The sequence below is a fragment of the Micromys minutus genome (assembly GCF_963924665.1).
Source record: "Micromys minutus genome assembly, chromosome: 18".
In the NCBI taxonomy this organism is placed as follows: domain Eukaryota; kingdom Metazoa; phylum Chordata; class Mammalia; order Rodentia; family Muridae; genus Micromys; species Micromys minutus.
The window spans coordinates 30,935,895-31,045,273 of record NC_137953.1 but is presented as its reverse complement, the minus strand read 5'-3'; the positions used below and the strand labels follow the sequence as shown (position 1 = coordinate 31,045,273).

The following is a 109,379-nucleotide window of genomic DNA, read 5'->3' as shown; positions in this document are numbered from 1 at the left end:
AAGAGGAAAAGGAGGAGGAGGAGGAAGAGGAGGAGGAGGGACAGGTCCTTTAGGATGTGTCCTGAACAGGACAGAAACTACTCTGGATTTCAGGTGGATTGTGATTTGGTCAGATCTTGCAAGTCTGGAAAAGCTGGTGCATGGAGCATGGACAGTTCCTGGGGCAGGGGACTCACTAGTAGACGAGGGCATAAGCAGTGGAGAAGGCACTCCTCAAAGTGAGTGTAGAGGGGAGGACAAAGGAGTGGAAGCAATGGAGAAAAGCATCCGGCATGTTTTCCGAAAGTTGAGGTAACTGCTCAGCTGGTGGGGGCCAGCAGGACTCGGCACCCATACATAGAAAAAGAAATCAGATCTGGACTAGGCCCTGGCTTTCAGAGTCTGCCTTTTTCCAAGAAGTAAGAAAGGCAGAAAGAATGCATCAAACTGGGCTCTAGAGAGAAGAAACACGGCTCCAGAACACATTCCTGGATGTCTGATGTAGTTACCTTTATTGTGTAGAATATAAAATTACTTCCCACATTAAACATATAAATGAATAAAGATGTTGCTTGGAACACATGTTCATTAAAGAGGAATTGCTGTACTTTGTGTAATCAATGTGCCTGTTATCATAAATACCACTCTCATTATCTCAGAAGAAGATCAGGGATAGAAACATTTTATAACCACCTTCCTTCTAACCCCTAATTCTAGACTGTAGACATCACTTGGTATCACAAACATACATGGTTCACTTTTCCCACTGGGCTGAGTCAAAACTGCTGGGTTCAATAATATTTCAGGTGGTGGAGCAATTGCCCCTAAACCCAGAAGGCAGTGGGATGCTTGAGCAGAGTGCTTAAAGGTAAATGTTCAGCATATGTTTATTGTGGCTGTCAGGGTATTGTGCTGTGCTAATAAATATGTGGCCAGGCGTGTGGCCACTGAGTTGGCTTCCATCTGTAGTGTTGAAGCCCTCTTTCCTCCCCTACTTCAGACACAGGAAATGGGCTAATTTTAAGAGGATGGGAGGCATAGATAGAATGTAATCACCTTACTTGTGCAAATACAGCCCTGAAAAAGTCAAGAATTTAAAATTTGCTTACTTAGAGACTGTCAGACCCATACCTGCTGTCGCTCAGATCACTCCGGATGGAGTACATTCCAGTTCAAACCTGACCTGGCAGGCCTGCTCTGGTTGTTCTTGTTTCTGAATTATCTAGGCTGATCTAAAGTTTAAATACATTTTAAAGCTTAATTAAACAAGCTTGAATTCTACAAGCATTTAATACTTAGCTAGAAATTTAAAAACAGATACCATGAAATCCCAAGGTAAAACAAAACGCCAGGCAACATCTGCTAGTCTCTGTCACACGGGATGAATGTGTTTGTGACGACTCAAAACTTTAAATAACTAAATGCCTCTGCAATGGCTTTCTTAAAGCAAAACTGTTGCATGGTATGGCTGATCTGTGGGCTGGCCTTGAGATCTCTACGAAGCAGAGGCCAGGAGATCGTGAAGGCAGCAAGATGGGGTAGCAGCCAGGACAGATGTTAGATTACCACCTCTTGGGCCTTGGAAGTTCCAGGAAGGCAGGAGAGATGATAACTCTTGATGGGATCTGTGCTGTGTTGGGAAGCAGAACGCTTGCTATTTTGGGATGAGTTTTATAGTGATCTGGTTATGGAGATTTTTGTTGATGTTCTTGACACTTAACAGAGCTGTTTTATAGGGCTGATGAAACTGATTAACAAGTTATGGGGAAATTGTAACACAATGCCTTACATGTTCTCTCAAATATTGCTGGATGAATGAATAAATGAGTGTCCCCATCCCCTCCCCCAATAAAACATAAGAAACTGAATCAGAAAACTGAAGGGTTGTTTATTTTGGAGTCTGTGATAGTTTGTACATGCTTGGCCCAGGAAGTGGCACTTATTAGGCAGTATAGCCTTGTTGGAGTAGGGGTGTCACTGTGGGCGTGGGCTTTAATACCCTTGTCCAAGCTGCCTGGATTCTACTGTTCTACTAGCAACCTTCAGATGAATATGTAGAACTCTCAACTCCTCCTGCACCAGACCTGCCTGGATGCTGCCATGTTGATAATAGACTGAAACTATGAATCTGTAAGCCAGGCCCAATTAAATGTTGTCCTAATAAGAGTTGCCTTGGTCACGGTGTCTGTTCACAGCAGTAAAACCCTAACTAAGACGGAGTCTCACATCCACCCTGCTGTAGGGATTGGTAAACTGAGAACGAGCGGGGTTAAATAAGTTGTTCAAGGTCTTGTACTAGCCTCATATGAGAACTAGAGATGCTTCGTGAGTGGCAACAACATTGTTCACTTACTTATGACGACCCATTTATAGTCTTGTGCCATGTAACTACAGGAACACAGTGTGTTAGGGCATCTCATTGTAAAGCATCCTTACACACACCTGGATGGCACTGCCTACGCCATTCGAGATGCTGTCACACTTACTGCTCCGGGTGCCACGGTGGACCAAACAACGGATTAACTGCAACACTGAAGCAAAGGATTCAAGGAAGAGAAGCAGTAAGAACCAGTAGCGTGAGGCTGCAGCAGACAGTAGCTAACACAGTAAGCTGCTCTCACAAGCAGAACACGCTAGAGTAATGATTTTTAAAGAAGATTATGGCATAGCAAAAAAGCATATGACATAGGAGTCGTGCGTTGTGCTAGGATATGGTAACTGCGATGATGTCAATAAGATTAGGACTATTTCAATTCCATTACCATCTCATATCATCACCTTCACATACAACAGGGCAGGTCTTTGACAGAGATGTCATTATGGACTTTCCCTTTGGCCTGCATGGGATAAGTGCTAAATAAATAGGATTGAAAACAACTCATTTGTTATGACATTTATTCACCCAGATTTGCTGTATCTAAAGACAAACCCATATCAGGCCTCAAGGATACCAACATTTGGATGATTTGCTCTTTCCAAATAAAATGCATTTAAGCCAAATATGCACATCAAATATGTGCATTCATTTCTCTAACAAGGATTAATAACCTTATATCTAATCATATCATATGACTGCCTGTCACAATTGCCTTTTGCCTCCAGCAGAATTCTATGGCTTGGGATCTTTGGGAAAACTGAATCTCCCCAAGTCAAAACCCCTTTCACAAAGCCACACATCACCTCAGGTCCTCAGCTGCCGACACCTCGGGCTGTCCGTTAATGTTCTGTTCCAGGAGACTTGAGTGCCCTTCTTATGGCAGTTTACATAACCTCAGATGTTCCCCGGTAACTGAAAGAGAATCCAGCTCATTCAAAATAGCTCTACCTGTCAGCCCAGGGCCAGCTCACTGAGTCTGGGTGAGCATCACGCAGGCTGCGCTATTCAGCTTGACGTTATTTTAAGGCATCTGCCCTTTGCTGCCTCTACTTTTTTTTTTCTTTTATCCCCTTCATCTTCTGACTTAGAAGGTTTTAATGCAAGTCCAGTTTTGCAGAGCGGATTAGCCTAGTGTCTCAGTGAAAGGCACTTTATCAGCATTCATAGTCTTGCTTAGGTGAACAGTTTTTACTAAAGGCTAGCTACCTCTGATCTGGCATTGCGGAACTCCACACTGCATCCGTGTGGGATCCCTGGAAGCAGGTGAGATACTTTCTCCCATCTTATGAAGCATTCAGATTAACTTGCTGTGCCAAGTACCGTTCAAACCATTCTTAGAAATCAATGCCGGATCTTCCCAGATGAGAAGCAGTCACCATGCTTCCTCCCTTCTACCCAGAAACTCTGGAACTTGAGCATTCACCTGATAGTCATGGGGAAATGCAAACTGTTAGGGGAGGCAGTCTAGTGTCTAACACTCATGAAATGGCTGAATAAACTAAGAATGGGAATATTTCCTATATATATAGAAATATTATCTAGTCAGTCTTTAAAAGGAAGGCGATACTGGTGCCTGTTACAACATGGATACATAAGAACAAAAATTTCTAAAGGTAGGTTTTCTAAGGTGAATTACAGACTTACAAGCGTTTATAATAGTAACTTTTATGCTTTACATACTTTGCTACAATGTAACAGACACACACACCAGGTCTGGTGCCCAGAGTTGTTGATGCAGTCCATCTGAGACTGGGTCTCAGCACTTGAATTTCCAGCCAGCTCTCAGGTCATCCTGAACTAAGACCCTGAGGATCACTCTATGAATAAAGCAGGGGCGTTCCAGAAACTCTGGTTGGAAGAAGCACATGGGAATTTGCCTTGCCAGTTGACCTAAGAAATAGAAGAGCTGAAAAACTGTCAGTCAGCCTCCTACACTGCAAGTCACCTCTCCACCCCCTACTGCTCATGGTACTGGATAAGGCCTGACTATACGGGAAAACACTCAGAAGACATCTTTGCCCTTAGCATTCTTCTTTTGTGGTATATATATATTTTTTTCTTTTTAAACCAGGAGAAGGTATAAATATTTAGAAAAAGAATATAGGACAATATGAAATGCTCATCGAGTGTCGAGCTATGTGTCAAATATTTATTATAAACAGAACAGATAGTCTTTGATGTAAAGTAATCATGAAACAGTGCGATAACCTCTATCAAATTAAAATTCATAATACTCCTCATGGTATGGTAGAATAGCAGTGTTGACAATGACTGCTGAGACTATGTGTCACTCAAAATACACTGGGAAGATGTTTACTCCATCTATAAAACATTCATACTCTTTCACCCAGTGATCTTGCATATATAAGCATAGAGTAAATACATTAAGTGGAGAATATAAATGATGTGTAAAATAAAAATATTCATAATTCTGGTCGCACGCAATACAACCTGGAAATACTCTACACGTGTGGATGGAGACCAGTGAGGAGTTAAACTGAATCCAGTGCACAAACAAAACAGTTTTCTGTTAAAAGAAAAATATATATTTAGGGCTGACCCAAAGCTTCCTCTCTGAGCACCTTAGTCAGGGCAGGAGCCCTGTGTCTGTGGGGATAGCTACATATCCACAACCAAGGGCATCCTCCTGCTTCCGGCTGCTACAGTTTGTGAAGGCAATGAAAACAAGGCAGCAAGCCTAACAGTATAAAAACCACGCTGAGGTTGAGGTAGCCAACGGTAGAATGTTAGCCTAGAATAGGTGGAACAGTAAGCTCAGTCCCCTGAGAAGGAGGAAAGGGAGAGCAGGAGGGACGGAGGGGAGAGGGAGGGAGGGAGGGAGGGAGGGAGGGAGGGAGGGAGGGAGGGAGGGAGGGAGGGAGAGGAGGCAGGCAGAACACTAAGCCCGGATCCTATTGTACCCGAAACTAGCAAAACACCCTTTACCTTTGATTTTCTAGTTACATGAGTCTATGAATGCTTTACTTTTCCCTCACCCTTCCACAACCAATAAAATTTAAAGACATATTCTATATGCATACATATTTTTAACTCATATATGTATAAAAGGAATATTAAAGTAGTATATTAAGCTACATTTTAGAAAATAAAATATTTAACTTTTAATTTTTTTTTCATTTAAAAAGAGTGTTAATGTCTTACCTATCTGGCTATGTAATATTCTAAAGTACATTTTTTGTTGCATGAAGTATATAACTATACACATCACAGATCATTTGTAGGAATATAAAATAAATAATCTCAATGAAAGAAAAGTGGACTTTATCAGTGTACATTTAGCCTGGTCCTACCAATACCAATTCTAAGAATACAAAGACACAGCAGCAAAGATATGAAAGGATTTGTGCATAATTCTATTGATTAGAGCATATTTCTAATAGGAGGTGTTAGGAAATCATAAGTGTCCATTGACAGGAAAATGATGAAAAAAAGCAAAGTCTATCTACATAGTCAGATGCTATGTAGCTATGAAACTAAATAAGACATACTGAATTAGACAGAAGTCTTTGGGTACATTGCTGAAATGTAAAACAAATGAATGACTGTGCAAGGCAGAGAACTATACAGAAAGGATTGTCTTTTATGTGGTAGAAAAGTATCCATGTGTACATTTATTTTGCATAAAAAAATCGTGGAGATGTTAGGCCAAAACTGATGCAAACAAGAGAGGAAACAAGACCAATATAAGGAGATACTTCAAGTAGGAGCAGAGTGGCAGGATAGAATTATCAAGATGAGAGGAGCTAACAGAGCACATACCACTGCTGATGGTATTCATCGGAACCACTACTTCTGGAAATGGCAGATGGTTTCTATGAAACCCTTTAGACACAGCAATTCTATTCTTCGCAAAATAGCCACTAGACACACGTGTCAAAAGACACACAAAAGCACAACACGAATAGACCGACAACAGAATCCCATGAGCAGCACAACAGACACAGAGAAGGCTTTGAAGAGTTCAGCTTCCCTTCCTAGAGAAGAAGCACACCTCAGCAAAATGAAGGCTGCATGTGGCAAGTCCGTAAGGATTATACAGATCATGTAAGGAATCGATAAAGCCAGGGATTAAGACTAGAGCACCCACTTTCTCCATTCTTATTCAATGAAGTGCTCAAATCTTAGTAAGACATAAAAATAAATCAAAGAGATACAAATGAGAAAGACGTCAAATTATTTCTCTTCTCACAAAACATAATCACATTCTTAAAAGAGATGTCAAGTGTAAAAAGCCAAACTCACTAAGACAAATACTGCAGGCTTACTCTTTATATGGATTCTGTGTGTGTCCGCATGTGTGTAAGTACTCATGCGCATATGTGCGAGTCCTTGTGCATGTGTGTGCGCTCATGCACATGTGTGTATGCCTGTGCATTATGCATGTCTTCTTGCACATGTGTGTGTTCCCGTGTACATATGTGTCTGTGATGAAAGTAAAAGAGTAACCATGAGAGATAGAGATTAAAGGAGGAGCATATGGGGAAAGAAGGAGCAATGGAATACAGGTGACATAAAAACAGAAGGAAGTATGACAGTGGGACCAGCATGGCATGGCACGGAGAGGACAGAGAATAGTAGGGGTGGGGAATGCATTAGAACAGAGTCTAATGACACATTTGTATTGAAAAAAATCCCTTTGTTTGTTAACTTAAAAAATATTTTTAAATAGATGCTAACTTAGTATATTAAAGAAATAGAAACTGGTTTGGATTGAAACTTCAAACCATCAGCAGAACAGTTACATTGTGGTACAGTGTATAGGCAGTATGGTTCAATACACTAACAGATGGAGAAGAAGCAATATCCCACTACACACAGCCTGGAGGGAGCTTGTCAAAATATTGTTTAATAAGAAGCACGGCATGCTGTGCTATCCCACTCCTGGTCCAACATCTGGCAAAGCCGCTTCACAGGGGAGCAGCTGCCTCTGGAGTGGCAGAGGCCGGAAGGGCAAAGGGTCAGTCTCTTGAATGCTGGTGGACTCCATTTGTGCACCTGGTGGTGGGTTCATGGGTATGTTTAGCCTATGAGACATCACCATGCAGCGTGCTAATGAGGCGAATGCTCCATGAAGAGTATGCTGGACTCTTTAACTATGTTTAGAAAACATTCAGATCACTACATCTCAAAGCGGGAGGGAGCAGAGGGAAGAGAGAGAGCTGGAAAGCAAGGCTTCTCTGAATCTAGGTTGCTATATAGGTTCAAGTTTGTAAGCAAGTGTATGCTTAATGGATATAAAAACATAAATGCAATAAAAGGAAAAAACTATGTCTGTATGTACATTAGACAGAAATAATCTTAGCTATTTTCCCAGGTATTAAATTCCAAGAGAGAGATATGTGTCTTTGTGTGTCTGTGTAATCATATGTATGCATAAATGCATATGTGTGTGTGTGTGTGTGTGTGTGTGTGTGTGTGTGTGTGTACACACATATGGCTTAACATAAAGTCTGAAAACGAACGAGGCCAGATCCCCTGAAATGCTACAATTATATTTCTGGATTCAGCTTAACAGCTTAGAAAGTTAATGCTCAGGCCCCAGGGAAACAAAGAAGGAAGGTAGAAAGCTGCACAGCTGGGAAAGCACACATTACTCTCCAAAGCAAACAGATGCGGCAAGGTCAGGCATGCACTAACCTAAAAGCCTTGCTGGAATCCACAGCACTGTCTGGGAAGCTGTTACATCCGTGTAGGCAGCTCTGTGAGCCAAGCAGTGACTAAATGCTCAGACAGTGTCCTGACCAGCTTGGCCTTAAGCTCAATCAGCTATTTCACGTTTGTCATTGGCCACGGCAGAGCAACGCAACACGGGGGTGGAAAGGACAGGCAAGTAATCCAAAGGTTTTTATCATAAAGCACCGTTCCCACTTCCAAATCTTTAACGTCCCAGTGTTTCCCAGGTGGTCCTAAAATGGTAGAAAGTGTGGATAATGAGACTTCTTCAGTCTTTGTCTTTGGCTCTTGGAAAAAACGTACTGTCACAGGTTATGCAGGAGTTTGGGGTTTATACTTGGGAAATTTTAACCCCCAAAATATCCTACACCACCTCACCATAGAGCTTTGAGCATTCTTCTAACTAGAGGGTTCAACTATAGCTCTGCAAATTAAATGTGGTGAGTTTGGCTGTAAATCTTTAATTTCCCTGTGCCTTGGTTTCCTCACTGATAAAGTAGAGAGAAACACTTGGAGTCTTTTTTAAATTTACAGTGTAAGGTACATGAAGCACTTGTCAGGTCACTGTCCAACTCTGTGCTAACCTGTGATGTGCTATGCTAAAAGCTGTGTCTCATCCTCACATATGACTGACCAGAAAAAAATCAAATGAGGGAAATAAAGAACAGCTCACCACCTACTGAGGTACAAGCTGCATCAGAAGGAGGTACATTATTGGCTGCACCATAAAACATTTTTTAAGAACTCACAATATTTTATTCTATTCAGTCTTACATAAATATTATTACAAGGTCACAAATGAAGAAATGATGCTTATCCTGAGGCAACAGTGGAGCAGAAGAAAGACATTACCCTATTCCTACCCGAGGCCTAACTATAACCTAAACCCAGAACAATATGAATCCAAAAATTATTTTTCCTTGTTTACAAAAAAAAATCAAACCTGAAAACAAAACTATATTAGGGTGTTCACCTGTGATTGACAAGAAGGCATTTATTAGTCCTTCACATATTGGTTCACGTGTACGAACTCAGTGCAAAGACTTAGTCCTACTCAGAATGCACACAGAAGGCCGGTCCTGTTCAGATGGGGAGGCAGGCTATGGTCAAGGTGTGTGCGAGTTGGGGTTGGCAGCCCAGAGATACACATATCAGCTGGGAAGACGAGATTTTTCACAGCGCAGGGGGGTACCTCTTCACTGTATGTTTCTGGATCTCTCTGAGGACAGAACTTAACAGGCACTTCGAGGATTTTACGCTAGAGAAATATATATGAAATCTTTCCTTTCGAACACCAGGAAAGGTGAATGGCTGCCGAGGACGTAACTCAGGTTGACTTGTGCTAATGTTCCCGATTCAAAGCATGACGGCACGGGTGGAGAAGACCATGTGTCAGTAGAATAAAAAGAGAAATGGAGACATTTAGCATAGGAGCCCAAGCAGCCTTCTCTTGCAGATCCCATGCCAGTAACACTTACCTTTGCTGGTATCAGATAATAAATATAGGAAGGGTAAGTATTGCTTCTTGGAGTTCTAAAGTGTGCTCTGAACCCAACTGTAAGGTCATTTTTGCTGTGAGACATAAACAAACAATTTAAAATCTTCTCCTTTAGAGACAATGGGACCCACAAGGAAATGATGTCCTTGGCAATGTGAATATGGAAAGAAACAGGTGTTACTTGTTAGAAAGACTGTGGAGCTGGAGAGGTGGTTCAGTGGTTAAGAACACTTATTGCTCTTCCAGAAGACACAAGTTTGGCCCTCAGCATCCATGAAAGGTAGCTCATAAATCACCTGTAACTCCAGCTCCAGGAGATCTGATGTCCTCTTTTGGCTTCCATAGACACTCCCACACATGTGGCATGCACACACACATGCACACATACATACACACATGCACACATGCACACACATGTACACACATACATGAACATACACACAGTTTAGAGGTTAATAAGCACTGGATGCTCTCTCAGAGTTTGTAGATTCAATTTCTAGGACACACGTGGCAGCTGACAACCATCTGTACGAGGGGATCCGACATCTGCCTTCCCCCTCAGGGACCAGAGATACATGCGGTGCACAAACATACATGCAGAAAAAGAACCAGCCATACACATACAATAATAACAATAGTTATTATTAATAATAATTTGAAAATAAATATATTTTTAAAAGAACTACAGTCCAGGTATTTCTCAGGCAGCTACATTATTTTGGCAAAAATCACCACCACTTCATCAGTAATGAAATTAGATTAGGGAGCTCACAAAGAAATGGCCAGTCCTCAATAAAAATTTTCTCATAAAAGGGAATGAGCACAAGTCAAGTCACATGTGAATGTAGCTTGATTTACATTGACTCAGAGAAGCGGTAATTTACCTGATAGTATAAGTGGTGGTGACATTCGAGTGTGAACACTAGATATGCCGATGATAATACCAGCTAACATTTATTGAGAGCATCCTGCACGCCAGGCAATGCTCAACACATCGTGTTTAATTTAATCCTTGCCCATGAGATCTTTTCTCTTACAGAGCTCTCCCTAGCAAGCAGATGATATACTGATGATAAAGAGTCAGCCCGGCCCCCTTCCCCAACTCCCTGAGCTAATTCCCAACTGGACTCTCCCTTTCCAGGCTGCTTGGTCCCATCTGTGACTAAGCATGCTCCAAAAGGTTCTCAATGGATGACATCGGGTACACATAATAAAACACTTTCCAAAGAATCAATAGAACTTAACAGTACACAAACTCAAGGGATTTCCTATGAAATTAGATGGTCTTATTACGAAACAAAAATGCAAAATTCCAACTGACATTAAAGGATAAACCTGAAAGAAATTTCACACTTGAAATGACACCTGGGGAGCTCTCTTTCAGGTAGAAAACCTTTAAAAGCATTGTTCTGTCACATAGAATGACACAAAATAGCTGTGAAAGTGGGGCCCGAGTTTCTGGAATAATATGTGTACTTACTTAATTCCCTGCAATGCTCCCTCTGTTCCTTTGATTGAATTGGTAGTTCAAGTTCACAACCCCCTTATTGACAATTGACCCTTATGTGTAGTGGTCAATTTTGTTCATTAGCATTTTTTTTCAAAATTAGAATTAGTCTCTTACTCTGACTAAAAAGTAGAATTCAAACTTATGTAGAACTTTTTAAACTAGAGAAACATAAAGAAAAAATTAATTTCATTAAACTTATCAATCATGTAAACAATTATTATCTGGCCATATTGTGTGGAAACTTTGGGGCTAACTCATAAACTAGATAGCAAAATTCTTTGCCTGCAAAGACATTCATTCCAGTTTTTCACTCAAGCAAATGTTGACATGCGCACGCACATGCTTGTGCGTGCGCACGCACACACACATACACATACATTACACATGTTCATTTTCATAAGATTTTTTATATAATTGTACCTAGTTTTAATTAGGTTACTTTTATAGTAATAGAATATTATAGAAATTTTTATTTTATTTTATCTACATCATAAATGCTAAAACCTGAATAATAATTTACTTGAGAAATGTGACATATATTACTTAATAAACCTGCAGATTTAGATTGTTTTAATTATTTTATTCTTATAAGGGTTCTAAGATGAGTATTTTTTACAGGCAGATTTTTAGACGTATCTTTAGTTACTGATTTCCGATGAAAATTTTGAAATCAATATTTCTCTTTTTGGGTCACAGGACATGCATATTCTAAGACTTTTGAAGCATTGTTAAATTGTATCCCAGAAGTATTTATGCCAACTAATATATTTCCAAATGCATATGATAATGTTTATTTTTCATAATCCAACAGCACTAGGCACCTATTATTAGATATTCTAAGCCAATTTGTAGGTGTAAATTGATTTCTTGTTTTAATACGCCTTTGTGGTCTCCTGTGAGGGGAGACATTCTCTGGTGTCTGGAGTTCATCTCTTGTGTTGTCTTTTCATGTCTGTACCTTGGCCATTTTTCTGTTGCTGTGTTTATCTTTCCTCTATTTGAACAGGTTAAAAGATAAACCACAGAGTGACTTTTTATCTGCCATGTCTGAGTCAGTGATTTTTCATGTCCTGTAACTTGTTACTTTATTTATTGAGGATTGTATTTCCTCCAGCAACATTTATCAATAATTTCATTTTATAATTCCCACTCTGATTTGGAGCTTTGAAAGTCCTCTACCATTTATTCCTGACGTTTGATTCTAACTCTGAAGGCACATGTCACAAATACGTGTCAGACACATTCTGAGTGTCTCTAGGTTTGAGAGAAGCAATGTGTCTCTTCAGTTTTCAGAAGGAATTGAGTTAACCTACCCTTCTCAAAATTTTAACTCAGAATGGCTCCTGTCTAAAGGAAGTACAGGGACAAAGAGTAGAGCAGATACTGAAGGAAATGTTATCAGGAGACTGCCCCTCCTGGGGATCCATCCCATATATAGACACCAATCCCAGACACTATTGCAGATGCCAAGAAGAACATGCTGACAGGAGCCTGATATGGATGTCTTCTGGCTAGAGCCTTGCCAATACAGATGTGAATACTTTGCAGATGCTTGCTGCCAACTATCGGACTGAGCAGGGAGACCGCAATGAAGGAATTAGGGTAAAAACTGAAGGAGCTGAAGGGGTTTGCAACTCCATAGGAAGAACAATAATATCAACCAACCAGAGCACCTCTCCCCCGCCCCGAGCTCCCAGGGACTAAACCACCAACCAAAGAGTAAACATGTAGAGACCCATGGCTCCATCTGCATATATAGCAGAGGATGGCCATCAAAGGGAGGGGAAGCCCTTGGTTTTGTGAAGGCTTGATGCCCCAGTGTAGGGGAATGCTAAGGCAGTGGGGCTGGAGTAGGTGGGTGCTTTGGGGAGCATCCTCGTGAAGGCAGAGGGAAGGTGGGGTTTCTGTGAGGAAACCCAGATGGGGAATAACATTTGAAATGTAAATTAACAAATTCACCAATTTAAAATTTTTAAATTAATTTAAATAATTTAAAATATATTTAAAAATAAATTTTTTATAAAAATTTTTTAAAAAAGGAATTGAGGTGGTTGGTGGTATGCAGGGACAGAGCTGAGCAGAGATAAACAGAGATAGATTTGAGGACACAAAACTTGATTTGTAGATATTACCAGATTTTTCTTCCCAGACAGGGACACGTTACAAGCCAGTTGTCACTGGTAGAGCCCAGTTCTTTTTCCTTCTAACAAGTTCCAAGGTGGGGCTCAAAGCTACTCCAGTTCTTTTTCACAGTAGATGACAACGCCAGAGGTCTTTGGTTTTATCATTTTTATTGGATATTTTCTGTATTTACACTTCAAATGTTATCTCTTTTCCCTCCCCTCTCTCCCTCCCCTCCCCTTGCTTCCATGAAGGTGCTCCCACTCCCAACCACCCTGCCCACCTCAGTGCCTTGGCATTCCCCTACACTGGGAAAATGAGCCTTCACTGGACCAAAGGCCTCTCCTCCCATTGATGCCAAACAATGCCATCCTCTGCTACATAAGCAACTGGAGCCATGGGTCTCTCCATGTGTGCTCATTGGTTGGTGTTTTAGTCCCTGGGAGCGCCAGAGGTCTTTAATGTGACAATCAACTGAAGTTCATGTTTTTCTGACTTAATGGCTTTCTCTAATTTGATGCAAGTTTTTGCTGTGGTTGTTGTTTTGATGGCTTCTCTGTGTAGCCCTGGCTGTCCATGAAATTGCTCTGAAAACCAGGCTAGCTTAGAATTCAGTGATCTATCTGTCTCTGTCTCATTAGAGCTAGGATTAAAGGTGTGTGTGCCACCACACCCTAGCCCCGATTTGGTTTTGAAAGTTTTAACAGTCTGCATAGATATTCTGTTGTGTGTCTTTCCAGCGTTGTTATCCACACGCTAGATAACCTCTAGTTATACACAGATGTAAAGCCTGCCCTGAGCCAGGAAGCAGTTCTTTTATTAAAGTATCAAAGCAAATCTCACTTCTAAGGTCTGTATGTTTTATAAACAAGGAAGGAGAGTAACTGAGACCTTCTAAGTCCCTCATCTTTGTCTAAGTGTGAGCTGCTCCAAAGACATGCTGCTCTGTGCACCCAAAGACCACTGTTTTCCCCCAGGACATCTTGAAATCCCTTTTTCTACTCCACATAAGTCCCTCTATAACCATCCATGCTTTCCTCTGTCAGAGCCATCCTGACCTCCATTCTCTACACTCAGACATCAAACATAGGCAAACCATGTTATTTTTGGCTTTTGATCATCATCCCCATTGCCTCGATTCCAGCCCCCGGCTGTCTCCTAGAAATGCAGCATGCTGTAAAGAGAAATGCACATTTGCTTTGGACTTAGACTGTGCATAGATTCCATTTGTTGCTTAGCTAACCAACCCTGGAAACAATTACTTGGTATTTCCAAGCCTAAGTTCTCTTTAAAGCAGGAGCCCTTCCTGCCTCATACTCTGGCAATGGAAGGCTTCCACATCCATCTCCACAAACGTCGTTTGTTTCCCCTACTCTTCTGTTTTGACAGGCATGACAGAACAGATTTGGTTTTTGATGTTGGTTTGCTTTTGTTTTCTTTTCTTTTGTTTTGACAAATATCTCCAAACAGGTTATTGTTTTGTTTTGACAAATGTCTAACAGGTTGCCTGGTCTCTAGGCAAACATTTACATGACTACCAGAGTAGCCTTTTCACATCAGAAATCTGATTTTTCAAAAAAGATTACACTTTTCCATTGGTCACAGGACAAAGCCACTTTGACAAGGCTACCTTCATCACTGCTCCACCTTCTAGATGCTTCCTGAACTCGGCACCACACTGTATCAAGTCTTCCTGACTTCTGGTACACATTTCAGACCATCTGCCCATCCCCCCAATCTTGTCTAACAAACACCACCTTTTTTCTCACTCCTAAGTCAGGCCTTAAGCATTGTGACACTCAGCCGTTTCCTCTGAGTGATTTACATAATTGAACTTAACCTCCTTTACCTTTGCAAATGCCAGCAGCAACTCGCCTGCTCTTATATCTGCTTTTATAGGTAGAAAACCCTAATGCTTGAGGGTATAAAGGTAATTGTTCACCCAGGAAATCTACAGGATAGCCAAGATTCACCCAGCTGTTTGACCTCAAGTCCGTGTCTTAACCATTATGCAACACTTAGTTAGCATTAAACGCCCTGGCAGCTTCCTCACTCATAAATGAGATAATTATGTATTTCTCAAGATCTACAAAGTGTCTATCTCAGTACTTGGAGCACAGTCAATTCTAAAAATAAAATTTGAGTGGTTTATTAGGGGTTATTAGGGGTTGAAAATACTTGCCTGGGGCTGGGATAACAAGGGATGAACCTGTTACTTCCGTGATCTGCTCTGACAGCTGCTGAACAGTCTTTGAGCAATGCCTGTTTGAATCTAACACACAAACTTCATTGACTCCATAGCTAGAGTATACATTCCTCCAGGTCAAAATCATATCTATCTTAATTACTCTAGTTCCCAGCATACTTTCTGACACCTGTATTGTTACTTAAAAGAAATATTAGTTGAACTGGTAAGTTCAGTAAGCACCCACCTGGTATAGCTGACTATACCAAGAAAAGAGCAGAAATAAAGACTTTTATCAACATGTAGTCTACACGCCAGTTGGAAAGAATTATGTATTTAATAAGCAACATATCATCAAATTTGCTACATGACATCTCTCAAGAGCTTACTACTTCGTCCATCTGAAGAATCCCACGAAAGATGGAACTTGAGAAAGTCTCCATAACTCCACTAATATTCTCTTAGCATACTAAGATGTGATTAAGATGTAAGAAGAGAATAGAAAACATCAGACCCATAATAATATGCAAATGATATTGATCTAATCAGTCATGTTTGCTGTCATAAAGGAATCCGTGATCATAAACTATTTCACACGCTGTGTGGGCAGTTCTGTAGGATACATCATTACCATTAAACACCCATCTGTGTTCGGTGCCCTGCTTTGTGCCATGCAAAGGAGTTTAATTAAAACAAGGACAATTCCCATAGTTTGGAAATCACTTCACTCAAATAAACCTCCTTTAAAAAGAATAAAAGAACTTCTGACGTTTTAAGTTCCAAATTCAAATGCAAGCATCTATAAGCCATCAAGTGCAAAGGGTGAAAGCTGACCAAGGAATGCTTGATTCTGCAGAGCTCACATTTGCCCCTTTAAGATTTTACTGCATTTAGTAATTTATTCTGATTTCAATATATTCATGATACGTGGCTCAACACTGTCACCGATTTCCGTCTTATTTCTAAATTGGTGGTTTGGTTTTCTAATTGTCTAAGGTGCTTTTGTTTCTACCGAAACCTTCATGGTGTCACAGGTTTTAGACTTCAAAACAAATTGTTTGCCTTATTAGCATACGGAGAAATAGGTTTTCTTATGGTTTCTCATAAATACTTCCCGCACATAATTTTGGTTTCTCCAGACCAAATTTGGGATTACCCCTAGTAATCCTTTTTCCACGTTCATGCCACACATATTATATGCTCCATCCCCCCTGCCCCTCCAGCCTCCTTCCTCCCTCTTCGGATCCCCTTCCTACTTTTGTGGCTTATGCCCACACTCACACTCATAAATACACACAATTAAAAACCAAATGTTAGACTCTGCATATGAGAAAGAATCTGTAGTATTTGTCATTCTGGGTCTCATTATCTCAACTACAATAATATCCAGCTTCTGTCTTGGCGCAGTGCAGTAAGTACTATTTGTAATTTCCAATAAGGGCATATTTTCTGTGTAAATTTTATACTATCTACAATTTATGTTTGGGATTGCAATTTGAAAATGTCTTGCCAATTGTCATCATACTAAGTATAGCAAATTGTCTCTATTCATGTGTTCTCAAATCTCCTTATGTACATAGACTACTTCTTAGCTATTTTGGATGTCAATGTATACATATTTGTTTGTGCATGTGTGTGAATATTCCTGAAAAATAGATGTGTCTTCCTCAATCATTGTTCATAGTATTCTTTGAGCCAGGGTCTGTCACTGAACCTGGAGCTCAATGATTTGGCTAGACTTGCTGGCCAGCGTACTCCAGAAACACTCTGCTATCTGTTTCCCAAACACTCACATTACAGGTACATATTGTAATGCAAGGCTTTTTACATAGGTGCTGAGTGTCTGGACATAGGTCCTCTTGCCTGCACAACAAGTTCCTGACTAGCTGAACCATCTTCTCAGTCTCACTAGTTTTTTGTTTTGTGGTTTTTTTTTTTTGTTGTTTTTAAATAAGCTAGCTATACCTAAATTAATGCTGTATTATAAGCTCATGTTAGCTTTATATTTTAGTTTAATAGAGGACATTCTTTTAATTGTGAATGGCATATTTTTACAACATACACTTATATGGATTACATATATGAAGAACAAATTGTATTGTATAGACTTTAATCTGATGTAATTAGTTTTCAAGTTTTTCCTTTTAGTTCTAATAGCTTTTTGAGGTGATCATCTTGACTCATCCAAAGAGACAATCTGATTACTAGTAAATGCCTTCTCTCTCTTCAGTGCTAATGACATTTCTCTTATGAATGTCTTTCTTGCCTTATTGCACTGGCGAGCATTTCTAGATCAGAGCTTAAAATAGCATATACAATGGAATTTGATCTTTGGAAGGAAAAATAACTTTGGTGAGAGCATAATTAAGGATAATTAATGGATAAGCATTTGCTTTTCTACAGCTATTTTGAAAACAATATTAGTCAACTGAAGTGGATACTTACAGGTTCTTTGGAAAGTCAATTGTGTTGAATGGTGTTTTGCTGGGGCAAACACAAAAACGAGTGTTTTCTTGCAGTGGACACAGGTAAAAGACTAAGGCAGACTCGTGAAGAAAGGTTTAGCTGAAGCAGACACAGGAGAGAGGATGTTCTGCTAAAGCATGAACATGAAAGGACATGTGATGAAAGAGTCTTTGTTAAAACATGCATGTATTGGTCTGCCTTACATTGAACTGCATTTGTCGGGACTCCATAGGGAGAAACATGCCAAAAAAAAACTTCTGGTGGTATGCTACAGTTTCTCGATGCTTCCTTGAACTTGGGCTGATTGACAGAATGATGTCACCTGAGACAGACATATGTGCTGAGGCAAGACCCAGGGAGGACATGTGATATTTGGAGGATATAAATAGAACTCCAGGAACAGTGACGGAGGCTGAGCTAGGCTTGCTTATAGAGCTCGCTGTGCAGCACGGTGGGTCTCTCATTCTTCACTGATCTTCTCTTCCCTGAGAGAGGCACAGCCAAGAACTGCTGGCATCCCTCCTGCTTCCTCCTGCTGACTTGTGCAGAGGCTGAGGCCTGGCTGGCTCTGCTAGGTCATGCCACCGCTATTGATAAACCTACTCTACTAACTGGATTGCCGATGTATGTATCCATGAAGTATTTTCAGTGGATCGAGCTGCTGCTGCTATCCTGTGAACTGAGCTGCCAATTTCCAGACAACACAGATGGGAATTGCTCCACAGAACCTTTTACACAGGTCTACTCCCTCCATCCTGTATCTTTTCTTTTCCACTACCTTTGGTGGGTGGAGGGCTACAAGGGAGGTTAAAGCATTTAAGAACCATCATTAAAAATCAGTGTTTGAAAAAATTAAAGTCACAGCCAATAGCTAACTTCTTCTTGTAGAAAGCAACAGTACTAGGTATCTTACAGAACCAATTAGTAACCCTTAAAATATCATGCTAGGTAGGATGGAGAAAGGAAAGATTTTTCCCATTGAAAAACATTCTCAGGCCACAAGTAGTGTTTCCAGAGTGGAACCTAGAACTTGCTGATTCTGAACTCTTCTTGTCTTCCACTGTTACCTGCCTATAAATGCTCCGATGATTTGATCATGGTAGTTGTAAATGCATATATTTGATTAGACAGTTGGTGTAGTGTTACAGTTATACACTTTAATACTCCTTGAGTAACTATTCAATATGTTAGAGTTGGATATTGACTTAGAGTAAGATGAATTATAATCATTATTTCCTAATTTAAAAAAATAGAATGAATCAAACAGATATTAATCTTTAAAATGTCAGTGCCTTACAGTTATTTACCTAACTATATCATGCAACCATATATTGACTGTGTTACAACATTTCATAAACCAAATCAACAGTTCTTAAGTTAGACTGGGTTGCTGAAAAATGACTTGAATTTTCAGCTCAAATTTGTTTAGTTTTAAAAGGATTCCATGACTTTATATAAAACCAGAAAAACCACCAAAGAAGAAGATGTGTGTGTGTGTGTGTGTGTGTGTGTGTGTGTGTGTGTGTGTGTGTGTATGTGTGTGTGTGTGTGTGTGTGAGAATTCCTCCAAGGGTTCAAGAAAAGAGAAGACAAACACACACGTAAGAGATCATTTGTCTTCACCCTCCCCTTCCTCTCCCTCCCCTCAACCTTTCTCTTTTCTCTATCAGACATAAAACCTAAAATGTTCTTGATTTAGGTGGCATGCCAGCTTCCCTGTGGCTGAGGGTGATCAGTGATCTAGTGTTCTGACCGGTCAGATGTGGGTCAAATGGTCACGCCAATGACTTAAGGAAAAGGATATTGTCATTAGCATCCCAGGCTGACTCTTATTCAACAAGTGATGAGAAACATTCCTCCAAAGGATGAGACGGGTTACAATTGTCTCAATATAAAGAACTTAGTATCTGTTCAATAAAAGAAGCATAGCTGTTTGTTATGCCCTATAAGCTGGTTACTATTTAAATGTATGTGTTCCTGCAAAGTTCCTGTGGAAACCTACCCCCAAGTGGCTTGGAGATGTGTCCATAACAAAAAGTGACTAGGAGCTGAGAATGGAGTCCATGTGAATGGGATTAGCCACCTCGGAAGTCCTAGGTCTTCTCTTCTGTGTGAGATCATGGTTACAAGGTGTTAGCATTTTGTCTAAGCTCTGCCCCACAGTTACCTGGCAACAGCCAGGTGTGCCTGACTCACTATAAAAGGGGCTGCTTGCCCCCTCCCTCTCTCTTGCTCTTGCTCCTGCTCTGCCCCCTCACCCCTTCCCTCCTCTCTCCCCATTCTCTTTCCCCCTTCTCTCCATTCTCTATGAGCTCATGGCCGGCCTCGAGAATCCTCTACTTCTCTTCTCTCTCTCTCTCTCTCTCTCTCTCTTTCTGCCTCTATTACACTCTTAACTCCACTCCCCATGCCCTGAATAAACTCTATACTTTGCCATCGAATGGCTGGTCCCTGTGTGGGGGGTGCTGGGGGAAGGGATGCCTCAGCATGGGCCACACCTCCACCAAAACAAATCCCCTCTTTATCTTTTTATAAACACATCACAAGGTGTCATCTAGGAAGTGAAGAGTCATTTCTAGACACCAAATCAAAGAGGAGACTGATTTATCTTGAACTTCCCAGCATCCAGAAATGTGAGAAAAAAAATACCTGCTTATCAGTATCATAACCTGGACAGGACTGCACAAAGGGTCTAACACGGGTTTTCTGTTCTGAGTCAGCAATTTCCGTTCCCCGTTGAATTCCTCAGTGACCTGTATAGTGATCATCTATTCATATAGGAGACATTCAAATAATGCATAAACAAAAACAGAAGAGATTATATAACAAATAATTAAATAGATCTAGTTAGCCACAAATCTCCCAAGACAACTGTACGATGACATTTAATTATGTTTCCTCCCTAAGACAAAGGTTGAAATAAAAGGGGCACTTTTCTCTGTACCTTGCCAGGTCCTCCGGGCTACTGATTCTAAGACAGTTGGCTGTGTAAATTAGTAAATGGCCTAGAATGGACACCAGCGGAAGGAAGGGGCCAGGAATGGACAGGTGTGGGCAGAAGGAACTGCCAATGATCAGGAAGTCTCAGCTGTTACTGGGTGGTTGCTATGTTAGCTTGGTACACGACTATCTTTAGTACAATGTGTTGACCCTTAGACACTGGCCACATTTTACTAAGTAACAGAAACTTTAAAAAAGTCTGGTTTGGGGGCACAGCAAGACGATCCAGCAGTCAAAAGTGCTTGCTATGAAGCCAATCAGAGTTCCACAAAGATGGAAAAAGAGAACCGACTCCACAAAGTTCTCCTGTGCCTCCAGCACTTGCCTTGGCATGTGTGTGCAAGCACACACTTGAGGATGGGAGTACACAGCACACAGGAAGGTAAAGCCTAATCTACTCAGGGTCCTGGCTTCAGTCCCCAACATTTCAATGAAAAGAAAAAAACCTAAAATTACTTTTATTGTTATTTTAAAATGTTCGTTTTATTTCTTTTTATTTTTTAAAAGAACAGTTTAGAAAAAAAATTGCACTTTGGTATCATGGTAATTCTGCTGTAGCATCAAAACCCAAGTGATTTTACCCAGATCCTACATCCCTAAGATACATGCACAGGATAAGTGTACAGATCATGATGATGAATCTGAATTAAATAACATGTTACAGAGAGCCCGGCATCTGGTGACTTGTACTATAATTCATTCTGGTTGAGTTGGTCTGAGATTTACAAAGCACTCTGCATAGGCAATGTGAGATTGAGCCAGCAGGGGCTCCCCAGCACCTCCTTCCACACTGCCTGGGGCTAGAACCTGTGCTGGTGAACCTGACTCCTCTTCCTTTACCTCCTCATTGAAAAACCAGGAAGATAAGGTGCTTGTAATTCAGGCACATGACGCCCCAGCAGAAGGAATGCTCTGAGAAGCATAAGACTGTGCCTGTTGTGCGAGTGTGAAGTCACTGGCAGTTACTCAGTATTACCAAAGCAGGTCTTTCACGTCTGTAAACAGCCTTGATATTTTAAAGAGGAACTAAGCACCCTGCACTTCCTGGTAGCAGTATCTCTTTATAATGGGCCATTAACTTTCAGGCTTTTGAACAACCAAAACAGTTTGTCCTGGTCATATCCTACTACTACTACTGTGTACTCGAACACACTCGAGCACATGCACACACACACACACACACACACACACTTGCACCTTCATTTCTATCCCCTAATCCTGACCATCAGTCATTTATTTGACAAATGCTTTAAATATCTACTGTGCTCCTTCAAGACCTGCTTTCACCCTCCTGGTGCCCCCCAGAGTCTCTGGAAGAGTATGTTGGCATCATGGTGTGACCTTGTACTTTGCTGCTTTGTCACTATTAAGACTCTTTTGTCTACCATGTCTCTCTTCTGAACCTCCTCTGCCCTGCAGGGACCCATGTCTCTAAGTTTCTCCAACAAGGTCAGAACACATGCACATGCCTGTTGATAGTTACAGGGTTTTTTTTTTTTTTTTTCCATTTCCATGTCAGTTAAAAAATCTTTTTTATACCTGAGCAGGATAGTTATATTCCCCTTATACAGTTTATAGATAAATGGGAGTAATGGGACTTAAAAGACAACCTAAAAGGAGAACTCGAAAGGGTTAACTGGATGTCCATGCTGTTGCAGGTTAAACTCCAGCAGTTTTGTTAGGCTACCTACCTTCAGTCTGACTGTCCCTGGAAGAGCTCTTCAACTGTGTCTTGCATATTCAGGAAAAAGTATCAAGTATAGCTAGCAACTTCTCTTTTCACTTAATAACAACTTTGTTCCAATAAATGACTGCCTACTATGTGGGGCATTGGGGCAAATGCTACAGCCTTCTTGTGCACAGCATCCTGAACTCTTTAAGCAAGGTAAGGTTGGAGCCTGGATAATAGAGGGGGGAAGGTTAAGGTGAATGTTTGAGCATAATTTGATGCTTTTATAAAGCAGACTAGAAGGGGGGATTAGAAGAGGCAATCACAGTTTTGCAATAACCCAAAGAAGGGCAGCTACCTCCTCTCTTTATGGTGATGCAAAAGATTTCAAAGAAGAGGAGGGGGAAGCGGGCATGAACGTCTGGATATGAGCCAGCCGAGATAGAGGGAGACATGCTTACAAAATACATGGGCCAGAAAGACAGTGCTGCACAACTGGAGTGACGGACGTGCAGATGGGGAACCTTGACCATCTGGCTTTAGGGTTGGCGTGAGGTCCTGCAGGGAATAAACAGACAGGGATAAAAGGGCTGACCTCCTTGGTGAAGTGTACAGGTCATTTAGGGCAAGGAGCCCTTGAGGCAGGAAAGAGGAGCCAGGGGAGATGGACAAAAGACTCCTTTCCTATAGCTTGCATGTGGGCTTTAGGACTGGTATAGCCTAAATGTGTGCCTGATAGTGGGAGGCTATGAAAGAATGCAGGGCAGGGATACTCTGAAAGGGGATAAATGAGGGTGGTAAGAAGTAGCAAATTTATTTTAGTCATGTTAATTGGAACTGTGATTGGCTTATCCAGATGGAGATACTCAGATCTCAATATGGAGTGGAAACAAGTCTGAAAGGAGAGGAGACGGATGGAAGCCTGGGAGCAGCAGTCCCTAGCATCCTGGCCTTCAGATCTTTCCACTGTATGCTTTCCCTCAGGAACCCTCTCTGTATGAGCGTGTGTGTGTGTGTGTGTGTGTGTGTGTGTGTGTGTGTGTATGTGTGTGTGTGTGTGTGTGTGTTTAAGGAGTGGGAAAATAATACCTGGGGCTTTCGGAGACACAACAGCCGGAAACATAGGATTGACTGGTTGTACAGAATCAGTGAAGGGGAAGGAAAAGAGAGGCTCAGAAAGCCAGAGCAGGAGCAACCCCGTAAACACTGCAGAGAGGTCCACTGAATGAATGCTAAGCAAAGACCTCCTGGTGCCTACAGAATCCCACTGTCTTCGGTTAAGATGTCTGACAGACAGTTCTGTGAGACTAATAGCATAGTATTCTGCATCATCAGGTAGGGGCTGATGCTAATATTTTATTCCCAGCACTTTCCACCAATAAATGTGAATAAATAAACAAGTATATGAATGAAATTGTCAGTGGTAAGAAGGTAACTAGTAGTTTCAGTAGAAAGGTGGGTGGAGAAACCAAATTCCAATGTCTAAAATACATGAATAACACACATATACATGTATATGTATATATGTATATATACATAATACATATATACATACATACATATACAATACATTCTTTTATAAGAAAGAAAAATAACAAGCGTTTCAGCTCTTAAAGTTGATGGCTTTAATTGTAATTGTTTTTTTTTTTTTTTTTTGTTTTTTTAATGAACCACTATTGCGTACTTTAGATAGTTGGTTTAGTAGAAGATTCTGCTAAGAACACATTTGTTTATTTTGGATTGTCTGTTGGCCAGTGAGACTTCAGAGAGATTAAAATTACAAGAAAAGGCCCTGAAAGCTATCTCTGAAAGCAAGGTTAAAACAATATTATTCACAGTCAGCTGTGGTTCCAGGCTTTGTAAACCAGTGCTGTTGGAATGCTCGAGATTTGGAAACCTGGAGATCTCCAGGCAGCCAGGTGAGACTAATCTGGGGAAGCTTTAGAAAGGAGATAAATTTAAGCTGTTTTGAAAGGAGACTATTCTAGTCAGCTGGCAAAGAGTCTTACAGCATAGGATTAGGTATTTTAATTTGATTACTTGAGATAATTTGGAGCTACCCCAGTATTGTGAAAAGACCATGTAAATGTTTTAGAAGATGACTCATTTCCACGGTTCCTACCTTTGCTGCACAGTTTATCTACCTGAACACTGAAACACCCAGTTACCAGGGCTGTAACCTAGGTCAGTACATCTAGGAAGGGGCCCAGGCATGAGTGGTGTTCTGTGTTTGGTCTTCTCATTGCTGTTCTTAGGGTGATTCTGAGAGTCAAAATGCAGGGTAAATTTCTCAGAGTGTAGGACAAACTGTAAGCAGGTACTGGGCAGGCCAGAATTAGAAAGGTTAGAAGAAGGGGAGTCCGACCTCGCTTTGCATGCAGAGATAAAAGAGCGGAAGTAAACTATTCTGGGGGGAGCCTTGCTGGGGCTGGGTGATGCTTCTTGTCAGTTGCAATTTTTCACAAAGCTATCCTCTAAGAACACTGCAGTTCTTATGATGGGTCCCTTGGAAAATGAGTAAATAGGATGTGGTTTTGTTGTTGTTGTTGTTTTTTTTTTTTTTTTTTTTTTTTTTTTTGCTGACATTTGGGGACTCTTGATATTAGCTAAATTCCGTTTCTGTAATAGCACATTTGATCAAAGGAGACATCATCATATAAAGCTCTACTAATACACTTAAATCTTTAAATGTTATTTTTATGTATTTTATGGCTTTTTGCCTGCATTTTATGTATGAGCATCATATGCATTCCTGGTGCTCTCAGAGACCAGAAAAGGGTCTCAGATCAGCTGGGATTTGAGTTACAGATGAGTGTGAGCTGCCACGTGTGTACATGTGCCATGAAATGCTCCTAATCACTGAGCTATCTTTCCAATCTCGACATATTTATATTTGAGGGAGGAAAATAAAAGCTAACCATAGATGGTGGGGTTTTAAAAAAAACTCTGATTTTCTTTTAGTTGAGTTACAGCTAGGTTTTAGTGAAATTATGATCCATTTAGACTTTAAAGTTTGAGATTAACCTTGAAGGAAGAGGAAAGTCGGGCCATTAAGAACACTGAAGAGAAAGATTCAAATGTCATTTTCAATCATAGATGTCTCCTTCCCTAGAATGAAGCTTTGTAACAGGTGTGGGAGACGGATGGGGGGTGTTTCAGGAACGGTAGTGTCTCAGAAAGCTGAGTTGGCAAGCCATGTTCAAGTCGGATAATTTTCAGTTGACTCTGGCTTGTCCCACTTTTAAAGTTTGGAAAGAAGGGCAGAATGTCACAAGATGGGCTATTATTTATAACACGAAGCACTGCTTCTTAGAATGACTGGTCCAGGAGTGCTTGATCATAGACACCGACAGGGAACTTCACTGGCCAGGGCTCCCATGGGAGAAGTGACTGACGACAGCTATTGAAGGGAAATTGTTTCTCTGGTCCTGAGATGAGCTTACAACAGTGATGAGCCTCCATCTATAACTGCGGTCAGCGTCTAGAGAAACGACTTGGAACTATAAATGAAAAGTACTTATTCCTGCTCTTACATGCTGGTTCAGATACACCGGGACAAGAGTATTGGCTGGGGGTGGTCCTAGAGGTCTACGTATTATGATTTGATAGGTGAAAACTCTCTACTTCCTCCTCAAAACTCCCTCAGCTGATTTCATCCTGTTCGTAGGGACCCAGTAGAGTGTGGCAGGCTACTACAGTTTCCACTAGACCTTTGAGAAAATCAAGGTACAACATAGGGAACAGCATATCCAGAAATGGCATTCACACCCTTACACCTCAGCTACAGTACCGGCTTGCAAAGTCTGTGGTGGACTCAGAAGGGAAACTGTGTAAAGGTTTACAGGTCTGGAGCTGAATACTCTAGGAAGGAGCCACTGAGTATTCAGAAAAGGAAGGAAAACCCAAAGAGTCCACACCGCTATGAGAGGTCAAAGCACATTAGTTACCCTCCCGCCTTTGCCCTACCTTACCACTGGGCTGTGAACCCACTAGGTCTCATTTCACCAAGCAGGCTTGGCTACAGAGAGCCACAATACCTACCCAAAGTTACTCTGTGCTCCTTGGCACATTCCGCTTTTCTTAATTGCTTCCAATTTCCTTTTCTCAGGTTTGCTGTTCTGGGAAAGAGGGTTCTAAATTAACGCTCTACAAAGTCCCCCTACATGGTGGTTTGCAAAATTAATGATCCTCATGGCAGAGCAAATTAATCTTTGATGCTTGGTTGACGCTAAAGACAAAACTCACTGGGGCCCTCTTAAGACACGGAATCAGTGTTTCCCCCCACTCCCTAACATGCCCGCTACATCCACAGAGGAGGCAGTGCATTACGGCTCAGAAGTCCATCTCTGAATCTTGTCTCCAATCTGTGGAGGGGCTGTGCAAGATGCTCAGAAGCTAGGAGAGGCTACACAGAGGAAGCCACCAGATCGATGGTCACAGAAGTTTTACTTGCACTTTCTATATCTACCGAGGAGACACTTTGTTCCACTGAAAGAACGTGTGCTACTTGCTTCAATTTTAGGGAGAATATGACAGCATCTTCGATAGCCCATAGCACAGGTCTGAGGGCTCGCACAGAGATCTCCGAGTGGGTTGGAAGCTCTCACACAGCCTCGCTATAGTTCTGCCAGCTCAGTTGCACTGCTCCGTTCCTTTTAGCTGAAAATTTAAAGCTACACGCCTGTCAAAGGGACACTTTTTGAGAGGGAACCCATCAGCAATCATCCCACTCCGCGCAGGATCGCGGCTGGAGGCACCGGTATTCCACCTCCTTCCAGGTCTGGGAGGACCAGATGTTTGGGAGGGTCTGGCTAAGCCCGCTTCAGGATCCCGGCCCGAGCCCTGGCACTATGAAAGACGCTAGTGTCCTTTCATTTGTCGGGTGTGAACCATAGCCTTCTTGTTGGGCCTTTGGGAGAAAATTCAGTCCCGTTTCAAGTCCACCTCCGAGTAAGGGGTGTAAGAGCAGCGGGCGCGGGCCCCAGGACTCTCGCGTCTCCTTTGTGCTATAAGCCGCTCCCGGCCGGTTCCCGCTCCTCTCGCGCAGAACGTAGAGGACGCGCGCTGGGCCAGGGCGACCCTAAGGGACCCGCCCGCGGGGCCCTCTGGTGGCAGCACCTGGCGGCCAGGCCACAACCGAGGGGCGGGGCGGGGCCGGGCTGGGCGGGGGTGGGGTGGGGGAACCTCCGCGCGCACGAGTCCGCGCGCTCCACCGCGTCCGGCGCACGCGCGAGGCCGGGAGGAGCGCGCCCCGGCGGCGGCGGCGGCAGCGGCGGCGGGAGCCGAGCGGCTGAGAGAGAGGCTGGCCGCGCGGGCCGGCGGGCAGCGGCGGCGCCCGGAGCCGGGCAGAGGGCGAGGCTGGCGGGGACGGCGGGAGCCGTCCGTCCGACCGCGAGCCCCTGAGTCGGTAGATGGGGCTGCGAGGCGTCCGCGGCTGAGGAGAGGAGCGGCGGCGCGGAGGCGGCCGAGGTGCGAGCCGGTGAGTGGCGGCCCCACGCGGTGCGGTAACGGCCGGCCCGGGCGCCCCAGCCCGGCGGCGCCACGCGGGCCCCGCCCCTGCCACCTGGGCGCGGGAGCCGCGGCGTGTCCCTCGCGTGCCCCTCGCCCCACGCGTCCCCCGCGGGCCGCCCCTTCCGGGCGGGGCCGTCCGCCTCCCTCTGCGGTGCGGACGCCTCGGCGGGGACCGGAGCGGGCGAGCGAGCGAGCAGGCGGGCTGGCGGCCGGGACGGACACCTTTAGGGGCTCTTGAGATTCCGGGGAGGCGGCTTGCTGCAACTCCTGCTGCCACTTCCGAGCCACGAGGTTCCAGTTGTTTGGCTAAAGTGGCCGTGGGCGAGCACACGCCTCTGCGGGGGCGGTCGCCGCTCAGCGCGTGCTCTCGCAGCCAGGACACATTTGTCTGAAAGCAGAAAGGTGCCTGCCTTCTTTTCCCTTCTATTTTGGCCGGACGGCAGGCCGGAGAGGAGTAGATGGAAGATCGGACAGCGCGGTGACAGCTTGTGAATTGGTTGGGGTGTGTTTGGCTATTTTTCTTGCGGGGGGGGACTTTTTTTTAACACTTTATTGGGAGTTTATTCTCAAGGTACCAGTTCCTGGGATCGCTGCTCGAGATAACATTCATTAAACTCCCCTTTTTCTGGGGTGAGTATTTGTGTAGGTGGGGAGGGTGAGGAGGAGACTCCAAGGCTGTAGTAGGCAAGGCTCAGAAAATTCTCCGCATTACTCAAAAAGCAGCCGGTTAAGGTCAGGCTAGCTGCTTTTACTCTTTCCCTACGCCTCTGGGAATTCTTGGAATTTTACTTTAGCCTTCCTGAATGGGGTTCCTTGTAATATAGCTGACAGCATTCGGGGTGTGTTAAATTGGTCTTCACTTGGAATATGATTTAGCAGCCATTTCTTCCCATGTAGTGTTTCAGATCACTATTTCTTTTTTTGGAAATTTACATACGTCTCATGTGTTAGGTGAGGTAATTCACCCCTTGCCAAGGCTGAGATAGTTTTGATACACTGGTCAAACAAAGCACCAGACATTGGCCGTGTAGTATTGAGAAACTACTAGGCCTGATTATAGTTTTGTGGTTAGAGGCCTTATTGCTCTGTAGACAAATAACTTTGGGGGTTTCATTTTGAGGTCATTTGTTTCTTAGCGCTTTCATATATTTAAATTATTAAATTATTGTTTAAATACATACACTGCTCTATAAGGCTCATGTTTCTTTTATTCCGAATTAGGGTTACATAATGCACAAATGGTAACACTTTGAGTTGCTCTATTTTATTTTATGGAGACTACAGGGTAGGTAGGACCTCGTGCCCTCGCACGCGCGCGCGCGTGCGCGCGCGTGTTTGTGTGTGTTTGTGTGTGTGTGTGTGTGTGTGTGTGTGTGTGTGTCGCGCGCGCGCCTTGTAAATTATTGCAGTGAATCTCATTTCCACCTTGGAATATTGAAACACACATACACAAAGTTTTGAGGTAAAATTATCAAGCTGTTGGAGTTAAGTTTCATAGCTCTATATAAGACAATCCTTTTTCTCCTCTTCAGGGAAACTGTTGAATTTTATAAGTTTTTAAAAATATTTGAGGGAGCAATTTGCTTTTATTCCTGAAGCTCATTTTTTTTTCTCTGAAATTGTGTCAGAAGCTACCCAGGCTCCTTCCCTCTCCTTTCCCTTTAAACTTGAAATTAAAAGACAGACAGACAGACAGAAAGAGAGAGAGAGAGAGAGAGAGAGAGAGAGAGAGAGAGAGAGAGAGTCACAAGACCCCAGGTAGCTTTTTATAATGTTTTAAATTGTGTTATTTGAATGTTTACCATACCTATATAGGCTTTACCACTGAATAATGATGATTATCAGAAGACAACAGATGTTTTAATTAAATGCTTTGCACATTTTGGACATTTGAGCTTTATCAAAAGTGGGTAGCATCAGCAAATCATTGCTGAGAGAGTTGCAAACATATAGAGTTCACGCTAGTCCATAACTCAAACAATTAAAACACTAAGAAAGACCCATGTGTATTGTTTATGATGTTTACAGTCAGTGCAGATTACTAGTGACTTAAAGAGAACTTTTGTAAGTTGTAAGTTGGGTACTAGTAACACTGATAAACTCTTGTTTTCAATGTGTTTCTTTCGATATATAACTAAATTTGTATCAGAACTTACTTTCAAGTAAATGTAGTTATTCACAAAAGATATGCTGATATTTGGTGATGGTCAAACAGATTTGAAACATACTCATCTTTTTGAGATTAACTATTATCCCTAGAAAAAGCTATAGAGAAAAATTATTGTGGTGTTTTGTTTTACTGTTAGTTTTTCCTTCCAGAATAGTTCTGGTTCTAAACATGGGATCTTAAATCATGAAGATCTCTCTACTTTCGTGTGTGGTACTAGTATTTGATTACATTTTTCTCTAATTATAGGCATCAACTTTACTTAGAGTATTTTTGGTTGGAGTCAAAGCAGCAGCCTTGATTACCCCAGACTTGGCTGCTATTTGTTTGTGACCACTTGGGGGAGCCTTTGCAGTTCATCTCAACAGGCTCCTCTGTGTGTTCTGGCTGCTAATCATCCTGGGCACTTTGCCAAACTGCTGGAGCATGCTAAGGAGGATGCATTGAGAATGGAGTCTTGATCCTGGTGTGTGTGATGACTTCTTCCACTCACACTCCACTCACAGAGTACCTCTCCTCACAGACTTCTTAACAGTACCCTTTTTGGACTGCTGTTAGCTACATGGGCTAACTGACCATGAAACCTTAGATTCACGAGTTTATTGTAGCCTTCAGAGATCCAGTTCTTCTGGCACTATTCTTAGAAGCAGTGCAGGTTTAATTACTTGTTTAATGTTCACAGATATTAGTTGTGTTGAGGGTCTGGAGGAGATCATCACTCTTGTATGAAACCTTTTCAAAAGCAGTTTAGTCTTATTTTCAAAGCTTTTAGAGGAGGAGACATCGAAGAACCCCTTGTAGCTAAATCTGTGTTCATTTTCCTGCAGAGAAAAAGTGGACTGTTAAAAATCTATACCCTTTGACTATTAAATTATGATTATTCTTATCTAGCATAAGAAAGTCAGATTTATACGTTCTCTTTTCTGACAATATTTAACCTTGTTATGGCCATTTCAGAAAGTGAGCACAGTTAAGCAAAGTAAGATGCATTTTTAATAGGTCAGAGAGAAGTTAACTTTTATGGCCTTCCTTAATTATGATAGAATAACTCAGAGGCCTTTATCTAATCTTTTTCATGGTACATTCATTCACATAATGACTAACAATTTGGAGTAGTTCCCGTCTTCTAAGTTGCTTCTGTTTTTTCTTTAAGTCAATTTTGCTTTTGTCCTGAAATTCATTTTTTCCTTTTCTTTAAAAAGAGATGTATTTATTTTGTATGTGTGTGGGTGTGTCTGAATATATGTCTGTGTACCACATACACGTGCTGCCCACTGAGGTTAGGAGAGGCCATTGGATCCATTGAAAGTTTATTTACAGGTAGGTATGAGGTGCCCCACATGGGTGCTGAGAACTGCACTTCAGTCCTGGAATAGAAGTAAGCACTTTTAACTGCTCAGCCCCTCTTTTTTTCTTTCCTTTTCTTTTTTTTAAGTGTAACATACCAGAAGAGACATATTCTGCTTATTGAAAAATGTTCATTTGTTGCTAGCTTCCACTGATACTTGAGTGTTGTTTTAAATACTTGGGGATGGTAATTTCAAAAAGCCTACCCTTTGAAGTTACCACAGATTTAAGGTAGAATGAAAATTGAAATAGAAGACAATACAGTGAGTATCCTTTTGTTTATTTTGTGGTTTTGTTTAACTTTTTAGCTTATTTTCAGATGTTCTCCCACTATTTGAGCTCTTCTGCATGTGACCTGACTCTCCCTCACCTTGTCATATCCGCCTTTTTTGTTAGACTCCCTGTTCCTTGATAGGTCCCTTAGTATCCCTCCTGCAGCTCCTGTTGTTGCTCTTCTCTGGCTACAGAGCAACACTTTCTGTTCCTCCTAGTAGAAATGTGTCCACCAGCAGTTTCTGTATTTTTACAGTACCTGCTCAGACAACTAGAGACAGCAGTCAATACTGATTTCCTGATTTCCCTTTTCTTCCGTCTGGTAGACTAGCTTATATTACCGGAACTTGGTTGTTCTTATTGTAACCATCTACAATCCCAGTTGACACCCATGGTAAAATCTGTACTGAGTCATTCCAAAAGCAGTTTTATCTTTACCTTTTAATTAGCCCTTCAGTTCTAAATATTTGAAAAGCATTCCACTAGGGTTATACAAAAGAATTACACTTAATGAGAAGATTTTACAATTTGCTTAAGAACAGTATGTGTGTGAAAGAATCAATATATCATGAAATAATAAAAATGATGATAATGAAGAAACTGGGGAAATATTTGGGATTTCTACTGAAGACAAAAGACTTCCTTAATATGTAAAGGATATTTACTAACCAACAAACTAAAGATTAACACCAAGTAGGCAAAGGTCATGGATAGAATCTGAAAACAGGAAATCCAAATTATTTTATGCATATGTTAAGACTTTCAAACTCATATGTAATACAAATATAAATTAAAACTGAGTATTGGGTGTGGTACACACATCTGTAAATTTAGCACTCAGGAACTGAGGCAACTAAAGCTATACAGTGAAACCCTGCTTAAAAAACTAACCAAAACAAATCCTATTATGTACCATTTTCATCTTTTAGATTCACAAATCAAAGAAGTTCTGCTAATGCTTCTAAAGAGATGGAGCTTATCAAGCTTATCAAGTTTTCTCACATTGTTATGAAAGTACAAAATACTAAAATTAGATGCATTTGAAATTCTAAAAAGCATTAAGGTGACTGTTGGAGATTCAATTAAGGAAAGGATAGAAATATGCACAAATCAACACAGAGGCTAAATAGCTAACATGAAACTTACTCATCTGGACACTAACTCGTGATGCTGCTTTCTGGCTTCACTCAGGAAGCTAAAGAAACTGGCCTTCTCTTCCAGAACTAGGTGCTTATGAGTAAGGGCCTTCTCACTTGGTCAGATCATTATCTTTTATCCTGGTGCCTGAAAAACTGAGTGGAAGGAACTAAACTTATTACCTTTATAAAAGAAAACTGTAAGTAATTGTGCCTTTCAGAAGAAATCTTATACAAACTTTGTGTGACTTGAAAATGTACAGAAGACATAGGTGGTGGTGGTGCATGCCTTTAATGAGGCAGAGGCAGGCATATCTCTGAGTTTCAGGCCAGCCTGATCTACAGAGGGAGTTCCAGGACAGCCAGAGCTACACAGAGAAACCCTGTCTCAGAAGACAAAACCAAAATAAAACCCAAAACAACAAGAAACAAGTGAGCAACAAAACAGTTTCAAGAAAATAAGTTTTATGTTCATTATATCGTGTGTGTGACTTGGATGTTTTTGTGCTTATTTGTTTTGTGGCAAATAGATCTTAGTTGAGTAGGAGAGATGCTGCTAAAAGGTGGATGGACAGCTGGAGATGCATAAACTATTTGAAGGTTTGTGAGAATGACTTGGTTATGGGCTATATGCTTAGGAAGAGAAAAGTGAGGAGGACAGGCTTAGAGACATGGGAGACTTCAGAGGCCTTCATCTTGGGAGGAGTACTGGCTTTGGGAAATGAAGTACATTTTGTTAAATGTTTAAAGAGTATTTGCTTTATGAGGTTTTTGTAGGTACTTTTGCTGTAAGAGTGACAGGTACAGTGTCTCTGTGTAAGTACCTGTTTTTTGTAGTTACCCTGTGGCAAAGGATTGAAACTCTAGCATGTTTATATTTGATAAAAACCTCTAAGAGGCACATCTTGAGTAGAAGTTAATACTTCCTGTGGAATATTCCTTTACTACCAAATCATTAGGAGTTTTTGGAGTCTGTGTTGTCTAGATTATTTAACATTAGCACTCAGTCTGCCTTCTCCCTCCCACATAGGCATGTCCACACTGCAGCAGGTGTCTGGTGGCCCTCTTGCTTTGCTCATGATTCTTTTTCTCAATCTCTAATAATAAGGGTTTGGGCTTTCCTTCCTCCATAAGCTGTCATTGGTTGACCTCATCCACTATTTTTCTTCTCATTCAAGACAAATTATAACACATAACTTGTGTAACGTGCATTATGTGAATGATCGTTTATGTGTTTTCATTCTTAGGAACCTTGAATCTTCTCCCCCACTTGCTTAGTAGGGTTCAGGAACTATGCTAAATGCTCACTATACATGATTTCATTTACTAATTTACATTTTAAAAAGTCTAAATAAAGTCCTTCTAGAGTCTCCTAGTTTTTCTTGGCTGTTGCAACAAACTAACACACTTACTGACTTAAACAAAAATCAGTAAATTTCTTAGTTCTGAAAACCAGATGCTTGCAATCAATAGTATTGCACCGAGATCAGGATACCACAAGGCTACCTGCTGGGGGATTTAGAGAGTTGTTTAGTTGTTTCTTCCATGGCTTCTCATGTGCGTTCCTTAGCGTGTGGCTGCATTATTCTCACCTGAAGGCCGCCTTTTAACGCTCTCAGCTCTGTCCTCACTCCTGTATCTTGTCCGCCCCCATTTGAATCTTCCCTCAAAAGATCCTCATTTAACATGATCACAGTCTTAAATCTTTTTCTTGGTAAGGTAGTGTTTAGTTTCCAGAGGTTAGGGCAGATTCCTTTTTGGAGACCTTTGTTCAACCTCTCAGAAGAGTATTTAGTTTGGTTTAGGAAAAGGAGAATGGCTAAGAAATGTCTTTCTACCCCATTCTCATTCTATAGTTTTCTTAACAAGGAATAATTTTGCTGATACTCTATCCTCAGGAGTATTTTATTGTCACAGATGAGAGGCGTTGCTATTGGTGTAATTGGCCTGTGTTCTGGAGGCCTCACACAGAGATCTGTGGTCTGGCTAAGTGCAAGGGTTCAGGGGTGGAGGGCAGCTTTATTTAGTGATGTGTGTGTGTGCTTATTGAGTTACAAAAAATTATTCACCAGTTACTTAACTAATAAGTAACTCTTAGTACTTAAAACAATTTATGTTAATGTGTTGATTTTAGGATTGTGTCTTTTGCCAGGAGTTCTGGCTCCTCACTTCTGTGGTACATCATCACTGAGAAGTTGGCTTGGTAGTGGTGATCCTGAGGTGGTGCCCACCTTTGATTATAGTAGCTAACCTGTTAGTTCTGTCCCTTAGTGTCTGAGTCTTCCCAGGCCATTGAACTTGTACCTGTGGCACCATAGTCTGTATCAAATAAAACAGGACATACATAGTGTGTTTGGCATCTTATTTTTAGATGTCACCTGTTTTCATTGCTTCTAACCTCATGAGGTGACTATGGCTGATGCTGTACTTCTTTAGAAAATTCCTGGATGTTCCAGGGAATTTTGTTTAATCTTGTCTTAATTTGCCTTCTATAATTGTAATAAATAACATGTCCAAAAGCAATTTGGAAAGAAGGGGTTTGTTTTAGGCTTATAGTTTATATTCCATCCTCAAACATAGTCTTGCAGGAGCTTGAAGCCGAGACCACGGAGGAGAGCTCTGACACAGCATGTTCCCCTTGGCTTGCTCAGCTACTTCCTTAGGCTGAAATTACCTGCCTAGAGATGGATAGGTAAGGCTTTCTAAATCAATTAATAATCAAGAAAAAGACATGTAGCCAGAGCCACAGTACAATCTAATCTATTCTTCAGTTGTGGTGCCTTCTACATAGGTGACTTTAAGTTTGTGTCAAGTTGACAACTGAATCTAACTATAACAATACTAAAATGATAGAATTTATAAGCTATAAAATATTACTATGATTTATCTATTGTGATTTATTAACATCTGCTTCTTTCAATATTTTGCTAAAACATTTTATTAAACATAACAAATATTTAAACATTTTAAAATAATTTTTTAATTTTAATTTTAAACTTTTAAACTTAAAATTAATAAAACAATTATTTAAAATATTATTTTCTCCTTTCTTTTCCTATATTTTTTCTCAACATGATAAGGGAGTTTGTTCTGGGTAGTAGCCTCAGCTTTCCTGTTGCTCTTTTATAGTGTTCAGATTATGGAGCTCAGTTGAGTCAGAATAGTAAGGTTGTTGTGAGAAAGTTTCAAAGAGTTGTTTGGAGAAAGGTTCTTTCTCTGTAACCCCAAATTGGTGTGAACGTTGTGATCATCCTGCCTCAGCACTTTGATTATAGGTGTGCACTGCCTTACTGGCTATGATTTTAATTGGTAAAATCATAAACTAAACTATAACATTTTAGGTGTTCAGTCAATATAATTCAGGGACGTCTTTCTCTTACTGTATGGTACAGTGTGGTATGCACAGAATCTAATACCTGATAGAGTTTTAGTTAAGTTCCTTTTGGTTGATTCATAGTTTCTTTTTCCTTCCTACAATATCGCTTTAAATGAATAATTTGAACATGTTTTTATTATAAATTATAATCTGTCAACTAGTTACTGTTGATTTTCATCTGACACTTCAGTGTGTTTACAAAGATCAGTCAAATATTGACTGAGAAGGTGGAATAGGTGAACTAAGTTCCTTTCAACCTGAAGGTTTTAAAACACTGGCACAGTCCCCATTTTTTTTCTTGTATTTTCTGCTAAAAGACTGTAGAATACAAGCTGTGAGGTGGCATCTAGTTTGAATAAAGCTGTTTATCCCTACACTTCTAATAGATCCTTAGTAGTTCATTATCATACAATGTTTGAATAAAGCTGTCTATCCATATACTTCTAATAGATCCTTAGTAGTTCATTATCATACAATGTTTGAATAAAGCTGTCTATCCATATACTCTTAATAGATCCTTAGTAGTTCATTATCATACAATGTTTGAATAAAGCTGTCTATCCATATACTTCTAACAGATCCTTAGTAGTTCATTTTCATACAATGGGTGCTTTAGCATCTCCAGGGAGTATGGTCATCTTCCTTGAACTTATTATGTATGCCACATGCACATATTATTTTGTGGATATTTCAAGTTTTTAAAAGTAAAGGGGTAATTGAGTAAAGCTTAAAGCAGTACCTATTTTGGAAATAATCATTCTTATTATACTAATATATTTAAATAGTTTTTATTTTCTTTTGAAAACTGGTACTCTTTTGGAATGATTATGTATAAATAAAAAAGAATTAAGCCATTTAAGATGGTTGAACTTTTATAGCACACCTTCACAAATCATCAGCTTTCAGTTCTTGAAAACTTCAAAGCAGATTCTTCCTCATCCTCCTCCTCCTCCTCCTCCTCCTCCTCCTCCTCCTCCTCCTCCTCCTTCTCCTCTTCTTCTTCCTCTTCCTCTTCCTCCTCCTCCTCTTCTTCCTCTTCTTCCTTTTCTTCTTCTTCCTCTTCCTCCTCCTTCTCTTCTTCTTCCTCTTCCTCTTCCTCCTCTTCCTCTTCCTTCTCTTCTTCCTCCTCCTCTTCCTCTTTTTCTTCTTCCTCTTCTTCCTCTTCTTCTTCCTCTTCCTCTTCTTCTTCGTCTTCTTCTCCCCCTCCTCCTTCTTCTCCTTCTTTTTCTCCTTCTTCTTCTTCTCCTTCTTCTCCTCCTCTCTGCTTTTATGAGAGTGCTCCCCCACACCCTCACATCCTACTACCTCCCCATAGTGACATTCACCTACACTGAGGCATAGAGCCTTGGCTTCACCTGTCATTGATGCCCAATAAGGCCATCCTCTGCTACATGTGCAGCTGGAGCCATGGGTCCGTCCATGTATACTCTTTGGCTAGTGGTTTAGTCCCTAGGAGCTCTGGTTGGTTGGTATTGTTCTTATGGGGTTACAAACCCCTTCAGCTCCTTCAATCCTTTCTCTAACTTCTCCATTGGGGACCCTGTTCTCAGTTCAGTGGTTGGCTGTGAGCATCCTCCTCTGTATTTGTCAGGCTCTGATAGGGCCTCTCAGGAGACAGATTCCTGTACTTCTTGGCATCAGCAATATTATCTGGGTTTGGTGGCTCTATAATGGCTGGATCTACAGGTGGGGCAGTCTCCGGATGGCCTTTTCTTCAGTCTCTCCTCCAGATTTTGTCTCCATATTTCCTCCTGTGAATACTTTTGTCCCCCTTCTAAGAAGTGTTGAAGCACCTGTACTTTGTTCTTCCTTCTTCCTGAGCTTCCTGTGGTCTGTGAATTGTATCTTGGGTATTCCAAACTTTTGGGCTAATAGCCACTTATCAGTGAGTGCATACCATGTGTGTTCTTTTGTGATTGGTTTACCTCACTCAGGATGATATTTTCTAGTTCCACCCATTTGCCTAGGAATTTCACGGAGTCATTGTTTTTAATAGCTAAGTAGTACTTCATTGTGTAAATGTACCACATTTTCTGTATCCATTTCTCTATTGAAGCGCATCTGGGTTCTTTCCAGCTTCTGGCTATTGTAAATAAGGCTGCTCTGAACATAGTGGAGCATGTGCCCTTCTTATATGTTGGAAAATCTTTTGGTTATACACCCAGAAGTGGTATAGCTGGGTCCTCAGTTAGTACTATATCCAGTTTTCTAAGGAACCTCCAGACCTATTTCCAGAGTGGTTGTACCAGTTTACAACCCCACCAACAGTGGAGGGGTGTTCCTCTTTCTCCACATCCTCAACAGCATCTGCTGTCACCTGAGCTTTTTTGATCTTAGCCATTCTGACTGGTGTGGAGTGGAATCTCAGGGTCATTTTGATTTGCATTTCCCTAATGACTAAGGATGTTGAGCATTTCTTTAGGTGCTTCTTGGCCATTAGGTAATTCTCAGTTAAATTCTTTGCTTAACTGTGTTCCTCATTTTAAATAGGATTATTTGATTCTCTAGAGTCTTAAGTTCTTGAGTTCTTTGTATATATTGGATATTAGTCCTCTATCAGATGTAGAATTGACAAAGATCTTTCACCAATCCATTGTTTGCCCTTTTTTCCTATTGACAGTGTCCTTAACCTTACAGAAAGTTTGCAATTTTATGAAATCCCACTTGTCAATTTTTGATCTTAGAGCATAAGCCATTGGTGTTCTGTCCAGGAAAATTTCTTATATGCCTATGTGTTCAAAGCTCTGCCTCAGTTTCTCTTCTGTTAGTTTTAGTGTATCTGGTTTTATGTGGAGGTCTTGATCCACTTTCTCATCTGTCTGCTGTCTTTGCTTCTGCTGTCTCCTAAGAGTGTGTGTGCATTCCAGTGTTTTCTATTCCTACTCTGCTATTTTTGTTTCTTATCTTTTATCTAAATCTGTGCTTCCCTTTTTTACATGTTTCCAAAAGAAGAGCTTTATACTGTTACTTTTCAGTAGAACTTTCACTGAAAATAAATCTGAATATGAATATTCTGGAAACTTATATATATATATATATATATAATACAATATTCCATTATATAGCTTGAGGAAATAAACTATGTTTTCTCCAGCCAAGCATTGTTCCATAAAAATAGGCGATGCTCATAATTTCTAAAAAATATATTAGGAACGTTTAGCAAATAGTAGCATTGTTACCAGGATTAACATTTAAGTTATGATTCAGGAGGACAGTATGGTTGTTTTCCTCACTTTGACAGAAGTTAGACTCATCTAGGAAAGGGGAACCTAAGTTGCAGAGCTGTTCCCATCAGATTGGCCTGTAGTCAAGTCTTGATTAGTGATTGATGTGAGAGGACCCAGCCCAATGGGAGTGGTGCTGCTCTTAGGCACATAGTTCTGGATTGTATGAGGGGGTAAACTGAGCAAGCCATGGAACACAGACAGGTTATCAGCATTACTCCACAGCTTCTGTTTCATTTCCTGCCTTCAGTTCTTACTTCACCTTCCCTTAGCGATAGGTTGTGACCTAGAAGTTGCAAAATGAAATAAATCTTTTTTTTTTCCCCAAGTTAATTTTGGCCAGTTTTTAATCACCACATCAGAAAGTCAATCTAGAACAGCCAGCTAGTAAAAGCACCTTCCTCTAAGCCTGATGATCCCTGGGATGACCCACAAGGTGGAAGAAAAGAACTGATTCTGATAAGTTGCTCTCTGATGTCCACATATTCAGCCCTAATAAATAAATAAAATTTTAATTATTTAAAAATAGTTTCAAAAATAAAATTTACCTATAGGTAGAAACTTGCTCTCTGTTTGGTTGCATTAATTTTGAAGACTATAAAATCGATTGCACTCAATTAGGAGGTGGCCATAAATTGGTTAGACATTGATAACTGAGGGGGAAGAAAAGCATGGAGTGAGTATCGGGAGTGATTTAGGAATGAGGTATGCAGTTGTATTGTGTAGATGGGATGGAGATGATCAAAGAAGTTAAAACAACTATGTTAAAGAAGGAATCTGGTCACATAGAGGAAAGACGGTTATCAGAAGAGAAATGTAAACATCCACAAAGAAAACCACAGAGCTTTTCTCACACAGCAGATGTTAAACTATTTCCAAGTGAGTTGTGTTATAGCCTTGTTGCAAGTTAAAGGTGAACTGAAGAGGCTGAAGACACTGGTGTCAGTTTAGAGTAAGAAATAAATTCGGTGTTGTGAACCCACCATTACAAACCAAATGGCTTAGGGTACACTTTTGAACTTTTCAAGGATTCCTATGCAGTCTGTGTTGTTAATTAGTTTTCTCTGCTCATGCCCAGACAAACCACAGCAAACCAACATGGTTCCAGGTGGAGAGGTTTAATAGAACAATGGGACAGGGGTCAGGGTCAAGAGAAGAGGAGAAGAGAGTAGGGGAGGGATGGTGACATCATTTGCTTCCAGGTGGAAGTGGGGCTTCTGAACTGGCGTATCTTGGGAATGCTTGGCTGTTTCCATGGCGATGGATGTGCCAGGTCCCTGTCATCTGTGGGTGGCACCATCATTGGGGGTAGTAGGTGTCCTAATGCCAACAGTCTGTGTCAGACTGGTCTCAGTTTGAGATCTCCCTAAGAACTTGTCTTTTTCTTTAGATAAGCCCTGACCCTGTTTTTAGTTGTTGTAGGGTGTGTGTGTGTGCTGGGGGAACAGATGCAGGGCCTCATGTATGCTGGACATGTTGTCCGGCATTGATCACAGCCTCCGCTCTTATCCTCTAAAACAAACAAGTCTTTATATTCCCTAAGTTTCAGCACTCTTAACTACATGTGATTGTTTAATTAAAAAATGAAAAAGTTCATCTGAGACCATCTACTTAGGTATAAACTACTAAGTAGGATTTTATTTCTTCATGACACACTGCTAGTCTCAGTGAAGGGACAGTAATTGTGATACATGAGTTGTATGAGTTCTGTCACGTAAGATATAGAAGAACTACAAAACTTACAAACATTAGAACATTAAGGTGCAAAGCTCAACTTGTTTAATTATAATCCTGGCTCTTAGGGGGGAGAAGCAGGAGGATTGCAACTTTTAGGCTATCCTGGGCTAGATAAAGAATTTCAGGGTAGCCTGTGCTGCAGAAAGAGGCCCTGCTTCAGTCCTTTGTTTTTCTCTCCACAAACCCCCCAAAATAAAAATATTAATAGTAGTAAGGATATATTAATATTGATCACAGATTATTAAAAACAAGATTTAAAAGCCATAGAAATGATTTGTATTCCAGTATTTGATATTAGTTGGTTTTTAACAATGATCAGTGGTCTTCTTCTCTGACATCTTTTTCTTGATTGTGTAAAAGAACAGCATAGCAAATATATTTTACTGTCGTATGTCTTTAATGCTAAATTATTTTCAGGTATTTACTAAGTGAACATGAAATTTTACTTTTAGATTAAAGAAACACTAATGCCTGTTAGCTCAATGTGTGTTTGCATTCCTGCCCCTGGGACAGGGCCAGCAGGCATGGGCCTCTGTGTGTGATGGCTGCTGGGGGTGTAAGGCTTGTTTTTATAATGGTGTGCATATTTTACTTTCCTCTTTCAAGGAATCCACTCCCTTTTAACGTTAATGACTCCAGGAAAATCAGAGACAGCACAAGTCCAGGAGGTGAAGTTGTGGCAAAATGGTAAATGCTGGGACCTTCAGGACAGCTCTTAAGGCTGTGGAAAGGAACTCTAAAAACATGGGGTCAAAATATATAATTTCTCTATTATGTAAAAGATAAGGATGCAATTATGAGGGGCTTCAAAATCTAAAGGAACAAAGGCAGCTGCACTGTGAGCCAACTTATCTGAAAGGTATAAGGAGATAAAGAGATGTAAGCAGTGGTGCTCACAGGAGATCCCTCCCAACTAAGTTTTCTTGTTTATGCTTACACAGGCAGACAGATTTCTGAGTTCTGGATCAGCCTGGGACGAGCAAGGTTAGGTTCAAGTGTGGTAGAAAAATGAAATTTCAGGATGAGGGTCCTATCCAGCTAGTTTATCAGTGTCTGTTCTTAACAGAGACAGGAGGTTCCTGAATTCTTCTGCAGTGTTAGAAAATGTGTACTTGCTATGTTCTAAGAATTAACAGGCTAGGGTCATGGGATGCTGATTCACAAGATAATTAGAAGGAAACCTGAAGTAAATGACTGGATTGATACATAACATAAAAAACTGGGCTTATGATCTGCAAGAGCTGAGCTATCCAGAGAAGAATAGCAAGAAAGAACTGCTTGGAGAGCTGTCTCAGCAGAGATTAGTATGAGAAAGCTGTCTAAAGAGCTGCTTGGTGATCTCCAGAGAAAGCAGAACAGAGATGGAAAGCTGTCTCTAGCAGAACATAGGTCGCCAGCTTAGATTCAAGATTTGACCTCAAGTTGTTTGTTCCCAGACACTCCAGAACCCCTTTCCAAGCCGAGGCTGGTCCTTGGCAAGTGTGTATGCAGAATTTGTTGTTCACACACATTCGTACTCAAGTTAAGCAAGTGTTTTCTTTCAATAGCCATTTTCTGTCTGCTTCTTATATGCATTGATTATATATCTTCCATTTCATCCATGCAAGTTTGGCCTCCTCTCAAATCTATACCATGTGATTCCTCAGTTACTGACACCTTTGTTAATTTATTCAGTGTTATTCCTCAGACCATCCCACTCTAGACTGCAAACTCTGGTGGTATTGTTTGATTCTTAACACCTCTTGAGGGCTTTCTTAAGCTGTGAGGAACATTGATGTGACAGCAGCTGCTTCAGAAGGGCAGCATCTCTACCTTACCTCACTATTACACTGTGAGCATTGGTAAACATGTTTTAATGCTTGAGATATTTTAACTAAAATATTTGAAGACACTGTTCTTAGGAGCACAATAATTTTCAGGGTAATCGATTGTGTTGCTCTGACCCTGCTGCTTTGAACAACCCAACATATTTTGAGTGTGGGATTTAACCAGTCCTAGTCACATTACTTATATATATTTTGATATTTTTTTTCCTTTGAGACAGATTCTTACTTTGGTTCTGGCTTGCTGGGAACTCACCAGGTAGACAGGACTGGCCTTGAACTCACAGAAACTTGCCTGCCTCTGCCTCTTGAGTGCAGAGATTAAAGGTTTCTGGCACCAAACCCAGACCCATTGTTTATTTACAAAACATTTACTTTAAATGAAAATTTAAAAGGAATTGTTACAGGAAGTAGTAGTTTGAATGAGAATGGTCCCCATAGGCCTATATATTTGAATGGCTTAATCACCAAGGAAAGGAACTATTTGAAAAGGATTAGGAGTTATGGCCTTATTGGACATATGACCTTGTTGGGAGAAAAAAATCTATCTCTGGACGTGAGCTTTGAGGTTTCAGAAGCCCATGCCAGACTCCCAATGTGTGTCTTTACCTGCTCTTGCTTAGCTGAGTTTTTATTCAAGGTGATCCTATGTAACCTCCTCCAGATATTTAGTAAGGCTTTTTACTGAGACTTTTCTGTTCGGTGTCTGAACCAGGTGGGTATGTTTGAACTTTGAATCCTTTAGTGGAGACCATGAGTAAATCCCTGTAAGAAAGAATAGGGTAGAACCACAGAAAGAACGTGGATTTTGTACTTGATGTTGGACTGGTGAATCAGTGTCTTCCCAGGGGATAAACATGTTTGTTTTCAGGAAAGCTCATTTAAAGGGTGGTATTAGAGATCATCTTACTCTTTTTAAGCTTAGTAACAACACAGTATCACAGACTGGATACATTGAGGAAAATAGGTTATATAGCTTACAGTTCTGGAAGGTTTAATGGCCACACCTGTGGGTGGCCTTCCTGTTGGTGGGGTGTCAGGAAGCATGTCTTATCCTTTTTTCTCCCTTTTCTAAGATTTTCATCCAAATACACCCCAAAGCACTAGCCTATCTGCACTGTAGTCAGGCTACATTTCCTTTTTGTATCTCTCACTAGAGATTAAGCACCAATATGAGTTTCAGGTGAGAGAAACCATACTCAAATCATAGCAAGGTGTGGGGGTTGCTGTTAATTATCCACTTGACAGGATCTAGAGTCACCTGAGAGACCTCCGGGGGTGCCTACTTGTGGGTATTTGGTTTCTTTAGTTGGAGTGGGAGGGCCTGCGTACTGAGTGGCATCATTCCCTGGCTGGAGTCTTGGCCTGGGTAAGTGGGAAGGAGCTTAGTAACTGCAGCTGCTCGTGCATTCATTGTTTCTTCCTCCTCGGCCTCCCACTGAGGTAGACTGTGTCCTTAAACTGTGCACAAGAGCACTGTAAGTTGCTTTTGTCAAGATATTTTATCACAGCACCGAAAAATAAACCAAGATGCAGGGTAGGCGAAGTAAATTGACTTTAGATTATATGAGAGGTAATAAGTTATAAACTAAAGTAGTGACCGTGGGATATCGAAAGGGGGTGTGAAAAGAAATATGCAGAATTCTAAATTTCAGAGATCTTTGTGATGAACCACATAAGAGAGGCTGACTAGTTACACTTGATTGCATTAAGTAAGAGGGAACACGGGGAGGGAGGTGGCACAGAGCAGATTTAGGTGTTACCATGGTGAGGTTTGCAGACTTGGTGTCCTTGGAACATTTTATGGGAAATACCAAAGCCTAGAAGATGCAGCTTTCGGAGACAGACATTGAAGTGCCCAAGTGCAAGTTGTGGACCAAGGCAGTGTCTTGAGTGCCAGAACAGGGCTGCGAGCGAGCGAGCGACTCTGAGCTGATACAGTCAGGAGCAAAGGTAGGTCTGGGTGAGTACGGTAAGATGAGTGGGACAGGATAGGTTGGGTGCTCTTAGGGTAGAGGGAGCATTTGTATTTATTTCCTGAGGCGGTGACTACAGTAACTGAAAATAAAGATTCATGGGATTGCTGGGCAGTGATGGTGCACGCCATTAATCCTCGTACTCAAGGCATAGCCAGGTGGATCTGTGAATTTGAGGCTGGCTTTGTCTACAGAGCAAATTGCAAGACAGCTAAAGCTACACTGAGAAACCCTGGGGTGGGGGTGCAAGGGGGGCGGGGAAGAAGGAAGAAAGAAAGGAATCTCCAGGAGGTAATTTCAAATGGGATAGTAGGAAGTGGAAAAGTTGGTAAGTGAAAGACACAAAATGGACAGGGCACATTTATAGGAGAGGAGGTTAGTGGACAAGAGGCCAGAAGCTATAGGAAATGAACTCAGAGGTTCAGGCAGGTTCTATGGCAGGCTATGGGCCAGAATGTGGTGTGTCTATAGGTGGACAGTTTTAATAAAGAGTAGCGGGGTCTGTGTTACGTTTTAGGTGACAATTCTAGCTACTCTCTAGAGAACTTGTTGACAAATTGAAATTGGGGAATTTGTCAGATGATCACTGCAATATAGATGGTAATGGCTATAAAGTTAGTGCCACAGAGGTGGGTGAGTGAGGAGGCAGGTGATGTTTCTTAAGTCATTTCTATTTTGACTGAACTGAACTGCAAAATGTGGCTCACGGGTAAAGCACTTGTCTAGTGTGTGCCAGGCTGTGAGTTTGATCTTCATTACTGCAAAACAAAGTTGTCACAGCATCTCTATGAAGTCAACTCATTTTCCTAAGTAAACATGTAAACTGTGTGCTATTTGGAAACAGTCTACTGATAAGATTCATCAATCTAATAGTTTTGAGATACTCATTTTAAGTGACTCAAATGTTTAGATTTAATAAAATGTGGCATTGATCCTGTATCCATGTTTCATTTTTTTAGTGCTCATTAGAGTTATAAAAATATTTTCAGACAGTATTGGATTTAATAGTAATATAGTAATACTTTATATTTTCTTATTCTAAGTTTTTATTATTTTTTTAAAATTAGAACTCAGATCAAAACTTTTTCAAAGGAGGTTGACTGCAGGGCAAAAGAACATTAGGAGTAGCAGTGATACTTCTGAATACAGAAGAAAGAACATTAGGAGTAGCAGTGATACTTCTGAATACAGAAGGGACATGGGCAACGTGGGAGGATCATGGCCTAGTAGACCAGTAGAGGCATTTTAGAAAAGAGGAAACATGAGTTTTTTGATTGTTTATTTTCTCTGTGTGCATGGATGTTTTGCTTGCATGAATGTCTGTGCCCAAGGAAGATGTCAGATCATCTGGGACTGGGGTTATAGACAGCTGTGACAAGCCATGTGAGTGCTGAGAATTGAACCAGGGTCCTCAGGAAGAGCAGACACTGTTCCTAACTGCTAGCTATCTCTCCAGCCCAAGAGTCAGGTTATAAAGAGAATGGGCAGATAGTGACATCATAATATACATGAATGGTTGATTCTATAGTGGGAGGACTCAGCTTGATAAGGTGGGTGAATAGTTTTAAAAATGATAAAGTAAAAACGGTCTTTGTGACTTCCAGGTGGAGTACATTAAGAGGCAGTTGGAGAGCTCCACCCCGTAGCTGGGGTTTGGAAGTCTCAGATTGATATTACTTGAAGCCCCAGAAGTAAACAAGGTCTCTTGAGAAGGATGAACTTGTTAGGAATACTGGCAGCAATGCCGTAGTTAGGTCTGTCTCTACTGCTGTGACAAACTGACATGACCACAAGTAACTTGGGGAAGAACTTGGGTTTCTTTGGCATATAGGTTACAATCTGTGATGGGGGAGCCAGGGCTTCTGAGGCTTCCTACTGCTGTGCTCATCCTGGCCTGTTCATCCTGCTTGCTTCTGTGCTCAGGCCCACCTGCCCAGGCACACACCTTTGCGCTACCCTATCAATTATCAGTCAGGAGCATGCCCCACAGGCTTGTCAAGAGGCTGGCCTTACAGAGGCATTTTCTCAGTTGAGATTCCCTCTTCCCAGATATGTCAAGTTGACAGGCAGAGATAGCCTGTGCTTTCAATAGAGTGTTTGATTAGTTTGTCAGGCTGCTCCTGATGCCATTGAAGAAATCTGAAGAGAGCAAGGAGCAGAGTGGAGAACTGAAGACAATGCCCAGTGCAGGCTCAACTCGAGAGGCTGCAGCAAGCTAGAGCAGGGTGCTGAGGAATTTTTAAAAGGGAGTGAGTTTCAAATTAGAGATTTTAAAAAGTATTTGTGGCTGAGGAAGATGCTAGCTTTTATGGATGTAGAAGTATAAAACAAAGAGGAAATACTGGAGTCACAAAGCACTTCATCCCATAGGTGGAGATAAATGTCAGGGAAACACTCTTTCACCTTTTTCACAAAAGTAAATCTTTTACAACAGAAATGTGAAATTGGGCAACAACAGTTACAGTCTCCAGAGTAGTAGGTTGAGAACATTGAAAAGCTTGTGTATAGGAATAGGAAGGGAGACAGTTAAAGGGAAGGAAAGCTGCTGAAAGAAGAGGGGAGCAAGACCGTTTTGATTTGGTCACATATTGGATGTGTGTGCAGGCAGGCTCTTGGCATGTGTCCTAGTCAGTGTAAGCTGCTGTCTTATAAGCCCATGTTATCGGAGGAAGCTTTGCTAAAACAGAATGCCACTTTAGAAACAAACCTGTGGAATGTCTACAGTATTTGAAAAACTATATGTAAGCTTTTAAAATGTATGAAAGACACACATTTGTATTTTTACTTTACGTTTAAGTATCTTTGAAAGGATGACACTCCGTACAGTTTGTTACTTCTAGAAATGCAGTCTGGCAAGGACATGCAGTTGACTGCATAGGGAAGTGTGCAACAGGAAAGAGCATGCTCTGTGGTTGACTTGTCAGTGTGCTCGAAGTGCTCTCAATAGATTACACACTCCTTAAGTTCTGACAACCAGAGGCTCTTCCAGGTAAATGTGATATTAAAACCTAAAAGAATCTGCTTATTTTGAATCTGATATAATCTGAGTTTTTGCCAACTTAAGAACTCTTGGACTCCTTAAATTTTCAGACCTTGTTAAATATTTAGTGAAGCTATTATTTTATATGAGATTTCACCTGGAGACATAAGAATAAAAGTGTTTGTTTGGATATTTAACTGTTGTGATGTTCACATGAGGATTCTCAGCATTCTGACCATAGTTCTTACTGAGCATTTGGGCTCAGCAGAGGTGGTTAAGTAGCATGGGAACTTGGGGAAAAGAATTTGTTTCACAGTGTTTACTGGAGTAATTCATATTTACCCTTGCAGTGCTGTTTTTAGGGAGTGGTATAAGCAAAAGTATGCATTGAGGCCAGAGTAAAATGTTCTTAAGTTTATGGGCTTATTCTGCTATCTTATAAAATCTGTCATTTTAGTATAGCATAATATACCAACTGTGAATTGCATTTGATTGTAGGCAGTGATTTCTGAGATACAGTTCCTTATTAGATGATATTGCTAGTGTGTGTGAGTTATAGGTCGGCACTAGATAATGTGGCTGTAAGCACAAATAGTTTTCTGAGGGCTTAAATGAAAAAAAGTGGAGTAAAATTTTTCTACTTGTAAATTTTATATTTACAAATGTTGAGAATGGTCATATATTTTTAAAGTTGGAAATATTCCTTATTGCATGGGTTTTAAAATATATTTTACATGTTACATTTTTAATTGAATGTTTTACTAAAATATACTTCATGCTATAACCTAAGGAGTACTTTAATGAAATAGGAAATAAAGATAACTTTGTCTTTAGGTTTTCTTTAAAAGAGTTACTTTTTGTCATCTTTGCTGTTTTAGACTGTTGGCATGTAACCTCTGCCACTAGGCTACATCATCAGATCAACAACTAATTCCAGAAGTTGATTGCAGTTAAACTGGTTGTTGTTTACACAAGATAGTTGCACAGTTTTTGATTCTTGTTATTGTTGTTGTTGTTGTTTTTAGCTTTTAACTTAAAACTGTTAGTACACATATAAATCAAAAATAATCCTGCTCCTCAACTTCTATTTTTGCTGAATTTGAACCTTTCTTTTTAAAGCAGAGTCCTTGGGTTTTATTTCTATATCAGGTAAATGGACTGGTTTACATTCCTGATGCCTGGCTTTTAAAAAATTCTGATCATTATGTGAGATGACCTTTGCCCTTTTCCATTCTGCCTTCATCATTCTTTATGCCCAGTGTCCACTGCCACCCCAGAGCACTGTTCTGGGAATTGTGCTCAGATTGATAGTTATTAGCATATGCATATATACACACTAAATAATATATATACACTAATATATACACTTATATAGTATATCCTATATATGCTTTTAAATACATATATATTAATATATTGATAAACACTATTCATAAACTATAGTTAGCATTTTCCTTTCCTGTGTTTTAACTTTCTTGGCATTAATAATTTGCTTAGTTTTCCATATACACTACTTAACTACTGTTCAACATTGAAATCCTTGCTTATTTTCTCCATCAACTTTTAAGATACTTATTTAAACCTGTCAACTTTATTTTCTTGAATCTCTCCCTTCTGAGCCTTTTACTTGGCCAGTACACACTTTAAGTTCTCTGGGCCTGGTTGTCCTTTCTTGGACATTATTACCCTTACCTTCTGAGCTGAGCTTTTAGGGCCTGGATTACATATCTTTCTCTTTTGTTCTTTGTCTCTTGCTCAGAGTGGCAGTATGACTTTTTATAATTTTAGTAAACACTTGTGGTAGGTTGAATTTGTGAAATACCAGCAAGTCATAAAATTATATAACGGTCTTAACACTTGATAAGGCAAAGAATTTTTATCTGTAAACTTTTAAAGGGATTATTCATCATCTTTAGATGTGGTCAGCGAGCAATTCTGGTTCTTAAATCTTGGCATGAACGTCTCTTCTCCCCCTCTGTTTTGTCCCTGTGCCCAGAAATGTCACAAGTATATTAGTTTGAGTCTGTTTTGCTAGGTGTTGCATCCTTTTCAGCAGCTTCAGAATTCTCAGTTCTAGAAAATGCCCAGGCTCTTGTTTCCTCCCCCACTTTATGTTCTTTCTTTCTCTCTAGAACTACATCTTCTTTAAATGCCCACAAGTCAGGTCCTCAAGTTTCTATGTTTCTGCCACAGTGCTTTTCTACCTAGTACATGAATTTTAGAGAATTTTAGGCTGGGAAAAATTTGATACATTCAATTTGTCCAATTCAATCAAAAATTGAGTTTCTACTAGCAAACTCTTTATTATACTTTGGGTAAAGGCATCTTTGAAGAGTTCTCTCTAGCTTCTTGCAAATGCTGATACGATTGTGAACTCAGACTAATCCCAAAGAAACATTATATTCTAGCTTTGATATGTGTCAGTTGGTTATCCAATAATTTACTTTCAAGTTTTCAATTTCAATAATTTTTTATTACAAGCTATAAGCTTGTAATTAAAAGAAAATATAATGCATAGTAAATACTAATAATCTTTTGTGGTATCATGTACCTATTGGCTAATAATTTGTTGATTATCTGTGCTATGTAAGAAACTCTATGATTCCCAATAAGAGTGTAAACTCTTGTTCTTTGAGAGATGTAATGAGGGAAACAGAATCTTCAGGAAACTGATACGGTAGTGCCCCTTATCCATCTAGTTTCATTCTAAGCCCCTGGTAGATGCCCAGACCTCAAGTTCTAGAACCTTTTATATACTGATTTCAAAAGAATAAACAACAACAACAACAAACCCCTATATGTACAAATTTAATGCTTTTCCATCCTAAGCATTTATCATGCATTGTAATTGTTACTTTTGTAATTATTTTCAGGAAACTATTACATATTTCTTTGTTTACCCTCTTTGTGGCAATTTGTTCTTACCATAGATCTTAGCAACCTTATCACAGAAAGCTTTGCTTGCTTTGGGAAACCAAAATGATCACTTTTTCATGCAAAATACTTCATAGCTTTTCCTTCGTACGTCTATCATTTTTCCTGCCATTTGGGACCATTATTACATTAAAGAAGGATTGAACACATACATATTTAGTCTGATTGTGTGTGTGTACATGTGCATCCGTATTCTAGGAAGTGTGTGTGTGTGTGTGTGTGTGTGTGTGTACATACAGATAGATAGATAGATTAGATAGATAGATAGATAGATAGATAGATAGATAGATAGATAGATAGATAGTCGGGTACAGTAAACAAACACATCATGTGTGTCTCTAATAGAACTGAACAAAATGGTGCAAGGATTCAGTACTCAATGCAAAAAGTGTCAGTTTTATTTTAAAGGCAGTTTTTCCCTGAGCATTTTCCATTTGATATCTTAAGCATGGTTGACTATAGCAAACTAAAACCACAAATAGAGAGGGTACTGTAGTAAGTGATGGAAAACCATCCTTTCTCTTTGTTCAGGTATTTTTATTGAAAACAGTTTGAAAAATAGGAAATCTTATTTCAGTATATGGATTCAGTTTGGATCGTGGCTTCATTTAGTAATCATTATTATGGACAAAATATGACGGTCTGTAGCTCAGCTGTTGAAATCCTAACCCAAACGTGGTGTTCTAAGGAAATGAGCCCTATGGGTATGAAGCTTCCTGAATTAATTAATTAATTAATTAATACCTTTATGAAAGCGACCCAGGACTGCTTTCAACCTCATTGTATACTATGAAAGCAGTGAGAAATCAGCAGTCTGCAACTTCAAAACAGTGCCTCCACTAAACCACACGGGAGCCCTCATGTCATTGGTGCTCCCTTTTATCACAGTTGTATATTCTGTGGTTTCAGCTACTTGGGATCAACTGCCATCTGAAAATAATAGCAGAGCCAAATGATAGGTGATATTTTATTGCTATGATTGTTGTGTTCTTAATCACTCTCAGTCTGTTACTGTGCCTAATTTATAACCTTCAGTATGAATGTGTAATTGTAGAACTTATAGCTTCATAATGTATAAGCTCCATCATAGATGTGTACTATCTCATTTTGAACATATGGTAGGCATCTTGTAATGTACACCCCATGGAGAAGGAGGTTCCTGTACTTTGTTATAGCAGCTTAAGCTGGGAAAACAATTATTATAATAGATTTGAGTTATGTCATATACAGCTACCTGTAAGTTGGGGTGGCTTTAATACACTCTAGGAAGGAGTTATGAGAAACACAAAAACCTATTACTTTGCTACTGAAAGTGGTGGATTTGATGGGAAATACAGAGAAAACCAATTGCTTTGTTTGCTTAAGATTAGAGATTTGTTTCTTGTGAACAGAAATTTAACTGATAAATCATAGAAAGGAGACCTGAGGTATGCTTTCTACATAGGGAGACCCAAGAAGGTTTGACAAAAGTGAAAGCTAAGGGACTTGGATTTCTGAACCTACATACACACATACAGGCTCAAGGTGTATGAGTATAACCTTTGTCCACGTCATTGGCTAATCATTAAGCTGCAGAGACCTCTGCATAGTCCCAAGGGAGCCTAAACTAGACTAAGACATGTGCTGCCTGTATCCTATTGAAGAGTTTAGATTTTTCAGGTTAAGACAGATTACTGGGAAATAAGCTAAATGTCAGTTGCTATAATATATTAAGGGTTCTGTGCTCCCGCAGAACAGCCATGATGATGAGTGCAGACGGACAGTAACCTAAAATAATCCAAATGACATCTGCAAAACAGTCGGTAGAGATTAATAGGCCTGGTGTTAGGTATGAAAGGAGCATTAAACTGGCTGTTTTAATGTACTGGAAGAAAGTAAAGACTCAACAAAGAGAGGCTAGAAGTACCAAATGTAAAGTTTAGATCGGGAAAGTACTATATCTGAAATGGCAGGTGCATTGATTAGGCTCAGTAGTCAGTGTGGGGAGACAATAAATATGAAGATCAATAAAATGCCTTTATTCCTGTAAAGAAGAAAAAGTGGCTAAAAGACTTTCAGAAATCCATGAAACAGTGTGTTAACATTCCAGTTTGACATGGGGTAGAAATTTCAGTGATGGAAAAAATGGCCAGAAAAGGTATTTGAGGAAGTGTAGCACTCGTGTTTGGTTAAGGAACTCAGTGTGGGCTCCTCTAAAATAAACACAGCAGACTCTGTCTTTCCCATAGTGAGCAACCTATACAATCAGGACAGAACCTGTGGCACAGCTTTGCAGACACAGATAACTAGAACGGCACTAAATCAGTGCTGACTGTTCTAGTTCACCTTTGAGCTGTTCACCTTTGTGTGGAGGTGGGGTTAGTATTCCATCCCTGATCTCAGAACAGCCCACAACCAAGCCAGGTAATCAACATTGAAATGCCTGAGAAAAATACTTCAACTCTGACTTGAAAAACAGGGAAGGGATTGATAGGATTTTAACTGTCCCTCACAGGGTCCCGTGTTGAAGCAATGGTCTTCATTAGGAGGCACTGTTTTGGGAGGTGCTGGAGGTAGAGTGTGGTTGGAGGATATAGGTCATTGGAGGGCATGTCTTTGAAGCCTGCTCTTCAGTCCTGAGTGCCTCCATATTCTTTCTGCCATGAGACAAACACGCTTCTTTGCCTTGGTGTTGCGCTTACTTTAAGGCCAAAGTAACAAAGCCAACAGACTGAGTCCTCGGCAACTTTAAGACCAAATCAGCGGTTTCTTTCAGGGACCGTTCCCTTATTCATTCACTCACAGCTACATTTTTCGAGATAACTTAAATAGGAAGTTAGTACCAGGGAAGGTAGGTGTCATTGTGTAGTGTCTTATTCCTAAAACTGTTTTATGGGAGAAAGTCAGAGTTTAGAGATTGTCTATAATGCCGTAATCTGGAAGGCAATTCTGGGTAGAGCTCAGAAGCCAGAGTGCAGATAGAAACAGATAAGAAAGGCTACTTCATAAGATTACAGTATTGGGGACACTATCAAGCATTGGGTTAGAACCCATTCATATTGCGTGCTGAATCAAATACTTTGTGTTTCATCCATGTTCTAAAACTTTGAAGTAGGATTTAAAGTGATAGACCAATTAAAATTTGGAGGAAATGTCAGGACAAAGTAGTAGTATGTTGCATGGTGATTTCTGGCTTCTTTTGCTGACTTTATAGTGAGAATTGAAGCAAGAAGCACAACTCGAAGATCAGAAAAACTTTCAGGTTTGGCAGAAAAGCCATTGTAAAGTTTTGGCTAAGGAAGTCATTATTTCTTAAGCAACTAGCTGAAAAGGATGTTAAACAATTGGACAATTTGTGGGAAAAGCCTTGCGACTTATTAGGAATTGGCCAGATCCTACCCCTTGAAGGATCAGGGTGTGAAGGTTTCAAACTCATTTTAAAAGTCGAGGGGAAAGCTCTGAGTGTTCCTACAGGGTTACCTGGGGAGTTGCTCTTGTGGGTTTAGCTGCCCAGGCATTGCAAACCTGATGTAGGTCTTGTCCAGAGGCACCCAGCTACTGCACAGGCTGGCAACAGACCTTGACATTGTTCACTTGATGCTGGTTTACTCAGTGCAGACTGCAAAAGTTACAGGAGGCTTCCATCCAGACTTCAAAGAAAGACCTGGGAGGTCGGACGGTGTAGTAAAGTTGGAATCCTATAGGGAGCCCAGAGAGGGCAGTGCGTGAGGTTGTAGAGATGATGCTTAAGCTGTAGTGGAGGTCTCAAGATGTTTTAGATGCTGAAACATGGAACTTCTGGCAAAAGCCTCAGATAACAAGTGGCACCAGCCAGAAGAGAGGCGGTGTGGACTGCAAGCAGGTGAAGCCGTAGAGGCTGGGCCTGTCACAGCACATAGATTCCAGGAAGAGTCTGCCTGCTGAACTTTGGTCTTCTTTGGTCTGATCATTCCCAGGTCTTCCCCCACTCTCCCTTTTTGCAAACTCACAGTTCAGAATTTGTCTTGAGTCTCAAGAGACTTCAGACAGACCTTTTAGCATGGTTTGAATTGTCGAAACTTTGAGGGACTCTTGGCGATGAACTAAATACATTTTGTATTTGAGATGGATAGTCAAGAATAGAATGCTGTGGCTCTTCCTTGGGCTCATGTTTTTGAAAGCTTGCTCCTCTGTTGGTGGTAGTTATAAAAATTTAGTATAATTTTTAGGAGGTTGAACCTAGCTAGAGGAAGTAGGTCACTAGGGGCCTGCTTTTGAAGGTGGTACCTGGTCTTGGGTCCTACCAGTCTCTTATTTTCTGTCTACCATGAAGACAAATGTAACCATGGGCCCTCTTACCATGAATAAATTAACCCTTCCCTTTAAACTATTGGCCCCAGGGACTTTGGTCATAGCTTTGCAAAAGCAACTAAATGGCATTTGTTCTAATCCTCAGCAGCAGTGCAAGAATCTCCCTCTAAGTGTCCTTTTCTCCCTGCTTCTATCCATCCATCTTCCCTTCCTCCTCCACTTCTTCACATTCTCATCCTCCTTCCTCGCCACCACCTTTTGGTGATCTCTTGTTCTCCAGTCCTCAGGAAACCTTTAGCAATGGTGTTGACATGGTTATACAATTCCTAAATCTCAAAACTCCAAAGAAAAGAAGGGTCTTTCGTCTTGATTTGGAGAAGAGGATGGGGGCAAAAGCTCATTAAATTTATTTTTCTGTGTTGTCTCACTTCTTGAACATGAGTCTGGTTGTAGGAAATATATGTCACAATGGAATGAATGAAGCTCAACCTTTTTGCTTGAGGTTTAGAAAGGGGGATCTGGAAGAAATCCTTTAAGTGGATCATACACTTTATAAGATGCAGTGCACTGAAGCACTGGTAGACCACTAGTGTCCTGCACTGGCCAGTGGGTAGCATATTTGTAGTATAGATCTGAATGCATTATGAACACTTTGAAGAACTTAGTAATGTCTTCTGATGCTAAACATATAGCAGTATTAGTCTTTCATTATTTACTTGGCAGACAAACAGTTTATGTTCATGGCAGAAGTTTAAATAAACATGAAAAGCTAGAAACAAAAACGAGAGAAGAGTTGGGGAAATAAGAGCTTGTTGTGTGGATGGTGTTAATGGTTGTCATTTAACGGTTCTGTAACCAATGCAATAAATAGTGTAAAGAGAGAAGAGTGAGGGCATATGTGGGAAGATCTATTATAAAAGTAAGTACCAGGATACAGTCACAGTATAATCAAATGAGAATCTCACTGAGAGCTAGGATCTTCTCAGTATATTTTCATTTTATGAAATGTTGTTTGTCTTTTCATTGACTTAACCAATATTTTGTGACTGTATCTCAGCAGTTTCTGGTTTTATGTTTGGGACTCAGGGTGGGAGGACAGGGGGTGAAAAAAAGGCAGTTAAAAACTAGGGTCAGGAGAGCTACAAGGGCTAATGATCCAAGGCAGCAAGTTTATTAGTATGTCAGCTCTTTATATATTCCTCAGATAGGGAAGCAGAAAACAAGCCAGGGAGGAGATCAGAGAAAGTTTAAGGGAGCTCAAGAGTAAGCAAAACACTTACTTCACACCTCAGCATCTGGGACATTTGATCACAACTCTACCTGGAAACTGTCAAGCCCAAGGTCCCTGGTAGGGAACCAGAGCACAGCATTCTTTTGTTACATATGCAGGACCTTTGACCTACCTAACCCTGATCAACAATCTTTCAAAAATTTGATCTTAAGAAAATGTCCCAATTGGGTTCTTTTTGTTATTCTTGGAATTGTATTTCATAAAAGAATTTTTGCTGCTCTATTTATTACAAGCACATGAAAATAATCTAAATGATTTTTGGATGCTTTTTCCAAATAAGTACTGAGATTTTTATATGGCATTTCATGGATTTTATACATTAGGCAACAAGTATCAAGTATGTGGTTATTTAATGTTTAAAATGCAAATAAATAATTTCAACATCTTGATTTAATGTATATGCTGTCATTTTCATTTGGGAAATTCAGTTTGTTGAATTAATGGGTGTGAACATAGCATTAGATTGTTAAGAAACTTAAATATTAAGTTGGAATCTAGTCCTAATTGAATACTTAGAGTAGTTTACTTGATTACTTATAGTTCTAAAATTGAGCAGAACCACTTCTGTAAGACCATTCTGCTGTGAAACTTTTAGAAAAGAATATAGGTGATTAAGTACCATTCATTTTATTAAAGTTGTTTTACATGGTGTTCTAGAATGCTTAGAAGTACAACAGTAGAAAATAGTAAAAACTATTCTACTTCAGTAGTTTAAACAGTTAAACACACCACTTCTCTCAGAACCTAGTAAAATAATTCATGGAAGTAAATACTTAGTTTGAAAACTATGGTTGTTAAGATACATTGAAATACTGAAGGTTTTTTTTACTGAAAAAATACATTATTGAGAATCTTTGATATACCAATATACCAAACTGCATCCTAATCCTTTAGGATTCAGCTAGGAGCAAGACAGGTATGATTTACCCACTTTTCAGAATTTGACAGGAAACTGTTTTGAATAAAATCACAATATTATATGTGTTTGGCCAAATTACAAAGTACTGTGTAACACAACACACGGGGTGGGGGAAATAATTCTAATTGAAGTAGCCAGTGAGGTTGAAAATTTGCTGAAAGATGAGTGTGAATTAGCTGTGCAGAGGTGGTCAAGGTTGTCTTATATAAATGGTGGTAAAGAGGAGAGGATTTGTCTCAAGGCTAAGGAAGGGTTGGATGGTTAAAGCTACAAAGGTTGGTGTAGATTGAATACAGCAATGTATTAAAAGGCTTAAAAGCCTTAAAATTTATATTTAAATTACTTCCTTATGGGTCATTGCAATAGTTTGGATGGAATGCCCCTCCTAAAAGTTCCCAACACATGTTATTGTTGGGAGGTGGCAAAACCTTTAAGAAGTAGGGCCGCATAGAAGATTTTTGTTGAGGGCATGCTCTCAACAGTTCTGGTACCTTGGTCTCTTTCTCTCTTTTCCTGGCTATGAAGTAAACAGCTCTGCTGTGTCATGGGCTTCTGCTGTGGTGTGCCATTACTGGCCCAAAGCAATGGGTCAATCAGTCTGATATGAAAACTTCAAAACTGTGAGCAAAATAACCATTTTCTCTTTTAAGCAGCTTGTCTCAGGCATTCATGGCAGGAAGAGGAAGCTAACAGTTATAAATAATAGGCTGCAGTGATAGTCTGGTCAAGATATAACTTAGCTGGGACTAATTGCCAGGTAGAAGAGAAAGACTGGATAGATCCTGAAATAATTGAGGGGTGGAATTGGCTTATTCTTTTGTCTTAAGTTTCTGCTTCAACCTTGTAAGCTTGTATGTGTTTATGTTAGTCTCATGCTTTCTCCCTAGCCTTGTTTCCTCCTTTCTCTTTCTCCTCCTTGTTCTCTTTCTCCCCATCCTCCTCCTCTTCTCTGCCTCCTCCTCCTTTTGAACTCATAAACTTAGCTGGTGTTCTAATAGGAATCTTGAAAGGAATAGATAAGTAAGTAAAGCTAAGCAATCAATCTATGTTCTGTCATCTTTTGTGTATTGAATGTCATTTGGGAATATTAGTTTGAATATTTTTATGTTGCTGTAATGGTGTTACATACTTTCTAGTGGCTTTTTTTTTTTTTTTTGGTTGACAGCTCAAGAAACCCCATATATTTTTAGTTTTCTACATTTTCTATTTTAGTAAATTTTATAACTTAAATCCTATTGGAATATCTACGTTTCATTCCTTTCTTAATAATTTGAAAAGTATTGTCATCTTTTTTATATTAGTGATTCTTATTACAAAATCTCCCTCAATATATCTGAAATGACTTATATAGTATAATTTGATGATTTTCTCATATCTGAACATCTTACTTTATGTTTAAGTGGCTATTACTACTATTTAAGGAAAGTATTGATTTTTCTCTATTGCTCTGATGTATAGTCACTTTGGAAATTCTCATAATGAAGTAGCTATTAGTTGGCATATTTTAATTGCAATGTAATCACCTGATTTCTATTTGAGTAGTCTGTTACTTATGTATTCACTAATTTCTTATCTGTTTTTTTATCTCATCAGAAATGCAGCAAGTTTTGGAAAACCTTACAGAGCTGCCCTCATCTACAGGAGCAGAAGAAATAGACCTAATTTTTCTGAAGGGAATTATGGAGAATCCTATTGTGAAATCACTTGCTAAGGTATATTATTTTTAAGATTACTGAATGACTTTGAGAAATGCTTTTATGGAAATCTTTTTAGTGGTCACCATTTTGGAATTTAGTTGATATACTTTTCTGCATAGTTAGCAAAGGACACTTGTCACATGTTAGACAAAGATAAGGTTTACTGCCTTTTTATTCTTCCTGTAGAGACAAATGGATTTTAGCTTTTGTCCCAGTACCTTAAAGTTTAGATTTTTTTTCATAACCCTGATATTTTAAATGTATTTTCTTAATCAGTTCTGGAGCAAACTCACTACTAACTCATTTAATATGCACCTTTTTACAACCATATTTGTGGTTTTGTTTACTTTCACTTACAATTTCTTGATAGTATTTGCTTCTGTGTATTTATTGCCTGTTTCATACCTGCTGGCCCATGCCCAGAGTTGCTCTGGGTGGTTTTTACGTCCAGAAAGCTATTCTGATGCCCCCCAGCCACTCTCCTGTATGATCTGCCTTCTCCTTTCCGCTTTGCACTGCCAGAATGCTGGTCTCACCTCTGTGGGTTTGCTTGTTTTTGCTTTCTTTTTCATCCCTTTTTGTGTTTTAAGACTTCTGATGATACACAGGAGAGTATGTACTTCAACATTCCAACCTGCCCTGTGCTTTACTGTGTTGAGGTACAGCCTGTGTTGTTGGAGTTAAGTAGGGGCTATTTGAGCCTAGTCTATAAAGGGTGTGCCTTGGGCTCCTGTTGGGACAGCAGTTCTTTTACTCTTTTCTTAATCTCATGCTGTCCATTGCTACTTTTTATTGTCCCTGATCTCATGTTTAAGGCTTTTAGGTGGATTTAAAACTTTTAATAATGCATAAGACCTTTTATAGCATGCTTGTAGTTTCCAAAGGTCTTTAACTTACACTAGAGTAAATGACAGAGATAAGGGTTAGAACAGGTAGTCTAACCTTGTCTAACTTCTATGAGTGAAAAATGGGTTGGTTTGTGTCACCTATGATGAGCTTTCAAAGGATCACCAGATCATTACTCTTAGCTATTGAAATTGTTAGTTTACTTTGGAACAGATAAGGAGCAACTGTATTCTCTTTGATTAAAAATAAAGACTGGGCAGATAACTCAAGAGGGTGCAGTGCTGTGCCAGTATGAGAACCTGAATTTAAGTGTGTGAGTCTCTCTCTCTCTCTCTCTCTCTCTCTCTCTCTCTCTCTCTCTCTCTCTCTCTCTCTCTCTCTCTCTCTTTCTCTCTCTGTGTGTGTGTGTCTGTCTGTCTGTCTATCTATCTCTGTCTGTCTCTGTGGGGGGGGCGTGTCTATATGTGCATTTGTGTGGTGGGTGTCAGTGTGTGTCTGTGTTTGGATAGTGTTTGTGTGTGTACTGTGTGTGTGTACTGTGTGTGTGTGTTTGATCCCAGTGCTTCTGTGGATAGGCAGCAAAGATGTGATTCCTCAAACCTTATTAGTCTATAATCCTGGCATAAGAATCAGCAAAAACCAGAGACTCTTTCAAATAAGGTGAAAGGCCAGGACTGGTACCCTAGGTGGCTTCTATACTTGCTCTATAGCAGTGGGTATCTCTCTCTTGTTTTTTTTCTCTTTCACACACAGTATAGGTACACAAAAGATGAAAGAAGAGAATAATATCCAACATTCTAGCATATTCTTAGTAAATAAAAAAGTAGTGGTAAATACTCCTACAACATAAAGAATTGCCAAGTGAGGAGGGAACTTCTAAGTAGGTAAGTTACAGCAATCTGGTACTATCATAACAAGTAGGAAATTGAAAGGAAAAGCAAATCTAATTGACATTTTAACATTCAAATACAATATTTGAAATTATCTCATTTGATAGATTTAAGTATTAGAAGACTAGATACAGAAGGAGAGAATTGGCAAATTTGAAAATAGATGAACAGAAAAATCCCAGGTAAAACTCATAGAAAGTCAAATCAAAATACAGAACAGAGATGTGAGATGCACACAAGCTCTAATATGTGTACTTTTCATCCCAGACAAGGACAGGGAGAAGGTAGAAATGATTTTAAATGTGCTAACAATACTTGAAAATAGGTGAATGTTAAGTCTCAAAGAAACCGAGGATAAACTGGTTACTGTTGAACACAGCAAGATGGATTCTGGCTACCAGGTTGTCCCAGCATCTCTCAGCATTGCAGGTTTGTGTTACAGTCATTCCGGCTGGCATACCTTGCCACCTACCCTAAGCCTTTGCAGCCCCTGAGCATTCCTTCTCTTCTGCCTGCTTCTCTTCTCTATATAACTCAGCCATTTTGGCTACATGGCCTCTTGTCCTCTTTGTCTCCTGGTCTCCTACCTCTCATGGCTGCTGGTTCCCTCTTGTCCTTGCTCTCTCTTCCTCTCTATCCCTATTCCAACCCCTCCTCTCATAGCCCGGTTCAGTCTGGACCCTTCCATGTACCTGTGGCCGTTTTCCCTCATACCTATAATACACCTTCTCAGACATACCTTGGAGTAGTTCTGTCCTTGTTTATTCATTGAGTGATAGAAACTGACAGATTCAAAGGGCTAGGTGAGAAATAAGAAAACATTTCTAAGTCTTGAAACTTAAATGCAAAGGAAAAAAATTAAAGCAAATAGATGAGAGAGAAGAAAGACTGTAATAAAAACTGGGTAATAGTAAAACAAGAATTCTGAAGTTTCTAATTAATATTTGAGATTACCTTTTCAGGTAACAAAAGGGAAACATCAGCAACCTTGATTAATTTTCAGAAAAACAGCCTGTAAATAGTAAATAAAATATTTTTTCCAGACCAAGAAAATTAATCTTCATTTAGTTTAAAAAATGTTTTAGAGAAAGTTCTCTTGACAGAATGACAAAGGAAAAGGATTGTTGGTGAATAAACATAAGGTGTGCCTTTAAGAAGCCATGCTGTCATATACCACACTGCACACCTGTGAGTGTGAGTGTGATGGCTGCAGAGTAGAGAGAGACTTAGGTGTACTGCCCACACTTGGAAAACCAAAGTCAAAGTCATCTGCAGAAAAATCTCCAAATAGAAATCAAATACCATGCCTTAGTTGGGGTTTCTATTGCAATAATAAAACACTGGCCAAAACTGACCGGGGAGGAAAGGGTTTGTTTCATCTTATACTGAGGCCACAGTCCATTCCTGAATGAAGTCAGGAGCAGAACCTGGAGGTGAGAGCTGAAGCAGGCCGTGGGGACTGCTTTCCTGGTTTGTTCTGCTGGGTTCTCAGCCTGCTTTCCTAACCCAGGACCACTCGCCAAGTGCTAGTCCCACCCAGTGTGGGCTAGCCCCATATCAGTCATCAGTCGAGGACATGCCCCACGAGCTTGCCTCCTGGTCTCTTATGGAGGCATTTTTTGCAGTTGAGGTTCCTTCCTCTAAGGAGCAAACTCTAGTTTGTGTCACACTGACAATAAACGAATAAGGACAGCTAGTAAAGAACAGTGAGTGAAGGAAAGAATCACACTGAGTGCAGAGATGAACATGCATGACGAAACATGTGCCACAAAGCAGAACTTAAAAGGCCTGTGTTAGAGAATAGCACGACCCAAATGAGCAAGTGTAACACAAAATATACAGATGTGACAATAAAAATGTGCTGTACAAAGATGAAGAAAAATAATACAGTGTAGGATGGTATATTGATAAAGTCAGTATGCCTCCAGCTACATACAAATTACTGCCTGAGTGAGTGGAGAGGGAGGGCACACATCACAGCCACAGACATGGTTTCGAGGATAGTGAAGAATGTATGATCCAAGGCTGGAGAGATGACTCAGCTGTTAAGAGCACGCACGGACTGCTCTTCTAGAAGACCTAGGATTGATTCCAGGCATACAGATGGTGGCTCACAACATCTATAAATCCAGATCCAGGGGAATGGTTATTTTCACAACATTAATTTGACCATTCCATGAGCATTGGTTCTCTTTCCATTTTCTAGTGTCTTTCTTCAGAGATTTGAAGCTTACATTATATGGGCCATTTAACCTTCCCAGTTAGCCTTATTCCTAGGTGTTTTATTGGTTTTGCTGAGATTGTTAATGGGAGTGTATCTATGATCTCCTCTTCAGTGTGTTTGTTTTGGTGTAGAAAAGCTACTGGTTTTTATAAGTTTACTTTTACCCTGACACACTGATGAAATTGTTAGTTGTTGCCAGAAGTTTTCTGGTAGAATTGTTATGTACAGAGTCATTCATATGCAAATAGGATAATTTAGCTTTTTACTTTGATATTTGTAACCCTTTAATTTCCTTTTCTTACCTTTTTTGCCCTGGCTGTTGCTTCGGGCACTGTATATTGAAAAGGAGTGGGAATAATGTCTGCTGAAGGTTTGTGGGATATAGATTTTATTATGTTGAGACATGTTTCCTCCAGCCCTACTCTCTAAGACGTTTTACCATTAAAGCATCTTGGACTTTGCCAAAGGCCTTTTCTGATTCTATTGAGATGATCCTTTGTTACAGGTTCTGTCTGGTTTAACTTTGGTATTTTGGATAAATCAAGAAATTCCACTTTTTAAAAACAGACTTTTCAACTTAATGGAGTACAGGTTTTTAGAGTATTCCCATATAATACTATATATGTTTCTTGGGTAAATGTTGTAATGAGTCCCTGTTGATTGCTGATTTTGTTAATTTAGATCATTTCTTCCTCTGTTTTGGTTAGTTAGGGCAGGGTCTTTATTGGTCATGATTATTTTCTCAGAGAATCAGATCTTGAATTAATTGACTCTTTGTTTTCTTTATTTCTATTTAATTAATTTCTGCTTTAATTTTTATTATTTCTTACAATATGCTGAGTTTGGGCTTGGTTTTTGATTTCCTTCTTGATTTCAACTTTGAACCATTCCTCATTCAGTAGTGAGACACTTCATCTCCAGCAGTGTATATATATACTCACTGCAGTTTTGTGTGCTGTTCATTGTAAGCTTTATTCCATAATGGTTAGATAAGATATGTGGAATTACTTTCATTTTTCAGTGTTTGTTAAGGTTTGTTTGATGCCCCAGCACATGGTCTATTTCAGAGCTTCCATGTGCTTCTGAGTAGATTGTCTATTCTTTGGAATTTAGGTGGAACATTCTGTAGATTGCTGTTGGGTTCACTTGATATCAGGTGTTTAATTCTAAGGTTCCTCTTTATTTTTTATTCAAAGACCTATCTCCTGGAGAAAGTGTGATGTTGGAATGACCTAAGATTATTGAGTTTATGTTAACCTCTGTCTTCAGTTACATTAGTGTGCTCTTTATGAAATCTGGGTTGCTAGTGTTTGTTGCATGTATGTTAGGCATTGTGGTATTTTCTTATGTAATGATCCCTTGATTAGGATCTAGTACCCGTTTTTTTTTTTTTTTTTTCCTCCTGTTTAGTTTTAGTTTGAAATCTTATTTTGTCAGGTATTAGGATGACAATGCTTGCTTCTTGATTCCATTTGCTTGAAATAAGTTTTTCTGTCTGTTCACTTTTAAATGGTACCTTGTCTTTAAAGCTGAATTTTCTATAGATGATATGTAAAGTTATTTTTGAAATGTATTTGTTAATTGTGGTCATCATGTTACTTTATTTCATAAAGTTTCGTTTGTTTTGTTTATTTTGGTATTAAAGGACTAACAAGTTTGAGGGAATTCTCTCTTGTTTTTGGGATTTTTTAAAAAATTATTTGTTTTATTTATGAGTACTCTATAGCTAGCTATCTTTAGATACACCAGAAGAGGGCATCAGATCCCATTACTGATGGTTGTGAGCCACCATGTGGTTTCTGGGAATTGAACTCAGGACCTCTGGAAGAGCAGCCAGTGCTCTTAACCGCTGAGCCATCTCTCCAGCCCTTGTCTTGATTTTTTTTTTTTGTTGTTGTTGTTATTTGTTTTTATTCTTTATTTGACCTGGGATTGTGGACTTCTTTCTTTGGTTATGTGTTAGTTGTAATAATCTCACCATCCTTAAATTGGAGCAGTGCTGGAGATGCCTGACCTGAACTAGGCCAAGTTAAGCTTTGGATGAGCTGTTTAATTGGACCATGAAAAGATGGCTCCCAAAGTACAGGATTAGAGCTAGTCCTGTAACTGCAGATATGGCAGCAGGCAAAGGAAGGATTGGAGAGGAAAGGAGTTGTCCTTCAATCAGAGGTGGCTCTCGAAGAAAGCAGGTTTGAAAGCCACAGTAAGTAGGACTCTGGGTGTAGAGATGGCTGTAGGTGGTTGGGTAGGAAAGTTGGGGGATGAGGAAGGGAAGACGGGACTTACCCATGTCTCTAGTTCATTTCCTGTTGCCTTGAAGACATCATGACCAAGGCAACCTACAGAAGAGAGAGTAGATTGGGATTTACAGTTACAGGGTAAATCCGTGGCCATCTTGGCAGAGATCATGGTGGCAGGCAGGCAGATATACTGGAGCAGCAGCCTGAGAGCTTACATCTGATTCACAAACAGGCAGAGAGAGGGAGGGGGGAGAGAGAAAGAGTGTGTGTGTGTGTGTGTGTGTGTGTGTGTGTGTTTGTGTGTGTGTGTGTGTGTGTGAGCTGAGAATGGCATGGACTTTTCAAACCTCAAAGTTCACTCACAGTAATGCACCTCTTCCAGCAAGGCCATACCTCCTCTAATCCTATCAAAACAGTTGCTCTAACTAGGACTAAACATTTAGATGTATGAATGCACATGAATATTTATGTGTTTTGATGCAAACCACACCAGGACAGGTGGTTCCTGGACAAAGAGGATTATTGGTCCTGGGAATAGAACTAGGCTTGTGGCATATACACTCTCTCTTTTAAAATCCAATTTTCTTACATGCCAGGCTAACTGTTCCATCAGCATAAAGAGATTTCTAGTTTCCATTTCCCATCTCCCTAGAGAGGGCTAGGATTATAAAATTGTGTAACATCCAAGTGAGATGTTGATATGTGTGAAGAAGTGCCACTATACCTTTAACTCAGGATACTCCTCAATGAAAGTGTTCCCCTGCAGATTGTTACCCTGCCTCCTTAATTCAGCTGTACACCATAGACCTGCCTTCTTTATTAACTGGGGAGCAAACCATGACTCGGGGTGTATATTCAAAACAACCCCTTTCCTCTACAAATTGCTTTTGGTCATGGTATTTCCTCACAGCATGAGTTAATCTTAAGTAATACACCATCTAATGATGTGAAAACTTGTAATCTGATTTATATATATTTGTTTCAATCCTTTAGTTTTTTTAAACAATGTTTTATAGATTTATAAATTTTCTGTGTTTTTTGAAATGTATTTAAATGTTTTTTTGGTGCTATTATGAATGTTTTCTTAAATTTCATTTTTAGATTTCCTTCCTAATATATAAAAGGTGATCTAATCTGAAGCCTTGCTAAACTTGTTGGTTTAATAGTTTTTACTGGACCCCCTTGGGATTTTCTAAATATGAGACCATGACATGTGAATAAAAATAGCTTTGGTTCTTTTTTATTTCCCCTCCATTCTGAATATCTTGCATTCCTTGACTTACTGCACTGACTAGAACCCTCCAGTACAGTACCCTGAACAGGAAGGTGCCACTGCTTTGCTGGATCTCAGTGGGCAGCGTCTAGTCTCACCAACAGATAGGGTGGAGTTGGGGGCCTCTGTTGTGTATGATTCTGTGTCACAACCTCAAGACACCTGGATTCTGGGTAAAGTTAATGTCATGTTTCTCTGGGTGAATATACCATAGAATTTTTCTATGTCAGGTGTCTGGTAGATTGTTTATATGACCTTTGTGTCATAAATTATGCTATTATATATAATCCTTCTGTGTCTCATATTTATATATCTTTAAGGCAAATTTTCAGAAAAATCCTTTAATTTTGTAGTAGGTGATTAAATCCTACAGTTTGCTCACATGCATTTTTTGACTATGAAATGTGCAAGAATGCCTGTTCCCCATGTGCTCACTAGCTTGGTCTAGTACCAGGAATGCTGAGAAGAGAAGAAATATTTTTGTATAGTTTTTTGTACTTCTCTTATGCAAGTAATTATGTCTCTTCATTTCTTTAGAAGTTTTAATTTCCCTTCCTGTAAATTTTTTTTTGTTTATATTTTTAATTAGCTGGTCAGTTAGTTTGTAAAAGGCCTTTATATAAAGAGAAATTCGCCTTTTACCAGTAAAAGGCTTGTATCTTGACTCTAGATTTTGTGTCATGACATTGCTGATTCTTAATGAGAAGTGTTTTAATGTTTAGTTACATAAAATTAGACATTTTTGCATGTGATTGGAAGCTCCTTAATTTTGTGTCTTATGTAGAAAGTTAATCCAACTCCATCCTATCTGTTGGTGAGACTAGACGCTGCCCACTGAGATCCAGCAAAGCAGTGGCACCTTCCTGTTCAGGGTACTGTACTGGAGGGTTCTAGTCAGTGCAGTAAGTCAAGGAATGCAAGGGATATTCTGTGGGCTTTTCTTTGTTTTGTTTTGTTTTGTTAAGGTACATACATTGAGGGGGCTATCCTAACCAAAGTATGAAATCTCAGACCTGCTCAAGAACTTCCTTATCTGAATTGGTGTTTTATTTAATTTTTCATTGCTAGATATTAAACCCAATATGCATTAAGAAAGGATATTACCACTGTGCTGTATCCCTAGCCTAGACTCTTAAACATGGAAAACAGTAGCTTCAGGGTTCTATATCTCCTGCGCCATGCTTTTTGTTTTTGTTTTTGTTTGGTGTGTGTGTCTATCTGTATGACTAAATTTTGTTTTCAAGATGGAACCTCTTTGTAGTCCAGGCACTGGCTTCAAACAACCGAACTGCTCTCCCAGATTTCCTAGAACTTTAATTAAAGACATGTACCTGATTTACTTCCTCTTTTAAGTCATTAAAAATATTAACATGCATAATGATTATATTTTTATTCTTTTTTATACTTTATCATTTGCTTTACTAAAACATAACACTATGCAGAATTCAAGTCTCTATTTGACACCTAGTTGGTGACTAGAGGATATCACATGATCTTTATGTAACATCTGTCCTGTTCATTGTTTTAAAGCAGTAATTATAAAGAGTATTTCAGTGTTTAGAGACCAAAATCATCATAATTTATGGTATTTTTATAAATTCCATTTATTGCCTGTGATTAAAATATTAAATATGGCTTTATTAAATTAAACATTTTTTTATATTTCTGTGGACATGTGAACATGCTCTAGTGCTTTTGTGGTGGTCAGAGGGTACTTTTTAGGAGTCGGTTTTCTCCCGCTATGTTGATCCCAATGATAAAACTTAAGTTGTCAGGCTTAGCAACCGGTACTTTTACCTGAAGTAACCACCTTGCCTACCCTCTAAGTATTATCTTTTAAAACTAAGAAATTATAAAGCCGTGTAATATCAACTAGAACAAAACACATTGGCAATATTACTTTAATTCTCTCTCATCTTTTTAGGCTCACGAGAGACTTGAGGATTCAAAATTAGAAGCTGTCAGTGACAATAACTTGGAATTAGTGAATGAAATTCTTGAAGATATCACTCCTCTGATAAGTGTGGATGAAAACGTGGCAGAACTGGTTGGTATACTCAAGGAGCCTCACTTTCAGGTAACCTCTCCACGTCCTCTTCCCATCGCTTCCTCCTTGAGAGGCTCACTTCCACATTGACGTCATTCAGTGCTATATAGGGTCTGCTTTAGAGACCTGTTAAGTTCTGGCTCAGGTATTCTAATATCCTGAGGTTAAAGGAATGTAAACACACATAGATGGTTGTATACAGTACAGAAATATATGGTATTTGCCACAGAAAGAACTTTGGCTTTTCCTTTGCATTATCAGTTAGCCCTGACTCACCATCAGACCACACCCTAGGAAACATTCTCCTCACTCTGATGATGTCACTGCCTTGCTTTCTTTGTTTGCCTTTTATTTCTTTAGTATTGGGTGAGGGGCATACACCATAGCAGATATATGGAGGTCATAGGAAGAAAAAGATTTGGCAGCACAGAAAAAGAAAGTGTCGACTGTTTTTCCTGCAGTCTTTTGTCTTCAAAATTAGATAATAACACTTTTGATTTTTTTTTTTAAGCCATGTTATGAGAGGCTAAGTAATGGAACTTATGTAAGGCACTGTGAAGTATTTGACTTTTATCTTGAGGGCACTGGGAAACCTTGGGGCCAGGATATACATAGGAATTAACAGTCCATGTGGGATTCCCATCACCATCCTGAATGTGGTGGTGCTCAGCTGAAGACACTAAGCTTAGTGTCCTACTTCCTGGTTTTATCTGGTTGATTTTATGATGGGTTATTTACTTTTGGAAGTTCTGATTAAAGAACTAATGACTCTCTTCTCAAACACACGACTTTGAACTTGAGTGCATCTTAAATGATGAAGCAAGATGAGTCTCAGAAGATGTAGAATACCTGATTTCCTACCAGTGTTGGTACTGAAATTGTTACTTTGATTGCAGGCTGAGGCAGTCTTTCCTTCCTTTGAAATCCCCTCAGGTGGGAGGTAATTTAGAGTATTGTTAGTTTTATGTTATGTTTTGTTCTGCGGGGAAGGTGTTACTTGTTTCTTTGTTGGGATAGGTCTGGTTACATAGCACATGCTGACCCCTTTCACCCTTCTCCCTACCTCAGCCTCCACAGTGCAAGCATTATAATCATGTGTCACCATAGCAGGCTAACATTGTACTAGTGTTAGCTTTCTTACAGCTGCTTACCGCTAGATCAGTGGTTCTCAACCTTTGGGTCTCAATCCCTTTTGAGGTTTAATGACCCTTTCAGGGTTCTTCTATGACCATGGGGGGGGTACATTTACATTATGATTCATAACACTAGCAAAATTACAGTTATGAAGTATGACTTCATAGGTCACCATGACAGGAGCTGTATATTAAAGGGTCATAGCATTAGGAAAGTTGAGAACTACTGCTGTACTTAAACACAAATTAATAAGCCTTGTCTAAATCAATATTTTCATTAGAGATTGCAAAATAACATTTTTCAAATGGTCTCATCTTACATATGAGCTGGCGTTGTTCTGTGAACCCAGAGTTTATCTTACACTGGCCTTCTACCCTGTGACTTTCCTACTGGAAAAGGTAGCAAAATGAGGAGTGCTATTCTTCACCTTGTAGTCCTTTTCTTTGCTAAATAGCTTTATGCACCTGGGTGGGTTGGGTTTTTTTTTCTCTAAATGTGGAGTTTGAATTTTCTATAATAGTTACTCCTCCCAGCATTCAAACTAGCCTAACTTTAGCCAGTCTTTTTGTGTACAAATCTGGAGCTCCTGAAAATTCTTGACCAGAGAGATAAAATTATATTAATAGTGTTTCATGTAGTCACAGGAGCAGAAAACTGTGCCTCAAAATAGAAGCCCAGGTTAGAGCTTTTAATAGCTTCCAATATTTTTAGGAAAACCTCTTATAGAGATTTCTAAGTTTTTTCCTTTTTGAATTTTTTATGTGTGTATGTATGTGTGTTTGCATGTATGTTTCACCTGTGTACATATATGCAAAGTTTTATGGTCAAAGTCTGATGTATGTTTTCTTCAGTTACTCCCCTTCCTCTTCCCTCCCCTCCCTCCTACCCTCCCTTCCTCCTCTTAGTGCACCACTCTTTATACACACACGAGGACTCTCACACAGGGTGCACCACTCTTTATACACACACGAGGACTCTCACACAGGGTGCACCACTCTTTATACACACACGAGGACTCTCACACAGGGTGCACCACTCTTTATACACACACGAGGACTCTTACACAGGTCTTGAGCTTGGGGTCAAGCCCTTGACTTCTCTGTCATCTTTCTAACACAGTTTTTACGTTTATTTTCCAGTATCTTGTAAATGATTTTATGAAATTAACAGAAATTGCCAATTAAGCTGAAACCCAGATTGTTTGTTTCTTGACTGTGTTGATCTTGCTATCCTCTTCTATTTTGATTTGCCATGTTTGAACGTGTATTCTGCATACTCAGAAACTTTTAACTTAATGTTATTGCAAGTATTCAATTAAAACTGAAGTCCTTTAAGACAAGGAATTTCTAAAACATTTACTATTAAAAAATGAAATGCCTGACAGCTACCTCAGAATCATCCATAATAGCATACACATAATGAACAGAAAGTGAAATGGATATCGGGACCGTTTCTGGTTCTTTTTCCCTTAGTTTAGTCTGTCTTTTATAGATTCAAACCTTAATTGGTAAGAAGCAAATTCCTACTAGTGATAGAAGTTGCTGATATTTATTTTCTCTTAGGTATTTTTATGTTTTGTACATGTCCAAAGTAAATTATATTACTAATAGCATAATATAAATTAGAGTCTTTATTACTCATTTTTGGGGGGTATCTTATAGATAGGGTAAAGACTGAAGAGGATGCTGACCCTGCTGATAGGAAATTTGTTACCCCCTCTACCTGGTTTGGAAACCCAGGTTTGGTTTCCAGTGAGCATGACACTTTAAAATTAAAATGTGACTAAATTCTACCAGTCTCTTTAAATCTGAAAACCTGAATATATTATGACAATAAGATTTCGTTTTACTTTTTTAAAAAGATTATATATTTATATACGTATTTGTCATAATTCATGTTGAGAATTTAATAATGTGTCCTTAGAAACTTTTAGTGCTCTAAGGTGATAATGAACTAATAAATTATTTTTAGCAACTTGTTCCATCAGTAGCTAATAACCACAGGCTGTTTTGACTCCTTACAGTCGCTCCTGGAGGCCCATGATATTGTGGCATCAAAGTGTTATGATTCGCCTCCTTCAAGCCCAGAAATGAATATTCCTTCTCTCAACAATCAGTTGCTGCCAGTAGATGCCATCCGGATTCTCGGGATTCACAAGCGAGCTGGGGAGCCGCTGGTGAGTGGACAGTCACTGCTTCTTAGATCTGAATTGTCCTGCTGCCCGGGCTCCTCCTGAGAGATGGTGAGAGCCACCCGTGCTTGTTCTGTCAGTCTTGTTGGCCTTCTAGAAATGCACAGCAGATGACCTGTCAGTCATAGCCTATGAACCACAATCGAAAGGGAACCTTAAACAGACTTAGAAGCTATAAATAGGACGGTGGGAAACAGGAAAACTTTCTTTTTTTTTTAGAAATTGTCTGTTCACTTACTAATGATAGCGCCAAAGCAAGAATTTTGTTATTAAAGTTTAAAGTATATAAATTTAACAAATTTAAAGTATATAGTTAAGTAAATTATACTGAAGTATTAAAAAGTACAAAATATAAGTAGTGAAGTTGACTTTTTACTTGTGGCTCCTGAAGAGAGAGATGTGGCGAGCAGGACAAGCCAGCAGTCTCTGCTGCTTCCTCTGTCTGTGGGACGCAGCTAGCTTTGGAGGCTGTTAACCCAGTTGCATGGCTGCTCTCTGATATCACAGTTGACTTTACTAGGATTGGACAGGAAAAACAGGAGCAGAATTCACCAGCCTGGTGTCAGGATTATTTTGCTTGTATTCATTGATGTTTACATGGGTTGTTTTGTTTTTTATTTTTCCAATTTTCTATAGGGTGTAACATTTAGGGTTGAAAATAATGATCTGGTAATTGCCCGAATTCTTCATGGAGGAATGATAGATCGACAAGGTCTGCTTCATGTGGGAGATATCATTAAGGAAGTCAATGGACATGAGGTTGGAAACAATCCAAAGGAGTTACAAGAATTATTGAAAAATATTAGTGGAAGTGTTACCCTAAAAATCTTACCAAGTTACAGAGATACTATTACTCCTCAACAGGTTAGTGATAATTTCCTAGATGATATTAACAATATTTTTTTAGTTACTCTATTAGATAGGTGCTTAATTGTTGCTATTTTGCTAAAGAGACTTTGTCTTGGTAAAGTTTTGAATTTTTATATAATGCTATTTTAGTACTATAAAGGAAATGATAAGACATTTACTTTTGAACATCATGAGCCCCTGGTATTTGGGCAATCTACAGGCAGGTGTTAGAATAATCATAAAGCCTTTTGAAAAACTTACTACTGTTAAAAACATCCCTTGTTTTTCAGACATCTTTCTAGGGCCCTTGTGATAATGTAGTCTAGATTACATCCAGGTTAATGCTTTGTGCTGATAGGTTAAGACAGTGAGTGCCATATACATTAGATTAAAGATGATCTTGGACACTTAGTTTTGACACATTTCACGTAGATTTTAGGTAAAATGAATAAATGAACAGGAGAATGTGCTATTGATAGAGATCTTTTGATCTCTTGTAATGATCATGATATAATCCTAGTTCTTGGGAGATTGAAACAGAGGATATCCCAAGTTTGAGGCTTATCCTGGGATACATACTGAGACTCTTCCCCCTAAAAGGAAAGATGGAGATGGGAGCATTCTGGTTTTGAGCTGTTCCTTAGAAGATAGGACATACTACTTAATCATGACTCTCTTCTTCAGATACATTAGATGTATGAAAATAGTCAACATTGTTTGAAGTAAAGGTAGATACCTGTTTTGGTTTCACCCCTGTTGCCAAGACAGTTAAGACTAACTATATTGCCTTACTTTACAAAGAACGGTCGTTCATAAAAGAAAAGAGATTAAAATTTAGACTATCCCTGTTCTCCTCAGGCTGCCCTCACCTCATTTGTCTATAACATTTGTGACAAAATAAGGCCTGTTTGAACCTGATTGTGTTGGATGAATAGTTGTTATTTTATTAGCTGTTTAATTAAAAATGGGAATTTTCCTCTGTGATCCCAACCAGAAGTCTTATAATTAAGTCACCAATGTGTATTAGTTACTTTCTCATTCTGTGACAAAGCTCCTGATGAAAGCAACTGAAGGAAGAAAGTGTTTCTTTTGACTCACAGTTTGTCAGAACAGTTTATGATGCTGAGAAGATCATGGCAGCAGGAGCTTAGGGCAGCTGGTCACAATGTGTTCACAGTCAAGAAGCAGATAGAGGCAAATGCTAGTTCTTGGGTCACTTTTCCTTTTTGTTTCAGTCTAGGACCTCAGCCTGTAGGATAATGCCATTCACATTTACTGTAGGTCTTCGATATTCAAACCTTTCTAGAAACAACCTCCTAGATACTCTGCCAGGTGTGTTTCCATGGTGATTCCATCATGTCTAGTTGATGGTGTTCATACTGTGTTTGTGTGTATAGTAGACTTTGCAGGTAAACCTTCTTTGTTCCTTGTGTAAATTTGGTGAACTGAGTAGTTTACTTCAGCATATGGATATTTAATTTGGTTCAAGCATAAATTTTCCCGTTCTATAATGGGGTTTCTGGGTTTTATCTAACCTTTACTAGGGAAGAGGATTCAAATGTGAAGTGGAGAAAAGTAGTCATATGGGCCTGCACAGCGGTCTCTGGTACATCCAACTATGAAAAAGTAGAGGCACCATTGTGGGAAGCCTCCAACTGTACTCAGATTGGGATATTTTTTTTAATTAACAGAAAATGATTATGTTACAATGGTAAGCATAAACCAAGACTGTTCTGAACAAATCTTGGGCATCTAAGAGAAGCTGTGGATAGGGAAGTGCATTTGCCCTTACAACAGGCTTTCTCACTTAAGAGCTATATCATCTAATATTCTAGCTCCTACCTCCACCAAGCTCCCATCCTCCACTTCATCCCCAGCTACTACTATGTTGCCTTCTGTAGTCTCAGTTAGTTACCCATGGTCAAGGAAACTCTAAAAATACTAAGAAAACTCCTGAGATGACTCATCCTTTAAATGTGCATTATTCTGTGCATGGTGAGAAACTTGTTCTTCATGCTTTAGTTCCTCCCAGAACCTGAAGCATCCCCTTGTTCAGAGTATTGTATGCAGTACTTACTCCCTTCTAGCTTTCTCAGCAGAACACCTATGCTGCTGTACTCCTGCAGTGCACCACAACCATAAAACATAAGCACTGGTGATTCAGATATGCCAACTCAGAAGCCATGGGGTACTTCTGTAGGTGTAATGGTAACAGCTCTCAATCTAGAAAGACTTCTATACTGAAGTCGCTAAGATCTATAGTAACAGCAGATCCTTTCTCCACAAAAGGAAAAGAAATTGTAAAAGAAACAAAATATGCTAGTTGACTGAATGGCCTGAAGCAGTAAATTATGGCCACAATGTGTGTTAAGTGCATAGTTAACAGTAGGTTATAAGGCTGAGTACTTTAAGTTTAGTCACCCATTGTACATCTTGGACCAGGTCTTCCATGGATTCCTGTGCTTGGAGCCTATTGTAGTTCTGTAGCTTGCTGTGAGGGTAGAGGGAGAAGCTCTCCTGCCAGGGTCGTGGTTTTTTTTTCAAAGCATGACAGTAGATCCCCTTTGTCAGAAACACTTGGGATGCTGGCTCACAGTCCCAACTCTTCTTTGAGGCATAGGATGTGCATTTTACACTTTAAGAACTGGGTAAGGTAAAAGTTGTAGCTACTTTGGAAGTCATATATGATTTAGGCTTCAGAAAGGTATGAATAATTCTACTTATAAAGCCTATGCTAGTTTTTCTTCCTATGGAAAATGGTTTAGGAGGCTATTTATTTTGGTTTTAGAAATTTCAGTCTAGTAATATTTAGCCACATTTTTGGGCTGTTGTGGCAAAATATGACTGGAAAAGCAGGGCAAAGCAAAGTTGCTCACCACAGGGCTGAAAACAGAAATAGAAAAGGGCCAGGGCAACGTGTATTCTTCAGACATGCTTCCCAGTGACCTCTTACTTCCAAGCAAGCCTCACTTCCTTAACTGTTTGTTCAATATGAGTTCCTCGGTGGATTTGACCCATTAATGAAGCTAGTACCTCTATATGGACCTGCCTCAATGATTGGATCTACCATCTGGGGTCCAAGAATTCAATACATGAGATATTAATGAGACTATATATAAATCTTAACACAAACAACTGATAGCATTTTTCCTTTACTTAATCTTTAAGACCAGTATGACCTGGACACTAAGAGTGTTGTAGGAAATAGGTATTAGCAAATCAAAGTTGATTTTCTGTAAAAAATAGAGTTAAGTTTGCCCAAGTTGAATTTATTGAAAGTATGCTAGTATAGTTTCTTACAAGAAAATCCATATATGTAACTGAATAACCTCAACAGAGGTATGATTAAATTTTGCTCAGATTCACGTGTCTTTTTTTTTTTTTTTTAACAAAGAACACATTTAATTGAGGGCTTGTTTACAGTTGTAGAGGGTTTGTTTGTTATCATCATGAAAGAGGACATAGCTCCACACATGGTACTGAAGAGTAGCTGAGCTGAGCCTTTATATTCCTGATCTACTGACATAAGCAAGCAGACTGAGATGGGAGAGACAGACAGGCAGACACACACTGACATGGACTTTTGAAGGTTCAGAGCCTACCCTCAGTGACATGCCTCTTTCAACAACAGGTCAGTTGAGAACTCAGCATAGAAATAAATAGTGAGCCTGTGGGGGTTATTCTCTCAAACCACCACAAGTAACTTCTACCAGTGGAGGAGACTTCCATTTGAATTTATCTTAAAGAGACATCCACTTATTGTAATTTATTCTTAGTTGTGTGAAAGTGGACACATGTACACTATATAATATCTTGAATAAAATAAAGGATGACATTGTAGTAGGTTTTATCAAAGTGTAGAGATTAGGGATTTACAAGACACACACACACAGTAAACAGAAAACCAAACAACAGATAATTTTAGGCATAGTATTGCTTTTAAATACAAGCCAAAGACATAGTCCATGAAAGCTGCAACTGATACCATTATGAATAAAAGTTCCTACTTGTGAATGGTAATGTTAAGGGACTGAGAAATACTACATACTTCAAGAAAATTTCTACATAACAATTATGTCTGAACAATGAGTGTATCTAAATATTGCTAGTTTAACTCAGCCATGGGATAAGAATGGATTCCGTTTAAAATGTGAGGAAGAGAGATGGGCAGGCACTGATTAAGGAAAACAAACCTAGCAAGTGAATGGAGAGATCCTCAAGGTGATGTATTACTACGGAAACTGAAAAAAAAAATGCAGTGTGCTTCCCTCGATTCAGTAGCCAAAACCAACAGGAAAACTCCCAAGTGAGGATACAGAGCAGCAGGTCCCTTGCTTGCAGAAACATGAAATGGGAGGCCCTTTTGGAAGACAGTTGATAGTTTCTTTGTTTTGCTTCATTTTTTACACATCTTTTTAAAGTACTAATAAAGTAGGCAAAGGAAGTTGAAACTCTGAATGCTGCATAAAGCAAGAGCTTGGCTGCTGCGAGGTATGGTTAGGATGAAGCTTTTGTGGTAGAGATGAGGATAGTACAACCAGAGGCATCTGGGAGAGTCTAGGGAGGGAGAGAACAGAGTGGTCAGAACATGCCCGGCAGAATGGACCAGGGTGCAAGGACATCATGATAGGAAGACAAAAGAGAGGACCAAGAGAGCAGGGCCTGAGAGAGCGTATGGCCGAAATGGCAGGGTTATATGGAAATGAAGAGCTGGGGAAGGAAGTCCACGAGCTGGAGAAGTGTAAGGTAGAGAGGCAGGATGAGAAGAGCCAAGAGGACTCCTGGAGTTCAGCATGGGTTGGCATGCAGATAGGCACCAGGGAGAGCCATTTGTCCTGAGTTTCTTTTGGACCTGCCAACTTTAACATCAGAAGCTGGACTCTGAGCTATTCTACCTGACAGGTCACCAAAACCAACTCTAATCCTTAAGAGGTCTCATTTCCATCAGAGTAAAAGATTAACCCATGATAAACCAAAGAACTTCACCATATACACAGTCTTGCACTGGTGAAAGAAATGTCTTCAACTGGCTCTGTCAGAGCAAATACTTTCAAGCTCTAGTTTTCCTTAAAGACTTTAGGAATAACCAGCATCTGGTGCTAAAGTTTAGTATATTTACAAACTGCAGAATAGAAATTGGAACATTTCTGGAAACACACACACTTCAGCATTTCCAGCCACTGTGGGACAGCAGCTGACAGAAATGCCACCCAGGATCTTAACCCAGCTTGGCACTGACAAACCACAGGCCCTGGCAGGTGCAGTGGAAAAGCACACTTGCTGCTGGAGGGAAGAGGCTGAGCTTGTTCAGAATTTCGATGAAGCTGCAAACAATAAAGCAAACTGAACTGACTCAACTTCAAAAGTAAATAGCAATGATTTGACTGCTTTAAGAACTTTCATTGGGATAGGATGAAATATAAATTCCTAATACTTTAAATTTCAAGTTTCTCAGACTGAAACTTTCAGTTAATTATTGCCTATATTCAGTCACTTGTTTGCTATTGATTAATCCAAAGAAACCAAGAAGTAAAGTCTAAAATAAAGATAAATAAAGCTTTTGCCTCATTGACATTAGAAACAAATGGAAGGAGAGGAAGGTGTTGACTAGCATTACCTCCTGCCAGTGTTTTCTTGAGGATTCAGTAAGCATGGTATGACAAAATACAGAGACAGAATTGCTGTGGAGGAAGAAGTAAAACTATAAATTTACAATCAACATAATTTTTGTGCTTAGAACCCACCCCAGGAAGCTACAAGTCTAGAAATAGTAGAGTACTTAATCAGATTGAGTTTTTTTCGTATCAAGCAATTAAAAACGTAAATAAGACATCATTTACAATAGTCACCTTAATGCCTGGGAATAAATCTATAAACCTAGTTCAAGTCCTCCACACAAAAGAATTATGAAAATGTTCTCAATAAATAGAATATTATGGAAATGTCCATTTCTTCACATTGACTTACAAACTCAGAGGTTTGTTGATGAAAATTCCAGCAAGGTTTTCTTCTTCATGAGAAGATGGAGACAGAAAAGCAGGAGGAAAGTGTTTTTAAGGGGGAAGTGTTACTCTGTCCCCAGTTCAAGGTTACAGTTCACCATAGGACAGAGGGTTAAAAGGAACAGAAGCAGAGAGCAGTGACACCTTGTTCCCAGATTCCTTCTGTTTTCACAGTCCAGGATGGAGCCACCCACAGTAGGTAGGTCTTGACACCTCAGTTAAGCTAATCAAGATGACATCTCCAGTGCAAGACAAGGGGTCTATCATCTAGGTAATCCTAGATTCCATTGAATTGAAGGTTGGGATCACAATTATTATTTTTTAAGTTTTATTTATTCTTCTCTCATACATCCTGACCATAACCATCACAATCCTATGGTACTATTATTTTTACATTTTTTAATTCTTTTTTTTTATTAGATACTCTCTGTATTTATATTTGAAATGTTATCCCCTTCCCCCACCCGGCTCCTTTCCCTCATTCCCTCCACTTGTTTTCAGAAAGGTGCACTCCCTCCTGATCACCCTCTCCACTCAGTGCCTTGGCATTCCCTACATTGGAAAAATGTGCCCTCCCTGGACCAAAGGCCTCTTCACACATTGATGCCAGACTCTGCTATCTTCAGCTACATATGCAACTGGAGCCATGGGTCTCTCCATGTGTGCTCAATGGCTAGTGTTTTAGTCCATGGGAGTTGTGGAGGGTTTGGATGCTTGATAATGTTCTTCTTCCCATGAGGTTGCAATCACTTTCAGCTCCTTCAGACCTTTCTTCAGCACCTTCATTGGGGTCCCCATGTTCAGTCTGATGGTTAGCTACAGGCATGCTCAGCTGTATCTGCATGACTCTGGCAGAGCCCCTGAGGAGACATTATTTTTGTTTATAAATGACTGCATATTTTTTAATTTGCATAGATGGAATTAAAGCTATATTCAGAAGGGAAATCGGGGATCTAAAGTAAAGGTTATCTTGTTGGGGAAGCCAGGATAATGGGTTGGGATGAAATGAGAGCAGGTGGACCAGGTTTTGAGTTTATGTTTCCAGTGGCAAGCCATGGTTCTTTCTTATATAATTTACTAAATGAATGCAGCTTAGATAGAGAAAAGTAACTCAAGTGTAATTTAAATTGAAGAATTACAAGTTGTAATCTTTTAAGTATGCAGATTTGTAGACATGGGCATTCATGATGGACCTGTGACATCGTTAACACAAGTAAGATAAACTCAGCCATCACTCCTGAGCTCTGTGAGACTATTTGTGTTCTCCCTCACCAGGCAGCTGCCCTTCTGCAGTCTGTCACTGTTAGTCTGTGCTCCCATATTTTCATCTAAGCAGACTTATACTTACTTGGATTTCAGATTTTAGTGTACTTTTAATCCTTTGGGGATTTCATATGTGCATATAGTATATTTTTATTATATTCACCCTTTACTTCTCCTAACTCCTCCCAGATCTGCCTCTCACCCTCTCCTGACTCTGTGCCCTCTGAGTACAGTCTGTCCTTCCCATTTACTTTGTGTTGGCCTGGCCTCTGCCTCCTGCAGAAAGCTTCAGCTGTCAAAGGCTCAGATAAAGGTCTCTGACCTCTCCCTCCATGCTGGAATGCTGACATGGCTGTTGTGCAGGCCTTGTACAGACCAGCATAGCTGCTGTGAGCACAGTGCTTCTTCTACGGCCAGAAGCCGCTGAAGGGTCTGCTCCTCCCTAACCTCTAGCTCATAAGTCTTTCTGCCTCCCAAGCCTTGCTGGTCCCTGAGCCTTGCAGGGAAGGGATATAATACAAATGTCCCACCTGTTGCTGAACACTCTATAAACACTTAATCTTTACATTATGACCTATTATTAGCTTCTCCATTAACTACTGTGCACCACACAAAGAACTTCTCTGAGTCTGAGAGCTGTATGAATCTGTGGTGATAGAGATTTGACTTTATTAGCCATTTTGATACTATGTCCATTTAGTAAATGTGTTCTCAGCCATGTACTGAATGTGAATTAACTCACTGAGTTAACTCAGACCCAGAATGACAAAGGTTCCATGTTCTCATTTTTATATGAATCCTGGAGTCAGATTTTTGATTTGTGTTTCTAAATTGAAGGTCCTCTAGAATCTAGGAAACTAGATGAATTTCTGTTTGTTATTTGGTTTGGTTAGTTAGTTAGTTCGATTGGTTGTTAGCTTGTTAGTTAATGTGAAGAAGGTGTTATCCTAGTGGTGTTTTATTTTTATTTCCACTTAGAGTAGTCCGAACACCGTGTTTAAAGGCTATTTGTACTTCACTTGGTCTACTGACTATTTTTCTTTAATGGTAAGAATACAGAATTAGAATATTCTTAAGCGTTGTTTATTAACTTTAGATTGATCAATTGGCATTCATAAACTATTTTGTAGTGCAGTTTATAAAATACAGCAAGTCAGCTCTTCAGTGCTTTTAAAGATTTTATAAAATTCCTAGGTCAAAGGCTAGACTAATTGATTTTTCAGACCAATTTTATTAAAGTTTAATCTGAGTATTTGAGCATGAGGTAATGTTCCAAAAGTAGTTTAATAAGCCAAAGAATATTTCTTTGCTGTAATCCTTTTACATCTGAGTTGGATGTTGGTATCTACAAACAGGGTAACTGATGTGTGAAATTTGGAAGGCACTTGTAATTTTCAAAGTATTCTTCCACAGTCAAGAATGAGGAAGACCCTTACAGAGGTGGCACGAGGCTTTCAGTGGGCCTTTCTCCAGAAGTGAGGCCTATACTGCAAGATTTATAACTACTTACACAGTCTCTTCTCTGCCTCATGACAAGTTCCTGTGACTTTTTGCTCATATTATTTATAATTTACAGGTATTATAACCTGTGAACAATTAATTAGGGAACAAGTTGCTTTACCAATGAGTGAAGTAATAAAATGAGCCAGTAGCTTACGTATATGTTGTTTAAGTTATAAAATAAAAGTCTGGCTTGATTTATGCAATTGAAAAAAATATATTTTTAGAGTTACGTCAGTATGGAGAGGCATCCAGCCCACGTCCGTCAGGTATGATGTTATGTGAAAACATTCTCTAGTATTCCCATTGTTCTGTCTTAGCAGTCAACTAAATTTACCTTGATTAAACTTTACCATCTTGAGTTGTACATTGCCCGGGCCTTGAGCTGCATGCCAAACTCAAGTTAGCCACCTGTCACAGTTTAGCAGTCTTAATACTGTGTGCATGTTTGCTTTTTAGATGCTTCTAAATTTATGTGTCAGGAAAAAGTGGCTTCCTGGTTTGTTTGGCATTGACTCTCAGACTTTGCAAAGTTGTTGCAAATGGCTTACAGCTTTCTGTCAAGACCACATGCACCCAATGTTTAAAAATATCTTCTGTGCATCTTTCCCACTGCGTGGTTTTTAAGCATGCAAATAATATAGTATATGTAGTTGTACTATTTGAAAGTTTTATTTGTTTCTAGTTGAAGTATGATACACATGGAAAAATAACATTGTTAATTTGACTAATTGTATGCTTTTCTGCTTACTAAGTTTATCTGCTGATTAATACTAAAGCTTTTCTGTAGAAAATAAAATTTGAATTTCTATAAATATGTATGAAATGTCTATTTTAAGAAAACAGTTGATCTAAACTTGCCATCAGATATTAAAAATGATTAATTAGAATTCAAATTAAAGTAAATAAGCAGTATGTTGCAAGCACTGGAGATCTTAAGTAACAGTCTAACTGGCATACGTTTATTAGGAAGGCAAATTTAAGAGAAATGTCTATGTTTGGATTTAAATTAGAAAACAGTTAAGACCTTTCTAGTGTTTTGTCTCATACACAATTTAATGCTAATTTAAATTTAAACATATAAATCATGGTAAGATGATCAAGAAAGTAATTTCCTTATTTGTTTTAGCCAGTGTAACTGTCTGATTAAAATACACTAGAGGTTAAGTTGAGTCTTAATGTTTGAAGGTTGCCAGATATATTTTAGGTCTTATTTCAAGTTGACCACTGTTTAATTTTGCTTTCAAGGTGTCTGAACAATGTCAGTCCTGATACATTGGAAATAAATGTATAAATAAACTAACTGCATATATTATCTCAAAATTTTAACTGCAAAATGACATTTATTTAAATTAAAAATTATGCAGCGTTTGTTGGGAAATGAAGTGAGAAGATTGGAGAGGGGTATAACGTGGTTATGTTACACACTTGCTGACTTGAGATTCGCTGTGAAGGGAGTGGATAGTACCGCTCAGTGGTAGAGCATGTGCCTACTCATATGCAAAGCCCTAGGTTTAAACCCCCATATCACAAAAGAAAGAAACAGGAGTTTTAAAAATTAACAAAAGTTTAATGTGGCAAAATGTTTTTCTGCTATACCAAATCATTATATTAATAGTCTAGTAAATTGGATTTTATTTAGAAGAATAAGTTTTTTATCTGAAATTCTTAGTGTCGTTTACAATTAAATCACAGTGGTTTCAACATCCAGTGCTTAGTGATAGATATATAGCCTTTTTCACTATGCTATGTTTTTAGGTATTTGTCAAGTGTCATTTTGATTATAATCCATTCAATGATAACCTGATACCCTGCAAAGAAGCAGGACTGAAGTTTTCCAAAGGAGAAATTCTTCAGATTGTAAACAGAGAAGACCCAAATTGGTGGCAGGTTCGTATGATTCTCAAAGAATTCTTCAAATGCTTTTCTGTTTTCAATCTTTGGTCTGCTCAGTATCTAAAAGTTCAGGAGGCATATGTTTCTGTGCTTTTTCTTGCATGAACAGTTATGTCTGCCAACTTTGTAGACGGAAGACCAACTTGAGAGAGAATTTGTGAGTGTAAATAAAAGCAGGCATCACCTGCCTGTGGCCCTGTCACCTGGTTAAGGATTTAAGTGAAACAGTTCTTTCCCGTGGGTTGTAGGGCAAGAAGAACATTGTAATCATTATTTATCAATGTTTCTTGACGTCTGATTCAATGTTGAAGAAAATGACAAGAAACCTAGAATCTTTTTCAACTCTCAGAGGTGATTCTGGCCTCCCTAGAGAACAGGGTAAATGAAGAAATTCTCTAAAACCCAATACCAAACATAAACTTAGCTGTTACTGGTAACTGGTGTCAACAGTGAAGAATTAAATGACTTCTACAGAGAGATGATCTAAAGGATAAGAATGCCCTCCACACAGTGTCCCCAATATGTAAATAAAGACATTTTTATCAATAAGTACATCATGGTAAGATAACTAGGAAATGAGTTCAGTAAACAGTTTATGATTGCAAGGTCTTCACTGAAACACTTAGAGACTTTCAAAATGTCTGATCACTTCCTATGGCTGATCACAGACCTTCCAGGTTTTCTGATTTCCCTTCTATAAATGTTCTCTCTCAGTTTTCTAATCCTCTCTCTGTTGTTTGAGTCTCTTTCTTCATTTTGATCTTGATTAAATTAATCTTATTTAATTCCAGTTTTCAGGATTATTAAAAACTGATAAACGTGTTTATATATTTTTTATAAGAAGAAAGACACTAAGGTTGTGATATGAATCATTATTATTTAAAAATATCACTTGTGTGGGGCCAGAGAGACAGCTTGGCTTGTTAGGAGCCCTTGCTGCTCTTGTGGAGGACCCACATTGCCAAGCACTCACGTTGGGCTACTCACAGTCTTCTGAGCTCCAGCTCCTCTCCTGGCCTCTGGGTACCTTCACCCCACAACACTTGAATAAAGTATTTTTAACTACTTACTTTGATTTTAAGGTTTCTACTTTTTGTACTTGATAAATTTTTACCTATTTTAAACTCACTACCTTGGGATATTCAGATTCTTGTTAGCATGAATTAAACTTGATGTTTTGTGTTCCAGGTATTGGGAATTCTTTCGATTGATTTAGACTCAGGAAATAGCATTCTAGGATTGAGGTCATTAGAAATGGCTTATAAAGGATACCAGATACGATGTTCCTTAACACTTCCTTATATAAAATAGCATCCTTTCTTTGGCTCTATCTCACACACATACACATATTCTCTCTCTCTCTCTCTCTCTCTCTCTCTCTCTCTCTCTCTCTCTCTCTCTCTCTCTCTCTCTCTCTCTCCCTCCCTCCCTCCCTCCCTCCCTCCCTCTCCCCTCCCCCTTTCAGTAAAACATTGTAGTATTTGAGGAGCCTGAACATGGTCATTACCAGTTGACCTACATGAGTCTTAGATACAAATTGCTTACTTTGTTTAAATGCTTTAACATAGTTCCATAGATTGAAAGAGTGTTTTCCATAGGAAACTTAACTTTAGCTGACCAGCACTTGTACTTACTAAAATATTGTCTAAATTTTGGTCACTGATATATTAATTTGATTCTAGGCTAGCCATGTGAAAGAGGGAGGAAGTGCTGGTCTGATCCCAAGCCAGTTCCTGGAAGAGAAAAGAAAGGCATTTGTTCGCAGAGATTGGGACAATTCAGGTGAAGAGCTTCTCACAAGTAACAGGCAGGGAGGGGCTGGGCTCACCTTATTTTGCCTCTTTTTTTCTGAAATCACTAATGAATTTATTTTAAATACATGGAGAATTAATTTTTCCTGCTCATCTGTGTTGTCCTCTCTAATTTTCTTTTATTCTTTTCTGCCACCTACTGGTAGTGTATCAAAATTCAAAGACAAATTCATCCCTTCCTAGGAAGGGTAATTCTCTTACCTCCTCATGAAACATAACTGGGCAATTTAAAGTCATGCCTCAATGTATCATCTAAGTCTTGTTATCCTCCAGGACCCTTTTGTGGAACTATAAGCAACAAGAAAAAGAAAAAGATGATGTACCTCACAACCAGGAATGCAGGTGTGTTTTTTTTTACAATCCCTTTGGAAGATCTAAATAGCTTGATCATTAGCTAACATGTTTTATTCTCTGAATATGTAATTTAACATGAATTTAATTTATATTAGTGCCAGTTATTGGATCTGGTATGTGAACACATGAAAAAATACAATTTTTTGTGTGAATATAATTTGCAGCAGGAAGAAGTTGTTAGGAATTGTGCTTGTACTAATACAGGAGGAATGTTATGGACAATACTTCTTTAGAGGATTCTGACATAGTGACATGTCTCTAAGGTGCAGAGTGTCTTTATGGAGATGTTATGGTCAGGATAAAGGAACGCATGCACCACAATGTTCATAGCAGCTCTATTTATAATAGCCAGAAGCTGGAAAGAACCCAGATGTCCTTCAGAAGATGAATGGATAGAAAAATTGTGGTACATTTACACAATGGAATACTACTCAGCCACCAGAAACAATGACTTAACCAAATTCTTAAGAAAATGGCTGCATCTAGAGAATATCATCCTGAGTGAGATAACCCAGTCACAAAAGAACAGACATAATATGCAGTCACTGATATTGGGATGCTAACCCCAGAGGCTTGCACTGCCCCAGAAACAACTCACAGACTGTATGAAGTCCAAGAAATAAAGAAAACAAAAAAAAATATTTACAAAACAAGAAGACTTTGACTATTTCCATGTTGTGTTTTGTTTTGCATGTACTTTATGCTCATTGTAACTATTAGGTTTTCAATGCATACTGTCAAGCCCTTGAAAAAATCAAGTACTGACTAAAAAATATATTCACATAGTTATATGTAAAAATTATTTTAATATCTGAAAAAACAGTACTGTTTAAAATCTGTACATTTATCTTTGTTTTGTAAAATAAAGTAGTTTTTAAAAAAAAGATTTTACCACCAAAAAAAAAAGGAACGCTATAGTGTCAGGTTCATTTTGAGAGAATGGCCCTGAGCCAGGTAACTCATCCAATCCAGGGGGCACCTTCTAAGAGACTTTCTCAGCTCTCTTAGGGTTTGACTTTTGGGGGCATGGGGTTAAGGGAGGAAAAGGAGAGTGATTGAGAGAGGGAGAGAGAGGGAGGGAAAGAGGGAGAGAGAGAGACAGAGAGAGAGATTGAGATTAAGATTCTTTCCATGTTTAAATTGGCCTGGAATTCACTGGTTAGTACAGGCTGGCCTCAAACACTTAATTATCCTATTATTCTACACTTTCCTTAGTAGCCCAGCCTGGTTTCAAACTCTTAAATCCTTCTGCCTCTCCCTAAATCCTAATCCTTTTAAAGAAAAGGACTATCTTTTAAAGAAAATGTAATGGTAATCACGAGAAGTCATAGATGGTGTTGATTAGCTTCATTAGAAGATCCTTGTACAGTTAAACACATCAAATCATCAAGATGTATACTCTAAGAACACACAATTCTTTTGTCATTTATGCTTCAAAGGCTGAAAAGGCCTGGGGATGTAGCCATTGCTATATTGGTTCTGGGTTCAATCCCCAGAACTAAAAAGGAAAATGAAATTAAAACACCCCCAAGGCCTACTGAGTGCATTACAAATTTAAACAAAACAAAAAACAAAAACCTTTAACCTCACTAGCCATGAGGGAAATGCAGATTAAAGTTACATTGAGATTCTATCTTACCCAATACAGAATGGCCTTGATTAAATGGCCTTCAGTCAGGATCATGGACAAAAGGGAATGCTTTTGCCCTGACAATAGGAAGAAAACTAGTCCAGCCATTGTAGAAATCACCCCAAGACTAGAATAGAATTACCCACATTACATCACTATCCCCACTCCTGGAGTACACCACAGGAATACTGCATGTAATTGTCACTGCACCACAGTTCAAGAGAGCTAAATTCTGTAATTAAGTGACCATCATCAGGAGAAATAAAATATGCACCACAGACTGAAGTTATTTCTTTTGCAGAAGAAGAGATATAACTGGAGATCATTATGTTTAACAAACTAATCCAATCTTAGAAATACAAACATGTTTTTGCTCACTTGTGGACTCTTGATTTTGTATAGATACACAAAATCATATATGTACAGTTGACATTAAAGGAGAAGGGAGATCAGGAAGGGAAGACAGAGGAAGGCAAGAATGAAGGGGAAGGCTATCCGGCGCAGGAAAGTGTGTTCACAGTATATGCAGGACAGTGGCCCTATGTGACCTGGAATAATAAAAACATTTAAGAAGAAAGCTAAATGTGGAAGCTATCAGGTTTGTTTTTCTTGACTTCAGGCCACCTTTATGCTAGTAATAACACCGTATAAAGAAAAATCATACAGGAGGGAGACATGGTGTTTCCACTCTCCAATACTGGCTTAATTTGGTATGCAGAAAATATAAAAGAAGGAGTTATTGCAATAATAATGTAAGGATGTTCTTACTGCAGATAGTCTGGCACTGAATATAGGTGGTGTGTTTCAGAATCACTCTGGTCTTATCATTCATTAAATATATATCCTTAAAATTTTTAGCAAGTTTTATAACGTTTTCATTGACTTGGTTTATAATTTGGGGCTATAGTCTACCGAAAATGCCTTTTTTTATCCAGTGTTTTATTTCATGTATACATTTCGAATCGTGTGCTGTCACTAGAGGTGGCTTACTCTGCCTGTACACATCCAGCAGCCAAGCAGGTGTCCTGTGCCCTGTACTTCACATACACTTTTCCATGTAAATCAGATAAACTGATTTGATTTATATAAACTGTAAGATTATTTCTACTGATAAGTTAGTTGCTAAGAAGAAGCCTGTAATGCAGTGGTTCTCCACCTGTGGGGTTGTGACCCCTTGTGAGTTGACTGACTCTTTTAAGAAGTGTCTTACTCAGGGTTCCTATTCCTGCACAAAACATCATGACCAAGAAGCAAGTTGGGGAGGAAAGGGTTTATTCAGCTCACACTTCCACACTGCTGTTCATCACCAAAGGAAGTCAGGACTGGAACCCAAGCAGGTCAGGAAACAGAAGCTGAGGCAGAGGCCATGGAGGGATGTTACTGGCTTGCTTCTCCTGCCTTTCTCAGCTTTCTTTCTTATAGAACCCAGGACCACCAGCCCAGGGATGGCACCACCCACAATGGGCTGCCCCCCACCTTGATCACTGGTTGAGAAAATGCCTTACAGCTGGATCTCATGGAGGCATTTCCTCAAGGGGGAGGCTCTTTTCTCTGTGGTTACTTCAATTTGTGTCAAGTAGACACAAAACCAGCCAGTACAAAGATTTATATTACGATTCATATCAGTAGCAAAAGTACAGTTATGAAATGGCAATGAACATACCTTTATGGTTGAGTTCACCACAACATGAGAAACTGTGTTAAAGGGTTCACAGCATTAGGAAGGTTGAGAACCACTGCTTTATATTGTACGCATATTAATAATGTGCATAAAACTTTGGGATTTTGTAGCACAGTAAATTAGTGTCTGGGGGCGAACAAGTGGGGGCAAGCATTTAAATCAAAATACAAAATAATTTCTGTATCCTATCAATTTGTAAAATCAAGCCTCTCTCAGATGTGCGCCATTGCAGTGATGGTTAACTAACAAGCCAAGAAGACCATTGGCATACAGACTACCAGGGGATGCTTTTGCTTAGACAAAGTACAACTGAATATTATGTTCTGTTACTTTCACATTTAGAGTTTGATCGTCATGAAATTCAGATCTATGAGGAAGTAGCAAAAATGCCACCCTTCCAGCGGAAAACGCTAGTGTTGATCGGAGCTCAAGGTGTGGGCAGAAGGAGCTTGAAAAACAGGTTCATAGTACTGAATCCTGCTAGATTTGGAACAACGGTGCCATGTAAGTCTTTTGTTCCCATATGCTGCTCAGAAAGAGAACGGGTATATGGAGAAGAGGATTGTTGTTAATTAACACTAATTCCAGATAAGATTTGGTTATGCTGATGAGCATGGAAGAGTAGATGGTCTGAGAGTCCACACAGTTGCCACTATCTTAGGTACTGATGGCCGCTTAATACTCAGTGGCATCTGCATCCATAAATTATACATTGCAAAAGTGCAAAAGGCAAATGCTTACATTTAAGAGTTGTGGCAAATTACAATCGTTTGGGTTTTTTTTTTTTTTTCCTGTAACTGTTATCCATTTATTTGTATTTTTCAGCCAGTGTAGTGTATTTAAAAGAAGAAAGCCTACTAGATGCTCAAAAATTCAGTACAAATAGCTTTGTGAATTTTGGTGGTCTGGTTTAAATTACAGCCCTCAGCTCTGCAGGATCCTAAGCCTGATACCCTGAAAGCAGGTTCTTCAGGAGACAGCATTTATCAGACTTACCTGAGACTGTAAAATAATGCTGGTGAGGAGACCCGTGTAGATTCCATTCCAGCTCCAGCTTTTCCCTTTGTAATTTTCATTTCCCCTAGCTTCTGCATGTTCACATAGAATACTTAGTGATGTCAGAAATGGAGTAGGTGGATGGAACATTCAGGTGATTGCTGATGTACGATACCTGCTGCACATTTGACCTCTTTAAGAGGCCAAAGGAAATGGCCTCACAGGCTCTCTTCAGAGAAGAGGATTTATTTGCATTCATGTTCTTTCTTGGCTCTTGGTATTTTCTTCTGTAACGATTATCCCTTTATTTGTATTTGAACTCATGGTAGGATGGAACAGTATGGTAGCATGTGGAACAGGAGGCTCTTCACTTCATGGTAGACAGAAGCAGGGAATAAGGGATCCAGAATAAGGAATAAGCTTAGGCATTACTCCAGTCATCAGCTTTCTCTTAAGGGCCAGTTCCTAGAGCTCCCCTAGCCTTCACTATAGCACCACCAGTTGGCAGTTCATACTCAAACCATACAACTTATGCTTATGGACTCTTTAGTCCTACAAAATCACATTGCCCAAAGCTAATTTTAATGTCTATGGGATATCTTAGTATTGTGTTTGTTTATATTAGCTTTATTTTGGCTCTGTTTTTTAAAAGATTTTTTTTCATATTATTGTTAATTAGGTTTAACTGTGTATGTATTGTGTATGTGCATCTAAGTGTAGTTGCCACAGAGACCAGAGGCATAAGACACTCCCTAGAATCCCCAGTTGAACTTTATAGACAGCGTGAGCAGCCTGGTGTGAGAATGGGAACTGAACCCTGATCCTATGGAAGGTCAGCAAGTGCTGCTAACTGGTGAGCCATCTCTAGGCTCCAGCTTCATTTTAGTTTTTAAAATACTTTATGTTTTACTCAGTAAGAGGCTTCCTTTCAGTGTTTTCATGTCTGTCTGGTTTGGGTTGCCACTGTTCCGTCTCCCTGTCCCTTCTCGGTGCTCATACCCTCTGACAAGGTGTTCTCTTTCCATGTTCTTACCATGTGTGTTTCATTACCCTCTCCACTTCCTTCTTTACACTGGTTTGTTTTATAACTCTGTCCCTTTTTTAGTATCTTAACCTCTGTCCTTACACATTTCCACAGAAAACACACACCACACACACACACAGCACAAAACTAGGACCTGCAAGTGAGGAACATGCAGTATTTTTCTTAGCTTGAACTACCTCATTTTCCAGCTCTTCAGCTTAACTATTGGAAATTTCACAATTCCATTTTTCTTCAGAACCAAATAAAGTTCTAGTGTGTGTATATACATTTTCATTACCCACTCATCGGTTGCTAGACATCTGGTTTGATTCCCTTCCCTTGTAAATTTGACTAGAACAACAATAAGCATTGATAATAGACAGTCCCTTGGGCACACACCTATGAATGGTATACGTGGATCACGTGCTAGTTCTGTTTTTGGAGTGGTAGTGTGTGGGTGGGTATATGTCCTCCTCGGGTATATGTGCAAGCAGAGGCCAGGGCTTCGTGGTGCATATCTTCTTTCATTGCCCTCCTTTCCTTTTTTCTTTTTCTTTTTTTTTTTTTTTTTTTTTTTTTTTTTTGGAAGCAGTCTTTCATTGCACATGGAGCCCATTGTTTTGAACAGGCTGAAGGCCAAGGAGCTCTAAGGATCCAGCTGGTTAACACACTGTCCCCACCACACCTTCCCAGACAAGCCCCACCTTTTTGTTTGTTTGATTATGGGCATTTTCCTTCATCTATAACTGTGTACCACATGCTTGCCTGATGTCCACAGAAGCCAGAAGAGAAGAGGGTATCAGATTTCTTAGAACTAGAGTTATATACATGGATGGTTTTGAGCCATGATATGGTGCTGGGAATTGAACCCAGGTCATCTATAAGAGAGACTGGCACCCTTAATCATGGAGCCATCTCTTCATGCCCTGTGCCCAGCTTTTGTGGGTGCTGAGAAACCAATTTTTCTGACGAGCACCTTGTCAGCTGAAGCATCTCCTGTCACATTTGAAGTTTCTTGCAGAGCCTCCACATGGATGGCCATGATTACACCAGTTTGCACAGCCACCGACTGTAAGGCTTCCTCTTCCTTCAGATCCTCACCAGCTTTTACTATCATACTCTTGATGGTAACCACTCAGACTTGGGCAGGATAGAGTCTGAAAATAGTTCTATTTTTCATTATTCTGATGACTGAGAATATTAAACACCTGTTAAAATATTTATTGGTCACTTGTTTTGTTTTGTTTTGTTTTGAAAATTATCTACCTCATTATTACATTTATTGGTTGGCAGTTTGGGTTGGGTTTTTTTTTTTTGGTATTTAATTTTCACAGTTCTTTATATGTATAATCTGAAGTATATCTGGCAAGATTTTATCTTATTTTTTTCTGACAATTTCCTTTGTTATGCAGGTTTTTTTTTTTAAAAAAAAAAAGATTATTTAAACTACTTTTAGATTTTTGGATCTACTTACTATACTATAGAATTTTTCCTTCTGAACATTCTAGAGTATGCCTATATCTCAGAATGTTTCCATTATGTTTTCCCTAGCAATTTCACCATCTCACGTTTTAAGTTAATGTCTGTGGTCTACTTTGAATTATTTTTCATTCTTCGGCAGCTAGATACTCTTACAAGCACCATCTACAGCCTTTTTCCAGTGTGTGTCTTAACACCTTTATCAAAAGTTAGGTGTTCATGGCTGTGGGGTTATTTCTGGGGCAGTAGTATATATTCCTTTGGCCTGTTGTGCCAGTACCATAATGTCTGTGTAACATGGTTCTCTAGTAAGTTTAGAGTCAAGTCATCTGTGCTACTTCCTGCTTGGTTCTTTCTGCTTAGAATGGTTTTGGCCATCTAGAGTCTTTTCTGTCTCTCTGTAAATTGTGTTTTCTAGTTCTGTGAAGAATATCATTGAAAGTTTTGTGGGATTACACTGACTCTGCATTACTTCCGGTTTGTAACCATTTTTCACAGTGCTGCTTCGTCTGTCCAGGAGCAGTCTCCCATTGTTTAGCACCTTCAATTCTTTTTGTCACTTTGGTTTGAATGGATTTTTTTTCTCCTTTGAACTATTTGATCTTTTCAGAGTTAATATATGTCATATTAACAAAGCTGGTTCAACAGTAACAGTAGTAAATATATTCTCAGAAAGCAGGATAACATTAGTACACTTCCATTTGCACAGCTATGCAGAGTAGCCATCATTCCTTTATCCATCTACTTCATATCTCTCTTTACTTTAATTATTGCTTTCTAAACTTTTGTTTTTGTTTTTCCTTAACATCTTCATTCAGATGGAATCCATGTAGCATTTTCTTCACCCAGTTTGGTTACTTTGAATTGTTTTTAGTATGTTCACATAGTTGTGCAAGTATTTCTGTTGTTTCAGCATTTCTACACAGTTCTTAGTAACGGCCCCTCTATCATTCCTGAACTTAGTAATTTTTTCTTTGTCTTCTTAAATATTTTTCAGTTTTGTTCTTTTCAGAATTTTTTGTAATTTTGTTAATTTTCTGCTTTTTCTATCATACATTTTATTAATTTAAATTTAATCTTGTTTGTTTGTTTGCTCCTAGGGATTGGGATAATCTTTTCTATAGTCATCCTAGGTAGAAAGTTAGGTTATCCACTGGAGATTTTCTTTTAACAGACCTAAACATTTATGTTAGAAATTTCTCAGTAGATATTGCTTTTTAACATCTTGTAATTTTGTTGTGGTTTATGTTTTTGTTTACATTCATCTCAGGGTCACTTTAATTCTAGAAATAGATAAATGTAATGAAACACATTTTTTTCTTCACACGGATGCCACTGAAGCTTAAAATGTAATCTGAGAATAAGACAGTTGTACAACAGGAATCAATTCTAGTCTCTTGAGGGTTGGGTGCATCTTCTATGACTGAATATGTGTTGGGGGCCTCATATCAGCTGGTGTGTGCTACCTGGTTGGTGATCCAGTGTCTGAGAGAGCTCAGGGTTCCAGGTTAATTAAGAGGTCCTTCTACAGGGTCACCCTCCTCCTCAGCTTCTTCCAGCTTTTACCTAATTCAACCACAGGGTCAGCAGCTTCTGACCTTTGGTTGGGTGCAAATATCTGCATTTAACTCTTTAAAGTGCTTGTTGGGTCTTTCTGGAAACAAGCTTCTTACACACTGCCTCTTGCAGCTTTCTTCCTTCCTAATCAAATATGAAAATAGTCACTGGGATGAGCTAGACACTGATCTTTCTGGCCAAAAGCAAAAGTGAAGGGAAAACTAGCAGTCCACTGGTTTTGGTGCTTTTTGTTAAGTCTTTCCATGGAAGTTATCAATAGGCCTCATTAGCCATCTAATGTTTCTTCTTGAAGCTTACCTCATGTTGATAACTTTTCTCTGCTAAGACACTTTTCTAAGGCTTCAGAGTCCTCCCCAGGTATGATGGCTGGACTGTACTCTATCAAAGTAGAGACCCAACACCTAGCACTCAGTAATGGTCACTCCCAAGCAGCTCCATCTTCACCTCAAAGTGCCTCCTAATCTTACTCTTTCTTTTTTTTTTTTTTTAAGATTTAATGTACATTTATTCTTAACACGTGGAACATATAGTATAAAGATTTCATACTGAATAAATTATATTCATTAAGCCAAAAAGGGGGAAAAAGGAATTTATATCAAGTTTTTAGCTACATTATTGAAATACAAATATGCAGATTTTATCACTGAAAAAAATCACAATTGTGTTTCTTCATCAGTTCTCCAACTGAATCTAGAATTTTTTCACACCTCAATTAGAAAGGAAACAAAACAAAACAAAAACCCAGAAAAAAATAAACTAAGTTGATTGGCTGCTAAGACAGCAAGAACTTTTTACAGAGACCTGTAGAGCATCGCACCAAAAGGGGCAAAGGGACGATGTCTGGTGTCTGGCAGGAGATTAAATAGTTGTGTCTCGCTTTGTGCAGGTCACCAAGCTAATCTTATTTTTGATTTTATTTTTACTTGACCAATTTTGGAGTATATTATTAAACTTCACGTTCTATTTTTCCAGATTTTCTGTTCATGATGATAATTCCATCACTGTGTCCAGAGAACATATACCCATTAACTCCTTAGGAATTTCTTATAGCCTCAGATATAAGCTGTCGTGGAGCATGCTCCTTAATCTTGTTCACTAGGGAAAATGTCTGCTCTTGCTGACTGGAATGCTGTATTGTGTTCTATGTAGCTGCTCAGGTCTTCATTCCCTCTGTAGTCTTCTGTTTTCTCCATCACTGGGAGCATTGAGGTCTCCTACTCTTTTGCTGGCCTCTCTCTCTTCGTTTCTGTTTTGTTTCGTATATTTGGAGATTCAACTGTTAGGTGCTTATATGTTTGGAAGCATCTTATAAATGACTTTTGGTCATTGTAAATATTCTCTGTTGTTTCTAGCAATAACTTTTCTCTCCCTGTTTGTCTGGTCTGGTGTGAGTGTGCAGCTGTCTCTGGATCACTGCTTACATGTTTGTCTCTTTCATCCTTTATTTCCAACATCCTGGTGTTTTAAGTATGATTTGCTTCATAAACAGCACATGGTTCTATCCGTTTTTTCCATTTTATGCCATTCCCTTTCTTTGAATTTGCCTCACTGTTTTCTCTTTAAGTTCAGGTATGCATTGTTGTAAATATTTAAATTATTATTCTTCAAATATGCATCAGGAGAATTGTACCTTGTCTTTGTGTCCTGTTATTGACTATGGCCTTTGGTAGTGTTTTTCCCCTGCAAATCTGTAGTTTACACTTAAGCAACCTGTTCAGAGATACTTTCAAACATTGCAGCTGTTTTCAGCAAACTTTGATCCAGTGATTTAAGCTTCTGTTATTAACTGAACAATATAAAAGCTTTGCCTAAATTTGGGGGAAAATCTGTCTACTCTCCACCTTATTTGAGTACACGGGTAAGATTTATTTCCTAGTGTTCTGACCCATATTATTTCTGCAAGCTAATAAAAACTGCTTTGTTGAATTATTGAGCTCAGGAAGGAAAGAACTGGGTTTTTATCAAGCCATGGTGCTCTGTTCTCCCTATCCCCTCCTTGCTTTCAGGCATCTAGAATAGTCAATAGCTTTCTAGCTACTTTCATTTTCATAATTTGTCATTTTGTTAAACATATCTCATTTTTAAAGATTAAAAACAAAAATAGGATAGTTTCCATCAAAACTGAAGCCTTGAATCTAGTTCTCAATTTCCTCTCAGCTCCTCTTGATCTACAGCACAGTGGCTTCAATGGCTTATTTTATCACTTGGTTTATGTCCTTCGCTGCTTTAGTTTCTTATGGGCTATGCTGTAAGAAATGAGTGCCAAAAAGGTAGAAAAGCGTAGTGTTGCCTGAGATCATGCTTGCTGGAGTTCTTTGTCTGGAATGTCCAAATGCCAATGCCTTTTTATTTTTATTATTTTTAAGAATCATTGGGGATCTCTATACTAAAAATTTTCCTGGCCAAGGACATTATAATTTCTAATTATTCTCTTGGAACCATGCCCCAAGCTTCTATACCATAGCTTCTGTAATCATTTCTCAGCTGGTTCCAGGAAACAACACTATATCCCCTTCTTCTCCCCAAAATACTATAATCCAAGAATATTTCAAGTTATAGAATTTTGCATATAACCCATGCAAAACCTTCTGTGGATGTTTAAATCATCTGAATTATTTATGATACCTACATATGATGTTAAGTGGTTTATAAATAGATGTTAGGCTATATTTCTTAAGGAACAAGACAAGGGATAAAAATCTGTGCATAGTCAGTACAGATAGATTTTGTTTTTTCTGAATTTTCCCATCCATGGTTAGCTAACAAGAGATGCAGTACTCATAGAACTCATAGATACAGAGGGGCAGATACTGTGTTTACTCTTTCTGTGCAGAGTACCTTCAGAACAGTTCAGGGAGACAGGCTGGCTGGCTTTTGAACATGAGTATACACACATGCATTAGCCTAGAGGAAAAGTGCTATTTGTTTTACCAACAGTGGGAATACAAACCACTGCTATGACATGTCACCATGGGCCTTAAGTCTAGGCATACATATTTTGCACCCTACTTTTAATAAGGGTTTGATCTCTCCTTTAATCCACTACCCAGCAGAGATAATGGAAATGAAAAGTTAATTGGATATGGAGGAAGTAGATAGACCTGTTCAGTAATAGTTCTTTGGAGGTGAGCTTGATCTTCTTGGGTAGCTTTTCAGTCCCATAGCAAACACCAAATATGACTCAGCAGCTACAGACCAGGTGTCTAAGGCAGGCAGACACCAGGCACAAGCCAGCAGCTACAGTCCAGTCCTTTCACCAGGCAGACAGCAGGCAGCTGTAGTTCAATCCTGAAGAAACCACCGTGCTCACCAACCGGCCTGAAGCAAGGCCACAGAAGCAGCAACTGCCACAGGAACCTCACTGAGCAGTTCTTTGGTGAGTTCCTCTCAATGTCAGGGTTATCACAGTTGAGCTCAACAATGTAAGGCGAACCAATACATGCATATCATATAGTGAAGAATAGCGAGACAGAGCAAACCAAACCAAGGCTCAGTGCTTGTCTCCCACTGTTTGTGGGGTCATTTATACTCGCCATCAAGTGTATGTTCTATATCCAAGCATCCTTTCACCTATGTGTACTACAGGAAAACATTCACTCACGTGTTTGCTTTATTCAGCAAGACATCCTTTGACCTGTGTGCCCTAGCGAAATGTCATTTGACATAACTGACTTTCCAGAGAACTAGAAATTGCCACTTCACTTAAGCATTCTTCTGGGAAAATAAGTTTACTATGTGGAAAAGGAAAATAATGCATTCCTCCTTAAACCTATGTTTCAGAACTCATTTGGCTCCTTTTTAGATCCACATGAGATAGTAATGTTTAGTAGATGGCCCAGGACCAGGACTGTGTTCTGGTAAACTGCAAAAGATAGACTACATCTTTAATATGCTAGCATCTGTTTAGGATTCAAATGAAGTCTGAGAGTAAAGTTAAAATTCCATTAAGTGTTCTGTTTATACACTTAAGAAAAGCATTCAAAAGTTTCTAATGCTGATTTTGTGCTTAAAGAATCACAGTCACCTTAAGATAAACTCTACATACTATTCCCACTTGATATTCTAGTCTTCACTGTAGGGTATTACTCATGCCTTTGGTGCCCAGCTTGGCTGGCCGCCTGAAATACTCACCTCTTATATTTTCACACACTTGAAGTGTACTTTCTATTCGAGGAAAACCTCAGAAACCTCACCTAACCATTCAACTTAATGTAGTGTCTTCAGTTACCTGGTGGTTGCTGGTACAGTCTGTGAATTCTACTGATCATTTGGTGTAAGATTCTTCCATTTTTACTGTCTGCTTATTAGAGTATATCTTACAAGAAAACAGATCTTGTATGTATTTTGTTCTTTGACCTACTACCTAAAACAGGTTTCTGTAGTAACAGGATGCCTATGATAAATGAATCACCATCATGAGTCTTTCCCACTAGGTCACCAAAGTTTCTGTATAAGTTCAGAATTAAACAAGAAGCCTAATTCAAAAATGGACAAAGGGCTTCGATAGACATTCAGATTACAAATAAATACATGAAAACATGCTCAACATTCTTAATCACTGGGGAAACCTAAAAACCACCGGGTACTGCTTCATAACTGTTAAGATGGGTCAGGAGGGGAATTACCATAATAGGAGGAGGAGTCACTTAAGGGATTCAGGTTGGAATGATGAAAAGACTCTGGAAATAGACGACATACTGACTGACTGGTCACACGACAGTCTGGATACATCTTATGTTCCTTACTGTCCAACTAAGACTTCAAAATGTCTATACCGTAAACTTCTGTGGATATGTGATCAATAGCTTCTATTTATATAAGAATATAAATATACTAAAGTACCATATTGTTTTAAAAGCTGCTGTTCATTGTTGATGGACACTTACTACTGAAATTTATAATCTTGCCAGTCTTAAATTTTACTCTGATTTAGAAACTATAGGTCAGAGTAGAGAGGCTAATATAAAAATCAAATATTCTACACTTGGGACTGTCAGAAAGCAGGAAACCAAAAGGCAGTTCAGGTCTTGAGGAACAGTAAAGAGGATGTCCTCATTATGGGCAGAATTGCACTTGAGAAAACAGTTACTATCCAACTAAGACTGGGTGAGCTTTGTTCACCTCTGGGTAATCAATGAAGAAATATTTAGCTGCCAGACAGTGGTAGCACGAGCCTTTTTATTACAAACACTCAGAAGACAGAGACAAGTGGATCTCAGAGTTTGAGGCCAGCCTGGTCTATAGAGTGAGTTCCAAGAGATCCACAGCTACAGAGAGAAACCCTATCTCAAAACGCCAAAAAAGAAAAGAAAGAGGTGTTTAGCCAGAAAGGAGAGCTATAATAGAATCTTCAATAAAAAGGAGAGTTCCATTCATAAGGAAAAGGTAGCATGAAGACTTCTACATGAGTATGCTTAAAGTTTCAAGATGAATTAAAAGTCACATTTTTGGTGTAAAGTTTATTTTGGGAACCATCCCAACAAGCACTCCTATTCAAGGGCTATATGGCTTGTGCCATAACTACTATTTTGATGGAAAAGTAAACTTGGACAATGGATAAACAAACATACATGGCTGTGACCCAAAACTTCATTTCCAAAACCAGGAGACAGACCATGTGCTAAGTGAAACATGCCAAACTATCCCTGTGTATTGTCTACATTTTACAACTTACAATTGCCTTGTGCGAGTTTTCAACCTCATTTCATTCTAGTTACTTCCCGGAAGCCAAGAGAAGACGAAAAGGATGGACAAGCATATAAATTCGTGTCCCGATCAGAGATGGAGGCAGATATTAAAGCTGGAAAGTATTTGGAGCATGGCGAATATGAAGGAAACCTATATGGAACCAAGATCGACTCTATTCTCGAAGTTGTCCAAACCGGACGGACTTGCATTTTGGATGTCAATCCACAAGTGAGTTGAGTGGATTCCAAAGCTGTTATTGCCTTTTTGTTTCCTGGGGAGTTTTTGTCTGTGTAGTAGGCTGTGGGAAGTGTGCTTTATCAAGGTAGAAATGTGACTTTTTCTCAACTCATTATGAGTTCATAACTAGATACATAAATAAATGTCAGACAACCAAGGCTTGGGTAAAAGCATGTAACTGAACCTGAAGAAGTGCAGTATGTACTTGATCAAGTAGCATCCAGTTGTTATATTGGGAAATGTTAAACTTAAAACCCAAGGGTATAAGATCAGAGCACGGTTAAACCATTCCCCTTCCACTGCGCAGACGCAGAACAGAGCATCCACTTCCCTCTCATTCATGGCTGTCTTGCTTGGCTTTCTCACCCTGTACATTCACCCAACTGCACATTTCTACTTAGAGAGGTGCGTATCTTTTTAGTCATTTCTGTATGGCTTAAGTACAAGTATGTAGAACAGAAGTTTCCTCTCTTTTTTTTAATTGTTTTTTTTTTACAGAGATGGAACAATTTTATGTAGATTCTTGAACTTTTATTAATTTTGCCCTTTGAGAGTTTCTTACATGTGAACAACGTATTCAACCTCCTCCCTTTCCTACACCTTCTTTTATCTCCCTCCCATCCCCATCAGCTTTCCCACCTCCTATTCCTACCAGTAGTGGCATTCCCAGATTCCTGACTTTTGGCTTAGTTTTACAACTCCTTTAGTTTAGCCAGGGCCATCTGTGTGAACATTGGATTAGAACTATTCACTAGAGCTCTGTGGGAGCACAATTAGAGACAATGACTCCCCTACTCCTGGAATCTATCAGTAGCAAATAATTTAGTGAGGCATGAGGTCCTGAGCCCTCCCACCCTGGCTGTGGATGAGCTCTTCCTGTGCAGACCCAGTCAGGTCCTCCACAGCTGTTGTTTTCGTAGCTGTAGTCGCTGTGTATTGCTCAGAAGATAGCACTTCAAAGCCCTTCCTGCTATCTTCTGGCCCTTACATGTCCTTTCTTCTGCAGTGTCCCCTGGACCTCAGAAGGGATGGTATATTAGGGGATGTTTAAGGCTGCATTGATCCGTCCATCCGTGACTTACTCTCAGCACCTAGTGTAGCCATGAGTCCTTCCGTATTCACCACTGTTCACTACAAAAGGCACTTCTCTGATCAAGGGCAAGAATAGTATTTATCAGTACAAACATAACTATTGAAAAGGCAGTTTGATAATGCGTTAATTTAGCTTTTTTATTACTGTTTCTTAAAATCTTGTCAGCTTTTCGATGAAGTCATTTTTGTTTGTAGGTGTTGCACGGTATTTGGTAGTCTGAATATTCAGTACTAAGAATTCTACAATTAACAGATTATGTATCAGCATCACTAAATTTTATACCTTTAAGAGGAAAAAAAGAGCAATAACACTTGATTTTACAACAAAATAAATGGGTTGGTGTTTTAGAGAAGTGCTGTGTGGAGTTAGGACAGGGAGCCCAGGCAGGAAATTATGTCCTTAACCTTATGAAGAGACAGATATACTTCAGTTCATAACTGAGGACCAGCACACTCCACATTCTAACATTATATAAACTGGTTTATAATTACTCTTTGCACAGGCACTGAAAGTGTTGAGGACCTCTGAATTCATGCCTTATGTGGTATTTATTGCTGCTCCAGAGCTAGAGACCTTGCGTGCCATGCACAAGGCTGTGGTGGATGCAGGAATCACCACCAAGCTTTTGACGGTAGGGTGCTATTTTTCCTTTTCTCTTGAGTATGCTTAATCCCACCTAATCATGCTGAGGAAGTCACCGCTCTATGTAAAAGTACTACAATATGAAAATTCACTTACAGCATGTTTAGGATTGTGAACAATATTGGTTTTTTAATCCTTTTGTTCCTTAATTTAAAACAGAAACAATTTTTGTTTATAAAATGAAAAGAATCAGTGCTGGAATATGTACACTCCAGTCTTCCCTTCTACCCTGTATATTTCTTGCTTCCTTCTTTCTCAATGTAACTGTCATTTACTCAGAGTCTTCTAATCACTCTGTCTAAAGTTGATCTTTTAAAAGTCTTTGTTCCTAAGTATGCTTTCTTCTAAAGTACCTACAAGTTGCAAATAGTGTATTTGTTCTTCATCTGTCTTTTCTACCAAAAAGCAGGAGCCCTTTGTGTTTTATTCTTATCTACTGATTCAGAAACTTTGCAAACATTAGTAGGATCCCAGTTTATCCTTGTAGAATTCATGTGAAGGAAGGTACAGTGGGGTGTATGAAAAGCTTACGTGCTCCACTCCTGTGTTGTTCCAAACATTTAGTAGTACTTGATTCGATACAAACAACAGTCTCACAGAAATAAAGCTAAAGTCTATGGGTGTGTGTTTTGGCACAGCTTAGAGTCTTCAGATCACACTATTATGATTCTTTCTAAGTGACAGGGAGCAAACTGGCTTTGAGTTGACAGCCAGTACAAGTGGGGATCCAGGATTTAGACAGGCCATAGAAGATATATAGAAGTTAGCTGGAAATCAACTTGTCTTGTCTTAGGCTCACCTTAATAGTGTTAGGAATTTCACTCTACTGCCAGCAAATCAGAATGCTCAGGATACTCATCAGCCATGGAAGTAGATGGGAAGATTGCCGCAGGAACAGACACCTGGTAATACCTCCTTCAGCACTGTATAGTATAGATTTTTAAGAACTGGCATCTAAGTTCCAACAAATATCCAACCCCCTCATTTCTTAACTCACTTTAGATCTGAACAAGTGAGTATTGATTACCATGCAAACTTCTCTTTTTTAAACTTCACAGGACTCAGACTTGAAGAAAACAGTGGATGAAAGTGCCCGGATTCAGAGAGCATACAACCACTACTTTGATTTGATCATCGTAAATGACAATCTAGACAAAGCCTTTGAGAAACTACAAACTGCCATTGAGAAACTGAGGATGGAGCCACAGTGGGTCCCAATTAGCTGGGTGTACTGATGATTCAATAAGGTTAACAGTTAAATAAAACTTTAAAACAGTGACTCAACAAGTAAACCTTCTGCTGGGAGAGCACATGCGGAGGTAGAGGCGTCTGCTGCATCTAGGCATTTTTATTGTGTAGATTGAAATAACAGTGCACTAGGTGGAATTTTTATATATTTGTGGTTTGGAAGGTATACTAATATATAATTTCTCTTAATTTTTCTAACTTTTTATGGATAAAACCTTTCTATTCATACCACATAAGGAAATGCGTTGAAGCATTTTGTAAATTTGATTTAATGCCCTTACCCTTTTCATCAAAGGAGTTTTCAGATCATTCTCTCCAACACTGATCTCACATTTTCACTGTGATAATGATACTTGAAATAGTTTTGTAATGCTGTCATTCTTGTAAGTGGTTAGTGAAGGGTCAGTTATTCTCTTGTTAGACAAAAACAGTAGTTATTGACCTTCATCAAACTCCTTACAGAAGCAGAATTTAAATATCAGTGCTATAGCTAGTTCACTACTATATTAATCTATCTGTTCAGGGCCACCTCTTATTCCAGAGTATGGCTGCTCATTCTTATTTGTACAGCTAAATGAGCTCCCGACCCCCTCTCTCTAGTGACTACGATGAAGAGCAATAGCTTGCACTCTCTATGGGATTATTCTTTTTGTTTGTCGCAGTGATGTGCTGATGCTGACTGATGTTGCATGTCAGTTCTGGAAGCTTGGGTGGAAGCATGGTCATGTACACGGGGAGTGCCTTATCCTGCAAAGTGACTCAACTGAGAGAACGTTCACTTATTTTCAAATACAAAATTTCAAACCTATTACTTCAGTTTGGTTTTTTAAGAATAGTCAGCAAAAATATGCCTCTGCAAATGTTTGTGATATTTAAAGATGTCTCTAAGCTGCAAGCTGTTTGTTAATCATCAGATGTGATTTCTGAGACAGGAAGTAATTTGTTAGAGTATTTGTTCTCTGTTTCATCAAAAAACAAGTCTATTGAACAGTTTACAAGATTTGGAAATAATTGCCAGCTATTCATATATACACACACCTAACATTCTTTATGTAATATATACTAAATAATAGTATATACTCTTCAGATTTCTGTTAAAAAGTATACATTTTTCTTAAGATTAGGAACCATGTCCTTTAGCTGCAGACACAGTGTACTGATTCCCATGTTCACCGTGGTTGATACCCTCCTCTAGGATTCTTGAATGGTACATGTTCTTCCATAAACATTGACACTTAGTGATGCAGCTCATCACTGAACTAGTTAACCTTAGTTTATATTGCTGCCAGCTTTTCACAGAAGAGTCATACTTTAAAAGTTTGGTGCTTAAATATAAATGAGTGTCTTTGGTGACAGGCTCTAGACACCTGACTTCTGATTTTGGCTTTCCCCTCGTCAGACTTCTACATCCATCTACATGAAGCAATATTATACATTTCATAATAAAACACCTAAGTTACCATATTGTTAATAATTTGTAATCTGCAGAATTCTAATTCTAATTTTAATTCTAGAATTTCATAGCCAAAATATAAATTATTTTTCTTTTTTTGGAAAGATTGTTATAAAATGGATCATACACTTACTAATCTTGTAAACTACATGTATTTGTTAAAATTTATGGATTCTCAAAGCAACATGAGTCAGAGCACAATATTTACATGACTCCTTGTAACTTAGTGTTTCAACACACTGTAATGTAAGTATGGAGAGAAAGTTCAGTTGTGTGCTCTCAGGAAATGTGCTGTATCCCCCGGAGTACCTTCATGCTGTCTCATGAAGCCTTTCTAAGCTGTCTTGGGAAAATGATGTCAGCAGAGCAGTCTATCCACACAATATTTCTACCATCTGGGTCCAACAGAAACAATACTTACATATGTTAAATATAAAAATGCATAATGTCTGGAGTATCATCTGTACTTAACATTGTTTCTGTTATAACTGGTACTCGTGATTCATCAACATAACCACATTAGGTTTCTCCTAATGGAGATGATATGATAGTTTGACTTACAATAGTATAGATGCCATTATTAAGAAAATACAACTGTTTCTCAGTGAAAAATCACCAAATTTGAAACTCAAGTTCCCATCTGAGTCTATAGAAACCATCATGCCTCACATGAAGAGTCTTCCTAGGTAATGTTAACTAGGAAATTTATACTTCTCTCATGGGAAGTCTCTAACATAACAGATCATTTATAATTGCTTTACTGAAAATGAAAGGACACAATGGTGTTTATTAATTGGTAATAGGTAAAAAATATATACACACATGCATGTGCTTTGGGAAGACATGTGTACCATAAGTATACTAAAAGATGAGTGTCCACATTCATCATGCAGGGTATGGTTATTTCTTTATAACTAATGGTTACGTGTATTTTTTTTTCAAATGTGCAAATGCCTGTAGAAATGATGTCTCTGAACAAGTCTTTAACCTCAGCCAATGGACTATACTTAATGTCCTACAGTAGAATTTTCATCTTCATTATCACAGTGATTTTACTCTACAGTCTCTATTTCTTTCTTTCTTTCTTTCTTTTTTTTTTTGTTAATATCCAGTGTCAAATACAGCAAAAGTGTTTGTTTTGTCTGACTTGATACAATCGCTGACCATAGCTTTCTGAATCATCATAAACCAAATAGGACTAAACCTGAGATTCTAGAGTCTGGTAATTTATAAAAAGTTGTAAAACACATCCTATAAAATGACAAAGTTAAAACTTATTTAGAAAATAGCTCAAGATAGCAGTAAGATCCAGTAGCAGGAATTTTTTATGACCAGGTACTAATCTGGCCAAAGTGCTGATCAGATGGCCAGGCCAGGCCTAGTAATACAGGCAGCTAGGAGGCTGAAGTAGGAGGGGTGCAGGCCGGGATTCAGCCTGGGTGACAGACAAGGGCCCAGCGCTATGATTGGTAGAGTACGTACCTAACACGAGTGATATCCCAGCAACGTAAAAAATGGTCCTAACTTCAAAACAGTACTTATATATATAAAATCATGATTCAGTGATTGAAGTTAATTGTCAAGGCCACCAAATTAGTTATATAATTATTTTAAACAGTTAAACTGAAAATGTAAAAAGTTTGAAACAGTCCTCCATTTTACAGAATTACAGGGTTGAGGGTCCTACCTCCATAGTAACTAATCTTTATACTAAATAAGAAAAAGGCAATTCTGAAAATGTACATAAATAGTTCATTCTGTAAAAACATGTATATATCCATATACACACACAAAGCTGTGTGTATAATACGTAACATTCTTCCAAAATTCATGACTAATAAAGTTAGATTTGCCCACGTTACAGCTAGTGTACTAAGATCTTTACTTTCAGATTCATAGAGATTCTGGCCCTATATGAGGTTCTCTTAAAAGGCTTTGGCTCCATCTTGGAGCTGACATACAATATTTCTGAATAATTCATTTATTAGAGAAACTAAGCTCAGAAAATTGTCATTTATTATTAGAATTTAATTTTTCTTTAGATAAAACAAGTTTTTGGTGGTTTTTTTTTTTTTTTTTTTTTTTGCATGGAGGCCTCTTGGGAAATATTTAAACTTTCCAGTGAGATTGTGCTACGGTTTAGACTTAAATATTACAGTGCCTGCTCTCCTCTTGTTCCAAGAAATTTTCTGTGAGAATTCTTACTACATCTGTAATGTATTTGGAATTCTTGGGAGAAATTTAGTATTTTAAATAATGAGATTATTGTATATAACTGAATATACACAGATGTTTTTAAGAATACATTTGATGGAAAATTCAGCATCATATTGGTCTTTTTGTAAGTATATGTGATACACATGAAGAAGATAATTCTCTAGTTTTTTAAGGTAAGGTTATTTTTAAATTGTATTTTTATTTTAAACTTTTAAAGTTATATTCTTTTAAAAATACTTGTCATATTTCCATCTTGTTACTTTGAATCCTAGAGTGACTTTTGAAAAATGCAAAGAATCACACATCCTTAGTGAACTAAAAAAACAAAAAAGAGAGAGAGACTGTCCAGGTGCTGGTGGCACATGCACTTGGGAGTAAGAGGCAGGTGGAGCTCTGTGAGTTCAAGGCCAGCCTGGTCTACAGATTGAGTTCTGGGGTAGCCAGAACTGTTATACAGAGAAAGCTTGTCTTTGGAGGGGAAAAGTGAGAGAATGATGCTCTTTTCTAAGGGAAGCACAATTGGTTTGTACCATTTAGGCATAAGACACAAGAATGTCTTCAAAATAATCTCATGTGATAAAAGTAAAAATAGTTGTACTGCTTCTGGTGACTAAGATGCTACTTCTGCCTGTGATTTTGATAACATTTTATCTCCCTTTACATTCTACATATTAAGTAGGGCTAAGGTTATACTTGTCTTCATTTTAAACTCTAAGGAGTAACTGATTGTGCTGTGATAATGAGACTTTGAGACTACTTATTAAATGTGTTCTCTTACCTGAGGTTGCTTCTCCTTCAGTCCCTGTAAAGTCCTCATTCTGAGGTGAAATAGCAGATGGTGAACTGCTGAGGAATCCATCCCCAGGGTTAAGAGAGCCCCTGATGTAGCTGCAGTCTGGAAGACAATCTGGTCTGCCTTTCAGTGGTCCCAATCCAGGAGTCCCATTAGAGTCCTGTTCCAAGTTCCTTGTTAGTCAGGCCATTCACTAAGGGGAAGCAGTTGAAATCCTCTGGCATACTTACATCAGAGTAGACTGATCTTAACACTCTGAAGCTAAAGTTGACACAGCGGCCTGGACTTTACCCATAGTGCGAAGCTTCGTATGCATCTTTATCATCATTAAAAAATACCGTGAGATCCAATAAGTGCACCCCAAAACCTAGAAAATACCTCTTCCTCTTTCTGATTGCTTACTGGCTTGTGGCTAGTGACCTGTGCTGGGATAACAAGCAGAGTCAGGACACAGGTCAGAATGGCCAATTTTTTCATACTTTGTTTTTAACACATCAGTAGTTAAGATAAATGCCACTTATAACTTGGAAGCTGAATATTTCTCATATATAAAGCTGCGGCTCTTTAATAAGTACTCTTACTACCATAGAGCAAAGATGTTTTGGGTCTTAAACCCAGGGCTTTGCATATGCAGAGCATACTCCATTACTGAGCAGTAGTCCAGTTTTCATTTCAAAACTCAGAAATAGTTGTCTTTATTGTAACTGAGCCAATGGCAAGCCACAAATAGTCAATATGTAAATATGATAGGCCATACCTCAAATCTGACTCTCCTCCTGCACTAGTCACAGTGGCCTGAGAACTTGGAGGAAACATAAAGCTAGTAAGAGGAAAGAAAGCACAGGAAACTATTCAGCTGAGGGGGTGGGACCTAGAGGCTGAGCACGTTGCCAGCCTGCAGTACACATGGTCCTAGCACAAGCCAGCACCTCAGAAACAAAATGTAGGGTTAGGCCTATCTATTCCATGTGTGCTGCCATCCTTAGCTCTGCTTCAGGTCCTGGCCACAGAGCCGGCCGGGGCCGGGAGTGCAGCTGGGACATTTATACAGCAAAGATGACAGCGTTGATCTGTCGGTCAGTTATTACCCAGTCATCTTGCCCACTTTGCAGAATTATGCTTTACCTCATAAAAGGACAGAAACTTAATGGCAGATCAGGGCGATTTGATGGCTTTCACCCTGTACCACTCCCTTGAGCCACCTTAGCGACTAGTATTCTGATATGGGAAAAGGCTTAGTGGCTACTCAGTCCTGGTAAACAGGTTCAGTCTTCAACTTCAGTTGTGTTTGAAGAACAAACTTTTCCTGTAGTTCCTAACAAGCCTGCTGAGCACACAGCTTATTCTCAAGTTCTGTGGAGGCATTGCTCCTGTAGCTAAGTCCTGCTTTGTGTAACTTAATGTCTACTAAGCAAGTTTATTAGTAAATCCTTTATAACATTAATGCTGTTTCATGGTTCTCTTACATCAGCTCACACACATCTGAACATGAAATCCAAATTTCACTGTCATCTTAAAAGAACTGATGCCGGCCCTCCTGATTTCTTACAAAAGAATGAACACTAGTTAAAGTTGCAGTTGCTGTAATGAAACACCATGACCAAAGCAACGTGGTAATGGAAGAGTTTATTTGACTCACATTGACAGTTCATCATCAGCCAGGATAAGAACTCAAACAGGGCAGGAATCTGAAGGCAAGAGCGGATGCAGAGGCCCTGGAGGAGTGCTCCGCACTGGCTTGATTACATGGCTTGCTCAGCCTGCTTTCTTTTAAAAACAAGGACTGCCAGCCTGGGGATAACAGCCCATAAAGAGCTGTTCCTCCCCAATCAATCAATAACTAAGAAACTGCTCTACAGGCTTGCCTACTACCCAGTCTTACAGAGGCATTTTCTTAATTGAGGTTCCCTCCTCAGATGTCTGTGTCAAGTTGACATAAAA

At 39.2% G+C, this 109,379-nt stretch overlaps 1 protein-coding gene across 5 annotated transcripts; it reads left to right on the top strand.

Annotated features, from left to right (window-relative positions):
* The first annotated feature begins 27,739 nt into the window (after window positions 1–27,739).
* PALS2 (protein associated with LIN7 2, MAGUK p55 family member) lies at window positions 27,740–107,389 on the top strand. 5 transcript variants are annotated; one of them, XM_080932460.1, is made up of 13 exons: window positions 27,740–27,968; window positions 59,056–59,174; window positions 68,557–68,709; window positions 71,837–71,989; window positions 72,641–72,868; window positions 81,846–81,887; window positions 83,377–83,508; window positions 85,197–85,296; window positions 85,599–85,667; window positions 89,333–89,494; window positions 99,781–99,983; window positions 101,588–101,716; window positions 102,786–107,389. In XM_080932460.1, the coding sequence occupies exons 2-13, from the start codon at window positions 59,058–59,060 to the stop codon at window positions 102,960–102,962; spliced, it is 1,665 nt and encodes a 554-aa protein (XP_080788586.1). In that variant the 5' UTR covers window positions 27,740–27,968; window positions 59,056–59,057; the 3' UTR covers window positions 102,963–107,389. The 5 variants fall into 5 exon arrangements, with proteins under 5 accessions (XP_080788586.1, XP_080788585.1, XP_080788589.1 ...); XM_080932459.1 differs by having other exon boundaries at window positions 27,740–27,978; XM_080932463.1 differs by lacking the exon at window positions 27,740–27,968 and adding an exon at window positions 28,369–28,412.
* The last annotated feature ends 1,990 nt before the right edge of the window (window positions 107,390–109,379 follow it).

Bases quoted from the DNA above. Each gene is read 5' to 3' on its own strand.
- PALS2 (XM_080932460.1), top strand. From the start codon at position 59,058: ATGCAGCAAGTTTTGGAAAACCTTACAGAGCTGCCCTCATCTACAGGA. The intron at 71,990-72,640 runs GTGAGTGGACAG...AATTTTCTATAG, and splicing joins AGCGAGCTGGGGAGCCGCTG to GGTGTAACATTTAGGGTTGA. The intron at 83,509-85,196 runs GTTCGTATGATT...ATTTGATTCTAG, and splicing joins AAGACCCAAATTGGTGGCAG to GCTAGCCATGTGAAAGAGGG.